The sequence below is a fragment of the Leucopleurus acutus genome (genome assembly GCF_964270905.1).
Source record: "Leucopleurus acutus genome assembly, chromosome: 4".
Lineage (NCBI taxonomy): Eukaryota > Metazoa > Chordata > Mammalia > Artiodactyla > Delphinidae > Leucopleurus > Leucopleurus acutus.
In genome coordinates this window covers 139,379,061-139,523,239 of record NC_139146.1, presented here as the reverse complement: position 1 = coordinate 139,523,239, position 144,179 = coordinate 139,379,061, and the positions used below count along the sequence as shown (strand labels likewise).

At 37.5% G+C, this 144,179-nt stretch overlaps 1 protein-coding gene across 3 annotated transcripts; it reads right to left on the bottom strand.

The window, feature by feature from the left end:
• Positions 1-26,233: 26,233 nt before the first annotated feature.
• EMCN (endomucin) lies at positions 26,234-119,492 on the bottom strand. Of its 3 annotated transcripts, none has more exons than XM_082837845.1 (12): positions 119,353-119,492; positions 83,197-83,319; positions 81,524-81,595; positions 69,985-70,095; positions 57,553-57,591; positions 45,831-45,923; positions 45,346-45,399; positions 43,387-43,482; positions 39,874-39,898; positions 38,350-38,411; positions 32,712-32,785; positions 26,234-26,569 (listed from the first exon to the last, which is right to left on the bottom strand). In XM_082837845.1, the coding sequence occupies exons 1-11, from the start codon at positions 119,420-119,422 to the stop codon at positions 32,751-32,753; spliced, it is 780 nt and encodes a 259-aa protein (XP_082693971.1). In that variant the 5' UTR covers positions 119,423-119,492; the 3' UTR covers positions 26,234-26,569; positions 32,712-32,750. The 3 variants fall into 3 exon arrangements, with proteins under 3 accessions (XP_082693971.1, XP_082693973.1, XP_082693972.1); XM_082837846.1 differs by lacking the exon at positions 26,234-26,569 and adding an exon at positions 30,832-30,885; XM_082837847.1 differs by lacking the exon at positions 57,553-57,591.
• Positions 119,493-144,179: the final 24,687 nt, after the last annotated feature.

The window sequence follows — 144,179 nt, the reverse complement described above, 5'->3', positions numbered from 1 at the left end:
TCAGGAGTCTGTGCTCCGCAATGGGAGGGGCCACAGTGGTGAGAGGCCTGCATACTGCAAAAAAAAATAATAATAATGAAAAAAAAAACAAATAAAAACGTTTAAGCATCTTTTAAAATGAGAAAATATTTGGAATACCTGGAAGTAGATGATACCTAAGTATTGATAAAGAATAGTATTGATATGTAGCTATTTCTAAACATTTTGTAAAAGAATTTAAATTGGAAGGCAATTCCTTGCTCCACTGCTCCTTAGTCAGCTGCTCAGAAGCAACAACTAGTATTGCTTTTATTTTCAGTTCTTATTGTTATTCTATATACTTAACTAATGTGCTGGTACTACTATTTCTTTATTTATCAGTGTTTCTAATCTGACAGACTCTCTATTTTACCTGGCAAGTTAGTGCTTTTGTATATGGAATGATTACTGGTGTATTTGAAATGATTTCCACAAGCTTACTTTGTGTTTCTTTTAGTCCAATGCTTATCCCTTACTCCGTCCTTTTCTGTCATCTTCAATTTATCAAGATTTTAAAAATTCTCTTATTTGCTTCAGCTAATTTAGAAGTTATGAATTGTATCTTTGCTGGTTACTTATCTTAACAAACTTACATTGACTGATTTTCCAATGTTAAACCAAATTTAGGATTAACATAAATCCACTTTTGTCTTGATGTAGTATTCTTTTCATATATTGCTGTTTCTGAGTTGTGAAAACTTTAGGATTTTTTGTATCATTGTTTATGAGTGAGATTGCCTGTCACTTTCTTCTCTTTTACTGACATTACTGGGATTTGCTATCCAGACAATGCTAATTCTTAAAATCAGTTGAGAATTGAAACATATTTTTAATCCTTTGGAAGAGTCTGTGTACATTAGAATTATTCACCCTTAATGTTTAGTAGAACTCAGCAGTGAAACAATCTGGACCTGGAGTTTTTGAGGTAGAAAATTTTAAATTATTGACCTGAGTAATTCAATATTAAAATGTTTTAAGAATTTATTTATCTCTTACAAATTAAAGCATTTTTGTCTGTAAAATCTGTAATGATATCAGCTTTTTCACGACTAAACCGGTTATTTCTCTCTCTCTCCATCAGCCTATTAATTTTAATAATCTTTTTTGAACTTTTTATTTTTTAAAAATTCTTAGCTGCGCCACGCAGTATGTGGGATCTTCGTTCCCCATCCAGAGATCGAACCTGTGCCCCCTGCAGTGGAAGTGCAGAGTCTTAACCACTGGACCTCCAGCAAAGTCCTAATGGTCTTTTCAGCCAATTGTGACTTTGTCGAACCTCTCCATTGTGTATTTGTTTTCCATTTTTCTTATTAACTTCTCTTCACTTCTCTTTCTTTGATATTATTTGTCTTCCAAATTCTTGTCCTGTATTCTTATCTCATTTATTTAAGACTATACAGTTTTCTCTACTTGGTGGTTTAGTTGCATCCCATGAATTTTGGTATGAAGTATTTTCATTTAAAGAAGTGGATCTGAGTGGAGCGCGAGGAGGTGTGTGTTGAGTGCTGTGATGTGCTTCCTTATCACCCTTCATAAGGGAATAGCGGATCCCATCAATTACTGAGAATCCTCCAGGCAGAAAGCCTTCCGCTCTAGGCACCATTCACGTACTGCCTTGACTGGTGAGAGCTGCCTCACTCAAGGTTATGCCTCCTGCCTCGGGTACTCTGCACCCAGTGCCTGGTTGATCTGGGCTACAAACTCCCCACCCTGTCTCCCAACTTAGGACAGCACTTAAGGGTCAGCTTCAAAACTCCCTCTGGAGTCAGCTCAGGTTTCTTTTGATATTTCATCACAGCTATACTTCCCCTTCTGTCCAATCTTGTTTTCTTCCTTTTCTTCCATCAGATATTGATCCTAAGAGAACTCTTTAAAAATCTTCTGGCAGAGTAACCTCTGTGTTATTCTTCTTCTCAGAGAATGAAACCTATGAGATAAGGCTTTCTGGAGGAAAGGACATTCAGCCTGGAACTAAAGTAATTCTGTTTAAGAATATATACAGTGGGTACCAACAGCTCACAAGGTTGGAGAGTAGGTGTTTGCACATGTCCGTGTGCTAAAGTAGAGGGATGCTGGGGAAGCATGTGTTATGAGAGATAGAATTGGAAAGGCAAACTTTACCTAAATTACACAGGGTCTTATAATCCACCTTGAGATGTTTGGGACCTTAGATCCCACTACTAGTACTATAGCTGTGGGTGCTAGGCACAGCTCACTAATTAGAAGAGCGAGGTGGGAGCTCTTTACTGGATAGAATTCAAGAGTATAAAGGGAGCCAGATTTCCTTCAAATAATAAAGATAGTATCATTTCTTGAAGTGTGAGAGCACTTAGCCAACCACAAATGTTTGCAGATCAAATGATCACTAAATGATTACAGAATTTCTAACTACCCAATTTCTCATTAGAAGTCCATTTCACTGTTGACTTACCCAGCAGGATTTTGGAAAATGTTTTTACCCTATGGGGACCACGCAGCCTTCTCCTCGTATGGCTTGCGGGCAAATAGCACCCACTGGGAAAATTCTACTGCACAATGTCAGTGTTCATCTATGCAACCAGATCACTGCTGTGCTTTATTAAAGGCATAAATCTGAACGTGTGCTGAATATGTGCAAAGTAAATTTGATTTGTACATCTTTATAACATAAAAGACTCCAGTTTCCAAAGGCGGCCTACTTACTGTCTCATTAAAGGATTAGCACCACAGTAATATTTTCCAATAGGTGATATCATTGACAGGTCTGTATTTCCTTATTTCAAATTCAATGGAGAATTCAACATAGTCGTAAGTAAAATCCAAGCAAATATCTACTTCTTCAATTGTTAATTATTCATCAGGTATGGAAAATAATGATTTTATGATTATAAAAATGCAGTTAAAATTAGGCCTTTTGGTTAGAAAAAGAAATTTGTGTAAGTATTTAGCGAATCTAAGTAGGCGTGGGTGACAGAAGGAGAATGAAAGAGGAGGAAGAGAGGAAAGTGAGGAAATATCTACCTGTGCTTGATTGAAGAGAAAAATAATGATGATTTGCTAAAGATTGGAATAAGCTCCTCAAAAATCTGCCACCAGCAGCAAAGTCAGCGGGGTCGCTTTGATAATGAATTCAGCTGAAAGTAGCAAATCCTGTTGCATAATACAGTACTTCAAAAGCAGTGTCGCAACTCCTGAATAACATACTGTTAACCTCACCAGCTCAGCGCATCCAGGAGAAAACGATATTTGTGTATAAAGTTTCATAAAAGGGACTGGTAGGCATAGGGATATTTTGTGGTTTCTATTAGGTTCGGAGTAGCTGCTGCAATAATTGAAAGCACCAAAATTCAGTCGCTCAACACAAGGGAAGTTATTTCTCACACGTACAGAAATCCAGTGAGGATTAATCATATGCTCCCACCTACCTGCAGCGGAGGCTGGGAAATGTAAGCCGTGCCTATGAAGCCACTTCTCAATGTCACCTTTGTACTCTGGCAGATTTTAGTGGGCAGTTAACTCTCCTCCACGTGTGCCATCAGAAAACAGCAACAGATCCCCTTTTGATGTGTTTTTTCTGATCATTTCTGCATTGGAATGCACACATCTGATCTAGTCTAGTTCTCTGCCTTCATTTAGAAATAAAAAGGATTCTATTCAGTTGAATGTAACACAAATTTTTGTACTAAATACTATAGGGATCTAAGATTGTTGCAGGGCAACTGTAGAGTCTGTGAATATTAATAGTAAATAAGATATTGTTAGGCTCTTCAGGGAATACATAGAGAAGATGTTCTAATAAAACCCAATTTCAGTACAATGCAGTAAGTGCTAGCCTCCTTTAAGAGTATCAGAGGTTTACCCTTTTTTATATTTTAATGAAGCATCATTCATTGGAGGATTAATTGTCACAAATTATCACAATTGTGCTGACATTTGAATTAAGTTGATTTATGTCACATGCCAAAAAATGAAATAAACTTTATAAGATTTTAGTAAATTTCTAAAATGTAACCATATCGAGAACTTGGCATTGCATCAAAAATGTCTGAGATTTTAAAGAAAATTCTTCTCAATTCTGTCTTTCCAAAGTGGAGGAAGAACGTCAGGCAGACTCAGAGTGGCCAATGTCATTTTTCATTCCTTAACATAACACATGGAGTCAGTCTTTTATTGACAACTAATAATTAATATTTTGTTTTAATGAGATTTAGTTCAACAAGTTCTCCCAGACTGAGGAGTCTGAGAAGTCACACAATAGCACAACCACAGCACATACAATAAATAGTTCATCTCAACTATATCATTACTTTCTATGTTATTCAGTGTTCTCCACAGCCCAGATTTACTACTCCTAATTCCACTCTTATACTTTTTGATCAAAAATCAAATGCATTTTGGAACTTCATGTGTAATTAGCTATTGTAATGGAAAAAATCAAACCCAAACGGTCTGGATCTGCCATTGCGTGACCCGAAATATGCATTTAAACATGCAGTGTCTTAGCAGTTTCCTCCTGTGTGAAATCAGAGTTTCAGATTAATGAAGCTTCAGTGCCCTATGTATCCTGTTTGGTGAGTCTATTATTCTAATACATTTCTGTATAACTATGCTGTTGTCTATGCAGGGAATTTCAATGTAAACAAAAATGTCCAGTGGACATAGGATATTTCAGTAATAGCCCTTTTGTTATTTAGATGTAAACTTACCTACTTGTTCAATTTGGAAGTCAGTTTGTTTATGCTACCTTCTCTTTATGTCTTTAGCTTCTTCTGTGCTATATCTCTCTTATCCCCATCCCCATGAATGCAAAGTATTGACTACCTGAAACTTAATTCATAAGCTACAAGCTTAAAACCTTGCACAATTCTTATGTTTGTCGAAACTCTGCTGAGAAAGATAATATATTGAAAAGAAATAGGCTCGGTTTTGGGCATACTTCCACTTGTGAGTCCTTGGCAGGTTTAGACTTCCACTGGAGAATAAAAGTAGCCAAAGCTCTAGTTCAAAATCTTTTGAAAGATAAAGCTATGGGGATTACTCTAATGTATTCAAGGTGTGCATGGACTGTGAGTACAGCTAATAATAAGCTCCCTGGAAAATATGATGAAGACATTGGCAGATTATCAAAGTTCAACAGAATCAACTTCATGCACATCCGAGACTACCGTTTCCAAAATAGATTGCTGGATTGCAGGTTTACCGTTTCATTTGGAATGTTAACTTCGGGAGCACGGGAGGCATTTTTCATAATCACAGGGAAGGGGACAAGAGCTTTGCCCCCCACCTTCAGTATGTGTCCTGATGCTGTTGTCTCTTAGCATCTGAAGTTCAAAGTAGCTTCCTCCAAAGCAGAAGGCCACCCAGGAGCTGGAATGAGAGGAACGTGTGGAGGAATTTGTGGTGAAATTTGGCTGCAGTCCCCGAAAGCCCCCTTTCCTGTGTTTTTAAAAGAGTGTTGAGTAATATGTGAGTGCTTATAATGGGTTAGATGTTCTACGCACCAAACTCGGCCTCTAGGGATTCTGGAGCCGCACTGTTTTCTTCTCAGAGTGATCAGTCTTCAGGAGTGACAAAAGATATTACTTCCCGGTTCGAAAATACAGAGGAACTAATAAAAGTATTTCAGATCATGAGAATTTCCCCAGTAATCTAGCTACATCCAGGATTCATAGAAAAGGGTTTAATTTTCATAACTGAATATACAAATGCCCTTTCTATCGAGGAATTACATCACTTCTAGAAGTCGTTTTCAGCTAAGGAGGGGACGTGAAGGTTGTATCAGAGTCACTTGTGACACTTTTTCAACTCATATATTCTCTCCTCTCGACAGACTCCATTTCTCCCTGAGATTCTAGGGAATCCCTACCCCTGGGCAGCATGGCTGTAATCTGTCACTGTGATCAATAGTTACTTGTAAGAGTGGGCTGTGGCTTCTGGATATTGGAGTGGGACAAATGTTGAGAAGAAGGTCTTCTGTCTTGGGACAATGCTTAACGGCAGTGTCCCAAGCTCTTTGGGGATTTACGAAGTTAATAACGGAGACCTGCAGGCAGTGTTCATTATTTTTTAAAACAACCTTGTGGAAACTGTAAACGTACTGACAATAAAGCTGCTTCAGCTGCTGGATAAAACCTTGCCTCTCCTCTATGGGCTAAAATTATACCAACTCATGGTGATAAGCGAAATATCCCAAGCCCTGTGCAAGCTCTGATGAATACTTACATATTCCTTGGTGAATAGAAATGGAAAAAACTAATTAATTTCTATTTAAGTCTGGTTATTTGATCGGTAGACTGTTTCAAAACATGGAACACATAGAAGAAAAATAATTCCAAGGGCCTGTGGCAACTCAACATTTTGGCAACCATTGACCTCAAATGAGATAGAATTCAGCACAGGAGAAGTGTCTGTTGATTTCCCTTTAATCAGTAACTTATTAATAGCAGCATCTATATGTATATATGGGCGCAGATATGTATATTGTTCTAAAATAGGACAGAAGAAAGAACATCAAACCTATTAATTAAGGAGAGAATTCTCTATATATTGACAGCTATAACCATTATTAATTTTAATTATGATCTTCTAAAATTATTCATGTTTTATTATCTTCAGTAAATTTGAATTCCACACCCTTACTCTGCCCGGGATGGGTGATGTGGGTGATAAGACTGTGGGAGACCCAAATTTAGAATGCATTTTTACCAAATTACTCTCATCAGTAAGTTCTGGGTCTTAAGGTATGAGTGATTGACCTTAAAAATATATCTGCTAATATGAATCTCTTTAAAGTAGTTCTTACTACTTTTTGTATAATGGTTGATAAACTAGAGTCTGGACACTTAGGTCTCTTCCTTTCTATTACAGAATTAGCATGAATTTCTACCAGCAACTTATTATTAGGAAAGTTGTTGTCAAGGCAAGAAAATCATAAAGCAGAGATAGGAGCCTTTGAAAGCTACCAGGCTTTTAACTTTCAGGGAACAGAAAGCTCTCTGTCCTTTTCTCTATTTTCTTCCTAATCCCAATTAGAATTGGAGGGAGAAGGATGAAAGGTGACAGGGCTCTGTGAAATGGCAGTGAGAAGGGTGACAAAGGTTTGAGATGAACAAATATCTGTGTCTGTTGGCTTGATTTCCAAGGTATCGGTAAGAAAACAATGAAAGAAGGCTGACTTGCCGACTTTCCTTCATGGAAGAAAGGTGTCATTTAATTCTGAAGCTACAGTGCATTCTAGAAGGATTCTGCTTTTTAAAACAATAGTTAACAAGTTCTTGAGACTCCAGGTCATCCTTTTAAGTTGCTTGAAGAGAGAGCAATAATACACTGTAAATATCAATCCCAGTCCACTAATATATTTATTTAACAATAGCTTGGCACTCTTGGAGTGATTCTGGACTGCATCATTTTCAGTGTTCAACTGGTGGTCATAGCGACTCTTCAGTCAGATTTTGACAAAAGGAGGTTGGGCAGAGAAAGCAAGAAAAGACATGAAGACTGCCAAGCATTTGCCTTGTGAAATAACATTACAGGGATTCATCTTTTTGAAATCCCTTTCTCATCTCTGCTTGTTTCCATTGTAAAGCAGGAATAATAATCGGGAACTTGAAAGCAGTTTGACATCTGTTCCACTTCATGTGTCTAATATCTCTCCTCCACCAGCATGCACTCTATCTAGACAACAGAGAAGAGAAGCCCAGAGCACAGCCATCAGAGAATCAGCATAATACAGACCCTTTGTTCTGTGGTCCAGAGTGTCAGAGGGCTCGGAACAAAGTCAGGAAGAGAGTTTTTCAGATGCTCTGAGAACCTAACAAACAGCTGCCAAGGAAAGTCAGAGATCATTGCCTTGTCCAGCAGTTCTGAAGTGATCTTTCCGCTGCTCAGAGCTTAGTGAATTTTTTTATCCTTTGTATTCTTCTTCCCCATCACAATACTTAATGTAGTGCTCTGTATGCACATCGGTCTCTCAACAATTGTGGGCAGGTCGGAAATATGATAAATTTGAAATAATAGGATGGGGCAGGGTGAGGGCCATAAAAATGCTCCACTTGGATCTAACGTGGGGAACGTAATTGATGGGTGGTCCCAGTGATGCCTTCCAAGTCCTCCCTTGTGTTTGTGCGGGGCTTGCTTTGGGCAGGGCTGCTCCTGTGAGGGTAGGACTCACATACTTGCTCCAATGAATCTCTTGCAGGTCTAATACTGTGTAGGCAACTGCTCCTCAGAGGACCTGAGCTGAAACAAAAGGAAAAGAGATTTTCTCCCACACTTTAGAGCTCTAAATTTGATGTGAATACTGTATTAGGGAAAAACTAAGGGACAAAAGGCAGATATTCTAATGAAATTCCAAACTGTACTTGGTCACCCTCTCTCTCCTTTAACTGTTTTGCTTCTTCCCAGCCCATAGCAGGGGTTGGTCAACATTTCGGTAAAGGGCAAGATAGTAAATGTTTTATGCCTATGGGTGACATGGTGTCTGCTGCAACTACAAAACTCTGCTATTGTAGAGTAAAAGTACCCAGAGGCAACACATAAAAGAGTGGACATGGCTGTGTTCCAGTAAAACTTTATTTAAAAAAACAACAGGTGGTAGGGCATGTTTGGCCTGTGGGCCGTAGTTTGTGGACCCCTGATCTTTCAAGTTCATATTGGAAATTTCCTTTGGCTGAATTATTCAATCACTTATTTAGGCCCCTAGAAACTGAGATACCATTTAAAGCTAAAAAGAACAGGAGGCTCTGTGTTTTGCATTGGTATCTTCTCCCTTAGAGATACCTCACCCTGTTGTCAGCATTCAAGGCCCTCTTTCCTGGGGATCCGGTGTCTTATGTGCTCCCAGATCTCTGTCATTTGCTTATAAACTTGCTAAACACTCCACTTCCTATTCTAACAAAGGAAACTTCATTTTTCTTGTTGCTGGAAATTTTAAAACTGAAATATAACAAGACGCTGACTGCGTCTTACAAAAGCTTCTAGCAACTACAATAGGAGTCACCATGGCAACACAAATGTTTTTGGATTAAGGCATTTTGGAGTGGGAGCTGATGAGGAAAAGAAAATGTTGCATGCAGACAACTGAGGTTTTGACTTTAGCTAGAAAAAATACCTTGAAGTCTCCCCAGATGTGTAGGGATTGGGAAAGAGGAAGTAGAGCTGAGGAAGGTCCCATGGCTGAGCACAAAGCCAGGTAGGAGGTGAGTCAGTCAAGTGGCCACGTATTCTGCAGCTGCAAGTGAGATGGGAAGGTTTTACTTCCCTGATTATGCTTCATTGGTGGTGAATTTTGGTATTTTGTGATTCATATTTTGTATGCTTGAAGTCACTTTATTCATATCCTTGCTCAGATATTATACTTGGAATTTACTATTCTCGAAGAAAGGATGTAGCAAAGGGCACTGGAACCATTTGGATTGTCTTTGGCACTTGTTGTTCCAAACTTCAAGACAGAATGGCAGAAAATGGCCTCAATACTTGGAAAAAGAACTGGGATGGTGGCAATATAAACATTGACTCTCCCTCTTGAGAGAGATCCGTGACTCAGAATGGGTTTCCAAGCCATATCCTTTTGTCTCTTGGCACGTCACCCTGATCCCGTTGTCTTTCCCTCCCTCTTTGTTCTTGTTGAGGACTGAGACAGAGCCCAGCCAGCAATAAGTAATAGACGATAAAACTTCATTTACACAGAGCCTCTTAAAAATGGTAACAGTCTGGGGCTTCCCTGGTGGCGCAGTGGTTGACAGTCCGCCTGCCGATGCAGGGGACGTGGGTTCGTGCCCTGGTCCGGGAAGATCCCACATGCCGCGGAGCGGCTAGGCCCGTGAGCCGTGGCCGCTGAGCCTGCGCATCTGGAGCCTGTGCTCCGCAACGGGAGAGGCCACAACAGTGAGAGGCCCGCGTACCGCAAAAAACAAAAACAAAAACAATGGTAACAGTCTGCAATACTTGTAATGAAGCACCCATAGTTGTGAGGATTAATCATTTAATTAATGATAACATATAATTAATATAAATCATTAGTGACAATAATAATAGTTATAAAGTGATAGACTAAGCAGGATCACAATGACTACTAAAATCATAATGAAATGTGTATCATCTCATTTGATGTATACATCATCTCGTGTAGTTGGCATTTTAAAGATTAGAAAATTTAGGCTCACAGTTTAATTCTGATTAAACGATTCTACCAAGGGCATAAAGCTGGTAATTCATAAAGTGGACATTTTTGGCTAGTCTGGCCTCTAACAACTGAGAAAATGGTTAGGCTCAGAACTTGGAAGTCAGGTGATCTGGGTTTGAATCCTGATTCTACTGGTTCACAGTAAGTTACTCAGCCTCTGTGTCTGCCCCGCAAGGCTGTTAGGAGGATTAACTGAGTAGTATTTGGATAATACTTAGAACCACGTTCAGCATACTTACTATTATTAGTGTTTGTAAAATAAATAGTGATACCACACTGGTTCTGAGACTTTGAATAAGTTAGCTGACATTAGGAGATCTACCTGACCTCTCTAAGCCTCAATTTCTGTTTATCTGCAAAATGGAGATAATAATGGTTTCTACCTTACAGTTATTTACAAGCCTAATTGGACTTAACGTAAGTACCTCATTACAGTATCTGGGACTATTAAGGGCTCTATTTTTGTTAGCTATTGAACTAGTCTGAGTTCTCTAGAGAAACAGAACAAATTATATAAATATATAATATAATATAATATATTTTAAACTATAAGGAGTTGCCTTATACAGCTGTGGAGGCTGAGAAGTAAGTCCATGATCTGCAGTCAGCCACCTGGATACCCAGGGGAGACAATGGTGTGAATCTCAATCTGAATCTGAGTCTAAAGGCAGAAGATCAAGGTCCCAGCTCAAAGACAGTCAAGCAGAAAGCATTTGTTCTTTATCAGCCTTTTATGCTATTCAGGTCTTCAATGAACCCCATCCACATTGGGGAGGGTGATCTGTTTCATTCAGGCTACCAGTTCCAGTGTTAATCTCATTCAGAAACACCCTCCCAGACACACTCAGAAATAATGTTTGTAATGGACTGAATGTTTATGTCCCTCTAAAATTTATACGTTGAAATCCCAAACCTCTAGGAAATAGTATTAGGAGGTGGGAGTCTTTGAAATGTGATAGGGTCGTGAGGGTAAAGCCCTTATGGAAGAGTTTAGTGCCCTTTATAAGGGAGACCCTAGAAAGATCCCTTCCTCCTTTGACCATGTGAGGTAACAGGGAAAAGACAGCTGTCTGGGAAGTGGGCCCCCAACAGACACTGAATCTACTGGTGTCTTTACCTTGGACTCCAGCCTCCAGAACTGTGAGAAGTACATTGTCCATAAGCCACTCAGTTTATGCTATTTTGTTATAACAGCCCAAATGGACGAAGACAATGTTTAACCAGATATCTGGGCACCCAGTGGCCCAGTCAAGTTGCTGCATACAATTAACCATCCAAGCTAATATGGTTATTTTTATTGTTATTGTATTATCTTCTTTTGTGGGGCTGAAATCTATGCAGAATGATCAACCACGTCGACATTGAAATATAGACAAGTATACATGGCTAATGTGGGTGATGTGCATAATATTTTAAATTTCGTAGGAGCACACACACGTTACTCAAAGATCAATCTGCTTGGCTGACAAAATAATTTCAACTACATTTTAAGGACATTTCTTCTTATAGAGGAACATCTTGTTCAGGCATCAGACAACTTAAGAATAATGGGTTGATTTAAAAGACAGTAGACTCAAAACTGACCACTGTATAAAAATAATTAGGACCTTCCTTAAGTGTTGGAATTTTAAGGCATCGATTGGACAGCAGACTTTTAAAACTGTGAAATTAAGGCAGAGTTCTTGCCAGACAAGGCACCTTTGCCTGTGAGGGGAATTTGTGAAATGTCACAGATGGTTTACTAAAAAAGACCCCGAGGAAATTCTTACAACCTATGAGCAAAGCGGCAGGTGCAGAACATAACTCCCCTCAAGCTGCCCCTATGAACACGTAGAGCCTCAGCCTGTGTAACCCGGGAGGACCTGGGCCTGTGTGTGATACAGCCCCTGCCTACCTCTCCAGCTCTATCTATGTCTCCTCCCCCTTTCTCTCCTTCACTTACGTTCGACTTTTCTTAGTTCCATAGTTAGCTGTGCTTGTGCTCACTTTCAGGGCTTTGCACCTGCTACTCCTTTCTGTGAAGAATATTATGTCCTCACTCCTGCCTAACTCCTCATTTTTCTGTCCTAGTTTAGCTATCATTTTTCCAAGGGGGTTTCCACGATCCCACAGGCAAGATTAAACCTCTCTGATGTACACTCCAAGAGCACTATTTTCAGTGTTATAGCACCCATCTCCCTTAATTATTTTTCTTACGTCATATTTTAGTGACTGTATGTACTAAGACCATGTAAACTCCTGAAGGGCAGGGCCTGCGTTCATTCCATATTCTCCATTCTTACCACAGTGCCTGACACATAGTAGGACCTCATTAAATACTATCTTTGGTTGAATCTAAGATGCATTGATTGTAAGACACACCAGTATTTCATCTACCTATAGGAAGAAAAAAACTTCCAATTGAACTATGACATCATACTTTTTTTTACCATTTGGCATTTTTTTAAAGATTTGTTTTTGATGTGAACCATTTTTAAAGTCTTTATTGAATTTGTTACAATATTGCTTCTGTTTTTTGGTTTTTTGGCTGTGAGGCATGTGGGATCTTAGCTTCCCGACCAGGGATCGAACCTGCACTCCCTGTATTGGAAGGCGAAGTCTTAACCGCTGGACCACCAGGGAAGTCCCACCATTTAGCATTTTTATTCTGTATTTAATAGAAGACATTGTTTAGTCTTGTGTGGCTATAGATTTTTATCACTTATCACTCGTACTTATATGAAAGGAAAGAGGGGAGTAAATTTGTAAGCGCGTGTCCTAAACATCTTCATATTCGGAACCTGACTCTTCCGATCATTTTATTTTTTATTGCGGTTAACTACACATCACATAAAATTTAACATCTTAACCATTTTAAATGCGCAGTTCAGTGGCATTAAGTATGTCCCCATTGTTGTGAGATTTATTTTTTAACACCTCGTTTAGGTGTTCTTTTCTCCTCTGCCCCATCCCCTCACCCTCAAAATATCCTCTGTGTCATCAAGCACGTTGGCGATCGCACATCTTAAAAAGATGACCAACTATTGTCTCTGAGAATTTCTTGTAAATTTCACACCCATACCTCAAGAATTTATATACACATGTCCAGGCAATGACACCTCCGTCATGACTGCTGCTAGGCCAAAGTGATTTTAAGATGCATCCTACTTCTGGAGTTGTTGAAAGTGAAAAAAAAGTGAAACAACAAACATGGCATTTGCCAAATAAATACTGTAAAGTCTACAAACATATGTAAGAAGTTCTATGCACGTATATGTGTAGGTTGGTAGGTAGCAATGACATTTTGTGCTCAGTATGTCTGTAAAAAATGAGGAGGCCACATCTGATTGGGTATAGACAGGCCTCCTTGAGAGGTGTAGAGGTCAAGGCAGGAGAGTTGCTCCCTCGTCTTTCTCCTGCTTCCTGCCTCTGTAGGGCTGGAGGGAGGAGAGGGCTGGAGCTTTCACTCACAAGGAGGAAACTTGGCTATATCTTTCTTTTGAACTTTGGTCCTTTTCCCACCAGCCTCTTGCCTTCTCATTCTCTGACTGAATTTATACACAGTGACTTAGGATCCTGATTTTGTTAAGGTTTGAGGACACCATAAATTGTATCTAGTCAAATCCCTTTATTTTATAGAAGAGGAAATCTGATATCCATAGGGGTAAGAGGAAAATTGTTCATACTTACGTGTGGACAAATATAGATCAGAGAAAATTGAGTAGATGCTCCAGTGAAAGGTCATAGGCTAAGTGCCTGGGAAGCCTAAACTCATAATACTTACATTGTTTGAAAGCATCTGTTATGGGCTAAGTTGTGTTCCTTCAAAATTCATATGTTGAAGTCCTAACACCTAGTACCTCAGAATGTAACTGTATTTGGAGATAGGGTCTTTAAAGAGGTAATTATGGTTAAAATGAGGCTGTTAGGTGGACCCTAGTTTAATCTGATGGGTACCTTTTTAAATTTATTTATTATGATTATTTTACAGTAGGTCCTTGTTGGTTATCTATTTAAAAAACAGCAGTGTGGTGTCTTTATAAGGCAGAGGTTAAGACATACAGAAAGAGACACCAGGGGTGCAGCAAGAAGGCAACCATCTACAAGCCAAGTAGAGAAGCTTCAGAGGAAACTAACCCTGCTGACAACTTCATCTTAGACGTCTAGCCTCCAGAACTGTGAGAAAAGAAACTCCTGTTGTTTAAACCTTCCTGTGTATGGTATTTTGTTATGACAGCCCTAGCAAACTAATACAACATCTTAATGAGGGAAGAGAAGAGGGGATTCAGAAAGATTATTACAAATGAAGGAGGAGTGCACGCGAATGTTTTAATAACTTACAGCAAGATTGGGCTGTTAGAGAGTGTTGTCCAGGGAGTCCCAGGAGAAACTAAATCTTCCATCATATCACAGTACTCTTCTTCCCAAGGCACTCAAGGAAAATATGGAGGACATGGATCAAAGGCAAGACTGCCGCACTTTGTGGTGAGCAAGGGTAGGTGTCGAATTCCATTAGAGAGCTCTGGTTTGCTGGGCTGGGGAACAGAAGGTGGCCTTCTCTCCGTACCCTGACTTCACACCAGTTTTAGCCTCCAGTTGGTTATGCAGGAGGAATGTTACACAGAAGAGAAGAAAATGCCGTTCTCGGCAGTTTCAGCTTTTTAAATTTATTGTTGAGTAAATCTGTGCTATTTATATTTCCCCATAAAGTCATCAATTTCATTAAAATTTTTAAATGTATTAGTACAAAATTGTACAGATTTTTCTTTTCTAATAAAAAATACATTTTCTGTATTTATTACAGACCTTTTCTCATTCCTTGTTTTGTTTGTCTTTTCCCTCCTTTTTCTTCCCTACTCTTTATTGCCTCAAAAGAGAATTTTTTTTTAAACATCGTTATTGGAGTATAATTGCTTTACAACGGTGTGTTAGTTTCTGCTTTATAACAAAGTGAATCAGCTATACATATACATATATCCCCATATCTCTTCCCTCTTGCGTCTCCCTCCCTCCCCCCCTCCCTGTCCCACCCCTCTAGGTGGTCACAAAACACTGAGCTGATCTCCCTGTGCTATGCAGCTGCTTCCCACTAGCTATCTATTTTACATTTGGTAGTGTATATATGTCCATGCCACTCTCTCACTTCGTCCCAGCTTAGCATTCCCCCTCCCCGTGTCTTCAAGTCCATTCTGTACGTCTGCATCTTTATTCCTGTCCTGCCCCTAGGTTCTTCAGAACATTTTCGTTTCTTTTTTTTTAGATTCCATATATATGTGTTAGCATAGGGTATTTGTTTTTCTCTTTCTGACTTACTTCACTCTGTATGACAGACTCTAGGTCCATCCATCTCACTACAAATAACTCAATTTTGTTTCCTTTTATGGCTGAGTAATATTCCATTGTATATATGTGCCACATCTTCTTTATCCATTCATCTGTTGACGGACACCTAGGTTGCTTCCATGTCCTGGCTATTGTAAATAGAGCTGCAATGAACATTGTGGTACATGACTCTTTTTGAATTCTGGTTTTCTCAGGGTATATGCCCAGTAGTGGGATTGCTGGGTCATATGGTAGTTCTATTTTTAGTTTCAAAAGAGAATTTTAATTCTACTATATCTGGTTCCCTTGGAATCTTCAAAACACTTGTGCTCACATGCTGCGATTGCCTCTTAACCTGTGCTCTTAATGTTGGTTTCTTTGTGTCATAGGGGTCACGCTCTTTTCCAAGCTTATGCGACGATTCTCATGATAAATCGGTTTCAGACCTATGCTCTCCTTCTGAGTCTTCCTTATCTTGTTCTATTCTCCTGTACTGCAGCTTTTCTTCATAGGCTGTATTTTACTAGCTTGTTTACTCTTCCTTGAAGGAAATGGATCTAGACCTGGTGTTTATAAACACATACAATATATAGATTGCCTTGATCTCACTCACCATCCACTTGAGTGTTTGTTCAATATCATATGCATGACAAGAGAACAAATTGCTACACAGTTTCCATTTCCATTTCTGGAGTTTGGCAGCCTTTCACCTGATAAACCCTGTTGAGGTTCAATCATGTGACACCCCTCCTTCAGCTCTCCGTCCCCGACTTCCTTCTGTAACAATTCGAATCAGCACGCTAGATGAAAAAGAAGAATACTCCGAATATTCTATTCCTAGGACTCTTTTTGTGCATGCGCTTAAGACCTGTTCCTATTTTCTAGCCTGTTGTTTTCTGAGTGTTGCAGTCTTTACCTGGAGAATAGAGAAGTATTATAGAAAGAGAGGTAGGGTGTCTTGGGGATGAAGAAGCATGAGAATATCATCTTGCTCACCTCAAAAAATAGAAGCCCCGCAGCCGCAGGATTCATGCTCAATGTTTTAGTTAGGTCATATCCTCTTTTTGAGTGGGCAAACAGTGAGGAAATAAAAAAACATGTTCCTTTCCATTATCTTGCTTTTCAGAGAAACAGGTTTGCTCTCTTTTCAGAAGCAAAGTATTCGTGGGGCCTTTTCCAGTTGCATTTCATCATTTTAATTTTAGTTTTAGGCAAATGTATGAGTTTTCATCTTTTTCTCTGACCTCTAAGTGGGCAATAGCTATGTCTGTCTTGCCATTTTACTTCTGACATAGTGACAGTGTTTGGAACAACCTAGGTTCCCAATAAATAATTCATCTAATAAATTGATGTATGTCACCATTGTTATATTACTAGGGTATTAGGAAAAAATGTATCAAGGACAATTAGCCAGAAGAAATTTTAAACTAGGCTTTCCTATTAAGGTAGGTTTTGTTAAAATTTCGGGGCCAATTTTATTTCCTTCCCACCTAGTAATGTGGCTATAGCTATAACATAGGCTAATGACTTGATTTGGAAACTTTGATATGCCAGAAATTGTATTAAGATCACTCGTTCATTCCACATGCATGCACTGAGTGCCTATTAAGGTTGGCTCTATGCCGTGGTAGAATTCTTTCCAGCCCCATGGGAATGAGGATTTGGAAGTGGCTATGTAAATACAAAGAGCACAGGTTAAATATACAAATATATTTTTATATTAAAATCATTGCAATCAATTGTGAGATATAATAGAGTTATATAAAATGTACAATGAGACACAGAAGGAGTGACATTGAATTCTGTTGTGGGTCTTTAGAGAAAGCTATAAAGTCTACTAAGAGTTATGGAGGATGGCGGTCTAAGAGGAAGAGCATTTCTGGGGAAGGTAGTAATACCTAGAGTCTGGAATAGTCAGGGATTTACGTGTAGTTAATTGTGATCGAAATAAGAGGGTGGAAAATAACTGGAAGGGTTTTGAAAATGCAGTTACCCATGGATCACTGAGGATAACTTTCACCTAGAATTCATGGACGGTACTAGATTCAGAAGGGTGGTGGGCCATAAACCAAAGTGATAATGACTGGGGAAGATTTTTTGCTTTGCCTAATAGTGTTTATGTCCTGACAAAAGAGTCACAGATTCAAGGTAGATACAACTAATCGAATACAGAATACGCAGATGAGTGAATGCCTCAAGGAAACATTATAGTGTAAGAGATAGAGAATGATAAGCCCCTGTTGGTTCACAGGTGGTTCCTCTTTACCAATCTGCAACATGCTGAGTGGTTGATAAAATTGAAAATGATCTTACCTTATCTCTAACTATATTCTTAATAGTTATCTCACTATTGATACCAAGCCGAAATATCTGCTGGGTCCACGTGCAATATATTAGATTTAAAAACCTAGTTGTAGTCTTTTTTGAGAAGAAAACTGGAGAATGGGAGTATCTAGTAGGACAACTGATTTATAAGTTAACAGTTTTCCTTTATAAAAATCATATAGACAACACTTTATTTTGAAGAATTAATTGTATAGCTTGACAAGTATTTGATTCTATCACTAAGCACTGGTTCTGAACTATTTGATATTTTAAAGTATTTTTCTGTCTCCCTGCTCCCTCTTTTTAGTTTTTGGTTAGTTACTAGATATCAGGATTGGGGGTCCTAGACTCTGTGGACGTGTGCTGTCCAATATGGTAGTCTTGAAACGTGGTAGCTATTGAACATTTGAAATGTGGGCAAGCCTGAATTGAGATGGGCTGTAAGTGTAAAATGCACAACTGATTTCAAAGACTTAGTTTTGAAAAGAGAACATATTTCTTTCATAGTTAATGTATACATATACTGAAATAATTAATTTCATCTGTTTCTATTTTTTGATGTGACTACTAGAAAATTTTAAATTACATTTCTATTGAATAGCATTGCTTTAGACTATAGAAAAGTTGTCATAGGATTGTGAGTCTAGTGATATAATTTGCTTAGATATCAGTGAATATGTAAGCTTTAATCATTCTGTTAGCCCAAAACATTCTGATAATAAGTGTCTCCAAATAAGTACCTATTAAATTCTTTTTTTTCTTCATGAAGCTAAGGTGTTAAGAGAATTTTCTCTTTAAGTCTTTGGCTGAATAACTTCTTGTTGACAATAATGACAGTTTTGGTAATCTAGCAGTCACGATTACATTCCGGGCAAGGTCAGTAGGCTAACTGATCTTTCAAGTCTAGGGAGAGATAAATTTCAGCTTCTCTGATGGAAATGGCTTTGAACTAGAAGTCAGAAGACCTGGATTATAGCCAAAGCTTTCTTGGCCACTTATAAACAGTCTGCATATTCGTTAGTAATAAATTATTTTGCTGGGAGCCAACCATATGTTTCCGTATATATAAAAAGGGGAAAATTGATAATAGCAACCCAACCCACCCACAAGGTTATTATGGCAAGTTTATGTATAAGATGACACAGTACAAGATGTGCTTAAGTTGTCATAGCTTGCACTTTCATGAGGATTTTTGCCTACATGAAACTTTGCAATGTCTTTTACAGAATAATGGAAACCTGCTTCCCAGTGCCCATAATTGGACAGTATAAATTGTAATTGGTTATTATTGCTGTTCATCATCTTGGGATAAAAGAAGCTGGCAGGTTACCTCAAAGGACAGATCCAGTGATCTGTCGACCTTGATCCTGGATGAATCAATTTTTAAAAATCCATGCCTTTTAAAATGGGGATAGAATGGGGTGAGTCACAGAAAATCTCAGGCCTTTGAAACAATTCAGGAGAGAGACTCTTGTGGCTGAAGTCTGAAAATCCAGTGTGGGTAATTGTTGATTATTAATTAATACTGAGTTGAGTAGCAAATAAAGGGATCTTTTCTGGAAATCTTTAGATGAATGTTTGTATCTTAAGGGTGTGACCCTTTCACTGCTTTAGTAAAGCACCTTATTAATTAATTGGGTTCAGCAAGGAGAAGGGAGTCTTTCTTGATCTTTGGCCCAAACTATCCCCTAAAATAGACTGAGAGAAGGAAATATAATCCCGTGGCATTAAATTGTGCCACTCAAAGGAGCTATTCTCAGCATCAAAATCACACATATTCTTTTGGAAATATTTTTGACTCTGCCCTTTTCCTTCCTTTCTGCATTAACATTAATTTAAACGCAAAACAAAAAAGATCTGCTGCGGCATCATCCTTTAACTATTTCTTGCCTCCATAAGCTTCTACTTGGCTGAAATACATGTAGAGTTTCTTTAGCACCTATAGAAAGAGAGGCAGAACTTTTCCGGGATGTGGCTTCTATTTATGCTCGAAACTTGTATACTTAACTATTTGTCTGTATCAGCCCTCTGCTACATTTAATTTTGTTTTGTTTTGAAGTCATTGTTTTTCATGCTTGGTTTATATGCTAGTCATTGTGCTAAATGATTTGCATGCATTATTTTACTTAATCTTCTCAAAACCTTAATATCACCATCTCAGAATTGAGAGGAAAACTGATGGAACCTAGCTCATCGCTAACTCAGAGCTCATCGTTTATTCCATGCCTGTGCTCTGTGCCCAGTGCACACAGCTTGGAGAACAAGCAATGCCCTATAACATTTAGTTTTCCATCACTTCACCTCACTTGCCCATGTTAGCAGTAAGTCACAAAGAGCCCTCCTCTTAAACTGTATGTATTATCTTCTATATAATAAGCTCCTAGAGGGAATTATCACTTATGGTGTCTTTTGGTTACTGCTGTGTCTAAAACAATACCCTGGGCTAGTAGGAGGTAATAAAACTTTATTGAGATGATGATGATGATGTTGATAACTATTAGAATGTGGTATTAATAGATGATTTCAATTTCTATTCCCTTCCCACACACATTTTTAAAAACTTCAACCTTTGAAAACTTCCCACATTTCTCTATCCAGACAGTTCAACTTCGTTTCTATACTCCACATTCTGAACCTCCACAGAGTGGGAAGCTCAGCTAGCAGGATTTTAGAGGAACTAGTCTTCTTTTGAAATAAAAATTCATGGCAATCCCAGGGAGTGGCCATATCCCAACAAGAAGACGGAGTTGAGACTGGGCTCATCTGTCGCGGATGTCAAAGTGAAGTTCAATACTTTTCTGAATCATGGTTCTTAACTAATAGAACTAATTATTAAAACTAATTAGTTAAAACCTGCCTCTTGTAGCACACATATCACAAACAGTGGTACCGCACTCAGCAAATAAGTGGGCTTCACTGCAAATCCCGCGAAAACCTCATCTGTGCCTCCTCCAATCTATCAACTCATCTAAGCTCTTTGAGATCATTAAATGGCAATCCAATGGGAACAGCAATGTAGTGGCTGACAGTTTTTGTTTTAAATGCTTTCATTTGCTTTAGTTTTAGTTCCAAGCAAAATGCTATAAATAATGTACTGTACTTACATTTATAATTTAAATGCACACAGCATTATTATACTGTACTGTAACAGCAGCAGGAGAAGCTCTCTAATAATATGTTGCCAGCATGCCAAAGACACTCTGTCCTTTATCAGAGTTTATCTCACACATACACACACACACACACACACACACACACACACACACAGAGGCTTGGTTTATGTTTGTGAGCAAGGACGTACACAGATATCACAAACACCTGATACTAGAGAAGGGTACTCAAAATCTAATCAAACGTAAAAGCTTTTGCACAGCAAAGGAAATCATAAACAACCCACAGAATGGGAGAAAATATTTGCAAACAATGCAACTGACAGTGGGCTAATCTCCAAAATACACAAACAGGTCATGCAGCTCAATATCAAAAAAACCAAAAACAACCCAATCTATAAATGGGCAGAAGATCTAAACAGACATTTCTCCAAAGAAGACATACAGATGGCCAAAAAGCACATGAAAAGATGCTCAACATCACTAATTATTAAAAATACCTTTAAAGTCAATTTTATTAAGGTATATTTTACATATAAAAATATACCCATTTTAAGTCTACAGCATGAGTTTTGGCAAATATGTACACCTCTGTAATCAATGCTGTAATCAAACTACAGAAATTTCTATCAACTCAAAAAATTCCCTCTCTCTTGGCATTCCCCTTATATCCTGGCTCAAGACAGCCACTGGGCTGATTTCTTTCCTAGTGCTTCATATAAATGAAGTCATAAAATATGCATTCCACTATGTCTGGCTTCTTTTTTGCAGCATATAATGCATAATGTTATTTAGATTCGTTTTGTTGGGTGTATTAGTAGTTTTTTTCTATTTTATTTCTGAGTGGTATTCCATTGTGTGACTATACCACAATTTGCTTAGTAACATTTGGCTATTATGAATAAAGCTAATATGAACCTTTGGTTACAGGTCTTTGTATAGCCATGACATGTGTTTTCATTTGTCTTGGGTAAATACATATGAGTGGAGATGGTGTGCCATATAAGAAGTATATATTTAACTTTTTAAATTTTATCCCAGGAAGAATCTGCTGAATTGTTTTTCAAATCGTTGAATGATTTTACATTCCCACTAGCAACGTATGAGAGTTCTAGTTTCTCCGTATTTCCATCAACACTTGGCATTGTTGGCCTTTATAATTTTAGCCACTCCTGTGGATATGTAGTGGTATCTCACTGTAGTTTTAAATTTGCATTTTCCTGATGAATAACTGATATTGAGTGTCTTTTCATGTGCTTATCAGAAAATCATATATCCCCTTTAGTGAATTGTCTTTTCTAATTTTTTTCTGTTTTTCAGTGGATTGACTTCTTATTTTTAAGCTTTTTGAGCTCCTTATATGTCCTAGATCTAAGCCATGTCAGATATATATAATGTAAATATTTTCTCCTATCCTTTGGCTTTGCATTTTCAGTTTATTAACACTCATTTGGAGAAGAGAATTTTTAGTTTAAAGTTCGACTGATGTTGTCTTTAATTTTGGCCTTTTGGGCCTTATCTAGGAAATCTTTACTGACATTAAAGAAGGCAAATGTTATAGATCTGGATTTAACGTTTAAGGTTATGACACTTTAGAGTCAGTTTTGTGTGTGGTATGAGGTAAGTGTTGAGCTTTGCTTTTTCATCACGTGAGTTCCAGAACAATTTGTTGAGAGGACTGTCCTTTCCCCATTGAATTATTGTGGCACCCTTGTCAAAAATCAGTTGACCATATATTCATGTGTATATAGGAGAAAAGCATACATTTGATTCTTTCTGTAATCTCTATTTTATTTCATTGATTAAATTCTATTCTTAGGTCAGTTCTGAACTGTCTTGATTTAAAGTAAGTTTTTAAATCCAGTATTGTGAGTCCTCCAAATTTAGGCTTTTAAGAAAATGTTTTAGCTATTCTAAGTCCATTTTATTTCCATATAAACATTGGAATCATCTTAACAATTTCTACAAAGAAGAAAATTAAATTTGGCCTGAAACTGTAATAAATCTGTAGATCAATTCGAATAGAACTGACATCTTAATAATACTGAGTCTTTTAATGCATGATTTAGTATTCTTTAATTTCTCTTAGAAGTTTGACAGTTTTTAAGTGTACAGGGAGTGAACATATCTTGTAAAATTTATCCCTCAGAATTTTATATATACTGGCATAATTGTAAATGGTATATATATTTTTTTAATTTTCATTTTTTGGTTACTAAATAAAAGAAACCAGTTGATTCTGTATATTGATCTTATATTCTTCAACTATTACAAATTAATTTATTAATTTTGGTAGGTTTTTTGGAGATTTCATAGGATTAATGCATGACTTTGTCACCTGTGTTTATAATGGGATGGTAAAGTGGTCCTTTTACCACTAACTATAGCCAGGAGCATAATTGTTAACCCGTTTTTATATATAGGTAAACTGAGATTAGAAAGACTAAGTAATAAAGTGATGAAGAGCAGGGATTTGGGGTTTAGGTTGGAATCCAAATTTTTACTGCTTACTAGTTGTACCACCTTGGGTAAGTTATTTAATCTTCTGTCTTGGTTTCCATATATCTAAAATGAATATGCTGCTGCTGAGAAAAATAATAAAACAAATATAACGTAATATTAGAAGTTGTATCTTATCATTGTTTTCTTATTAACTGAGATGACAGATGTGAAGGTTTTAGCACAGTGCCTGGAAACAGTGCCTCAGACACAGTGTCACTAACCAATGATATTATCCGTAATCACTTTGGTAGCATTCTGACTTTAAGTTCAGGCATGTAATATTGATGAACAAGATAGAGGTTTTTTCATTATTTATCAAAACTGTTTTTCCTTTAAAAAGTATCCAGAACCAGAAAAAGGTGTTCAGGTCCATAGGATAAATCCCCTTGAAGAAAAGACAAAGTATACTCATTTAAAGGAACATGAGAAGTCTTGTTTGTGTTTGTGGGGAAATTTTGACCAGAAGTTCTGTAGATAATCCATGACATATTCTCAGTTCAAGGTACTTATTAGTTAATTAATCACAATGACGGATATCTTCAATATTAGGCAATAATTAACAAATTCACAGTCTTGAGACTACCACTCAGAAAACAGCTTTTAAAGGACTTTTCTTTTTAGAACCCCATAAATTCTCGATGGAGAAAAATCAGGCGGAAGAGCTAGCCTGCTCATTGTTGAAGGTTTGTCGGTGTCCTAAGTTGATCCTCAAGAACTTAAGTTTGGCAGGTAGACAAGAAATAAGATACAGATTTGTCAGATATGTAAGGGAATATTTCAGCTCAGCAAGGGGAATTTAGAAGTCTTTCTCTGCTGACTGATCACAGCCAGTGTGTCAGACAACAACATCCGCTTATTCTTAGATGACAACAGTTAATTAGCTCTTGTTTATGTTTTGACTATTGATAGACTTAAATTATATTCGTATTGTCATGCAGAACAAACACACAGAAAGGTTTGCCTTTGATCTAAATACATTTTTTCCTTGGCTGCAGTGACATTTGAACTGTATATCAGAATAAAAAACTTATAAGAAATCAGGCATAAAAATAGTAGGGGCGGGGGTGGGGGGGCTGCAAAAAAAAGTAAATCATCTAAATCAGATAATTAAAAAAACATCTGATTAATGATAATTTTGGCTTGAAAACCAAGTGCCTTATTTCAACAGACATTCAAGTTGACTTATAAAAATGCAGACATTACCTTTGAGATTGACTTTACAAAATGCCATGAATATCTCTGCAAATATCTCAATCCTCTTATCACTTTGACTTTTTAAAGATTTAATGCTATAGTTGTAAGTATAAAGCATATTCCTTATGTATAATTCTTGAACTAGAGTGAATTTCATTCTTTCATTATGTTTAAAAAGCTTTCCTTCTTCCTGATCCTTATAAACTCCCTTCGAACAATATTTATTAAAGGTCAAGAAAATGGTTTTTCTAGAAGTCAAAATAGCATATCACTTGTAGCAATTTAAATTGCAGAAGAGTTTGTATCTTTACTACATTCTGTGTAACAATGCTTTTGCTCTGTAAAGCATTCTGGGGGTGTTGGAATATTTTTCTTTTGAAGACAAATGCTCCATGTTTGGCATGCTCTAGCCACTGCTGCACCCATTTAAAGACTTCTAGGTTAGAGTTAAGCATGGGCAAAGCATCCCTCAAGGGAAAGTGTAGGTACCGGAGATCCTAGCCTTTTTCTATACCCTATTGTTGTTCTTTTTCTTTTTTATTTCCCATTTTTCTTCTCAAAGAAACATAAAGAGGCACCAGTAAAAAATATAAGTATTCTTGTTTGGTGTCCTTGATTAGAAGTCGTGCAGACATCAGGGAGCAAAAACCAAAGTGATTATTCACAGAATCCTCAACGCTGGACATTTTAAAATACACTGCAACAAAATAAATTGTAAAAGGTAGTTTTAAATGTACCCTCTGTCTCTACTACATTGTCCTCGTATCACTAGGATAATCTAGCACCGAAATCAGCTTAGGCAATCATAAAAGTTAAAGAGCTGCCCCTGGCAGCGTTTTCGTTCCAGAACTTTCCACAGAACTTCAGCCATCATGATGTCTTGATCCCTTGTGTCCAAGGAGTGGTCAAGGTTTATCATTCAGCCTTCAACAGAAGAATTTGACCCTGATGGAGCGGCAGCTATAATCATATGGTATTTTTAGGAAAGTGATACACTGAAAAATAATATCACAATTATGTATTTATGAAATGTTGGTTTCTACAAACTGGAGATTTAAGAATGATGGCTAGAACAAATCAGTACATTTCTAAAAGAAAATAAAAATGCACAGAGATAGTGTCAATCAAATCGATTATGAAAAATCACAGTCCTGTTATCTTCATAATGAATGCAGTACAGTGTCATAAATGCCCTTACATCCTTGTCACATAGTGTGAAATACAAAGAGAAAGTCCAAAGAAATGGTAAACTGACTTCCCTTGAACAGGGTCTGATACGTGAATCCTTTGTCCCTTTCTCACTTATTAGATGCCTTTCATTAGTGAGTTCTCATAGTCTAATAATCAATCCAAAAATACTCATAATTATGGGAAGACAATATCATTGCCATTTTCACAGTCATTATCATATTTTTAGTGTGTTGAGTACAGCAATTATTCATGAAAAGTAACACATGTAAGTATGAATAAAATATCTTTATGTACAAAGTGGCATGGCAGGATTTTGACCCAATATTTAATCATACACTTGCAAATTTTCCCTGCATTAACATAGTAGAAAACAATAAATACAAACGTTAGGTAATAAAAGAACACTGAGAAAGTAGGAAAGTCTCCGTGGATAAGAAATGTTAGTTCTGAAAACTTTAAACTCAAGGGACAGTCATTTCATCAGTGAAGGCACCTGCCTGGGCTGTCAGGTTACCTGCTCACAGATGCCCCTCCTAAAATTCCCTCCCCTAGGAATGTTCCTATAAAATGTGGTAATGTGTTTTTTCACATCTTAAAGGACAGGAGAGGCCCAGGATGGTTTCCGATTCTCTTAGATTATTGCGTGTCATCTGGACATCACTTTATTGGGACAGGTGCACACTGGCGAGCAGGATTGGAGGTCAGGATTGAATCCACAGGGCTTTCTCCCTTTCTAACCATGGAGCACAGAAGCTGAAGAGTAAGCCTGAAAGGGGGAAACAAAAAAGGTCAGATTCTAAGAAAGTGAAGACGTAGAGATGCTGGGGGACACCATCTCTTGGTAAGAAATGTTAGCGACCAGCTGAATTTTTCCACCCAGTAGTCACTGGAATGTCTCATAAGCACTTCAACCTCAACAAGTCTGAAAGGAAACCCACTAGACTGCCTCCCAAACCTATTCCCTCTCGCTCCGTAATTCCAATCTTTGCTCTTACCTTCATGATCCATCCAGGCACTCATGCTAGATGTGTGGGCATAATCTATACCCCTAATAGTTCTCCTTCCCCAATGCCTACATTCACACAATCCCTACCTCTGGAGAATGTCACCTTCCAGACAATTCTTTATTCTATTCTGCCTCTTCCTCTGTATCCCTACTGTATCTGCAGACCTGGTGAAGCCCTTGTTCTTTTCCCGGGGAATACTGAAATAGCCCTCTGACCTCTCCGCTTCCAGTCTTACTCCTGTTGAATTAATCTTCCACACTGAACACTCAGTGATGTGTCTCAAGCACAAATCTCATCGTATTCCTCTTCTGATTAAAGCACTTCACCGCACCCTATCACTAACGCGACATCGTTCGAGGTCTGTTGCTTGGGGTAACAATGTGAGTAATTAAGAAATTGATTGGCAACTTTCATGCTTTGCTTCCGTGTACTTATCAGGGAGAAGAGTGAACAGGCAACTCTGCACTTCTCCTTCACAGAAAGGAGAGTCAGGGCTTTGGTTTATTACTTTGGGTTTTCTTGTTTGCGGTACAGAAAGAACTTTCTGTATTGGCGCCCCAAAACAGCAGGAGATGGAAGCTTCTGTGCTTTAATTGGGAAAGGGGCACATGCCCGGCATGGCAGGGTAGGTGCTGTCGTGCTGCTGATGGCAGTGCTGGTGGTTTGCTGGAGTCTGGGAGGAGGATGATATGGTGGGGGTGAGGGTGGGCAGTGGACCAGCGTGGAGACCTGCATCTTGCTCCCTCATGGCATGATCGGTGAGGCAGGACCTTCGCTAGGGATGGTTGCATTGCTGCCTTGCAGTGCGGGAGCCGGACACTGGTTACTGTGTCTTGCGGGACAGTTGGAAGACCAGAGAGTGGACACAGGATCCAGGTCAAGTCTTAGTCTGTGGAAAGGACTGTAAAGCAGGGCATTTCTTTTTTTTTTTTTTTTTTTTTTTTTGGTACGCGGGCCTCTCACTGCTGTGGTCTCTCCCGTTGCGGAGCACAGGCTCCGGACGCGCAGGCTCAGAGCCCATGGCTCACGGGCCCAGCCGCTCCGCGGCATGTGGGATCTTCCTGGACCGGGGCACAAACCCGTGTCCCCTGCATCGGCAGGCGGGCTCTCAACCACTGCGCCACCAGGGAAGCCCCCATGATAGATTCTTTAATCATATTGACAACACTTTATAAGCAAAGAAGCACAATGGTTCTAGGAGAAAAGGTCATTCTATCCTGGTTTTATAGATGTGGAACCTACTGCAAAGCATTATAAAGAAATTTGTTGAAGGCCATAGACTAGGATCAGAAAATAAATCTTTCTTTACTTGTGATGTTTTCTTTTTAGCCCTCATTCTTCATTTTAAAATGTAAGAAAAATAATTGAAGAACATGTTAAGCTTTTCTGGACGTTCACAAAGATGCTTTTAGATTATCAAGGATATCATTTAGAAAATTACAGAAGTACAGTGAATTGCATCTGCAAGAAAAATAGAAATGGGTAACATTCCACTTTGTTGAGGATCTGTGGGATGAGACTTTCATACAAGTTATTGGTCTTGCTGCCCCTTGGTTCTTCGTTGATCTGAAACTCCCCTCACTTCTTAAACTGGCAGGTGGCTTGGAACAGAACGGACAGGAGACCTACTGGAGAGGGAGCGGCCAGGTGGCAGTAGGTCTCCTCCCTTCTAAAGCACAGGATTGCTCTCAGAACAATCAAAAGACTTTCTTTTCAGTTCTAAAATTGTTTTTCCCCTCATTTAAGATATATCTTGGACATGTCTACATGCAATTTAAAAATTGTCTTGATAATCACTTTTGCTAGTTGTATAATGTCATTGATTGGATCATACCTAATTTATCTGAAATTTCCATACCACTGGACATGCTGTTTCTAAATGTTTGCTACCATTCTTTGTATATTAATCTTTAATCACATTTCAAATAATTTCCTTTTGAAAATTTCCTAAAAGTGAAGTTACTAGGTGACAAATGTGAATATTTTAAGTCTCTTAGTGAATATTACCAAACTGCTCTTTGGAAAGATTAATCCAGTTAATCCAATTTATACTGTCAAATGCAGCATATGATACTATTTGCTTCACCAGTATGATTTTTAGAAATTAGGAAAAGAAAAACTCAAGTACTTGAAGGTTATAATTTTTTTGGTCTTAATTCCATTTTTGATTAGTAATAGTACAGGAACTCTTCTATAATTTTATATTACCATTTTTATTTCCTCCTCTGTGAATTGCCTGTTCCTGGCCTTTGCTCATTTAAAAAATTTATGATTTGTATAACTGTCTTTGTATATTTAAAATATTAATGAATTGGTCTCATATTTATGACAAACATATTCCTGATTTATAATTTATAGTTTTCTTTATGATAATTTTTATGTTTGGAAATTTTAAGTCATGATGTAGTAGAATTCCTATTATTTCCATTGTGTTATATTGTTTCCTGGTCTGAAAATTCTTAATCAGACACATAATACAACCTAACAAATTTTTCTTCTACTTTTTTTTACATTTAGTTTTTTAATATATTTTCCCCATATAGATATTATTAGCTAATGTCCCTTCACACTCGTTATTAACCAATTTGTTCAGACCATTTGTTGGCATCAGTAAGAAAAGGATGTGCTTTCCTGCTCTACATTTTGGCATAAAAATTCTGGCCTTAGCAGAAGTCCTATGTAACAGCAAATCAATTCCTTGTCACTTTGTCATAAAATAATTAATCTCGTGTCATAAAAGAATTAATCTCAGAAGAAGATAACAGAGCATATTTGCATTACAAGTGAGCACAAATATGTGTAGAAGTACATACAGCTAATGTATCTCTAATCTTTGATTCCAGCGGCCTTCAAAACTTACCACAAGTTACTTTTGCACTAACAGCCATTTTGAGGGAGGTATCAGCTAGTAGCTGGGAGGAAAATGAATTATACAGGGAAAGCTTAAACTAAAATAATCATTTTCTTATTCTAAATAAATTATGGTCCCTAAATATAGCAATAAATCTGCAGTGAAGGATAATATTTTTTGAAACTCCTATCATCCTTCTGCTTGTTGACATAAAAGTCTTAAGAGATTTTAGAACTAGATTGAATTGATCAGTTGTATCAATCATGCCCATATAGCTTTTTAACTTTTTTCTCTATTTTCTTATTTCTTATGTGCGATTTCACGTTCTCACTAGACAAAGCTTTGCAGAGAGGGCAAGGGTCATAGATTAAAGGTATTTTGGAATTCCATTAAATGTAACATTCAGCACAAAATAGATGATCGTTATACGAAGCAGCAGGCATTAAATACATCTAGAAATTTATCCTGAGGTGAAAAATTTTAACATGAGTGAATGTGTCCGTATCGGTGTTTGCGGTTGCATACCAATCCAAAGACTTCTCAATTTCTTTTCTCAGCTTCTAGTTCTGATAAATGCATTCCTATTTATCCTGAATTTCTGAGTTGATATCTTATTTCTAGGTGATATCTGATTTCTAGGAGGAAGCAATTACTCAGCGGTTACTACATTTAAAGTACAATGGTTGCTAATAGAAATATATTGAAAAAGAGTAAGAGAAATAGACAATAGAACTGACCAATTTCAAATATGTTTCTTCCCATTACTTTCATCTTTACTTTTCAGAACATTGTTATGTAATTCCACAATTACTCAGAAAGGCAACAGAAGCTATTTACCTCTGCAAATCAAAAGACATGAGATTAGAGGCTAGGAGTATTTTTTCAAGTACAAAAATTGAAAGGAATGGGAGTTGGATAATAATTCATTTTGTTGAGCTTGTTTGGGTCAGTACTCTTCCTTTTCTTCTGCATAGAGACTGTCTCCTGCATAGAGACTCTTCTTTCTTTCTCTTCCCAACTGAACAGAAGACTTCTTCTTCCTCCAAACTGGACAATTAGTCACTAAGATTTGAGCATTTTAACAATCTGGAAGGCATCCTTTTACTAGCCACAGGATTGCAAAGAAACCATAGCTTGTACGGAAGGAAGCTTGCCATATACTAGAGAGGGCTGGACCACGTCTCCACAAATTTCTCACACTTCTCAGGTTCTTGAATCTTGCATCTGAAAGAGTGCATTGCAAAAGGATAGGCAAAGGCCCAGATTCCTCTCATCCTCACCCACCCCTTGCTGGCTAGAGAAGGATGAAATTCTGACACTGATGCATGTCTGGATGACACTCCTTTGTTTACATCTCTTGCTCCTGGCCAGAGAAGCATGGCTGGCATCATTTATTCAATAAACACTGGCTGAGTATCCATAACAGCACTGTCTTTGTGCTGGGAAGTAGACATAGGTAGTGGGCATAACAATGATATTCCCCCCGGATGCTACCCAGAGTGACTACCATTGTGTTTAGGCCAATTCTGGGCATACACCTATTTATCTGTTCTTTTGCTTTTTTACTATTAGTTGCTAAAGGGTAAATTTCTCTGCAGGTTCTAAAAATGATCAAACCCTAATTGTGAGGGCACTTAATCAATGCTGCTTGTGAAAAATAAGTCAAAAGAAACTTTTCTTACCCAATTCTAGAAAAGCAAAAGACGGTCCCATGCTAAGCTGGAAAGGTTAATTCCAGCAGGCCTGAAATCGGGTTGAGTTGTTTTACTGAAATAAGACATGTACCTGCATTGCACTGACTCCTGGTCAAAGAATGGAACACACAGAATAGCAGTTGCTTGTAATCATAGTTTTGAGAGGCTTCAACTATTCATTGATTAACAATTAATGTAATGAGATTGATCACCTTGCATCTGGTCTCATTGAGACACATGGAGGGCTCTGTCGCTCATCTAGTTATACAGCAAGAATGTGCCTACATGACCATCTGGGTTCTATAAGTTCCCTATATACTAACGAGTTCTGTTCCAAGAGTGTGTTCGTAAGTCCAGTTTGTTCGTAAGTCCAACAAAGTTAGCCTAGGTACCCAACTAACACAATCAGCTGTATAGTACTGTACTGTCATAGGTTTATAATACTTTTCACACAAATAATACATTAAAAAAAACAAAAAATGAAGGAAACATTTTTACTCTTACAGTATGGTACTTTGAAAAGTACAGTAGTACAACAGCTGGCATACAGGGGCTGGCATCGAGTGAACAGGCAAGAAGAGTTACTGACTGGAGGAGGGAGAGGAGGTGGGAGATGCTAGAGCTGAAGGGTCGTTAGCAATAGGAGACAGAGTGCAATTTCACTCATGCCTGACGTTGATGGAATGCATGTTCGCATCTTTGAAAGTTCGCAACTTGAAGGTTCATATGTTGGGGACTTACTGTATAAGAAACCCCAGCTGAGAGTGCATTTTGGATCACCTTGTTTGAGGTACTTTGTGCACACATCCATGGTTCCTGGCTCCAGAGAGAAAGTACATCTGGGTATGGTTCTTACTGAGAGAGGACAATTGGACCTCCCACCTGGCATCTCTGGACCCCTCTCCCTGAGCCAACCTTTGGCTGTGATGCACATTCTTACCTTAATGCAGCTCCTATGTCATATACTATTTTTTTTTTTTTACTGTCATTTTGGGTCCTGCAAATCTTCCTTAGCAATAGAACCCTGTCTAACTGCCACTGTTAAGTATATATATGCTGACCCAGGCAGAGGCAAACTGCATCTATGAGGAAACATTACCAACAGGCAGAAAGGAGGAATTGTATCATTCCTGAGGTAGGCAGGGCAACTGGAAGAATCTTCTACAGCCCCAAGACATTTATTTCTCTGGCAAATGTTCTTAGAGTTTGTTTTTAGACAAATAGAAAATGATGGTTTAACTGACACAAGCTATTAACTTTTCAGGTTATAAAAGTCTTTAGAAATAATCTGAGCTGCAGCAGGCTAACAAAACAGATATTAATGAGTATCTCAGTGAGTGGAATTAGGGAACTTACATATTTATTGCCCAGGTGTGGAGAGGATTCATCAAGCTGTCAGTTCTTGGTTTTCCCTTGTGCAGCGTGCTCACCTAAAAGCAGAAGATATGCTTTGATCTATAAGCTCAGAGAGTGAATAACGATGAAAATAAAAGTTTCTTGGCTTGTTTTCTGTTTTTCAAGGAAAGTCCAATTTCCCTTCAAGAACGTCATTAGAGCCACAACTTACCTCTTGGTATTGCCTGGAAATTGTTCACCAAGATTTATGAGCTTTATTCGGGCATTGTTTATTTTTACCCTAGAGGAGCAATGCTAACTCACTCCCTGCAGATAGGGGGTGTGAGTTGGGAGGTGATAGCAAGAGAGGCGCCCTAGGGAAGAAGTTATTGAATTTTGCTTGTCCCATAAGCTGGCTGTGCCTGAGCAAAACTACATCATATATTTAAAATGCCACTTTATCAGGAAAACATTCTAGGGTCCTTTGTTTAAATAATTCGTGAGAGTTTTGTGAAAATGAATTTATAGGCCAACATGAATACTTTGGTGACGTACAAAGCAGCACAGGGAACATTGCTCAAAATAACCATGTTATTCCATCATCAATATAAAGATAAATATTAACTTAGGATGATGGGGAGCTGAGAGGCTCCAAGCATTTTTTTAAAAAATTTATTTATTTAATTTATTTTTGGCTGCATTGGGTCTTCGTTGCTGCACGGGGGCTTTCTCTAGTTGCGGCGAGCAGGGGCTACTCTTCATTGTGGTGCTCAGGCTTCTCACTGCGGTGGCTTCTCTTGTTGCAGAGCACGGGCTCTAGGTGCGCGGGCTCAGTAGTTGTGGCACATGGGCTTAGTTGCTCCGCGGCATGTGGGATCTTCCCGGCCCAGGGCTCGAACCCGTGTCCCCTGCATTGGCAGGCGGATTCTTAACCACTGCGTCACCAGGGAAGCCCCCAAGCATTTTTACTTGCTCTTGGATTTGTGTTCAAAGCATTTCACATTACCTGTGTCTTTCATGTAGATTCAAGTAACAACAGCAGTCACATTATATAAAAGCAGTATGGGTCCAAGCGTCCAGCTTTGAGAACAAATGTCATTGTTCTGCTCCAGCTTTTATCTGCCAGCTAGGAAACCAGTCTTCTGGGGACTCCATTGATGTCACCCGTTACCTGCACTGTCATGGCGATAGTAAATAGTACCAGAGACCTAAGAAGAACAAACCTGGGGCTCCCCTTCAAGAGATCCTTAAGTCTTCTGCTTCCAAAAATGTCAGGCTCAGAGCAACAGCCCTCACAGCCCCTGCCCCGCTACAGCCCTTTGCTCACTATTGTTTATTTAACAAAAAGCACGGCATGTCCTGGAATCCATGGCTATAAAGTACAGGAATAAGAAGTAAACAAAAGAAACATTTATTGAACCCCTACTGTCTGCCAGAGTCATGTAAAACAAATCATATGAAAAACTTCAATTCTTAATACCTCCCAAAGTCTGTCTAACTGGGAATAGAAAGTGTGGAAAGATTCAATAACCATATGATTCAAATAACAGTTACAATAATGATATATACGGTAAAAGCAAACAAAGTACATATACACCTAGAAAAAAACAACTGGAAAGAAATACACCAAATGCCAATACTGATCATATCAAGGTTTTCTCTCATAAGTAATTTTAAATTCTTTCCTATTCTCCATTTCCCCCCATTCTCCATTATGCATAACGTGGTCAGATATTAAAATGGCAGTTTAAGCCACGAAGAGATATTCAAGGCAGTAGTGCATGCTGACTTGCCAATCAACGGTTAGAGGAGAGAAAGACCACGTACAGTTGGGACAGTCAAGGAAGCCTTGGTGTAAATGCAGAGATTGACGCAACAGCTATTGAAGGGCTGTGAAGACAGATGCCGAATCTCTGTATGGTTTTATACATCTATGAATCTTTCCCTCATCTTTACAGTTGTTCATTTCCAGTTGTTAATGAACATTTGTAAAACATAAATAAACAGAAAAGTAACTGTACATTTAATGAGTAATTACCATAACATACTAATTAGTATTAGTATACTAATAATATATGAATAATATGTAATTACCACAATGCATAGGAGGGGAGGTGGGAGTGACAAAGGAGACCAAGGTGCTGTCTCCCCCTTCAAAAGAGCTTGAGCTCAGTGAGGAACACAGAGGATAGGAGATGAGTGACATCTGGGAAGTACATGTTATTAAGTGGTTCAAAATTTGAGCAAGTGAAATCTGGCACATCATGAAAGGCCTTGTAGATGTGCTAAAGTGTTGGAACTTAATCTTAAGTAATTAAAACTTACCAGAGTTTTCTAAGCAAAGGAAAATTATAAATGGATTCAGATCTGCTTTTTCTTCCTCCAAATAGTTCAAAACCAAGTGACGCTTTGAAATTAAATTCAGTGATACAGTATTTTCTTTCTCTTGTGGAATCATGTATTCCTTAATTTAGGCAATTTTCTTCATATTTGTGTAGCCTTACATGTTAAAAATGAGATAATGTACATTAACTTTCTGAGGAGTGGTGTAAGTGGGAATCATCTTGAAAATGCATCATGTCACATGTATATTTTGTAGTAAATCATGAGGATGTTTAACTTGGCAAGACTTCTTACTAAACCTGAGTGGCATCTTATATGTTCTCATAAAGGAGTCCGTGATCTGCTATGTTTCGTGCTCATTTTTTTCTGAAAGCACGTTCTTGTGTATACCCTAGTAGGCTTTCTCTTTTACATTAAAGAAAGCTCCCAATTGAACTAATCAAATTTTAAACATTATGGGCCACATTTTCAACAGAAGAACCCTGCTTGAGAAAGAACGTATTTAGAAGAAGCAGGAAGTGTGGATGGATGAACACCATGGCCAATTAGAGGAGGAGGACTTGAGGCAAGGAACTGTCTTATCCAGAGAAAATACTCAGAACAATAGCCATTACACGTAGAGGCTTGTAGAAACCCAGAAAATTTAGCATCCACTGGCATTCCCCTGAAGGTGAGTTGCTGCAGAGCTCTGTTTCCTTGGAAACATGATATATTGACCTCTAAAATGGCAAAATTGATTTTGAGATATAAGACCAGAGTTTATAAATTGACATACTGACCAATCCAATGAATTCTTAAGACCATTGAATCTCAAATTTCATGTTGTTACCCACATTGGTGCATTAATTAATACTATGTCCCTTAGGCCATGTAGCACATAATATGAAATATATAACAATCATCAGTTCTGAGTGGTGAATAGTCACATATTCTATCAAATTCTTTTTCTGTATTTTTTAACTATTTAAAAATTTTTATATAGGAGATAGTGGAAATTTAGGCTAAACCTGTGAACTTATATAAAACCTAATCATTTCAGACTATTCTAGTTATATTTTAGAATGATGTCACTATTAGGGAAGAGATATTTAAGTGAAAATAATTATAATAATGTAATTTCTATTGAGTGTGGTGAGCATAATTTTATAACGAAAGCATATTTGAATAAGTTTTGAAAGAAGGTAGAAAGAGATTTGTTTGCAGGTGTTTCAGGAACCATCAAATCCTGTTAATGGTGGACAGACTTTAATAAAAACTGTGGTAGTACAAAGAGAATTTGGAGGGCATTGTTTTAGATTATCAGTTCTAGGCTATTGAAATCAACTCAGAGTCACCCGTTTTAGTTTTCCCCTATTACCAAATATTTTCAATCATCAGCTAGGTTGACTTTTGAGAGATTATTTTCTTAAAAGAAGTGTGCTTCCTAACCTGAGGTTGGCAGAAATAAAAGTACCAGAGACTAGATCTTATTATTTCCATAGTAATATTTCCTCCTTAGACCTATGACCTGAAAAGCTACTTATGAAGAAAAGGAACTTTGGGTAGTTCAGGGTCTTCTTAACTATCCCACCGTGATCTACCCACTTATTATTGCAGTTAGTATGAGGGTGGGAGATAGTAGCTTACACAGAATTATCCTTGGGCCTTGAAGAAGAATCAGACAGCAAATTAGCAACCAAGAAACACAAGGTTTCTCTGTGGATTTCCCCTCCTGAAAGCCACGATTCTGGTGTCAATTGTCATTTCCCTGGTAGACACAGGTAGCAGAGCAGGTGGTCCTGATCTCAGGCCCCTCCTCACCAGGAGAGCCAAGGGCTCCTATACAGAGGCTTCTGGTCCACAGCTTGGAGACCCCCAGAAGCTGCCGAGTGTTCGGTTTAGATCCCGAGGGGATAAAGGAGCGTGCATGAAATTACAGGTTGTCATGCTGCTCAGAAGTCACAGGCAGATTCTGAGAACTTTTCTTGATAAATGGTGTAGTCGCACTCCGGGTCCTTCATAACCTTACTCAGGACTGGTCCACGTTTAGTCTCCTTGCCTGGAGGTTTTCCTTGACCAAGTAGAATAGGCTCAGCTACTTAATCAAGGCTGGTAAACAGCCAGGAGAAACTGGTGAGTGGTTTCCAATTATCCTGTGGAGGAATTTTACTCTTTCATTCATTCATATGGTTACCTTCAAGAGAACAGTGTGGGAATAAAGAAATGTGTAAGAGATACAAGAATGAAAGTCTCTCTTAAGAGAAAATGGCTCCCATGAGGGATTTGGCCATGTCGCTGCAGATTTTGGGTGCCCTTGCTTTTCAACCTCTTTTGTTTATCTGTTGTAATTTGTTCTAGTTAGAATCTCCTACCTGAAATGGGGACCTTCTTCAGCCTTTGATATCTTGCTCTTCAGTTGGGACTATATTTATAGCCTTTTGTTTTACAAAATCGTTTTTTGCAACATATTTATAATGTTTATCATCTGATAGCTCTCACTTCACATAACATATGTATTGTGGGAGTATTTTGTATAGGTAAAATTGGGGGGACTGAATATAGTAAATGTCTTGATGTAACTTGATATTTAAATTAGAGCCACATAGATTGTTTCATAAAACTCATAATTACTTTTTATTTATATACTTTTTATTTTTTTGGTCATATTGATGTTTTAAATATCTTGTTTACTCAAAACAAAAATGTAATCTGTGTTTTTTTAATTTTTAAAAACTATCTAGCATCTCATTTTTCATTGCTTTCGATACAAATATAATTCATACAAATCATATCTGTATTTTGAACATCTTTTTAGATTGCAAACCAAACAAAATCAAAACCTAAGAGACTAGAAAAAAGAAATGTAAATTTTATCAGTAGGAAACTGTGTTTTGTCCTTACTGAGAAGCTCAATTAAAGTATTTTAAGTGATATAAAATATGATATACATTTTAACTGATGAATCCTAGTTCCAGTTGACTGTACACAGCCATTACCAAAAATGAAACAAAACAACAGCAATACTTTAAAAAAAACCCTGCGGCATACTTAGTGTTTTTTCTGCCACTACTGCAGAATAGAAAATGCCTCTAGTCACCACCCATTCTTTAGAACACATCTGCATGCAACCTCCAAAAGCCAGAGAGTCTAATAATCTTACCAAAAATGATATTTCTAGGGCTCATCTTTTCTTCATAGGAGAATTTTGTATTTCTTGGGAGTTAATGATTGAGTTTTTCTAGAGAAGTTATGCTTTTTGGTTATGTTCACATGAACAAAATCCAAGTTAGATTTTGAAATAACCATTTTTCATCTAATCGACAATCTGGGAGCTTACCAGACTCATGAGAAATTGTCTTAACAGTGAGAAGCTTCACACTCTCTTTATCGGACTGAGGTCTATTTGGAAACAGAAAACATTAAGTTAGCGCCACAGTAATTAGCATTACATATCCGTGAAGGAAAGTAAACATGATACAAACAGAAAGAAGAATATACACGTGCATATATATTTTTGTGTGTTTCTATGGCAAAACTTGTGTTTCTTCATGTACAGACACATATACTTTTATAGCACTTTCATTTCTGGAATCAAGCCAATAAATCTCTGTTATTCTGTTATGGTGATGATCATCAGCTAAATTAAACATCAGGATGGGTCACGTAGGGACTTCCCTGGCAGTCCAGTGGTTAAGACTCCGCGATCCCAATGCAGGGGGCACAGGTTCGATCCCTGGTGGGAGAACTAACATCCCTCATGCCGAGCGGCACAGCCGAAAAAAAAAAACCCACCTGTCATGAGGTCCATGTTGCACATGCTTCCACTTCCTAATTGTGAGGGGAAGACATAGAAATGTTTCCAAACCTTTTGGACTGATCTGAGTTCTGGGTAATTCCTTTTCATGAGGTCGTGGATACTGCAGTATAGTGTCTGAACTGTCTATTTCAACAAGAGTTCCCACCTATCCCTTCTCAGACTCAAAATAGTTTCAAACTCCAATTCCTCTCCTTGGACATCTCAAGAACCTCTACTTTTAATTAAGAATGGTAGGTGGTGTAGGGACATTATTCTTTTTTTTTTTTTTTTTTTTTTTGCGGTACGCGGGCCTCTCACTGTTGTGGCCTCTCCCGTTGCGGAGCACAGGCTCCGGACGCGCAGGCCAAGCGGCCATGGCTCACGGGCCCAGCCACTCCGCGGCATGTGGGATCTTCCCGGACCAGGGCACGAACCCGTGTCCCCATCGGCAGGCGGACTCTCAACCGCTGCACCACCAGGGAAGCCTGGGACATTATTCTTAAAGTTCACATCCCAATGAATATACAAAAACACCCACAAAAAGGGCTACAAAGTCAGGTCAACACAGAAAACTTAACCACAGAATTTCGTTTTGACATTAAAGTAGTTTGTCTCTTTGCAGCACCTTGATTGTAACAGTTGGTAGGATTGCTAACAACTGCTTTGTTTGTTATAGTAAAGTCGAAGCAAAATAACCATCTGTTGTTAAAGTAAAGCCACTCAGAGCTGTCTCAAGGTGCAGGCATGATTTTTCCCTAATTGTGAGAAGCATATTGAAAATTTCAATGGGAAAACTATTTTAAAACTCTAGCTATGTTTTTCTATGATTTTTTTGGCAACTTTTGATTTCTGATTTTACCACTTTACCCAAGCTTAAGAGCCAGTTGTTGGAATTTCTCATACTTGAGAGCTCTCTGACAAATAGGTAGCCAAACCCCATATACTATGCCTTCTGCAAAATGCTTGAAAAACCCGAAGAAGTATGAGTAGAGGATCAATACTTTCCTCTATATAAATGACAGGGTCAGAGCTTCTAGAAGAAAACAATGATGCAGCATTACTTACTGGTCATTTCCATTTTCAGGTGTGCCTAGGAGAGGAGGGAATTGTTATTAGAGCTGTGAGGAGCTTAGCTGCAAAAAACCTGAGACCCCTGCCACTTTCTGCTCAAAGATGTCTCTAAAGCCAATTTTTAACTTTTCAGTCTCTCACCCCATTCCCCGCCCCACTGACCATTTCCTCAGACGTGGTGACTACTCATTCCTCAGTCACAGCTAATACATTCATGGTATAGTCTCAACTAGGCCAACTCCACTGAACTTAGCTCTGGACTAATTTTAATCTTATAGTTTCGTATCACTGTGTGGAACTATTATCTATTATTGTACATCCCACAGACACCAAAAAAGGTCTCAGTATCTCTGGAAACAAATTCTTCTCAGAGTATTGAATTACCTTCTTAAAACAAAGAATTGAATTTTTGGCTTTTCTTTATATGTTGCTCTCTCTGGGGACCTAAATCTCTGTATTTGTGGTGAGCCACGCTGCTGCTATTGCTTCTAATTGCATCTGAAGCCCACGGATTCAGCTTCTCAGAAGTGCTCTACAAAACGTCACTGAGCCTACTAACTGTAACTCATCTTCTGTCCGCTTTGCCGGGCTGTTCCACGAGGGTCGGTAGAAAGCAAGCCGGGCTCGTGAGAACGCAGAGTAATTCATTCTGCACAAGAGCATGGCTTCTCGGGAGCAGATCATGCTGGTCAAACCTTGCATTGATCTGTGGCCTGTTAGGCAAAATATTTAATGTAATCACTTAAGGGCCTTGCTTTATTCCGGATTTTGCTGTGATTTTATTCCATGGCTCGGCTCCCATCTCTTGGATTTCTTTTCATCTCTAAGGTAGCTCATATCAGGATATGCCTTTTGAATATCATTCTCTTGACTTTGACCATCATTGTTTTAAAGACGTTGATTTCCACCAAAATTTTGGCTACTGCTAGTTCTGTCACCTTGGCTAAGTTACTCCAACATGAATCTTAATCCCTAGAATTTAATTCATGGTATGGTATGCTATTCACCAACTAGCTCTAACTTCATCTTCCCTACCATCAGTAGGGTTTTAACAACAATCCAGTTCACCTATAAAGTCCCCTTTAATAGAAAGTGTGAACTTTTCAAATAACTTATTTGCAAATCTTCCTATGCAAAGCAGTTTTTCACTACAGGGTATTTTTACTGATGGATTTAGCCCACAGTTTTTTTCCCTATCCTGTATACTCAACACCCACTGGCTTCAACTAGATTGGTTGAGTTCCCATAAAAGATAGGATTGGTGGTTTAGAAACTTAGAGAAATTAAACTGATTTATAAAAATGCTATTTCCCCTCTGGAAACTGAGTGAGGAAACATATTTCAGACTTTATTAAGAAGTTTATTCACTAACTCCCAGAGGGAAAGACGTTGATTTGTTTTCTTCTTATTTTACAGCAAGAGCTAAAATGAACACTGCTGTTTTCATATCATTACTTTCCCTTGCACTGTCTTGCTCAGGCGCCAAACTGTCCGCGCCCTGCACAGTCAGCGATTGGCCTCAGGAACAGCATTCATTAGTGTCCTGGGGGCACATTGTCCATGGGGTAAACAAAGAAGAGCGTGGCTCATAAAAATGATTCATTTTTACTTTTTAACAGTATATGAGACTTAGGTAGAGTTCTGTTAGTGAACTGTTTAGAATTAAAGTGAAGAAAGGAAAGGTTCTATTTTACTGAAAATGACAAAATTTAACTCAACAAGCGTATCATAAGGCTCTCTCTGCTATTTATTATGCACAATGCCATGTGAGTCATACGTAGTTTGTGACTTGGAGGGGTTGCCTGAAGTTATGGACTGAATGTTTGTGTCCCCTCAAAATTCATATGTTAAATCTTAATGCCCAATGTGATGGTATTAGGATGCTGGGCCTTTGGAAAGTGATTAGGTCATGAGGGCAGAGTCCTTAGGAATGGCTTAGTGCCCTTATAAAAGAGACCCCAGAGAATTCTCTTGTCCCCTCTGCCACAAGAAGACACAGGCAGATCTGAAAACCAGGAAGAGTGCGCTCATCAGACGTCAAATCTGATGGTGTGTTGGTTGAACGTGTCAGCCTCGGGAGCTGTGAGAAATAGATGTTTGTTGTTTAAGCCACCCAATCTATGGCATTTTTGTTACAGCAGCCTAGACAGAATACGATGTTTGACTTTCAGGGGAAGCAGGCTTATAGAGAAGTAACTATATTATAGTGTGATGAATACTATTATTAAATTCTGTGGAATTAGAAGTAATAGAACACTCCACTCTGCTTAAAGAGATGGGGTGTCGAAAAAATATGGATTGAGTTTGTTTTTAAGCTAGATTCTAATGGATAAGATGGAGATTAGGTGTGTTATAAAAGTTAAGGTGTGTTATAAAAGTTAAGCAGTGGGCTGAACATTCCAAGAGAAGGAATAACATGGATGAAGCAGAATACATGGCACTACATTATACAACCAGGAAGGTGTCTGAAATGGAAAGATAGATTGAAGTTTAAGATAACATAGGTGAGTTCCCAGGAACTGGAGGGGGATTCAGAGGAAGCATGAAATAAAAAGAGACCTCAAGTTCCTGGAACAGAAAAAAGACAGAATAAAGACCAAAAGATATCTCAGTAAAATCGGGACTTTAGTTAATAATGTATCAATTTTGGTCAATTAATTGTGACAAATATACCATACTAACGTAAGATATTAATCATAAGGGTAGATGGGAACTCTCTACCTACCTTCACAACTTTTCTGTAAATCTAAATCTATCCTAAGGTTTAAAAGTTTATTTAAAAAAAGACTTTAAAATGTAATGCCATTATGGGAATCATAAATATTCAAGAGGCAGGGAGAAGAAGATGAAGCAGCAAAAAGAAGAAAAAGAGTGAGGATGTAAAAGAAGGCAGCGTCATTTTCAATGAAAGAAAGACTTTCCAAAGCTAATGGAGAGATTAAGGAGGATAATAAAGAATTGTTGGACTAGAATCCCTCGAAAAATTGCAATAGTGTCCAATCCTGAGGAACTGATTCAATTAGCAGAACACACAGTTGTGGAAGACACCTTCATAGGAAGGCAGCTGTGCCTCCCAGGAGGGAAGTAAGTCACAAAACACTCTTCTCGAAATTATGGGTCCCAAAGTGAAATTCTTAGCGATACTTCCCTTTATTCTCTGTTATACGGAAATGGAACAAATCTTCGCTATAGTTAACGCATGTCACTTTATGCCTTCTTTACTACCGTATTCCCCTGACCACCCACAAAACCAGGGCTTTTTCATTTTAAAAAAATGTGTCCATATTCGATATTATCTGCCATCAGTAGCTAATTTCTACTCCTTACCTTCACCGGCATTCAGTGGATTTCTCTGCCCCTTTCCCTCTACCTCTGTGATCAAGAAATACAGCAGTTCGTTTCTGTGTATAATGCCTCTCTCCTCTTAAGAGTTTAAGTTCAAGTTTAGACTAAGCACGTTTATTCTCCTTTTAGGAAAACAAAATGAAACAAAACACTGTTACCTACCTGGGTCTGTCTTCCAGCACATTCGATACAAACCCACCAAAGCAAAGACTGAAAGTGTTATTGCAATCAAAGCAATAACCACAGGCAAAATGATACCTAAAAAGTATTGGAGACATTGTCAGTTAGAGTGGCTATTGAATTTCACAACAAATCATTCATGAACTGAGGAAAAGCATGTACGCTTCCTTTCTTCTTTAAACATCATTTTATTTAAAAGAAGATTTTTTTTTAAGCAAAGAAGATAATTATCTGATTCCTGGGTTTTGCCCTAGTTGTCGTTTCTGATGTATCCACTTGATGTCAGTCTTGTAGCCTTTCTGAAATAAAACTCCAAACCTAAGGAAGACAGTTCCCACTTTCCTGGTGACTGAAGGAATGAGGAGGTGGGAGACTGGCCAGGAAGAAGCTGTCCCCTATGGTCAGAACCATATTCACACTTTATATTCTTTACTAGTTTATAGTGAAGTTACTAATACATAGCTTGGATGAAGGCATTCAGAAGGCACAAACTTCCAATTATAAGATAAATAAGCACTAGGGTTTTAATGTATAACATGATAAATAGAATTAACTCTGTTGTATGTTACATATGAAAGTTGTTAAGAGAGCAAGTCCCCAGAGTTCTCATCACAAGAAAAAACATTTTTCTATTTCTTTAATTTTGTATCCATATGAGGTGATGGATGTTCACTAACTTATTGTGATAAGTTTCATGATGTATGTAAGTCAAATCATTATGCTGTACACCTAAAACTTATGCAGTGCTGTATGTCAATTATATCTCAAAAAAACTGGAAGAAAAAGAAATATATATCCTCTACTGGTTCTAGTGGAAATGCTCTAGTCATAAAGCTGGCTTCTTAAAAAAAAAAAATCACTAATATCTTTCTGTAAAAATACCTTAGGACTAAAAAGGCATACAATAACATAAGTGGATATAGATGGATATCATGGTGGAACAATATGGTCCAAGAAAGATAAGCATGTGTGTATTTGTGAATGTCTGCTTGGGGGAGTGGTGTTGCTACAGTAAACTAGGGTGAGTTTTTGCTGTTCTCATTAAAAGAAGGTCTTTGCTGTTTGTTTGTTTGTTTTAGCATCTGCCTTCTTTTCTGACAGTCATTTCCCAGGTTAAAACAAGAGTGAAGAAAGGAAAAAGCTGTCATAGGGATATAAGTAGAGATATAGATGTTATGGTTACTATTTAGTTAGGTGTTCTCATCTGCTGGCATATGTACTCCTTATATTTACCGGGGGATTGAGAATAGGTAGGAGATTCATTTGTAGGGTGGGTTACACTTCACTGTTATGGTTAAATATTTGTTTTAAGTAAGTTCTGCTGGGTTCATATTAGACCTTACATGAGATCATTAGTGCCTCCCAAAATGAAGATGGCATGAATCAGCAGCTCAATAAATGCAATACTGACTTATTGAATGGAATGACTTTACCTAAACCTAAGATAATCTTTTATTATCACAGCTTCATATATATTCATCTTATTCTTAATTTTCAGGGAAATTAATGAATATTCTCTATTCAGTCCTAGCATAAACAGTGGCTGACATATATATGTTTTTGCTAAAATGGAACTTTTCTTAAAAGGCCATTTTTAACATTAAGATAAAGTTTTGTAAAGGTGAAAATTCATTTTTATGGAATCTCTGCCCATGCACTTTGGCTTATCAGAGATTAGTCCCATCAATTCACCTTGACCCCTGGTGGTAGCTGCTTAGCACTAAGGTAAGAAAAAAAAAAATCCCCAAAGTGTATTTATTAAAACCACACTCAATGGGAGGAAACTTTCAAAGCAGGTAGCAATTATATAGGATTATAATGGGATTGCAGGTTCAGTAAAGTTGAGAAAAGGCTGTCTATAGTTGAATCCCTTCCCTTATTGGTAACATTCAAACTTTCTGCAGTTCTACTGCCTTGAATGAAGATGCATGTATTACTCACTGGAATAAGAGGGGCTGGTTGAAGAAGAGCTTGCATTTTTTGCGTTCTCAGTGCCTATTATTTTAAGAAAGAAAAAAAGTCACCTTTGGTTAATGTGTGCCAATTCTCACAATCCTCCCCCCACCTCCCCCACTCCCCGTTTAGGTAAGCCTCTGTGATTTATAGGTATGAGTCTTGGAGTGAAAACATTTTATCTCATTCTGAAAGAGTTCTGTTTCATGACTCAAGATTGGTAGGGAGTTAATGTATACAATCTGATGAGTTTGGACACATGCATATACCCATGAAACCGTCCCCACAGTCAAGGTACTAGACAGAGTCATCACCTCCAAAAGTTTCCTCGTGTCCCCTCCCTTGTTTGAGGATGTGTAGTTTTGTTGTGTATAAATTATACCTCAATAAGCTGTTTTTTAAATGGGTGAGGTTTTCTCGGTGAGGAGGGGTCAGGCGAAGCAAGCTTCCACTCATACACACAGAAGTCATACCTTGAGACTGGGAGATGTTTTCCAGAATTGTTACTGATATTGAGGATAATGTAGGGATTCTGGTAGGTGACGCATCTGGTTGTAGAGTGTTAACTGTAGGAAAATGATAAATGTAGCGTCAGATGATAGTATTTGCTCTTCTTACTGGATTTCTTTGCAGATTCAAACAGTTTGCATTTCTGATGATCTGTAAAAAACTGCTTATTGTTGAATAATGGGATACATACAGTTATACATTAAATCATGAGTTCATTCTATCTCCTCCTGTAGAGATGATTAAATTTGGAATGAGAAAACTTGGGTGTTAGTAGTATACCTTCAAGAACTGGCCAAAAAAACGTGAGCAAGTTTCTCATCTTAGGCTACAGACTGTATCACCTACTGCATGAAGTTCTGCATCCCATAAGAATGCAAATCAATGCAGAAGCATTAATCACAGTTTAGATATTACAACTTTGAGTGATAGTGATTCTTTTCACTATAAATAGTTAAAATGGACATAAATACACAGGACTTCAGATTTTATAATGTTTCTTAGTGGTCAAAGAGAAAGATTGCAGTTGAGACTTTGGTTGGAAGAACTGGGGAAAAAAATAATAGAAGATCCCTTCATTTTTATCTCAGCAGTGGTTTACAGTTGTATGCCTTTTCTAGAGTAACTGCTGCTTGGATGCATTTCGACCACTGTCCATGCTCTTTTTACCACGGCAAATGTTAATTTTAAATTGATTATTATTATTTGTTTGCATAAGTCAACATTTGCCATCTTTAGTCAGAAGGACTAAAACAAAAAAATAATAAATAAAAATTTATTATTCAAAACTCATAAATCTCAATAAATTTCAAGGAAACATAGATAATTATGTTTTATAAGTGTAGGTTTATTCTTGTGAATCTGTAATAAAATGTAATTTGTATTTTGAACATTTTTTGAAAAATAATTCTCTTTTTCTTGACATATGAAGTAATATCTTTTAATCACACCTGTTTGCCTTGTCTCTACACTGAATTGCAAGCTCCTGGAGTGTGAGGGCTGTAATTCCCACCATCCACCACACGAAGCTCTGACCACAGCGGGTATGCAGTAAGATGTGGCTGACTGCTTGGATAAACTAAGAGGCACCTCTTACAATTATGGCCCCCTTAGGAGTGTGAAGGCCATGCATAATTGCATGAAAGAAATTGATATTGCCTATGACTGCCTTGTATCTTTCTCTCTTTGTCACCCACAGCCCGGCACGCACTGCATGCTTATGCATTTTTGACATTTGTGGGGGGAGAATAATGTTAAGACTCTGTTCTTGCCAGGCAGGAGATCTGTGGGAGGAAGCTAGATATATGCCCGTAAGAACAAAGAAAAATGTCAGGCTCGTGCACTGAGCAGGCAGAAAAAGGAATCTTAAACACAAGAGTGGGAACTAGCTCAAACCTCGGTACTTAGTTGCTTTTTCCAGTGTCAGTGAGGATGAATGGTCTTTTGGTTGCGTTGGTAGAGAATGAGATGGCTGATTAAATAACCAATGGCATTAATTCCCCTGGGATTTCCCAAGGGTTAATTTTCAAGACTCCACGTTCTACCTTATTACCTTCTCATAGACAGGCTAAGTGGCGGCTACAGTTCTGAGTATAATCTATCTGGTTCAGATGAAACTCCAAGCTTTCCTCCTTAAAAGGTTAAAACGTGTTGACTGTCCAGTGCCATTATTGCTAATGATCCACAGGGAGGCAATAGAATTAACCCTTCTTAAAAGAGGATTTGTTGGCTCCTTGAACAAAGACTTATTTTTTTTTCTTTTAACCGCAAACTTTAGTTAATAAATCATTTCTGAAACCAGCACACACACACACACACATACACACACTTCACCTCTATTACACTGAATGATTTCTGGTGTTTTCTAGTCTCTTTTACTTCATTTTAAAAAATAGTAGTCATGACCCGCTAATGGGAATTAACTTACAGTTTGAGAAACCCTGTCCATTAGCATGATCATATTGATGAAATTACAGGTCTTGGCTGAATTCATAAATTGTGAGTTTAATGTAATTCTTCCTGCAATTAAGATGGAGCCATGGTATGTTCAGCGCTTACGATTTCTGTGGATTTCACTGAGACTGTATTATGCCATGTTCTACTAAAGCGGCATCGGCAGAGGAGGTACAGGAGAGGTACAGTGGATGGTTGAGAGCATGATTCTGAAGGCTGAGTATGCGGGCTCAAATCTGACTCTAGCACTTATTTGCTGTGGAATCTTAGGCAAGGCACTTAAACGCTTTGTGTCTGAGTTTCCACATCTACAAATGGTGATTATAATTTTTCTACATCATAGTGTTGTGAAAATTAAATGAGTAAAAATAAATTTAAATTGCTTAGAAGTGTTGATACTGATATGTTTGTAATATATATAATTACTATAAAATTATGTTAATTTATATTATATTAATATATTATTTTATAATAATATCCTATTGTTATATTGTGATTAGGCACCTACAGAGTTGTGTCTTTCACCAAAGTCAATTTATCTAATTTTCTCAGGTATTCTAAGTGTAAAGCTATATGACTCTTCAGACACTTACATGTTTTCAGAAGCTTCCTTGCTCTAGTCAGGAACTGGAGAAACTGGAGTATATGGTGTTCTTAGATGACATCAGTTTGCTCTTAGACCTTGACTTTTGGTGATTGTAATGATTATTGAATTGCAGATATGGTATGTTATGACTTAAATTTAGTTTGCAAACTTCAGGCCAGAAATTGGAGGAGGCTGTTTGAGGCAGAGACCTCAGAATAAAGTCTGTTGTAATAAAGAGACTTGAAGAACCAAGTCTATTGTAATAATGTGTACTCAAATTTACCCGATGGATTAGTCTCCAAAACTTACAAACAGCTCATGAGGCTTAATATCCTCAAAACAAACAACCCAATCAAAAAGTGGGCAGACCTAAACAGACAATTCTCCAAAGAAGACATACAGATGGCCAAAAGGCACATGAAAAGATGGTCAACACCACTAATTATTAGAGAAATGCAAATCAAAACTACAATGAGGTATTACTTCACACCAGGTAGAATGACTATCATCAAAAATCCACAAACAATAAATGCTGAAGAGGATGTGGAGAGAAGGGAACCCTCCTACACTGATGGTGGGAATGTAAATTGGTACAGCCACTATGGAGAACAGTATGGAGGTTTCTTAAAAAACTCAAAATAGAGCTACTATGTGACCATGCAATCCCACTCTTGGGCATATATCTGGAGAAAAACATGGTCCAAAAGGATACATGCACCCCAATGTTCATTGCAGCACTGTTTACAATAGCCAAGACATGGAAGCAACCTAAATCCCCCTCGATAGAGGAATACATAAAGAAGATGTGGTATACACACATACACACACACACACAGACACACACACACACAGACACACAAAAGAATATTACTCAGCCATTAAAAAGAATGAAAACAATGCCATTCACAGCAACATGGAGGGACCTAGAGATTCTCATACTGAGTGAAGTAAGTCAGACAGAGAAAGAGAAATATCGTGATATCCCTTATATGCAGAATCTAAAAAGAAATGATACAAATGAACTTATTTACAAAACAGAAACAGACTCACAGACTTAGAGAACGAACTTATGGTTACCGGGGGGAAAATGGGGGAAAGGGATAGTCAGTGAGTTTGGGATTGACATGTACACACCGCTATATTTAAGATGGATAACCAGCAAGGGCCTACTGTATGGCACAGGGAACTCTGCTCAATGTTATGTGGCAGCCTGGATGGGAGGGGAGTTTGGGAGAGAATGGATACATGTATATGTATGGCTGAGTCCCTTTGCTGTGCTCCTGAAACTATCACAACATTGTTAATTGGCTATACTCCAATATAAAGTAAAAAGTTAAAAAAAAAAAAACAAATTTACCCTATTGCCATCTGACAGTGCAACACATTTGGCTCTTGCTGTAAACCAATTACTAGGTAAATCATTGGAAGTTTTAAAGACAGAAGACCTTATTGATGTCCCAGGGTACCTCTGGTGGTTATGAGAATGCACCTCATGGAAGGCGAACTACAGTGTAATTGACCAAGGTTCCCCACCTGCTCTCTGAATTCCATCACTGTGTTTGTGCTGATGCCATACCTCCTGCGGGCTGCTCCCAGCCAGTGATTGAGCCTGGCAAGTATACGAAAGCAGGTCTGCTCCTGGGAACCATGGGTTTCCCTGAGGAGGGACCTGAGCTGGAGGAGTCCCTGATGGCCTTCTCAAACCTTCCTTAAAGGAAGGCATACCATACACAGATATTAACAGGAGAAAAAGTGTGAGAGGCAGTAGAGGATAAAATATTCTAGTGTGAGAAAGAAAATAAAACTGTGTGTTCTGTTTTCATTTCACCATGTTTCCTATTCTTCTTTTTGATATGTACGCATTTGATATGTGTTTGAGGGACTAAATTCAATTGAACGGAATGCTTATTCATTTTTCTCATTATTTATAAATAATTGGAACTGGTCTCTAACTGCAATTTGATGGATTCATGTCTCACTTTTAAAAAGAACTTTCCAGCACTTGTCACAATAACTCATTCCCTCCTCCTTAACACCTTTTCTTCACGTGGCTCCAGCAGAGCACACACTGCTGGTTTTTCTCCTGCCTTATGTCTTATTCTTCTCAGTCTCCTTGGCTGGTTTTGTCTCTTCTTTCTGACTCAGTCTTGGAGGGCCCCAGAATGCAGTCCTTTGTCCTCATGTCTAACTACACTAATTTCATTGGTGATTTCAGTCAATTTCAAGGTTTAAATAGAATATCAGTGCAAATGATCTCCTAATTTATGCTTCCAGCCTAGACCTCTTTCCTAAATTTCAGATTCATAATCATGGCAAATAATAAAAATCTGAAACTCAACATGTCCAAACTTGAATTTCTGCTCTATCTGCAGCCTTTCTATCTTAGCTGATGGCAGATATTCCTTCCGGTTGCTCAGGCCAAAAGCCTCAGAGTTATTTTTGATTCATCTCTTTCTATACTATTCCAAATGCAATCGTCAAGAATGTCTATAGGCTCCACCTCCAAAATATATTTGGAATTTGGAGATTGCATGCCACCCTATGACCCTATGACCACACTGGTCCAAGCTACCATCATTTCTCTCCTCGAAAATTTGCAAAAGATAATCTTGCTTCATTCGACAGTCTCTCCTCAGCAATCAGAGTTATACTTATAAAACATGAGTCAGATCATGTCACCCCTCTGTTTAAAATCCTCAGTGTTTTTCCATTCCACTTACAGAAAAAATCACAGTCCTTGAAATAACCCACCAAATCTTAGGTAATCTGCCTGGTATATCCCCTGCCTTTCTCCCTGCCCTGTTTATTTAACACACCAGTCCTCTCCTCAAGTTGTAGCTCTGTTTAGATGCTCTTCCCCCACGTATTAGGTGGCTCACTTCCTTCTTGTATTTTCTCAAACCTTTTTTATGACTTATCTTGACCACTTTTTCAATACTGAAAATGGTCCCCACCTCTCTGGCACTCATAATCCCTCCCTTCTACACTGTTCTACATCTTCTCTTTCTCATAGCACTTATCACCTCCCACCTTGCTTTATAATTTGGTTAATTAATACGTGTATTGATTATAGTTTGTCTATACTTATACTAGCATATAAGATCCTCGAGGGCAAGAATCTTTATTTTGCTCACTGATATTTCCCAAACGCTAGAGCAGTGTGTACAAGTAGCGACCATAAGTTTTGCTGAATGGACAAACAAATTTTTTGGCAGCAGACGCGACTATTGTTGAGGAGGAAGTGAATTCATGTGTTTTCCTTTTTTGCCTTAATATTAGGATGGGTACTTATTTAAAATCATTCTCATTAATTTTTTTCATTCATTCTGAAGTAATAGAAAAAAATAAGACACCTACTCTGGGTCCAACAGTAGATGCTGAAGGAAATACAACAGAGTACCTGAGAGAGTTATTTCATTTAAGGAGCTCCCACAGGGAAGGTGAACAGCACAAAGTTGATTGATGTGAAAAAAACAAACAGTACGTCAAGGATTAAAATAAGAGATACCATGTTATTGTTAATTGAATTTTACTTATAAATTAATTCTTAACAGAAAGAATTAGAGGTGCTTAAGCAGTGAGATAGGCCATAAGATGAATAAAATAAAAATGAGAAATCAGAACAAAGGAAACTGGAAGAAACAAATAAGCTCCTTCTAAGAGTTAATACCAAGCATCAATATGGCTGCTGGCATTGGCCATAAGAATTGGTTCTGAGCATCCTGACACTCAGGGAAAGGGAGCATGGTTTACTCTAGGCTTTCATTATCAGAGTGGAAAATGGTCTATTATATACGTAAGTGGCACATCAGCGGCCCAGTCAATAAATGCTATGATATGGTTGGTCCCACTCTCTGTTTTGGGAGGGGAATATGCTGGTATGATCCCTGAGGTCTCTTCTAGCTTTAAGATTTAGATTCTTGTCAGGGTTCCTTTCAATTCAGATTTTGTCATAGCTAGTCTGCATTTTCACTTTTAACGGGATCCCCTCATCTACTTAATGAGAAAAACGACAAAAGGAAACTTTTCTGCCTTCACATGATAAAAATTAATTTCTGCTCTCATCAGACCTGAACTTTCTGACCTAGGTGTACACTTCAAGCTATGCAAAAACAATTTTTATCTCAAAGTTCTTTCACTTTGCTTTGGGCCATCAGCATAACTAACCAGAAGTAATAGCATCCTCTAACCCAGTAATAACTGTGACTAGAGATTTGTTTACTTTAGGTAACTCTGTAGAAATATACGTTGAAGAAGGAGGGCATATTTTTCTTTTGTGACTTAATATAAATAGTAATTAATTTCCAGAAAATTATATACAATGCACAAAGAATGAATGGGGCACTGCTAATTACTTCCATATGTGCTAACTCACCTTATTCTTAAACATTTTTATTATGTGCTTTAAAGATGAGAGATACTGTGGCTCAGAGAGATTAGGTAACATGTCTGGCAATAAGCAGAAGGGCTAAGACATAAGCCAGGTATGACTCAAAACCCTATCTGTTTCCTTTCCATTATGCCGTGCAACCAACAGGTTTCAAGTGAGTTGAGTTCATCTTACTTGTTAACTCTTCCTGTGCCATATGCTTTCTGAGAATGTGAGCGTAAGCGATCCAAAACACGGACATGAAAATGTTAAAAAGGACTTTATTTTCAAGTTATGGGACACTACGTGCCAGGCATTGTTCTAAGAGTTTTACACTCGCTATTGTATTCACAATATTTTCATTTCATAAAGTGGAAACTGAAGCCCAGAGAGTGTAAATAATTTGCTCAAAGTCACACAGAGCTGGGGTTTGAATGCAAACTCTAGACTCTGTTCTGTCAACCACAATTCTGTGCTGCCTAAGCTTCTGCTCCTCAGTCGGAATGAGTTATAAGTGCATGCCTCTTATTTTTGTTACATGAAATATTATCTATTTCAGTTTCGGCTCCAATTGAGAAAGTATTCTTCCTACCAAGGTAAACTAAACACCTCCTTCCTTCAATAGGCCAAACCAGACTCTGCATATCCATACAAGCAGACAGAATTATTCCTAGTGTATTAAATAAAGCACATTGTAGAGCTCATTGGAAGAGCTCACACCCTTAGCAATATCATTGAAATGTGTTGGTTCTTAAAGTGAGTGTTGGCTAGCTAATCAGTTGAGACTGTGAGTTTTTGTGACCTTTCAGTGTAGACTAGAGAGCCACAAGAACAGGGCCGAGCACTTCTTAGAGAGCTATCAGATCCCTGAACTAGAGAAGAACCCACATAGCCATACCTAAGTGGAAGTTTATGCCAGACCCTATCACATAAATATTGATATATTTTTCATTCCATAACTGAGTTATTTTATTCTCAACTAATTTTCAAACAGCATAAAATTTCCAAGTTAATAAAAACAACTCTGGATATCACTTCGCTATGGGTATATTTCTAGTTTGAGTGCGTTCTACCTGAACAATAGTATCTGTCAATAGTTCTACCCGAACAAAGTTCTACCTGAACAAAGATTCTGTCATTCAAAGTTCAAACATTCAGGTAAGTAATCCTCTGTATAAAAATAATTCATGCTTCACATTATATGAATTCTGAGAGATGAGTAACCAATCCCAGGCATTACATAAGATGTCAAGCATAATGAATGAACCAAGACAGAGCATCCTCCTTTCCAAAGGCCAGTAGTCAGTTTTGATGGGACTTTTGCCTGTACTGGCTTCTGATTTTCCATCAAAATTAATGTCTACAATACAATTGAGGTCCTGAAACACAGTTGAGAAAGTCAAGAAGATGGGTACAATGAGAACTTTCACAAGCTGTGCTGGTGACTATGAGAATGTTGTTGTGGTGAGTAGTTTTATGTGTCAACTAGACTTGGCCATGGGGTTCTCAGATATTTAGTCAAGCATTATTCTGGGTGTGCCTGTGAATGTGTTTTTAATTGAGATTAACGTTCAGATCAGTAGACTGAGTGAAATAGATTACCCTCCATTAGGGTGGCTCTGATCCAATCAGTTGAAGGTCTGTATAGAACAGAAAGCCTCCATGGAGTAAGAAGAACTCTTTCTGCCAGATTGCCTTGAGCTGGGATATCAGTGTTTCCTTTGCCTTTGAACTGAGATATTGACTCTTCTTGGGTCTTGAGCTTGCCAGCTTTCAGACTGGAACTTACACCATTTGCTCTCCTGGCCCTCAGCCCTTTGGATGGACTAGAACTATACCATCCATTCTCCTACCTTTCCAGGCCTCTAGTTTGCCAACTGAGATCTTAGGACTTCTCAGACTCTGTAATGTATGAGCCAGTTCTTCATAATCAATCTCTTTAGAGATTTCCATGCATATATACAAATACATACACACACACACACACACACATATATATATATATATTCTTTTTGTTCTGTTTCTCTGGAAAACCCTGACAAATATAGTTATATTTTCAGAAAGTTAAGGGCAGATGGTTTATTCCTTTCCCAATACTCTGAGGCATATTGTTCCATTTTTCTCTGGAGCTGAGGTCTCTTATCAAAGAAATCAGGAGGTTCATTTTCAAGGACAAATTATTAGCTCTGCCTGTCTGTGAGAAAATGATAAGGCTAAAGAAAAGTGAATTCTATCATTGCTTTAAATTGTTGTAATGGCCGCATGATGGCTGCATCTTTCTCTGGGGAATAAACAGTTTTTCATCACTTTTTAGTGGGTCTTTCTGTCTCCTCATTAGCTCTGAATTCAGAGCTAAAAAAATGAGTAGGTAGAAAAATCTGGCAGCTAGAAGGTCGCTTTTTTCATGAACCCCTTCCTCATCTTTCTTAGACTGCTTTTTCCCACCCAATGTATACCACAACAACAGCTAAAGGGAAAAAACTCTCTTCCTTCTCTGATCTTAGCATAAGGTTATCTGAGGCTCATCTATGACACATCACTTTATACCTACATGACTGCTGGAGTGATTATAGTTATTTATAATATTGACTAGTCTTTAGTAACCCTTAATGGCAGGCTCCATGTAACACTCAAACTCTTAGCTAGTGCTATGTGTGATGGAACAGAACAAATATTTATTGAATGCCTCAGTTAGTGGTGATTGGTTGAATATACCATTCTGTATATTTGGCAGGGGATTATACAAAATTTGGAGTCTCTCCACGTATGTTTCAGTGGTCAGGTGAAGTTTGACTTTCCCACATGCTTTAGATATTGGGCATGAATTCCTCATGCTTAGCATTGTTAAACTCAGTTGTCCATTCATACTACCTTTGCTCTGTTGAGTGGAATGAATGGCCATGTCTTCTGACTTTGACTGATCATTTCCATCTAACTATGACTATCTTTCTTTAATCTTTATTACATAAAATTGAATGTCATATCTACATATAGTTGCTTATAATTCACATTTTATATATAGTTGCCTTACTTATCCTGAATTCCAAAAAAAGATCCTACATAAAACAATCAACAATTTCTAGATCCTTAAAAATAGTTTTTGAAGAGAGTGGTAAAAACATAATTTTTCAAGAAAATTAAAGTCAGATGCATAATCTGAAAGAAAATATCAAACATGAGAACTCAGTATGTTCTAGTCAAAACTTAAATGTATATTTAACTCATATTTATGGAAGGAAGCAGTACTAATAATTCTGCGGTCAAGAAGTCTACCTCAACTTTACCTAAAAGAGAAATGCTAATTATTTTAAGGAAGATGCCTCTCCTTGATCATATGGGTGAATATTTGTGAATTTTTTGAGTGTATCTGGATTTAGTCTTCAGCCCAAACATACATCTGAAGTTTGAGACTGACTTTTCTACAGCTGATAGAATCAGCCTCATTTCCTTCTAGTCTGCTATTCAAATCAGTGGTTTGTCTATTAATTGTTTTAGGAGCATTAGTTTCTATAATTCAAAATTAAAGTCTAGATGGGCTTTTTATTACATTTAAAAATCAATTATAGCTAACGTTGGCATTGTGTTGATACCATTATTTTAGACAAAATAAAAGATGCTTCAGTCTCCCCTTAAAACGAGCTGACACTTTGTCAGCTTCCCAATTGTCTTTCATCTGTAACTTCTCCTTGATAACCAATCCATGAAGCGGGCGGACAGGACTTCTCCAGAACAGTGCAAAGCATCAGCCGATGTAAAGCTACCCTCTTTGCCTGGATGTACTATATTTATGCTTTGTTTTGCTTTGCTTTTCCCAATGTTTTTTCTGTTGCATTTCTAGACTATGTAGATGGAAATAAGAATAAAAAAAAATATGGCGATAAGGTGAAATAGAGTTAACCATATAAAAATAACTTCTTTATTCATTTGATGTATTATGTAGAAGATAAATGGTGAAAAGTTAAAAGCATAATAATTTTCATTTCTAATTCTTTGAAGGTAAACTATGATGATTATTTAGGACATTTGCTGTGAAAATGTTATCAGAGTCACTCATAATTTTCAAGCCTTTATTTTTCCAATTTTTTAAAAAGTTACATGATCTTACAAGTTTACTTCATGTATTTCTCATTTTATATATACCAAAGGTGGTTATTATTGAGAACCTAAGAGATTTGTCATGTATATAAGTACCAGGTAGGATGTAGGAAGGTAAAATTCCCCCAAACAATTATAATTTCAAAACAATAGGAAGATTCAACATCATCATTTTCCTCTGCCCAATAATCTTTTTCAATTTCTGTTGCTCCATCATCCAGAATTTATTCAGTTTAAAACTAAGGATGGCAAAGCATGAGCACTTCTTTAAGTGATAACATTTTGGCTGTTAACTGTGGTTTATAACATCATCTCTTCGGATGCCAGGACCAGGCTTTGTTAGAAAGTAGAGAAGACAGCAAACACACACTCTATACTTCTGAGAGAGGGCAAGCTGACCACAGAAACAGACCAGGAACAGTAGGTTCTGAGCAGAGGAAAATTCCACAGGCTTTATGCATTTACCAGAACTGGTTCCACTCATCCCAGCCCCAGAGCACTGAGGCACATCACTGTATATTCTCCGGGACTGCATTTTTTTAACACAAGATTTCCTAAATATTTTAGTTGCCATGTAATGTTTTCCTTTGTGCTATTTCACTCTGTCCTCAGACCGATTGATCTCCTTTGTCTCTTTCTTGGGATTTTACCCGGGAATATTTTCAGAGAAAGAAAATTAACTTACCTGGTGTTTCTGTGGCTTTGATTGAACTCTGAATCTCAGCTGTAGAGGAAAGAAAAGAAAATTGCTAAAATTAAATGTTGAATATCGAATGTACTCTCACAATTATTTCAGGTGGTAAATAGATATAGATCTTAGCTCATTTCTGATTTACTTTCATCAAATCATAAAATCAAGAGGCTTCCTGATTAGAAGAAACTTCAGAGCAGGGGTCAGCCAACTTTTTCTTAAAGGGCCAATAGTATTTTAAGCTTTGTGGGTCATAAGTCTCTAGTGACTATTCAGCTTTGCCATTGTAGTGTGAATGCAGGTATACATAATACCTAAAGAATATGTATGGCTGTATTCCCATTAAACTTTATTTACAAAAACAGGTGTGGGTCTGGATTGGCCTGTGAGCTGTATTTTGCTGAATCCTCTTTTGGAGCACCTAGTACAACCCCACATCTTGAATATGCCTAGATAACCCAGACAACTACAAAACTTTGGTAGGTACTTCATGAGTGGCACTGCCATGTGTCGTATTCCTGCTAAGGTATTGTGCATCTCCTGACCTGAGGAAGATTCAGAATGGTTCATACAGATTCCTCTGAAACTTAGGGAATTCCTCTAAAGGAAATATAGCTCAGAAGAGCTTCTACAAATAAAATCACCTGAGAGAATTATAATCAAAGATCACTTCAACAACTTGGAGTGTTTGCACCATGAACCAAGATTTGCCAAATGAAAAAATATAGAAAAAAATTGAAACAAATAGAAGCCCAATAATGATAGTTTAAAAATATTCACTTGCTTCCTTTGTATTTTCACTTGACTGTCTCACCAGCATCTCAAATTTAACATGCCTGAAACAGAACTCTTTTTTACTGAAGTATAGTTGATTTATAATGTTGTGTTAATATCAGATGTACAGCACAGTGATAGTAATTCAGTTTATATATATATATATTTTTATATATATATATATATTCTTTTTATTCTTTTTCAGATTTTTTCCCCTTATATGTTATTACAAAATATTGAGTATAATTCCCTGTGCTATATAGTAAGTCCCTGTTGGTTGTCTATTTTACATACAGTAATATGTATATGTTAATCCCAAACTCCTAATTTATCTCCCTCACTTCCCCTTTGGTAGCCATAAGTTTGTTCTCTATGTCTGTGGGTCTCTTCCTGTAAATAAGTTCATCTGTATCTTTTTGTTTTAGATTCCACATATAAGCAATAGTATAATATTAGACTTTCCCTGTCTCACTTACTTCACTTAGCATGATAATCTCTAGGTCCATCCATGTTGCTGCAAATGGCATTATTTCATTCTTTTTTATGGCTGAGTAATATTCCATCGTATCTATATACCACATCTTCTTTATGCATTCATAACTCTTGACTAGCATCCTCAAACCCACCTCCGCCCTCACCATCTTAGATCAAAGCATGGTACAATTGTCTTCCAGGGGCACAAGCCTCATTTCCCTCCACTCTAGTCCACCACTCTGCCTCATCTGCTCAACAGTACTTTTATCACTCCAGGGACATTGATTCTTTAAAAATATGCTTGTTGTTAGTTAGAATGTAACTCCAGGAGGAAAAAGATTTCTTGTTTTACTCAGAGCCGTAATTGCAGAGCCTACTACCAGGTCTCTGGTAAAAATATAAGGAATGAACGAATAACAGTAGAAAGTAGTAATAATAAACCTAATTCTACCTCTTTGAATTCAATTTTTAAGAGAAAATGAATGCCTTACTTAATATTCCTGCTTGGATAATTATAGCTACTATTTTTCAAGCAACTCTTATGATCAGTTCCATATATTAATTTCTGATGTCTACAAGAAAGACGTTATTATTTCCATTTTGCAGATCTGCAAATATTAGTTGAAAGCAGAGAAACTGCTTTCTCAAAGGGAGGACCGTGATTATAATTCAAGTCTGTTGGCTCTAAGGTCCATTCTCTTTTACTCAAAGAGACAGCTTTTCCTTCTACTAAACTATTCTGAGTGGAAAGCTTATGTAATTAATTCCTACTTTTGATAACTAGTTAAAATACTTTTGAACATGGCATAATGTTGTATTTGAAAGTTGCAGTTAAAATATTTATCAGCTGCCAGAGGATTAGAATACAAATGAAATCCAAACCTTTTGTTCCTCCTGCTTTTAATATCAGGTCATAACCTTCTTGCTGATAGACTTTACAGAGAATGAAAAATTTTTAAACTCATATCAGACAAAACCTTCTGACTATCCTTTTTTGCATTTTTTTCATCCTTCAAAAATGCATAATGAGAGAATGGACTTGGGGACACAGGGAGGGGGAATGGTAAGCTGGGACCAAGTGAGAGAGTGGCATGGACATATACACAGTACCAGTTGTAAAATAGATAGCTAATGGGAAGCAGCTGCATAGCACAGGGAGATCAGTTCGGTGCTTTGTGACCACCTAGAGGGGTGGGATAGGGAGGCTGGGAGGGAGACGCAAGAGGGAGGGGATATGGGGATATATGTATACGTATAGCTGATTCACTTTGTTATACAGCAGAAACTAACTCACCATTGTAAAGCAATTATACTCCAATAAAGATGTTTTAAAAAATGCATAATGATTTTAGAGGGACATATTACACAAAAGAAAAATAACTATGCCTTAAAGATGTAGCTGAATATTTAAAAAATAACATATAACAATTCAAAATCCGGGCTTCCCTGGTGGTGCAGTGGTTAAGAATCCGCCTGCCAATGCAGGGGACACGGGTTCAAACCCTGGTCCAGGAAGATCCCACATGCTGCAGAGTAACTAAGCCGGTGCACCACTGAGCCTGCGCTCTAGAGCCTGCAAGCCACAACTACTGAGCCTGTGTGCCACAACTACTGAAGCCCACACACCTAGAACCGGTGCTCCGCAACAAGAGAAGCCCATTCCCAGCAACGAAGAGTAGACCCTGCTCGCTGCAAACAGAGAAAAGCCCGCGCGCAGCAACAAAGACCCAAATGCGGCCAAAGAGAAAATAAATAAATTTATTAAAAAAAAATTCAAAATCCTTTTACTGAATCTTAAGAGGTCCAGACTTTTATATATGAATGAATATATTATTATTCGGAGGACAAAATTCTGTAAATCTTAAATATTTACTCAATACTGGAATATATATACCTTTTTATCCTAAAATCAAGGATGTATTATTCTGAAGATAATAAAGTGTTTTCATATGGCATACTATTTTCAAATTTGGATTCACTTCTGTGGATATAAAATCTTAATAGAGAGGAATGCTATGGAATATGGCTAAAGTATTATTCTTGGTTTTTTTTATTTATAAATTTCATAATGCAAATGTGTTTTTAAGAAAAGGAAGTAGGTGATGTCAAATAGCAAATAAGTGTGTAACCTAGTCTCAAACTTAGATGTTTAGTAAAAACCAAATCCTTAATCAGGGTGGCTGGCAACTTAAAATTTCTTGGTTGAGTTTGTCTCTAATATGAAGCTGAAGTCTTATGAAATGCAAATGAACTTTGAAATGCTAAACTTTAATCCACAATTTAATCCAAAGCTAAACTTTGCTTAAACTATCAGCTTTTAAAACAGAAATAATAAGCAATACTACAACAAGTAACTTTGCTAAATATTTTTATCTTATGAAGGCCATTATATTTACAGCTATATATAGCTGTATATAATTACACACAGAACATGATTTATCATTAACAGGCCCAGGAGAAAAAATATATACAGCCATTCCCATATATAATTCTTTTCTGATTTGCTTAAAATTAATTTACTAGGACCAATTCAGATTTTCCTTCTTATTTCCACGCCGCCCTTCCAAAGTATTGACTGAGCCACTGTACATGAGATGAGTTCTGGTTTGGCTAATCTGTGACTTGTGACCAAGACCTTGTTATCCTGAGTATTCCTCCTTTATCAGCCCACATGAAATGATACAAACTTATTAAATATCATGTAAGAAACATTGTAATTAAGTTCCCAAATAAATGTCATAGATAAATGGTGACATTCACAAGAGAACTAATGAGGATAGGTGATCAGATAAATTAGTGTTTTCCAAAGCATGAGATGCATAGCATTGTAAGAGAGATTCTATGAGGCAGTACTGGAAAGTGGCATTAAATAAGATTGAAACACTAAATGAGAAAGTTATTTTCTTTTCAGCTTTTTTGTTTGTTTCAATGATGAAGTTTCAAAATTTCAATTTGATGCAAATATGTCATTAATACGTAGCATGTGCTTATATCATTTTTTTTTCACCCCACAGCGGGAAGAATGCAGTCCCCAACAATCACAAATTATTCAGTGGAGTTTTCCACGTTTGGAAAAATCACAGGGGTCAGCACAGCACATCCAGAGTGCTATGGATAAGCCTCGACGGGGGAAAACCACCTTCATGATCCTGGTATCGCCCCTTCCAGGTAAGGATTTGATTTATTTTCTTAAACAAGGACAAGCAAGCCTCAAACTCAGAGCCTTTGGCAAGCAACAAAATCTAACTAGAATTTTGTTTTATTTTGCTTACATCATAGTGACTTTCTAGCTTCTGTTTATGCCAAGTCAAACTGGTTTTTCATTTATGATGATTTACTTTTCAAACAAATTTAAGAATAAAAAGTGCATCAATTGAAAGAAAGTACTAAATAAATAATAGTGCAGATGGTACGCATATCTGGCAACACTCATTAAGTTGTGGGAAGTATTGAGGTAGCATCTTGCAGAGGCTCTTGATAGTTGTGTAGCATTTGAATAAGCAAGTGGAGGAAGGACAAGGGGATGAAAGAAGGACCATACAGATGAGGAGGGCAGCATGAACAAATACCACAGTCGGGAATAAATCTGGTAACAGCAAGAGAACCACCCTGGTGAGAATCACAGGTTTATATTCAACCAGCCTATCAGTCCGTCAGTCTCTCATATTGATTGAACTTCTCCTTGTCAAGCATATGATGCACCCACTTAAAAGCTAGTTGTTGTCTCGTTCCTTTACATACCTTATGTGAAACAGTTGTAATGAGAACAAGTGTGGTATAGTGACTTTTATGGGATTTGAGGCGAGAAAAACAGGGTCTGAATTTCATCTTTTAATTTAACCTTGGCCAAGTCGTTTAGTCTTTCTGAACTTGTTTCCTTATTTGTGAAACTGGTATCATAAATACCAACTTTGCCTGGCTTTTATAAGGATTATCATTAATAAAAGAATAGCTAAAATGTATTATTTACTTTCCAGACACTGTTTTAAGCTTTATATAATTTTACCTCTTTTAATCTTCACATGAATCCTGTGAGGGTGTAGTCTTATTACAACCACTTTACAGATGAGGAAACTGAGAAGTTAAGGAGCTTACCAAAGGCCACAGTCCAAATAAATGGTTGTGCTATTATTGGAACCTAAGCTATCTGATTTCAGAATCATTGTTTGTAACCAATAAGCTAACTTCCTCTTGGCATGATTGTAGATCCCTTTTTTTTTTATTTTAAGAAGGTTGTGGTGCCTTGAAAAGCACAGGCTTGGGCAGAGGCCATCCTCATGTTCAACCAGTAGTATATCTGAAGTGGCTACTTGATTACTACACTTATATATGATTTTTGTGTTAAACAAACTCCATACTAAACTAGGATAAATTATGCAAAAAGGAAACATATACGATAAGCTATTTGTTACATATAAATGTTATTAATTCTGACTAAATAACCTACTGATTACTTATAAATGTTACTCGTTTTTACTTAACAAAAGTCAGATTTTTCCCTTCAGATTTCCAGTCTGTAATATTGTATATGCTGTGGTAGCAGAAGCTCTAAGTGGCAAAAGCCTGAGAAGTATTTTTATCCACGCACTTGCCTTAGTAGAGTTATGTCCTGACATTTGCCCATCTCAATTTGTCTTCTACCTATAACCTTATTCCACATTCTCTCCTCAGCTAAGATAAAATCCACCAAAGGGAGAAAAAGCAATGGTCTCTCCTTCCCTGTCAATCTCTTACAGTGTGAACTATACCTGCTTTCAAATCTGGTTATAGACAACTGAATGACTAAGTTTCCAGCAAGAAAAGCATCTATTTTGCTTTCTCCCCTCCATCCTCCTTCTACTTTTCTCTTCTCTCTTCAGAAACCATCAGGTATGCAAAGGAAATGAAAAGAGTCAGAGAGGATGCCACATTTTTAAGCCACTGGCAGAAACAGGGAACTCAGGAAGAGAAGATTTGTAATTTTACAACAGAGTTTTACGTCCAATTTTCCCACAGTTTAGATACTGGAGGATGGGGACTCCTGTGATTGACACTTCTTTGAATCACTCCTCAGTGCCCAGTGAGGTAGCCCTACCAATGGACAGTGACAAATGCATGGATGTTGAAATCTAGGCGTAACAAGGGTAAATTCAGGGCATGGTCTGGAGTAGGCTGAATGGTGACATCCCCCTCCCCCTGACTTCCTTGGAAAGATATGTGTACCTAGAACCAGTGAATACAGACTTATTAGAAAAAGGATCTTTGCCAGTGTAATTATGGATCTTGAGATGAAATCATTCCAGATTGGGGTGGGCCCAAAATCCCAAGAAACTGTCTCTATAAAAAAAGAAGACACAGACAGAAGAGGAGACACAGAAGGGAAGGCCGTATGTAGACACACAGGGAAAAAGACAATGTGAAGACAGAGGCAGAGATTAGAGTGATGTATCTCTAAGCCAAGGAATGCAGAGAATTACTGGCAATTTCCAGAAGCTAGGGGGCATGTCAGGTCACCGATGCGCTCCAAAAGATTTTTAGTGAATAAATTAATTTACTAATTAATCCAAAGGGCCCGCGTTTCTTTATAAAGTCAGGTCACTGAATTAATGAGGATTTCTATCTTAAAAATCCTAGTAGTCTAGAAATTTGTCTTCTACAGGCAGAATAAAAGAATAAAACAGGAGAAATACACACAACTTTAAGAGAATGGGAAACGATTAGAAATGTTTGGAGAACATGCTTTTTTGATCTACATTCCACCTTTCTAGGGGGTAAAGCAACAGACCTCAATAGCTCTTCTCTACTCTAAAACAAGCCTGCATTTGAGATAATGTACCCACAGTGCCTTTATCTGAGAGTCACTCTGCGAGGACCCATTGCCCATATGTTTAAGAGGTGTTCAACCTTCCCGTGCCTATAGATTGTTTTGTTCTCCTTCTGTTTCTCTGTCTTGGTTCCACTAATTTTGAATGCTTGTGTGTGTGAGGGGTGGAGATGGAAAGGGAGCATTGCCCTGCTAACCAGGAATCTGGGCAGACTCCTGGTCTCATCAGGCGTCGATGGAAATGTGTGCAAACTCATTATATCAAGTGGAGTCCATGCTTAGCAGGAAGCACCTTGAGGAATGAGAGAGATCTAGGGAGGATGGCTGCCCAAAGAATGCGTTTTATAACAAAATTTCTAAAGGACTTAGCATAGAACTGGTTAATCAAATGGCAAATGCAATGGGAAGCAGTAAGTACCCTTCTTTCATTACCTTGCTTTCCAGGGTGTTTCATTTTTCAAGAAATGATTTTGTGGGTGTATTTTTTAAACTACTTGGAAGAAGGCCAGTTCAGACTGTGTTTAGAAGCTAAGTAAATACAGGAGTCTCCAGAACTGAGATGCAGAGGGCATTTTATTGCATGAATCAAGGCAGAATTAGGAACCTCAAGTGACCCATGGGATTGACCACAGACTTCTAAGTGCTAATTTTAATAAACCATGGTTCTTGAATGACATTTTCCACATCAGGCACTGCCTGGGTGGGTGTCAGGGCAAAGTACAAATTATTTGAGTTTAATCCTCAACTGCTACACATTTTGCAGATGTGTATTCACTTTTATTCTTGTTTGTCTTGGGTGCAGTCATATTATGAGATGGATGAGGTTTTGGTTTGCCAAAGGTACTTTTCAGACATATATTGCCTACAAAATAGGTTCTACTCATCAGAGCCCAAAACACTACCACAAAAAAATGTTCTTCTTATGAAGGAAAAATTACCCTCTTCCTTTATGTGGTGACTAATTAAATAGAATGATTAGTTTACAATTATGGTGTGAAATTCAACTTTTTCTAGATGACCTTTTTTATGTCGTGCCTAAGACGATTACAATAAAAAAGGGGGGAAATGGAGGTTCTCGATGTGTTTCTAGACAACAGTGGGCCTTGGGCGTCCACAGTCCCCACTTGCTGTGTCATTCTACCCTAGAGGTCTCCCAAGAAGAGACTTGGAGACTGTGAGTCACCTGTAGCTGCTTTTTCTTAAGGACTATGGGTATGCCAACAGTACATCCTGTGTTTATAATGAACGGGATCTGATAAGGCTCTTACAGAAGATTGCTAGCTTTTCTACTCAGGATAGTTTGACTAAAAGTACAGATTACTTCCAGCCACAGAGGCCAGAGTAAGGGAAGTCCTTGTTGTGAAGATACATGTGGACTGGAACTGGAAAACTGTCAGGAATCAGGGGATCTCTCAGAACTGCTACTCTCTCTGTCTCGCCTGAACAACTTAATCTTGCTCGCGGGGTCTCTCTATTTCCGCACATAGTCTCTCTCCATTCTTCTTCTACAACTCTGCTTACTCATAATACCTGCTTCCTTATGCCACAGGCATACACACCAATCACCGTGGCTGCCTCAGACTCACTCTACTAAAACCTTGCTACTACAGTTCCTCTGACTTTTTGGTTTCTTTGGGTTTTCTAGTTCAGATTACCCAGAAGGGAATTTTATTGGCCTAGATCAACATGCTCTTTCTTTTTAAACAAATCTTTATTTGGAAACTCACCACTTAATGCACTCATTTTAAGTACACAACCCAATAATATTTAGTAAATGTATAGAGTTGTGTGACCATCACTATGCTACAGTTTTAGAACCTTTTCTTCAACACAAAAAACTTCCTTGGGTCTTTCTGCAGTCAATCCCCAGGCCCATCTCCAGGTGTAGACAGCCACTTATCTGCTTTCTGTCCCTATAAAAATATCCTTTCTGGATATTTCACAGAAACGGAATCATATACGTTGTATTTTGAGAAAGACTTCTTTCACTGTATGATGTTTTTCAGATTCATGCTATTACAGAATGTATCAGGATTTTGTTCCTTTAAATTGCTAAATAGTATTCTATTATATGGATATCCCATGTTTTGGAATATTACAGATGAATTCCAAATAGAAAATCAAATGAGATATTCTATTTCGCCACTTAATGGACATTTGGATTATTTTCAGTGTTTGACCATTATGAATCATGCTATTCTTAACACATTAATCACACCCTGTTTTGATTACTATAGCTTTAGAGTAAATTTTGAAATTGGCTGTGTTCGAGTCTTCCAATCTTGTTGTTCTTTTTCAAAAGTGTTTTGACTATTCAAGGTCCTTTTCATTTCCATATATATTTTAGGATTGATTTATCAATTTCTATGCAAAAAACCTGCTGGTATTCTAATAGGGATTGCACTGACTAATTTATCAATTATTGATCAACTTGGAAGCAACCGCCGCCTTAAAATACCAAGTCTTCCAATCCATAAACATGTAATGTTTGTTTGTTTATTTATTTATTTATTCTTTGCAATGTTAAATACGTATTTGAATTTTAATCGTGAGGTTATGCTGATGCCTTTAGTTTCAATATGATAATGCAGTGTTTTTTTTCCTTCCCCCATTCTGTATTTGTATCTCCCCTTTTCACACTGAGAACACATCTATATGTTTTTTTCAATCTTGTAGTACCAAGTATTTAGATTCGCTATATTCATTTCAATAAAACAAACTCATCAAGTGAATTTCAGGATTTCTCTGCAGTGTTTTCCTTTTCTCTCCCCCTCTTTATCTGTTCTACTGAGGAGGGTATGCAGTTAAGACTGTTGTTTAAAGTACTTGGATTCTTTTTGTGTGCTTTTTTAACAATTTTATATATGGTTAGGTAAAGTATTTCTGTTTGCATTTAATTTTTTCTATTTCTGTCTTTGTTGATGGTTATATACTTAGAAACAAATATGTTTGTTACGAAAATTGACGGTACGTTACTACAGTATAAAACCTAAGGAAGCAAATGTTCAAAACATTCATCATTGGCTTTAAAAAAATTTTAAACATACAGAAGCAACACACTCGCATTCTACTTTTCTTTCCCCCGTGATTCCATCTTTCTTGTGAACCCTTGAAATGGCTTTGTGTGGCTAAAGTCAGAATCAAAATGATGTCATTTTTGCATCTCACTAGCACTTTCCCACCGGCAGTAATGTTTTAAAATCTGATTTCTTTGCTCAAGTACCAGATGTAATTGTACTAATGAAAAATTTTCCTTTTTGATCCTTAGTGGGCTTGTCTGAATCACTAAAACTAACAAGTGGTCTTTTCACATAATACTAAAATAAATGTATTATTTAAATTGTGTGTGCATTACATTAAAAATGCATATATTGCCTTTTGCTCCCTGCTCTGCTGTGTCTGGCCTGCTGGCTCACACCTGCCACATCTCCCATATGTGCTCTGATACCAGGCTCCACAATGTGAATGTCCAGAGCATGTGATCAGAACAGGCTCAGCTCTGCTTTGGCTTTGGGGGTCCCTTAGTTCTTTTGCTCCTCTTGCCTGGAAACTGACCCCATGATGTGTCCTTTTTAAGGTCCCAGACACCCACTAGAGCCCCTCCAGCTGATGTGCCAGGTACCACTGACTAGTCTTACTTAGTTCAGTTATACTCATATGACTATCTGCCTTAAGACAAAAAACTCAGGGAGGTGGCAGTGTGCAATAAAGAAGAGAACACAGGGCAAGGAATCAGATATGCCCAGTTGTTAATTCTGGTACTCACTAGCCCTACTGATGGGGACAAATCTTTCTTGATAATTCACTCCACTACCTCATTAGATCACTGGCTTATGATAAAAGGATATAACTCAGGGACAGCCAGATGGAAGAGATGCACAGGACAAGGTATGGAGAAAGGATGTGGAGCTTCCATGTCCTCTCCTAGTGCACCACTCCCCTCAAATCTTCACATGTTCACCAAATCAGAAATTTCCATTTATATATTTAATTTCTCACGGAAGTGTTTTATAGTTCAGTGTACAAATCTTGCATTTCTATCGTTAAATTTACTCTTAAATACTTTATTCTTTCTGATGCTATTATGAATGGAATTGTTTCCTTATTTTTTGGATTGCCATTGCTAACGTAAAGAAATATGATTTATTTGTGCATATCTTGGATCCTCTGGTATAGAATACTCTTTATTAGTTCTAGTAGCTTTACTGTGAAATCTTTGGGTTTTCTACATAGATAATGATGCAGTCTACTGAGAGAAACACATTTATTTCCTCCTTTCCAATCTGGATGAATGATTCTATCTGTCCCTTTCTATCTATCTATCTAGCTAGCTAGCTAGCTAGCTAGCTACCTATCTATCAGCTTATTGCACTGTCTAGAACCTCTAGTTATAATTTTGAATAGAATTGGGGGGAGTGGAATCTTTGTTTTGTTCCAGATCTTAAGAGTAAAGTATTAAGTCTTTCACTATTAAGTATGATGTTTGCTGTATATTTTTCATAGATATCCTTTACCAATTTGAGGAAGTTCCATTTTATTTATATTTAAATGAGTTTTAATTATGAGTGGGTGTTATATTTTGTCAAATACTTTTTCTGCATTTACTGAGTCTACTAATATGGTGTATTACATTACTTGATTTTCATATGTTAAACCAACCTTGCATTCCTGGATAAATTCCATTTGTTCATTCTTTATATCACTTTTCATATGTTACAGATTTTTTTGTAATATTTTATTAAGGATATTTGTATCTGTGTTCATGATGGATATTGGTCTGTAGCTTTCTTTATTTGTGTTTTCTTTTCATTCTTTTCTATCTTTGGTGTTAGGGTAGTACTGGTCTCAGATAATTATCTGTGCGATGTTTCCTCTACATCATGAAAGAGTTTGAGAAGAATTAGTATTACTTCTTTTGTGAATATTTTGATAGAATCCACACTTGATGCCATCCTGCTTGGAGTTTTCTCCATGGGCCCATTTTAAATTTCTAATGCAGAATCTTACATTGCTTTAGGTCTTTTCAGTCTTCCTATCTTCTTGAGGCAGTTTTAGCAATTTGTTTCTAAGAATTTTTCCATTTCATCAGAGTTGTCTAATTTTTTGGCCAAGCTCACCTTTTTGTGCCAGGTGATATCATAGATTATTGCTCAGGCTTGGACTGATCCTCCTTGGCATCCACTCATTTGTGGCTATGGAGGGATAGAGTATCACTGTGCAAAGCAAAGTCGCTAAATGGTTGTCCCATTTGGTAGAGACTAGGAGAGAATATAAGTAAGGCATTGTTCTTTGGTAGCTGTGGGCTGGAAAACATTCTGAGTTTAGTTCTATCCAATATACTAGTTTAGCATTTCAGCACAAATTCTTGTACTTACTCTTGGATTGGGGACTTTGTAATGTTGAAGTAGCATTTGGAAGTGGAAGATTTATCACTGTTGTTCTTGTAGTGATGAACGCAGTCTTCGTGACACCTTTGGCTGTAGATCCTAATTATGTAAAAAAGAATGAGTAGCCATCAGGGGTGTAAACAATCACTAGATCATATCATTAATATTAATATAAACATCCAGTTACAACTTGAAGATTAGTTACTTAAAGTCTTCTGATAAAGATATAGAAATCCAGTGTTTTGATGTCTGTCTTTTGGTTAGTCAGTTAACTACATTTTTAAAAGTGGAGGGACATTAGACTCTCCTACATGTCTGATATAGGTTATTTCACTTGATCATAACTAATTCTATGAATTAAGTAGTAATTATGATCATAATTTTACGTATGATTCTGAAAAGTTATATAATTTTCCCACAGTCACAGAGAGCCAAACGTTTCTGATGTAAAACTTCGTTGCTCAGCTACCCTAGAAAGGGGGTGGTAAGGCAGCAGTAGTAGTTGAAAGTGGTAGTGTGATTCCCATGCTGTCTAGGAGAGAATTTTCAGGTAGGTGGAATAGCAGGGAGGAGAGAGATAACAAGAAGTAAACAGAATAAACTTTTAATTATATTTAGTTCATTTTGGGGGGGCAAAAAGGAAATTCAGCAACAAAGAAAAAATAAGCTGAGTTTTCAAAAATAGCATTGGAATAAGATTACTTTAAATAGTCTATATTTGCACAAATATTATAAAACAAAATGATTGATGACCTTCAGTCTTTTCAAAGTCTAGCATGGGAAACATTGAGTTAGTAAAGAAAAGATAGGCATGCTGGTTAGTGCATGCTTAGTGTTAGCTAGATATGATGTTGGCTGGAGATGGGGGGAAGACAGTTTAATAGACTCCTCCCACAAAGAGGTCTGGAAGCCTGAACTGCTGGTGCCTTCCAGAAGTGCCAATCAGCTTTCATTCTATGGCAATAAGCATCTATAGTGCAATGCAAATTCTTAGTGCACTTGAGAGATTCATGCTGGAGAAGTTTATAGTTTGCAGGAAGACCTCATAGACAGTGGGTAAATATGTCTTCAGGCAAAAAGGCTTTAGAAATTGATATGCTAAAGAAAGTGAATAAATTTGAATAGAGGCTATAGGATTAACACTGCATATGAGAAAGAATGAGTGAAAATGGTCACCAACTTCAGAGGAGTCTTGATTAAATTGAGAGGGAAATACTTGAGGAAGAAAAGAAATGTCTTATTATGTAAGGAAAGCAGAAATTGATCTTTGTAATAGTATGGAAGTGGGAAAGTTACAGAAACTCAACACTTGAGGATGAAGGAACGTGGGGATAAAGATCTTGCTTCTCACTGGAACTCCAAGAACATATGCTTTGAAAACATCAGAACAGGAGTTCTTCTTCAGAAATCTTCAGAGAAGAATTCTTCTGAGCTAAAATTGGAAACCATGAAAAAGCTATCCTGATGGGCTGAAGAATTCCCTTGTATAAAGCAGACTCAACAGTCTCGGTGATGGGAAAAAATAGAATGTATAGCTAAGGAAGATGCGAGGAGCTGCCAGTTTACGAAAATACAAAGAGAAAAGGAGAATAATGGAGTAGCTGGGGGTACAACCCCCCAAATTTTATTTAGAGAATTGCTTATTATTAATGTGGAATATACTTCACAAATGAGAATAGAATTAGAGCCCACACTCAATTCAGGACAGGTTGTCAATTACACATGTCAATTAGGCCATGGAAGGAGACAGGAATGTTTTGAAAGTGATCCAAATATTTAGAAATATTCATGGTGGACTATGAAAATAGAATAGAATGAAAGATGTATTGAATGAAAAGTGAAAAGAATGAAAAATGTGGAGACTAATGCTGCCACAGGCATAAACTTTCCAACTTTACTGATGTACTAAATATTTCAAATCCTAATCTCAGAAGAAAAGAAAATGAGTAACCTACATTTATTAAAATATGAGAATCATAGTCTTATACTAACATCTTCTTGGGAAAATGTTCCCAATTGCACTTCAGGTTCACAGGTAGTAGATTCTGGCCTTCTGCCAAGAAGTGATTGACACCGCAGAGCAAAAGGAAACCAATCTCAAAGCTGTTCTTTAAACTTATACGGTTTGCTCTCTTTCAGTTTTTCTGTCTGTCCATTTTCCCCCAGAAAACACTATATATCAGCAGTGGTCTACAGGTGTGACTCACACTGTTAAGTCTAGGTAACAATATATGTATTAGATTTGACAAACATTATTTTGCTTGAGCAATACTAATTTAAATCACAGCATCAAGATAATAGTGGCTTTACCTTTAGGACTTGTGTTTTTGAAATTTATGTTAAGTCTTAGAATTTGATACAGGTGGAATGTATGAAAGACAGAATATGAGGAATTTTTAAACCATATTGAACTTGAAATAAAGAATCAAACACAAGAGATGCTTGAGAAAGTCTCATCGATACCAGAGTGTAAATGCAGAGAAGAGACTTTGACTCCAACCAGAGCCCTAAGTTAGAACCATTGACTAGAACTAAGCAGAATGAGGAATATGGGCTGTTTTATAATTTGTCTTGGTATTATCAATGTGAGATTCATGTCGTATGTTTTGGGAGGTTAAATTTTTGGGAGTAAGCAACAAATGTGAACTTTAATTATATTAGGAATTTAAGGTGTGTTTACAACGGACTGACTTGGAAGGGAGGATTTATGGAGTTAAATTGCGAAGCAAAGGGGATTAAACAGCTTTATTCCTTTGAAATTACATAATTTGACTTACAGTATTGTTTTGTCCAATACGCGTAACAAAAGCTTCTTGTGTGGTCACTTTGTCTTCAGAAATAGAATATGGGATAAGTGACTTTTTAACGAAATCAACATTTACTAAAACATATGCTATAGAATACTAGTACTTTGGTATGTTACTTTGTTTATGTTAAAAAACACTTTGATAGTCAAATTATTTGGAGCCGCATAGTTTCTGAAAAAACATCAAATGAATGTCTTTGTGTTAGGATTACTGAGAATTGTTACAGATGTTATTGTGCCTTGTAAAACCCTCTGAGGGTAGTATTTTCTAAAACAATTGCCCACGTAGCTCCATTTTCAGGCATCGTTTTATGGGCTAGTGCTTCATAGAAATTATGTACCCATAGCAATGAGGGTGGTCTGGGGTAAAATTATTTAATATCCTGATTCATTTCAGTGACTTCTGAGGTAATATTAAAGAGCCCACAGAAAGACTGTGAAGGGCCTAAATGTTTATACCAACGATCCTAGGAAGATGTGTCAAAGCAGGGGCAAGGAACGGAAAAGAAGCTGCTTGAGGATTTGCTCAGATTCTTCTGAACGCCTCCATTGGAGTGAAAAGCAATACCTCAGAATGTAAATAAGTTAAAACGCTAAACCCAAGGGAAAAAGATGTGAAGGAATGTCGGCCAAATACCTGAACAATTCAAAGAGAACTTAAGACGTCGTTCTCTCCAGTACTCACTCCTGAGGAAGAGGAGCTCAGATCATGCAACCAGACTATCCCGGTGTCCCCAGAGATTCTGGAGAAGCACAAAATGGTGCTGGTGAAGGAATGTACGTAAAGTAGGACTACAGCTTTCAGTGGGAGACAAGAAGAGGGGAAAGTTTTATTTCTATATAGATTTAAATTTCCTTTTTCTTTTCCATATTATTTAGAGGGTAGATTAAGGTAGGCATTAAGGGTCCCTTGGAATTGGGTGTTTAGCAATATCCTACCTCTTGCAAAACCATCAAGTACCGTGTAGTATGACCCCAGGAAAGTAGGCCCCAGCAGACTGCTGAGAGCTCCCTGCTGTTTAGGCCTGGCCTAATAAGGTGTTTAGGTGTCTCCAGATTTATCAATTCTCTAACCCAATTTACCAAGGTAAGCTCATATAGGAACTTGGGACTGATCCTAGGTCATGAATAAACTTATATCTGTACTTAGAGTGGCTTTTTGCATTATATACCCCCCAAATCAAGTGGGTTGAGGTATTTGGTGCCCTCGGAGCAATGTAGTAATTTTTTAATCCCTTCGTTCTTTCTTAGAGACTTCACTAACCAATAGATGTTGACTTTCTATTTCCTTAAAATCTATTTTAACAGTGTTTCTTGGAGCCAGAGCAAATATTGGTAGGAGCTTCTTCTTTATTTTCTCATATCAATTGATCCTATTTACCCATAAATTCTTACATAGGAAAAATCAGCAACAGTGCTTATGGGGACATTAAAAGCTTCTCAAACATTTGAGCTGCCCCTTTGGAAAAACTGTAATTAACCATTACAGATGAGGTTATTCCCAGCTTAGATGGAGGGTGCAAAAGAATTGCTTTGTTTGTTTTCCAGTTGTAGAACACATTCATTACTTATTTTACTATGAATAGAATTTAACTAAACAGAATAATGACTTATTTCAGTAAATTTTAACTGTACTACTAAAGTCCTAAGGGTCCAGTAGGGAAGCCTCACAGGCTTGGCGGTAAGAGAGAGAAATGGCTGGCAGTCCACCCTGCACATACCACCACACTGCTTCAAACTGGGCGGTTCAACTTCTGTTTGTCTGATATATTCACATTTTGGACTTTTGCAAAAGATTTTATGAGAAACGTTTCTGCTAATTACAAACAATTTTAGACAACAACTAATTGCATTAATTATGAGGGTCCTAAAATCAGACATTGTCTGACCACACTGAAAGTAAGATGAACAACAGAGTAGGCAGAAATAACAAGATCTTGTGTTATTGTGAAATTCATGTGCTAATAATGTTTCTACACTATGCTCAAGAATATCACCTTTCACTTGGACTTATTTACTCTTTTTAAAACACAATGCTAATAACAAGTTGGTTGTGTGTGTTTATGTATGTGTGTATGTGTTTTCCACTTAAAGGAGCAACCTAAAAGAAATAACCATTCATAGCAGGCTGGCAATCTCACCCAAAATATAGCCTAAAAGCAGGGAAAGAACCAGAACGTGCACCAAAAAGGGAAAAGAAAGGCAAAAAGTTACAGAATTCTGTGACTATTTTGTGTAGGAAAGAAAAGTGCTATATAAGCACTGTTAAAACGTGAGGGGCTCACTATTAAATAGTGAAGTCTAAATAGTTGAGATTAAAATAGTAATACTCATTAAGTAATAGTTGATTATGAATTAGTTCAATGGAGAGAAAAATTTAAAATTAAAGAGCCAACTTTCAAATTCCAAATTGTTATTATGAATTTTGTGCTTTTTTGTTAAGTCATTTAAGCTCTCTGAAACTCAGTTTTTTGGTTTTTAAACAATTTTAAAATAATCTTTAAAAAATGATAATATATCCTGAGGTGTGGGCAAGATGATGGGGTAGGAAGACGCTGAGCTAACTGTGCCCACAGGTACAGCAAAATTACAACTATTTACAGGAAAACTGTCTATGAAAGTCACCTGAAGACTAGCAGAAAAGATTTTCCACAACTAAAGATACAAAGAAGGAACCACAACAGGACAGGTAGGAGGGGTAGAGATGTAGTATCATGAAGACCCACACCCACAGATAGGCGACACACAAACGGGAGGATTATCACAATTCCAGAGGCTCTCCCCAAGGAGCGAGGGGTCTGAATTCTACATTGGGACCCGCTACCTGCATGTCCTACACTCCCAGGAAAATGAGTGCCCAGAACACCTGGCTTTGAAGGCCTGCAGGGCTTGTGTAATGGGAGAGCCAGAGGGCTATAGGAAACAGAGACCCCACTCTTAAAGGGCTCACGCAAAGTTTCACATGCCCCGAGTTCCAGTACAGAGGCAGTAATTTGAAAGGAGCCTGCGTCAGATTCATTTGCTGATCTTGGAGAGCCTCACAGAGAGAGAGGAAGCCACGCGGATTCCCCTTGGGAACATAGATGCTGGCAGCAAACATTCTGGGGAGCTTGTCCTACCGTGAGGATGCTGGCGATGACAAGCACAATTTTGGAAACCTCCCTCCAGCCTTGAAGTGCCAGGGACTTACCCACCCACCAGCAGGCAGGCACCAGTCCCTAGAGATCTGGGGCTCTGCAACCAGCTGCTCCGGGTCCCAACCCCACCTGCCAACAGGCTGTCACCAGCCCTAGGACTCCCCAGGTTGCACAGCAGCCACACTGGGACCTGGTCCTATCTACCAGCAGGAAGGCACCAGCTCCGGGACCTGCTGGGTCACACAGCCAGCCATGCCAGGTCCTGGCCCTACCTACCCGTGGGCTGGCAGTCACCATATGAGTCACAGCTTGGCAGCCAACTGGCCTGGGGCCAGCCCTGCCTACCAGTGTGCCCACAGGAGTTGGTTCCACCACAACAGAAGGGCCCACACGGTCACCACAGGGGGCACCCCTAGAGCATACAGCTCTGGTGACCAGAAAGATGTGGGCTGCTGAGCCCCATGGGTTGTCTCCTACATAAGGCCACTTCTCAAAGATTGGAAAACATAACCAACCTACCTAAGACATAGAAAGAATATGTTCCAAATGAAGGAACAAGACAAAACCCAAGAAGAAGAACTAAGTGAAGTGGAGATAAGTAATCTACATGATGAAGAGGTCAAGGTAATGATCATGAAAATGCTCAGTGAACTTGGGAGAAGAATGAATGATCACGTTGAGAAGTTAATAAAGAGTTAGAAAATATAAAAAGAATCAAATGGAGCTGAAGAATACAATAACTGAAATAAAAAATACAGTAGAAGGAATCAACAGGAGATTAGATGATACAGAGGAACGATCAGTGAACTGGAGACTGAGGAGTGAAAAATCACCCAAGCTGAACAAAAAAGAAAAAAAGAATTTTAAAAGATGGGGACAGTTTAAGAGACCTCTGGGATAAGATCAAGCATACTAACATTCACATTATAAGGGGTCCTAGAAGGAGAAGAAAGAGAGAAAGAAGCAGAGAACATATTTGAAGAAATAATAGCTGAAAACTCCCCTAAGCTGGGAAAGGAAACATGCATCTATTTCTGGAAAGTACAGAGAGTTCCAGACAAGATGAACCTAAAGTGGTTTACAGCAAGAAACATAATTAAAATGACAAATATTAAAGATAAGAAGAGAATCTTAAAAGCACCAAGAGAAAAGCAACTAGTTACATACAAGAGAACTCCCATAAGACTCTGAGCTGAATTTTCAGCAGAATCTTTGTAAGCCGGAAGGGAGTGGCATGATATATTCAAGGTAATGAAAGGAAAAAACCTACAACCAAGAATAATCTAACTGGAAAACATATCATTCAGATTTGAAGAAGAGATAAAGAGTTTTACAGGCAAGCAAAGGCTAAAAGAGTTCAGCACCACTAAACCAGCTCTACAAGAAATGTTAAAGGGATTTCCCTAAGTGAAGTAGAAAAGACCACAACTAGAAATATGAAAATTATGAAAGCAGAAATCTCATTGGTAAAAGCAAACATACAGTAAATGTAGTAGATCAACCACATAAAACTAGTAGGAAAGTTAAAAGACAAGGCAGTAACATCATCTAGATCAACAATAAGCATTTAAGGGATACCTAAAACAAAAAGATGTAGAAGTTGATGTCAAAAACATTAAACATATATAGAGAGAGAGAAAGAGAGAGAGAATTATATATAAATCTCATGATAATCACAAATCAAAAATCCATAATAGAGACACACAAAAAAGAGAAAGAAATCCAAACATAACACTAAAGATTGTCATCAAATCATAAGGGAATAGAGCAAAAGAAGAAAGGAACAGAAAAGAAGTACAAAACAACCAGAAAACAATTAACAAAATGAAAATAAATACATACCTATCAATAATTACCTTAAATGTAAGTGAATTAACTGTTCCAGTCAAAAGACATAGAGTGGCTGAACGGATTAAAAAAACAAAACGAAACAAAAAACAAGACCCATATATACACTGCCTACAGGAGACTCACTTCAGATCTAAAGACACACATAGACTGAATGTGAGAGGATGGAAAAAGGTATTCCATGCAAATGAAAATGAAAAGAAAGCTGGGGTAGCAGTACTCATAACAGACAATTTAGACTTTTTTTTAAATTTATTTTTAAAAAACCACTTTATTGGGGTATGATTGCTCAAAGTGCATTAAACACTTCATACCTTAGACACATTTTTATGATGGTATATTTTAGAGCTACTTACTTCTTTTTAAATCCATGTATTATAATTTATTTAACCAAACCCCTGTAGGTGGGCTGTTGAGCTTAATTGAATTAACAAACAAATCAAGCTGAGCAATGTGCAATATTGCCCATTCAGGCTGGAGTTGCAAAATCGAAATATTTTCCTCCCTTTCATCTAAGTCTACACAGCTCTGGTCCCCACATTTTAGCAATTGAAAAAGTAATTAATTCTGACTGTTGGTCAGAAAAATGCACCGTCCAGAGCATGCTAGGAAGTCAGGCAGAGGGCAGCTTGCCAGGACCCAGCCCTTCCAGTGGGAGTAGCGTTCTGAACTCTTGAACGTAAACTTCTGGCAGTATTTACTCCACTTTGAGTTACTCAAAATAGACTTTAAAATAAGACTGCAACAAGAGATGAAGAAAGACATTATCTAATGATCAAGGGATCAACCCACAAGATCAAATAATTGTAAATATACATGCATCCAACATAGCAGCACCTACATATATAAGGCAAATGTTAACAAAAATAAAGGGAGAATTGACAATAACACAATAATAATAGAAGACTTTAACACCCCAGTTGCATCAACTACCAAAACTGAGTCAAGAAGAAATAGAAAATCTGAAAAGCCCTATACCAAGTAAAGAGATTGAATTAGTAATCAAAAGCTTTCCACAAAGAAAATTCCAGATTTTCACTGGTACCTTCTACCAAACATTTAAAGAATATTTACCATCAATTGTTTACAAATTTTTCCAAAAATTAGTAGAGACGAAAACACTTCACAGTGCATCCAATGGGGCTATTATTAACCCGATACCAAAATCAGACGAAGACAACAGAAGAAAACTACAAACATATCTCTTACGAATACAGACATGAAAATTCTTAACAAAATAATTGATAACAAATCTAGCAACATATAAAAGGCATGATATACCATCACCAGGTGGGATTTACCACAGGAATGCAAGATTGGTCCCACATATGAAAATCAATGTCATATACCATGTTAATAAAATAAGGGATTAAAAACCACAGAATAATCTTAATACGCTAAGAACGGCATTTAACAAAATCTAACACTTTTGCATGATGAAAACACTCAGCAAACTAGTAATATAAGAGGACTTCCTCAACCTGATTAAGGGCATCTCTGAAAAACCTACAATAATATCATACTTAATGGTGACATACTGAAAGCATTCCCCTAAGATTGGGAACAGGAAAAGGAGCCCCCTCTCACCACTTCTATTCAATATTGAACTGGAAGTTCTAGTCAGGGCAAATAGGCAAGAAAATAAAAGACATCCATATTGGAAAGGAAGAAGTAAAACTATCTCCACTTGCAGATGAATCTTATATATAGAAAATACTAAGGAATACACACACCACACACACACACAACTTGAACCAATAAATGAGTTCAACAAGGTGGAAGGATATAATATCAGTATATGAAAATAAATTGTATTTCTATACAGTAGCAATGAACAATCCAAAAACAAAATTGAGGAAAATGATTCCATTTACAGTAGCAATAAAATGAATAAAATATTAGGAATAAATTGAACAAAAGAAGTGAATGTCTTCTGCACTGAAAACTATAAACATTATCAAAGGATATTAAAGAAGACCTAAATAAAGGCATCCTGTATTCATGATTTGGAAGACTTACAGCTGTGAAGATGGCAGTACTTCCCAAATTGATCTATAGATTCAATGCAATCCCTATCACAATCCCAGCTGACTTTTTGCAGAAAGTTAGGACAAGTTTATCCTAAAATTCATATGGAAATTCAAGTGACCCAGAATAGTCAAAACTATCTAGAAAAAGAAGAAAAAGTTGGAGGATTCACATTTCCCAATTTCAAAACTTAATGCAAAGCTATGATAACCAAGACTGTATGATTCTGGCATAAGAATAGATATATAGATAAATGGATTAGAATTGAAAGTCCAGGAGTAAAAACATACCTTTATGGCCAGCTGACTTTTATCAAGGGTTCTACCACAATTCAAATGGGAAAAGAATAGTCTTTTCAACAAATGGTGTTAGGACAACTGGATGACTACATGCAAAAGAATGAAGCTGGACATCTAACTCACACTATATCAAAGACTTTAAAAGCTGAAAGTATCAACTTCTTAGAAGAAAACGTTGGTCTAAATCTTTGTGATCTTGAGTTGAGCAAGTATTTCTCTGATTTGATCCACAGCATAAACTACTAAAGGAAACCAGAATATGTCACCCCAAAATATGCATCTTTGATATAAAATTATTTTAAACTGAATGCAGTTAAGAAGTAGCAAATGCATAAAAATGCCTCCCTTATCTGCCTAAAGGCAGGATATAAATTTTCCTTTTACTGGAGACAGACTCATCAGTGCAGAGAAGGTACCCTTACATCTTTCTGGTGGGAATGTAATATAGTGAAGCTGCTTTGGAAATCAGTTCCTCAAAAAGTTAAACATAGAGTTACCATGTGACTCCACAATTCCACTTCAAGGTATTCACTGTTGACCTGAAGCCAACGGACTGACAGATATTTCTCCAGCCAAGATGCACTTACTTGGGATCAGAAGAGAATTGCAATTCAGGGTCTGCAACCATGGCAGGTCATGTGTAAGTTCCCACATGGCAAGGGAAGAAGAAATCTTTATAGAGGGGAAAAGGAAGTGGGGAGGGCGATAGTAAACAAAGAGTCCCTGACTTTTCATTGATTGAGTCCTTGCCAGGAAAGAAGAGAGTCTCTGCTTCCTGTTGGGCTCTGCTATTGTCTCAGGGTGTGAGAGCTCCCTCTTCTGGCCCATCAACTCTATTTAAAATACTGAGGTTTCTGTTCATTAATTTTTGAGAATACCCAAGAGAAATGAAAACACATGGCCACACAAAAACATGCACATAATTGTTCTTAGCATCATTATTTACAATAGGCAAAAAAGTAGAAACAACCCAAATGTCCATCAACTAATAAACAGATAAACAAAATGTGGTCTGTCTACACAATGAAATATCATTCAGTAATAGAAAAAAATAAACTACAGATACATGTTATAGCATGGATGAATCTAAGAACATTATGCTAAGTGAAAGAAGCCAGACACAAAAGATCATATATCATATGATTCCATTTATATGAAATTTTTAGAATAGGTAAATTTATAGAAACAGAAAGTAGTGGTTGCCAGGGGTTAGAGGAAGGGTGGGGGAGTGATTGGTAATAGATGTAGGGTTTCTTTTGGGGGTGATGAAAATGTCCCAGATGTGTGCAGAAGCTTGTGAATATGCTAAAGCCCACTTAATTGAATACTTTAAAAGGGTGACTATAATGGTATGGTATGTGATGATATACATAAAAGAAAAATGGTGGCAAAGCAGATACATTACTCACCATTAACTGCTGTGGTTACTGAAGACAGCGTTGACAGCAGAGATGTTTCTAAGGGTTCCTTGCTGGTAGCTCCTAGATAGATGACATTATTATTAATTACAATTTCATCTCACCTGTCATGGAGTAAAGAAAAGTAAATCAAATCTGAAGGTGAATTAAAATCCTTCTATAGGTACTGGGTAAACCTTTGTCTATCTTTATTTTTCCATTTTCCAGCTTCTTTTGTCCAAGGTGAGGAATGTAAGTACTGAATGCGTGGGTGGCCCGATAAATACACACACACACACACACACACACACACACACACACACACACACACACACACACACACACACTTTTGTATGAGAGGTCCCAAAAGCAAATTTCTACTGCAGATTATTACTTAGGTCTCTTTAAAAGTGAATTATTTAAAATCATTTTATTATTCCCAGTGGGAAAAATTACCTGGTCAATAGGACCTAGGAGTAATGTGCCTTTTTTTCCCAAAATAAGATTTCATTTTGTTGATTTAGTTGTGGCTTTGAAACTTCCAATAAACATAAATAATAAAGGAACTTGCAAACTCCTGTAATTAATTAATTTTTTTCATTTATGAAACAATTCATTGATTTCCCACTCTGTACAAAGCCCTCTCCTAGGCTTCTGAGGGCAGTACCTAACCCTTAGTCACCTCTTTTTTCCCATGCCCCTCCCCCCACTCCCCGCAGCTGCCGCATGCTCCCGACTGGCCCTTAGTCATCTTTTTAATCTTCGTCGTATGAAGAATAATTCCTGGCATAGAGTGAGCACGTAGTAAATGTTGTTTCAGATAAGATGGCACTCATACAGGACAGGGGGACCAACAAAAGGATAAAGATCTGCTTTAAGTAGTGAACACAACTTACTGATTTGCTACTCATGGTAGCATTCCCTTTTCTCTTAAAACATGTTAGAATGTCCTTTTGTGATTAGGGCAAGGGTTCTATTTTTACTATGTGACATTCATAAAATCTTGGTTCTTATATATACACATGCTGTGTTTGGGGGAGGAGATATTTGGCTCTGCACAGTTTACCTAGTACTTTATTTTTTTATATCTTTATTGGAGTATAATTGATTTACAATGTTGTGTTTAGTTTCTGCTGTACAACAAAGTGAATCAGCTATATGTATACATACATCCCCATATCCTCTCCCTCGTGAGCCTCCCTCCCACCCTCGCTATCCCACCCCTCTAAATTGTCACAAAGCATCCAGCTGATCTCCCTGTGCTATGCAAACAAAGCAACTGACAAAGGATTAATCTCCAAAATATACAAGCAGCTCTGTTATTAACACAGTTTCACCTTGTGAGCTGTACTGCTTAAGTGGGGAACTGGAATATTTAGAAAGATATTTTTATGACTGAGAAATGACAATTTTTTCTTCTCTAAAAATAAACTTTGTATATGTAACCATCACAATAGGATCATTCCCAAACAGGAAGTGACCCAAAGCGATATCATCGAAGAAGCCCACTGTGATCTCACGGTTCTGTATTCAACCCAAAATAACACATGAGTTTCAAAATAGTGAAATAACCTAGACCTTCATAACACAGATATGAGATTCCCAAATTATTTTCCTATGATTAATTTATATGGGTGCTACTAATTTAATTTGTTAAAGTAAATGTCATGAAGAGTTAATCCTACCTTTAGCAGATATTTCAACTGTTGATTTCTCTGCAACATTTGGTGATGACGTTGTGTTTGATGTTGGTACAGATGTTTTTGTTGCAGAAGTTGATGATAATACAGGAGTGGCTGTATCTTTGACTTCGGAAAAAAGTAAATTGTGTTAAAGCAGTTGCATTAAAATTTACATTTATTTTGCCAATCAACAGCCTAGTATATTTAAACAAAGTAAACTGTATGTATACTACTGCATCGGGTATGGTTTTGGAATTAATTTTCTAATTGTAATGAATTCAGCCTTGATTTCTGTATTCATTCACTAACCCCATCTGCTTCTCACCAATAGCGTGAATTTTTAAGATGGTTGGCAGAATCAGTCTGTGGTTCTGAAACAAAATAATATCTGACAAAACTAGTGAGGAATAAATGTATGAGTTTGAAGCTTAACAATATTTTTAATCCAACTAAACTAACATTGTCCGATGAAATAATTAAATAGGCACTCTCTGGGCAGTGGGCATTTTACTGAATGTTTTAGAGCATGTTAAAGTTACTAAATACTAAAATCTCAGTATTAGTGCATCTTTTTTTGGTACATAGCATTTCTCTCTCTCTCTCTCCATATACTACATATATATTCTAAAGAGAAAATAAATTTTAAAGAAATTCAACAATTGCAACAAGCCTACATTCTTGGGAATAGAGCCACCATAAATCTGCCTTTTCAAATGACTTATTTCTCTCAAAGGCACAGAAGTGAAGACAATACATTGTTATATATATATATATATATAAAATATACATAACAATGTATTGTCTTCACTTCTGTGAAGTGAAGACTATATATATATATTTTTTTTTTTCAGTACGCGGGCCTGTCACTGTTGTGGCGTCTCCCGTTGCGGAGCACAGGCTGCAGACGCGCAGGCTCAGCAGCCATGGCTCACAGGCCCAGCCGCTCCACGGCATGTGGGATCTTCCTGGACCGGGGTACGAACCCGTGTCCCCTGCATCGGCAGGCGGATTCTCAACCACTGTGCCACCAGGGAAGCCCTATGTTTATTTTTAATAATTATTTTTTGGCAATAGAAAGCCAATATCTTACAATAATTCTTAAAACTTCCACTGCAATATTATTTTTTAAAAGTGAAGTATGTAGGATTTAATTCTCAGTGATCTATGGAAAGATTTGTTTCATATAATATTATTGTAACTTATTGGCATTTATATACTTTTTTAATCCTGCATTTGTTGGACTTGTCTCTGTATACTTACTATTATGTTGCAGATCAAAAAACAGCAAACAAATGTTTACAAAGGATGTGGAAAAAATATTCCTGTTCATGGAAAGCACTATTTTTATGTTGTTACTTTGTATACAGAACAGTTGACCCTTTAACAACTTGGGGGTTAGGGGCGTCTACCTTCCATGCGATAGAAAATCCAAGTATAACTTATATGTGGCCCTTCCTATCCGAGGTTTCTCTGCATCCAAAGATTCAAACAACTTCAGATTTTAGCACTGTAGTATTTACTATTGAAAAAAATCTGTGTATAAGTGGACCCACACAGTACAAACTCATGCTATTTAAGGGTCAGTTGTATACAGAGTCAGTACAACAGGTAGTTGAGAGGATGGACTTTGAATAACAAAGACTCATGTTCAAATCCCAGTCAAACTGAGTATGTCATTACAGTAATTGTATGTCATTTGTATGACTTCTCAAATTTAAATTTCATCCAAAATTTTCCTCTTTGAATCTGAGAAAAAAACCCAAAAATCTTTCAAGTCATTGAAAAGCAGTATTTGAGATGTCATGAGATAGAGTGTACTTCCTGTTTTATTTTATAGACTTGAGGGCCTTGGGAGTGTTTATGCTTAGCGCTGACTTTGTTTACAGACAGCTCACAGAAATTGCTTGATGTATGCAGCACATACCGATGTGTTCCGCACATACAGGAATGACAGAACAGCTTTTTCAAGGGCTTTACCGAAATCAAGTCAAAAGCTTTTTTCCCCTCTGGAGAAACACTTCACACCCTTGGTCTTACTCCCATCCTCTCCTTCCCCTCAATACTCAGCAGAGAAAAGGAGCACAGCGTGTATGAGGTTACCTTTTCTCTATTAGTCATTTTGTTCTCACTATTTTTCTTTCTGTCCTAGAGTCCATGAGGTAACATTAATTTCTAAGTTTAAACTGAGATTGAAGAAGTTATTTGAAGAGGCATATACCCCATGGACTGGAAATTTCACCAGTAAATAACTTGAATGATCTCTCTCTGTTGACTTGCTAAATAGCAACAACCTTAATTTCTGAGTATAATCAACAACTCCAGAGATATTTTTCATATTTCTTTCCTCCCTCCCTTACTTTTTTCTTTCCTTTTTTGCTTCCACACATACTTATTGGGGAACTAATATGAAAAGCATGATTAGATACTGCAAAAGACTCTATGTTGCACCACATAGTATCACCCTTGAGTAGCTTTTAATCTGGTAGGGAACATAATGCCTATACACAATAAATAATAAAGAATATTCTGTATGAGTTGTGTAGACCACTGTTTTTCAAACTTCAGGTTATGATACAATTAAAGAGTAATTTAAGTCTATTTAATACATTGCAGCCAGAGCTTTTTTTTCCCAAATGAAAGAGAAAAGAGGCAATATTAGATTAATACTGCAAATAATGAGGGTAAGTATTGTTTCATGAAGCTTTTGTTTAGCGTTGTGTGTGTGTGTGTGTGTGTTTGAGAATGAAATGTGTGTTAATGCAAAATGTATCTCTTACTGTGATTCCAGCTAAAAATGTGAAAATTGTGGGACAAGAAAAAGTTAGGGCAAGAATTTATAAGATAAAAAATGATCACCCTGGGCTTCCCTGGTGGCGCAGTGGTTGAGAGTCTGCCTGCCGATGCAGGGGACACGGGTTCGTGCCCTGGTCCGGAAAGATCCCACATGTCGTGGAGCGGCTGGGCCCGTGAGCCATGGCCGCTGAGCCTGCGCGTCCGGAGCCTGTGCTCCGCAACGGGAGAGGCCACAACAGTGAGAGGCCCACGTACAGCAAAATTAAAAAAAAAAAAAAATGAGCACCCTGCTGGCATGAGCAAGGAATACTTCATGAGAGAGTTGACATAGGAGCTGGAGCTTGAAGAGTGAGTAATATGGTGACACAGGAAGAGGAAAGAGCATGAGTAAAGGTCTGAAGTGGGAGAGTGAGACATATCTGAGGGCACTGCAAAGAGCTCTGTTTGGCTGGATTGCTGTGTACTACGACAGGACATGGTGGATGTGTCTGGTAAAATTCTGGAGACCAGATTGTAAAGGACTTTGAACACCAAGCCAGAGACTTAGGACTTTATCTACGAGTCTGTGGGGAGCCATAGGAAGTGACCAAATGGAAATTCAACCGTAAGAAACACAATGGGGAAATAAGTGGGGCAGAGAATGAGAAGATACCAGTGGAACAGAATTGAAAGCCGCCATTTTTATGTTTACCAATGTGGTCGGCCCTCTTGAAGTCATCATGTGAGATCAGTGAGTTCTCATCCATACAATGACTTGAGGCAAACTACAACAAGACACATTTCTAGCTACTTATGTGGTAAGGTTGAAATGTGCTGTAAGGCTTCTCCTTCTTACCGCCCTTCTACACATTTGGCCACGGATTTCCCTGAGTAAAACCTTAATCCATTAGCACTCATCAATGTCTCCATTACTAGTTCTTCAGATTGTTCAACAGAGAGTATTCCCTCTTTTGGCAAGGACTGACAAACAACCCCTAAGAATACTGAGCGTCACTCTGCGCCAGGTAGTATGTGAATACTTTCCATGGATTATATCATTTAATTCTAAGACCCTACAATGTTTATACGCTTAGATCACCATTTTACAGAAGAGGATCAAAAATGGTAAGCAACTTGTCCATATTATAGGAAGTAATACAGTTGGAATTTGAATCCAGACACCTTTGACTCGGGAGAAGATACCCTGAAGCGTCACACATCTGGCCATGGGAAGGCGGCTCCATGCCAAGCCACATACCCCCGCCCCACCTGCTTTCTGCCTTTGACGGAGTGTGATATTAAAAATGTGGATGTGACTAGATGCACCGCTGTTTTACCTCTACGTGCCTAGGATGAGGAAACAGACAAAACACCTCACTGTTGTTTTTCTTTTTTAATAACAAGCATTCATACTGTCGTGTACCTATACATAAACACACATATAAAATTTTTCCATAGTAGACTGAAAGCTTTAAAATATTTCCAATCTTTTAAAACTATTTATAATTGAAAAATAAAGATTTACTGAGTTTAAAAAAATTCTGCAAATAGAAACTTTCTCTCCTCATACGGTGGAAAAGAATTATTCCCTGTAACTACCACTGTTGAAGGTTTTATTGACCAGGATTCAAGTAACCATCAATTATGCTTTTACTGTATTATCTGTAAATCTCTTCTAGGTCTGATTTGATCTCATAATAAGCCATTGAGGAAAATGGTTAATTCTGAAGTGTTTTCATAGGACACTGTGAGGTAGCATTTCCCCTCTCTTTATCTCCAAAGTGATTAAAGAATAATTTAACAAGGAGACCTGTGCTTCACAGCTTTGCTTGTGCCAAACCAGATAGTGCTGCTTTGGGGAGAAACAGATGGCATTTCATCCTGACTCTACCCTATATCCATACACTCCAACTGAGAGAGCACAAGGGATGCCATAGCACCAGTTTCCTACGCTATGAAAGGATGAAGCATTATTGGGATTTTAATAAAATAACTATTTTAATTATAAAAATCATAAGAACTTTGAGAATTCAGTTTATGGCTAGAAACCAAGATTCATACTTTCTCCTGTTTTCAAATGATCAAGTCATCGACTCCAATCTTCTCAGACATGCTTTGTAATTACATTTAGAGGTAACTCACGAATAGTCTCTAAGAGTTAGAATTTCATCCATCCTCATAAGGAGCAATTGCTTCTCTAGCTTTCTTTTTCCCTACCAATTCTGTTTCTAAAGTCCACTGAAAATCCACTACTAAAGAAGATTGATCTTGCTTCTTCTAGATCAACACAAACACTGAATGACAGTAACTTAGAATTCTAGAACTTGAGATCTGGAAAGAACTTTTCAAAAAGATCTTAATGTAATAGAAGTCCTACATTTTATAGCTCAGAAAATGTATGAGTTTAAGGTAGTTTCAAAAGATCATAGCACCAATTAGTAAAAAGTTGATTTTTTTTTTCTAATTCTATCATTTGGGTACGTGGAATGCAATTGTGGCAGAGACAGTGCTGAAGTTTCCCTTTGAAAATATTTACTTTGCTAGTTTTAACCATAAACACAATTTCAGAAGAAGGTTTTAAGTTCTTTAAGGAAACAGAAGAACGGTTTCTTTAGAAATATATAATTACAGTAAATTCAAAATGCTAACTACTAAATGGTCTTATAAACCTTCAAAGTACCATTATTAGGTAATAATCTCATCACCTAGATCAACTGCTCTGTGGAATTGATGGTAAAGTAGCTAATTTTATATTTCAATAGCTTACAACATACTATTTCTACTATTTCATATTGTCTTCATGCAGTGCCACCTCCCATATATGCCACCCCTTAGGCTTTTAGGAACTTTATACAGATTTTATCTTGAAATAAAGTAATTGTCAATTTTCAGTTGTCATTTGTGGTTGCTTCTCCCCTATGTATCATGGCTTATAGTGAATAGAGATCCACTTCTTAACGTTTGTATGTGATAGCAATGCACAAATTGGGGTATTATAAATAGTGAGAAGGTCCTTTTTCGTAGTACTTTGTCAGTAGTTGCTAGCATTATAATTTTTGTTCAACATATACCCTATATCTTCTTTGTCAGAAAAGAAGTAGCAAAGAATTAGCAAAGGTTAAGTGGAAAATTTCAATTTTCCCTCACCCATTAAAAATATATTAAAATGTTAATTACATAGTATAATATACAAAATTTATATATAAGTAAAATATATTTCTATAGTATATAATAAAAATAAATAAAGGAAATATGATACCCTTTCTATATCCCATCAAAAGAGAGCCTGTGTGAAAGACCAGGCACCAACTCCTTTCGACTATCAGTGTCATAGCAACACGTTTTTCCATTAATGGTGATCCTTGCTCTTTTATACAGCACAGGTCACTTTGGTTCATTGCCAACCAAATTAAATGAAGTTAATTTTTTTCCTCAATTCAAAGAAAACAACAATTATTACGTGATGATGTATTCCTGATGACTTCTACTTGCATTGATCTAAAAATTTCATGATACCTTATATGAAATGTATAAGTAAACTACTAGCCAATGAGTAACCTACCTCAATAAACGTTTACTAAGCATCTATTTCAATAAGACCTAAGCAAAAATTAAAAATATGTTTTTCCTAGAGGATCTTAGACTTTATTTTGATACTCAAGCTCTACATGCATGAAACACCTATAAGGTTATGCTAAGGTGCCATATGAAAATGGTGCTGTATAATTAATGCTATGCATAGCTCATCCTATACGAGTGAAATCAAAGTAAGGTGATGTCTCTCTAAGTGTCTAGGATAATGAGAATCATTTTCTCCGTGGAACAGATTTCAAAAGGAATCAGATAAATGAGCACAAGAAGGAAAGAAAAATCATGCTTCATGGTAGAAAAAGAAGAAAGGATATTCAAAGAGAAGGGCAAAGACAATAGTGCCAAATAAAACAGAGGCTATATAACATAAGGCCTGAAATGGGGCCTTGGGGATATTAGACACTTAAAAATAGAATCTTTGGGGAGAGGAAAACAGAAAAATTTATTTTCAATGAAAACATCAGAGCTAGTGGCAACTCAAAAAAAAAAAGGATTTGAAGTTTACTTTTTCGATTAAGGCTAACAAAATACTGTAGTGAGCACACAAGGTTTTAGAATGCTTACCTTTCCTAGGTGGAATGAATTTGGGGGATAAGTTAGAATAAAGACGAAGATGTAGAGAATGGATTTGAGGACACGGGGAGGGGGAAGGGTAAGCTGGGACGAAGTGAGAGAGTAACATTGGCATATATACACTACCAAATGTAAAATAGATAGCTAGTGGGAAGCAGCCGCATAGCACAGGGAGATCAGCTTGGTGTTTTGTGACCACCTAGAGGGGTGGGATAGGGAGGGTGGGAGGGAGATGCAAGAGGGAGGGGATATGGGGATATATGTATACGTATAGCTGATTCACTTTGTTATACAGCAGAAACTAATGCAACATTGTAAAGCAATTATACTCCAATAAAGATGTTAAAAAAATAAAAAGAAGGAGATCTCACCTCTCACAGAGAGGAAAATATGCAGGTAAGTGGGAGAGAGCTATGCCTTAAAGACGAATCTCCTCGGGTTGCCAGCCATCTGTGAGGTGGGGAAGGAGTGCCAGGCCTGGCAGGCTCAAGCATGGACAGGTGTCTCAGCCACCTGGCCCCTCTGGGGAGAATGGGAAGGCAGCAGTACATTGGCGAGTTTCTTAAACAGAAAACAACAATATCTGCAAAATGGACCTGAGAATCCAAGGTGTTCTGGCTGACACACAGGTGGAGCCTCCCAAGGCAAGTTTCCTCCACTCACCCACGTGTCAGGTTTGAAATTATGGGGCAATGCAGCTATTTTTCCTTCACAAAATAATTGTGATTCTTTAAAACTCAGTTTGCATAATAACAAGATATTTGAGATTGTGGACTCTATTATAAGGGGACTTTTTGTATACTGTATCAGGTTTGGAAAGTTTCAGCTCTTTGAGGTATAAAAAAGCAAAGGTTATATTTAATATTTATACGAGTGAGAGTATTAGGGGAAAGGAGTGACCTGGCCATACTCCTGGGCTCTTAGATCAACCATCCCCAGACCCCTCCTACCATGCTCTGCTCTGACCCCAGAGAGGAGCTGTGATTCTGTGGCTCAAAAAGCATCTTCCCAGGAGACAAGATGCTTAGGCTTTGCAGGTTCTTGTCGGCACCAGCAAACCTTACAAGCAAGTCTCTTGGGCTTGTCTCAGGAAGGGGATCAATCAAGGGCCCTCTCAGTCCTGGGAGGAACAGCACTGCTCTGTCCCTTGTCTGGGCTCCACACAGGGGCAGTGATAACGGAGAAGGAGGTGGTCCTCTTCTCTCTCTAATGGTGCCCCCAGCTTTCCTCTGAGCTTAGAATGTCGCCACTTGAAATCCTGGGTCTTCACTACAGGCTCTCCTGGCATTTCTTCAGGAACAGGGAAGGTCTCACTAGACACTTTCCACCAGCAGTGACATTAGAAGAGTGACACACATGAAATGACACCACGGGAGGTGGAAGGACACACAGCCTTGGCAATTGTGACATCAACTAATTATGTAACTGTGTGAGCCACTTCACCACTTTGGGCCTCAGTTTCCTCTCTATGAAAAGTGTCTGTTGAACAAAATCCCTTCAACTGTAAAATTATATTACCTGTAAGATTAAATTACAATGTAAATATCCATTATGGCAAATAATTGAGCATAAGTTGCATTTCTACATACCAAGAAGGAGGCTTGTACTTTAGCAGTTATATACAAAGGCTTTATAGAGTTATAAACTCATCACCTGGGAGAAATCTAAGCCCCAAAAGGCATTCTGTATTACAAGGGAGAAAATGATTATGTTTATTTGCAATCTGATGATGTTACCTGGACAGAATGTATTTCCCTTTAGGGTGTTAGTCTACCCAGAAATAGAGAAAATGTGAAAGACAAAGTTTGGAATAGGTATTTGGAATACTTTGTGTTGAAACTTTTTTTTTTTTTTTGCGGTATGCGGGCCTCTCACTGTTGTGGCCTCTCCCGCTGTGGAGCACAGGCTCCGGACGCGCAGGCTCAGCGGCCATGGCTCACGGGCCCAGCCGCTCCGCGGCATGTGGGATCCTCCTGGACCGGGGCACGAACCCGTGTCCCTTGCATCGGCAGGCGGACTCTCAACCACTGCGCCACCAGGGAAGCCCGAAACTTTTCTTTTACATAGCAGAACAAATGATGAAATATTTTATTATAGGTAAACTAGCATCTACGTGAATGAATAGAGCTCATATACAATAAGCTAGACAGCTCCTTCTCAGCAATGTGTATGTGTAGGTCTGTGTGTGTGTGTGTGTGTGTGTTCATGTCTACACTTAATGAGTGACAGCTGAGTTTGTAAAAAAGTCTACAGTATTGCATTTGAAGCTAGAAAATGATATTTGGCTGACTTTGAGATGTCATATTTATCACCTCATCTACTTTATTTTTGTCTTCTCTAAGTGTAAAGAAAAACTCTCTAACTGATTTTAAATGCTTTTTAATTTGTATCTGTTGAAAGATGGTAATTTCAGTTATTAAGGGGTAAAATAAAAGGACAAAATGTTATTTCTATCTTCTGAAAAGTCAAAGACAATCTTTTCTTGCCCTAAAAAGAATTATTTGAAGTGACAAAAACTTTATAAATGACAGACATTCCAAGAATGCAAACATGTGTAACAATAATTGCTTTCACTGACATCATTTGATTTTGACAATTTCATAGAACAGTAGAACAGACAATACTGTTATCTTCATTTCATAGATAAAGAAACTGAGGTCTGATTGTGACTTGCCAAGAGTCACAGTTACAATTATCTTCTGCAGCGGAAGATGTTAGAGCCTTGTTTACACTCAGATGTTCTAATCCCATCTTTCATGTGATTTTCCTCTACATTGGCTAGTCTTAGAACTGCAATGTCACGTTTGTGGTTGCAGTATTTCTGTGCTACTATTCGGTATTATTTAGAGTACTTTAGAGCACAATTGTTTTTCTCATATTGTTGCTAATAATTATGAAAACAAATGAAACTAATTAAGGTAAATTACTGAAAGTAAAAAGCATTTGTCATCAGTAGTACCTCCGTTTTTTTTGTTTTTGTTGACCAGTCACATCATCCATCAGGGATTATTAAATAAAACAGAGCAAAATCTCTTCACTCAAAGTTATATCTTATCTTGTTCATCAATAGAATATTAGTGCAAAATAACTTTATTAAAAAATTTTAAAGTAAGAAAGTCAACTTTTATTGTAATATCATATGACTCAGAAAATTTATGAAGGGCTTTCTAAGACATGATTTTTTTCAGTGTCCTTTATTTGTTAGTTCTGGATTTAGGGAAATGATAAAAAAATTTTTTTTTTCCTTTCTTGTTTTGGGGTAAAGCAACAGTGATATAGTGAATATATTATTGTTCAGTCTCACTTTTACAGCAAAATCACCAATTAATTTACATTGATCACATCAAAGAACTATTTTGCCTTCTTTATTTCATTTGCATCAAATTATTTTTAGCATATATATTCAGGGTCTCCTGTGAATGCAAGAAAAGACACTAAATAAATGAAAAAAATATCTTAGCACAGAATAAAACAAGGGGCAGTGTAGTGTAGGAAGTAGGTGACTGCAGGTCACCACAATTTACCAGCTATGTGACCTTATGCAAATTACTTAATCTCTTTAGTCTCTGTTTTTAAAATTATAGAAACATAGGGTTTCTGTGCAGAGCAAAACATTAATATATATAAAAGCTTGAGAGATGCAGCTAACATCTAGGTTACACTTGAATTTATCCTGATTAAAAAGTCGATGACGGGCTTCCCTGGTGGCTCAGTGGTTGAGAGTCCGCCTGCCGATGCAGGGGACATGGGTTTGGGCCCCAGTCCGGGAAGATTCCACATGCCGCAGAGCGGCTGGGCCCGTGAGCCATGGCCGCTGAGCCTGTGCGTCCAGAGCCTGTGCTCCGCAATGGGAGAGGCCACAACAGTGAGAGTCCCACGTACCAAAAAAAAAGTCGATGACATGAGATACATTTTAGAGCTCTACCAATAGGTCAGACAAATTGATGTTTCTTGCTTATACTGTCCCTAAATACTTGATTAACTATTTACAGAGCCATGTCCAACACAGTCAGTAAGTTCAAGCTAGTAAAGTCTTTCTAAATAAAACGTAAGCTCCTCCCTAAATCATAACCTGATTCTTCCAATTACATCCTAAATTTGACAACAACTTTGCCAGATTTTATAAATTATTTTTAGTATTATCTTTTTCTGATATCCTTATACCATTTCTTTTAAGAAACTGTGATTATAATAAAGGAACAGAAAGATTCCAGGATAGAATAAAGAAAACATGAAAGTCAGTTTCATGTAGTAGAAGAAAGAGGTTTTCCATGTTGCTGTTCCATAGGTCCATGGTTGCTACCATGTGGTGGGCATGGTACAATTGGGATCTACAGAGTTTCAACCAGGGATCGCTGAATCTATATTCAAAGTAACTATTGTCTGCATATTGAAAAAAAATGATTCACACATATACGCTACCATTTTAAAATTTATATAGTTTCTATTGTGATTAATGAAATACAAATGTTTAAAAATTGCTAAATATTTAGCAGCATTCTGTCTTCTCAATTAGTGGGTGCAATTATTATCTTACTGGGAAGGGGTTCACAATTTCCATGTAAATGAGGTACTTATCTTCAAAACATTGGGGGACCACTCCTTTGTGGATCTTAGTATGTCAATAACAGTACAATTTTGTTTATTTGACTGATGACTTTATATAGCATCACAAACTGAGCCGGAATTTGATATCTTGTCTTATCCATTCCCTGCAAATAATTAGGGTCAGTCTTTAAACACCCATGACTCATACTTTTTAATTAGAAACAAACAAGCAGCGACTTACAGAGAAGGGGATTTATAGCTCTTTGTTTCCAATATGTGCCGGCTCTAAGTGCTAGAATAAAAGCATACTTCTTCTTTCTGTGAATCGGTTTCTCCACACTGGAGATGGAAAAACTGCTCAGTTTTGCTCAGATGGAACCTCATGCCCAGTAGAAGCCTATCATGTATTTATATAAGAACAGAGAAGGAGTCATGGTGTCTACTTTCTGATTTTGGAGACTAGCTTTTATATGGTATATTTTCTAAATTAAAAATATTTTGAACATACCTTTAGGATGCCATCGAAGAGTCGCTTGTGATGGGTTAATTAAATCTAACACATTTAAAAATAACTCTGCGTGTTGTGGGACAGATGCAGCCTTTGGAAAAAGAAAGAGCTTACACTGAACATCGCAACAGATTTTTGTTATTTAATAGTAGGCAACAGACATGTTTACAGAATATGTTTTCAAAGCCTGGTTGGAAAGTATCTTTCTGATACATTCAGCTCTGCTGACAATGGAAGAAATCAGGAAATCCATATTTAAAGAGAAGGATGACTGTATACTTTTATTTCTCAATCAACTCAAATTTGCCTCATCATTTAAAAGTAGTGCCCTCTCGCATAATATCATTCAAATTTAACTAGAAGAAAGAACCATTCCAAAATCACTTCCCAAATGCCAAGATGATGACTAGGATGGAAATTTTGTTCTTATCTAAGAGCAAACAGTCAGGTGTACACTTGTCAGAGTGATTTTGGAAATTCAAAAGGATGTCCACAACTATAAGAAATGTAAGAGAAAGAGCTAGAGAGAACTGAATTGTTCTGCCCAAGAAAATGGAAATGATCTGTTATTTTTTACCCTTGAGGGTAAGAGAGGAAAAGATATGGGGGAGGAAGAGAGAGAACAGACCAAGAAAGAAGGTAAAGCATCCAAAAGACTTTCAAGAACGGAGATATCTAAAACACATTCTTAACTTTGCACCACTCTGTTGTAAAACCTCCCTTCCTTCGGTAAAGTCACCTATTCCACATGCAGTCCGCAAATACCCAGCAAGACTTTAGTTAAGTGGATCTTTCTGGGCATGCAGGAAAGAAAGGAGAACTACATTTTGGTTGTTGCCAGTGCAAAGTTAAAGAAAATGTCACAAGAAACCAAGTGGAGTACAAAATTTGAAGGATGCAAGAAGCTGGAAAGAAAGGTGAACATGAGAACTCAATCCTCCCTGCACCACGAAAGATTTGAAGAAATGGGCTGCATTGGGCTTTTTCGCAGAGCAGCAAGTAAGTCTATAATCTGAACATGTTTTTACATTAAAGTTGGAGATATCCAGGAGCTATCTGAATTATATAAAATTATTTTTATTTTATTAAATGCTGTTCACCAGACTCAGAATCAAATTGGCTGGGTCACAGTTATGTGCTTGCTGCAGAAGATAATTGTAAATTTGCTCTATAGCAAATTATTCCAGAGTTGGCTATAAATTGTTTGCTTCACAAATATGGCAGGATGGATAATCAGAACAAATAGACTACGGAGCTATAGGACAAGCACTTCAATGCAGCAGCAATAATTACTTAAATCTGAGATACCACCATTATTAAGTAATAAAGTGTTTTCTAAGTGTGAAGGTTACCATTAGATCGCAGTTGACATTTATTTGTAAACTGATTTTTTCTGGTTTTGAAGATGAATTCATGCCAGAACAATTAAATTTACTTTCCTAACAGCAATATTAATGAGAGAAAACCAATAGATGTAATCTCGCATTATTATAGATACATACTTAGTTTCTTTTATCCAGTATGCCTAAGAAGCATGGTGCTCTGTATAACTAAACATTTTTTTAACGTCTTTATTGGAGTATAATTGCTTTACAATGGTGTGTTAGTTTCTGCTTTACAACAAAGTGAATCAGCTATACATATACATATATCCTCATACATCCCCTCCCTCTTGCGTATCCTCCCACCCTCCCTATCCCACCCCTCTAGGTGGTCACAAAGCACTGAGCTGACCTCCCTGTGCTATGCGGCTGCTTCCCACTAGCTATCTGTTTTACATTTGGTAGTGTATATATGTCAATGCTACTCTCTTATTTCATCCCAGCTTACCCTTCCCCCTTCCCATGGCCTCAAGTCCATTCTCTATGTCTGGGTCTTTATTCCTTTCCCGCCCCTAGGTTCATGAGGACCTTTTTTTTTTTAGATTCCATATATATGTGTTAGCATAGGGTATTTGTTTTTCTCTTTCTGACTTACTTCACTCTGTAGGACAGACTCTAGGTCCATCCACCTCACTACAAATAACTCAATTTCGTCTTTTTATGGCTGAGTAATATTCCATTGTATATATGTGCCACATCTTCTTTATCCATTCATCTGTTGATGGACACTTAGGCTGCTTCCATGTCCTGGCTATTGTAAATAGTGCTTCAATGATCATTGTGGTACATGACTCTTTTTGAATTACGGTTTTCTCAGGGTATATGCCCAATAGTGGGATTGCTGGGTTGTGTGGTAGTTCTATTTTTAGTTTTTTGTTGTTGTTGTTGTTGTTTTTTGCAGTACGCGGGCCTCTCACTGTTGTGGCCTCTCCCATTGCGGGACACAGGGTCCGGACGCGCAGGCTCAGTGGCCATGGCTCACGGGTCCAGCTGCTCCGCAGCATGTGGGATCTTCCCAGACTGGGGCATGAACCCGTGTCCCCTGCGTTGATTGGCAGGCGGACTCTCAACCACTGCGCCACCAGGGAAGCCCCTATTTTTAGTTTTTTAAGGAACCTCCATACTGTTCTCCATAGTGGCTGTATCAATTTACATTTCTACCAACAGTGCAAGAGGGTTCCCTTTTCTCCACACACCCTCTCCAGCATTTATTGTTTGTAGATTTTTTACGATGGCCATTCTGACCAGTGTGAGGTGATAACTCATTGTAGTTTTGGTTTGCATTTCTCTACTGATTAGTGATAACTAAACATTTTTATTAGTTTAGAATCATTATGTAAAATATACCAGAATAATCAATTTTCAAGCAACTCTAATAGCATTAACATTTATCTGTGTATCTCCCATTACTAGTGCTTGACAATAGGTGTTTATTAACTGTTTATTATATGCTAAATATAAGTTTTACTGGAATAGCCAGAATCTTCAAACTATTTTAATTAATCTATCACTTTAAACTAAAAGTAGAAAATACAAACTTGGGTTGAATTTATATTGAACGTATGATCTACTATTGAAACTTCATACTGAAATAAAATTTCTGAGTTTAAATTTGTTGCTGAATCATTATTCTTTTATGCTTTACTACTATTTGTAAACATTTCTCTGCTTTTTTTGTGAACTCAACAGTGTTGAATGCTGCATAAACTTGGATTTATGATTTTTTTCTGATATATGGGTCATTTTAAAATCTGGGAAGAATTTATGGGGAATTTTCTATGTTTTGGGCATTTTTCTTATTTCTAGTGAGACTTCTGTAACATTTGAAAGCATTACACTTCCTATTCTCCTGGGTGATAAAGGTTGAAGTGAAATATGTTTGTTAAAATTCAGAAGAGTCACTTACCAACTATAAAAGTGTCTTTAAAACTCTTGTGCATTTTAGCAACTTCCTAGTGAGAAAAAAACAGCTGGCAAAAGGAAACGCCGTATTTGGTTATAGCAGCCTCCTAAGGTTTAATCTCTAGTAAAGTGTTTCCAAAATTTCATTCACTCCTGTACAAGTTTTATGAGCTTATTCATATTCTCTATCTGCTATTGGTTCCTTACTCTTTTTCTTAAAATCAACTCATTTAAAAAATTAACTATAAAAATAAATACTATGGGGGCTTCCCTGGTGGCGCAGTGGTTGAGAGTCCGCCTGCCGATGCAGGGGACATGGGTTCGTGCCCCGGTCTGGGAAGATCCCACATGCCGCGGAGCGGCTGGGCCCGTGAGCCATGGCCGCTGAGCCTGCGCGTCCGGAGCCTGTGCTCCGCAACGGGAGAGGCCACAACAGTGAGAGGCCCGCGTACCGCAAATAAATAAATACTACGACAAAATTCATATTCTATAAAGATATCATTGACTATGATGGTTCCATGCTTGAGTCCTGCTCTCCCTATGTTGAAAAGTGAAATTAATGAGTGTTACAGCACAGTAAGACATAACACCAAACATACACTTGTATAACTGTAAGAATCATAGAGATTTGAGTCAATGTTGTTTAATTCCATTTATGCCTAAAATTATCTCAAGTACAACCAGTTGTACCCATTACACACCCTGGAAATACTGCTTTAGGTGAGAGCCTTTTAAGGCCACTCAGTCAGTCTTTTTTTTTAAAAAAATATTTATTTATTTTTGGCTGTGTTGGGTCTTCGTTGCTGCGCATGGGCTTTCTCTAGTTGTGGCGAGCAGGGGCTACTCTTCATTGCAGTCTGCGGGCTTCTCATTGCAGTGGCTTCTCTTGTTGCAGTGGCTTCTCTTCTCATGGAGCTCTAGGTGCGTGGGCTTCAGTTGTTGTGGCTTGTGGGCTCAGTAGTTGTGGCTCACAGGCTCTAGGGCACAGGCTAGGTAGTTGTGGCACATGGGTTTAGTTACTCCGTGGCATGTGGGATCTTCCTGGACCAGGGCTTGAACCCGTGTTCCCTGCATTGGCTGGCGGATTCTTAACCACTACACCACCAGGGAAGTCCCCACTCAGTAAGTTTTAAAGTACCTTGTAATGTCCTAAATTTTAGCTTCTCCATATGACAGAACGTCAGCCCAAACTCCATTTTTATCCTTCCCTTTTCATCTCGTACCACTATGCGTTATTCCCATCTTTCTTCAACAATCAGGGTCAAAGCAGCCCAAAGCTTAGTATTGTTTAAGGGACTGATAATACAGGTAGAAACTAAGGGCTGAATAGGTGATCAATAATTATCTAATGTCTCAAATACCTATGTGGAGAAAATGTTATACAGTTGATCCTTGAACAACATGGGGGCTAGGGGTGCTGACCCTCTGTGCAGTCTACACATAATTTATAGTCTGCCCTCCTTCTCCACAATTCTTCCTTATCCTCTGTATTTGAGGTTTTGCATCCATGAATTCAACCAACCTCCAATTGCATAGTACTGTAGTATTTACTATTTAAAAAAATTCACATATAAGTGGACCCACACAGTTCAAACCCATGTTGTTCAAGGATCAACTGTATAAAAAAAAGGGGCCATATGACCTACAATAATCCAGTTAGAATCTAAATCAGGTTTTTAAAGGAGAGTGTGTTGAGCTGCATTTTTAATATCTTGGATAATAGTAAGGAAATTTGCAATATAAAAATAATTATTATTCATTTACAGGACGAAGTTTAGTAGGAATAAATATAAACAAAAGAGCAAATGCAAAAAATGTGCAAATTTAGTAAAACAGGGTAAAAATAAATACATCAGAAAAAGGTGTAAAGGCAAAGGAAACCCCAAGCAAGAAATGAATAATTAATATGATACTTATCATATTATAAAATATATTTTATAAAATTATACTTGCAAATGGAACTGTGTGACGAGATCGTGCCATACAACTAAGAAGTAACTATTGCTATTTTGCTCAGTAGTGGTTAGAGTTTTATTAGAACATGAATTCAATTTACATCTCTGCAGTTTAAACAAATAGGAGCAAAATTGTCAAAGAACAGAAACTTACGTGAGTAAAGAGGTAAATTGAATTCCAGGAGGAGAAGAAAAAGGAGTTGGAATGACTTACTCTTTAATCTGAGGAAATAATATCTGAAACTAATTTAATCCTTTCCAAATTTGTTTCTTTAATATTGTTTGTCTCCTTAACTTAATTTCCCAATACGTGAATGAAAGTTAAAAATTTCACCCTAAAATTTCACCTTTTTGTTTCATTAGATGAAAAAATTCGGTAATTATTTTACTAATGTGCAGAGAAAATAAATGGACAAATACAGTTCACTAACAAATTAATTCTCATGTAAGCACATCATGAAATGCAAATGATAACTATAAACCAAATTAATTAGTAAAATATATCTGCCATGAAAATAACATGATAACTTCCATAATTAGAATGTGTAACTTTTTAATTATCTATGTTGGAAGAACAGAAAAAACTATATGCTTATAAAATTTATTAGTGTTGGTAGTAGTAATATAGTATCACAAAAAAGGTAATAAAGCATCATTCTAGTTCTATCTACACCAGTTCTTCAATGGTAAATTAAAGCTCTCAACTTTATGAATTTACTAGGCAAGGATGTTGCCAATATTAATCGAATATTAACTGTGGATATAGTTTAAGAGAAAAGAATTTACCTTGCAATCTAGAAAAATTCCCTTGATACAGGATGTTTGTTCTGTTCATCTGAGTGTCAAAAACTCAAATGTATTTCAAATTTTATGTGATGACACTTGCATTAGCTATCTATTGCTGCACAACAAATTATTCCTAAGCATGTGTCTTAAAACAATAATCATTTATTATCTCTCACAGTTTCTGCAGTCAGCTCAGGCTTGATGGGTCTGGAAAATCCATTTACAAGGTGGCTCACTCCCCTTGCTGGCAAGTTGGTGCTGGCTGTCAGTGGAAGGTCTCAGTTATTTTCCACTGGGTCTCTCTGCCTGACTGTTCTCACAACATAACACGATGGCTGGCTTCCCTCAGAGAGAGCAATCTGACCTCGGTAGAAGCCATGTGTCTTTTACTACCTAGGTTTGGAAATCACACATCACTTCCACTGACTTGCAGGACTCACACAATTCAGTCCTAAGTAAGTGTGAGAATGGCCCACCCAAGTGCTTAAATACCAAGAGGAAAGGATCACTGGAGGCCATCTTGGAGACTGGCTACCACATTACTTACAATTTGTTAGATTACTTTCAAGTACAAAGATTATTCAATTTTAAAGAATAAATTTTTGTATTCTGGAAGAAACTTCAAAGTTTTGTTTAAAATCTGAATCTACCCACTCAAATTTCCCATTGCTCCCCAATAGATAATCTGGTTTTCTATCCCTTAAACATGGCGTTTTTATTTCCTACTCTGTAGCTTTGTTCGTGTTGTTCCTCCCTCTTCTTTATTTAATAAAACTTTTATAGAACATGGATAATTTTTTTCTTTAAAGTTCAACTGAAGCTGTACTATCTGCATGAATCCTTATTTATTAGTTGCATCTACAGTGACTATCCTCTCCTCAGAATTTCTAAATATGCAATTCTTAAATCACACAATTGAACATTTAATGAGTCCCTTTTCATTCAACTAACACAGATGATAACTGAATGCCTACTATGTTCTAGGACTGTGCTAGGTGATGGCATAAAATTATTTATTTATTTCCCTTACGAGTCCAAATTATATATCTTATATTTATGATACTGATATTTAATATATGTTTTGCAAGTATATCTTCAAGTTGTTAAATGTGTGTTTTTGCTCGTCTTTTTAATGTCCCCAAGTAAATATTTTGTGTGCAGAAAAGGTTTTGTAGAGATTAATTTAGTTTTGAAGTTAATATTCAGGTTTTTTTTTAATTCATGTAATAAAAAGTCTATTTCTCTCAAGTTTTTAAGTTCAATTTACAAATGTTATTATTCTACTTATTAATGTAGAAAGTTTAGCAATCACTTAGGGTCTCTTTAACATTTAATCCCATTTATATATTTGGTTAATTAAACTCCCTTAAGTATTTAAAACTCTATTTATAAATTGAAAATAGTTAACATATACCAGTTTGCCTGCATTTTAGGGTTTTGTAGAGATAACGTATGTAAAAGTACTTTGCAAAATCTCAATTAATAAGCAAATATGGCATTATTGTTAAATTATGAAGTCAGATGTGCCACTTTGTTGAAACGATTTTATAGAAAACAAAGCACATGGCTTTGCTTATAAGTACTTTTAATAAATGTTTTAACAGTTTTTAAAAATGGTAAAAAATTTTTAAAGTACTTCTCTTAGCCTGAGTTAGATGGAGATAGGAGAAAGTCAAATCTGAATGAAATTAAAGTCCTAAGGAGGATTAAACACTGCTCCTTCTCATGACAGCCTATCTGAAACACCAAGAAGCATACAAAGCAAGCTTCAATCTAGACTTCAGAAGACAGGTCCTAGCCTCACAGTAAGGACCTGGTGGAGACCAGAGATCTTGAGGTACACTAACATAAGGGTCAGCCTTCAGTCTAGTGGGGCAGATTTACAAATCAACTACTCAAATTAAATATGATGAATGCCTCTGACTACTAGATAATCCCAGGTAGAAACATCTTACAAAAGGCTACCTCAATGCAAGAGGACAAACCTGAGCAAAGGCAAGTCTTACATGAAAGGCTTCTGACCCTAAGTAAGTAAAGGTGAATGACAACCTGCAGTAAGAGAATAACAGAATGAGACTGGGAGGAAATCAATAATAGCTAAATTAAAACTTTAAAAAGTACACAGTATCTTCCCTATTCATAAGGGATTTGTTCCAGAGATGTGAGGGAAATGGGGAACTTGCAAATAGTGTATGATTAATGACAATAGAGATTTATTTGCTAAAACAAGATTGTTCTTGTCACAAAATGCTTCTGAAGGCTGTCGACATTTCTCTCCATAACTTTTCGTGCTATTTCTTAAGGTTTTTTCACTTAGGATCTCTTTAATAACAGTAAAAGTTATTAAATATTATTTGAATGCACTTTTTTATTGTTATCTGTGACAAAACAAGAAGTATTCATAAAACACTTCTGCAGCATAACAAGTACAATGGTGTCTCGAGGAAAAGCACCTATGCAGCTTGAGTTACAAAGTGAACTTTCTGTTTTTTTCTGCACAATACCATTTTTACTTGAAAGGATGATTTACAAAAGAGAGTTATTTATTTATTTATTGAAATACAGTTGATTTACAATGTTATATTAGTTTCAGGTATACAGCAAAGTGATTCAGATATAAGCAGCTTTTATTTTTCCTTTCTAATTACTTTTTATCTATTTTTCTTGTTTTACTGAACTAGCTAGCATATTTAGTACAGTGTTTTATAAAAGTAGCATTGCTGGGCAAGATTGTTTCATTCTCATTCTCAAGCGAAAGCTAACATTTCTCCATTATGTATAATGATTGCTGTAGTTTTTGAAGGTACCCTATCAGATTAAGAAAATCCCCTATAGTCTTGTTTCCTAAATGTTTTTATCAAGAAGAAATGTTGAATTCTTAAAAGTGTGTTCCCTGCATGTGTTCAGATGATCCTGTATTTTTCATTTTTATTGATTTGCTTCTTTTCTCCTTTTGCTTGATTAGTATTGGCAGAGGTTTAGCAATCTTATTAATATACACATGAATTCTTTGCATTATATATTTCTTTTCTATTTCATTAGCTTTGCTTTTATTATTATTTTCTCCCTTATACTTTATGTGGGTTTACTTTAGCCTTTTAAAAATTATTTTCTTTCTAATGTGTGCATTTAAGACTATAAAGTTTCTTCTAATTACTGGTTTAGCTGTATCATACATATACTCTTATAAAATATTTTATTTCCCTTCATCCTCAAAATATTGTTCTAATTTCTATCATGATTCTTTTTTCTATATCCATAGGTTTTTTATAAATGAATATCTTTATTTCTAAGCATACAGAAATTTCACTGTTCTAATTATAATATTGGTTTATAGCATGATTACAATTAACTCAGAGAAAATACACACCCAGGTCTTTAGCTGTTTCAAAGGAAATGTTGGTGTAAGACATCTGGCACAATATGTGAACATTAAAGTTTTAATCAGGTACCAAAATAGGTAAAATTACAAAGGGGTGGGATAAATCATTGTATGCAGAATTTCAAATAAAATATCCAAAACCTGTCTGTGGACCCTTGAATCTCTTTACCCACTGTATAACATAAAAAGAATAAAAGTGTGGAGAGATACATAGATATTATTTGAGATGAGGTCATCTTTGCCGAATACTTCTTTTGAATCCCATTCCAACTTCCTTCACCCCTAAGGAGCCAGGCTCGTCTGTCCCCCTGCAATTCAAACCTACCTTACTATGTGGTCCCTACAGCTGAAAGGCATAGAGGCCTTGGATCTGATTTACCCCAGGGAAATCAAGAGAATGAAGGATTGCTGCCTAGCTGCTTTGGTGTAGGACCAGGAAGGTTATTACTATGTTGAGAATAAGCCTACCTGAGCAAGGAGTGTTAGAGAAAGAGATATAAGACTGTTTTCCTGTGGACCAAATGAAGAGCGAGAATGAAAGAGTGGGGCTGTTTTGAGTCCTGTTCCTTGGGACTGTGTGGAGAGTTGGACACTTTAGCATCAAGAAGCTCTGAGATAACACAGGATTACCGGTGCTTTGGAAGGAGTAACCACTGAACTCCCAGACTAGGATCCATCCTCATGAACCAAGTTGCTGCATGGGGAGACAGGTCCAAAAGCACACCTTTGTGGAACCCATGAAAATGCACCATTTGGTTATTGGTTTTAACCATCTTCCAGGCTCTGGGCACTACGTATGGTGCCAGGTCAAGTAATAAGTTTTATTCAACTGTCTCATTCCTCTCTTACCCTGCTTCCAGTGTAGAGTGGTCAGAAAGGGGCTGGAGAGGGAAGAGGGAACCAGAAAATAGAGAGCTTGTAAAGAAGCCACTTGTAGAATTCCATCTGACACAGGGATGAGCTACAGGAGAGAATTTTCAGTTATGATTTTGTATCATATATTCTAATTTTATTTTATTTTATTTTTTTAACATCTTTATTGGAGTATAATTGCTTTACAATGGTATGTTAGTTTCAGCTTCACAACAAAATGAATCAGTTATATATATACATATGTTCCCATCTCTCTTCCCGCTTGCGTCTCCCTCCCTCCCACCCTCCCTATCCCACCCCTCCAGGCGGTCACAAAGCACCGAGCTGATCTCCCTGTGCTATGCGGCTGCTTCCCACTACATATATTCTAATTTTAAATTGATAGCCTCTGCAAATTTTGTTGTCCACAGAACTGTCCATTTCTTAAGAGTAAGCAAAAAAGTCATGGAGCTTCAATATTTTTATTAAGGGCAGGAAGTTTATGTTCACCAAATAAATTGTAAAGAGGTGATGGGAAAGAAAAATAAAGTACATTTTAATCATGTGCTATGATTTGCTGTTTCTAAATTCTTTAAATTATTTTCTAAGTTTTATGCTTTCTCAAGACTGTGAAACAAGAGTACTAATCAGGGCTAAGTTAATTATTTATAGCATATTGTAATAAAAGCATTAATCTTTAAGAAAAATAAAAAAGAAAATGGTGACTGGAATGTCTTTAAAATTCTGAGATTGAGCTGGCAAGCCTAGTTAGTTGTAGAAAATTGTCCCAGAACCCTGTCCTTTCAAAAATCTATTGAACCACCATGCACATGATGATAGCTTTGCAAATTGCACACGTAATGCTTAGATGAAATCCTACAGGTGAAGGGATTAACCCTATGCCCACATCTGCAAAGCAGCAAATGAGAGAGTCAGATTGGGTGGAAGTGCACATACTTTTGTAGGAATGAGAGCATTCCCCAATTTAAAGGGGGCACTTATTACTCAGGTTTAACTGAGTGCTGCTGTGAGGAAATATGAAACCTAGAGTTGCCAGAAGAGCTGAAAATAAGATTTTCTCTTTCTTTCTGTGTCGCCGTTGTTGTTTTGTGAAACTTGCTGATTTTTAAATAGTAGCTTGTAGTCATAAAACATTGTGTGGCCAAACAACACACTTCTGCCAGTTAGATATCAGAGGTTTCTAGTTTGTAAAACTCTGGAAGAGAGGCTGTTGACTTCTTTCTAAAACTTATCTTATCCTGGTTTATTAAGAAATAGCAGGGTAATGACCAGTTTACAGATTTGTTTGTCATTTTCTAATACTGGAGGTTTTCCTGTATATATTGCCCAGATTCATAACTTCACCGCTTCTCCATTTCTCATCATGCTCAAATGCTAATCATTTAATCCTCCCTACCTTCTCAAATTCCTCTGGCTCTTAACAGTTCTCTGGGAACCAGAAATACTTGTGTTTGGATTATCAAACACATCCTGACCCCACTTGAAACTTTGATAGGACTACTATAGCTGTTTCCCTAATCAATCCATTATTCAAGGTGGCTAATTTTCTTGAGCAGCCTATACAGCAGAGGCTCCTGGTCTTTTGTTATTAATGAAAACAGAAGGGAGATTAATAGCAGAATGGAAAGCAATCCATAAGATCTTACAATGAGCAGGGAGTAAAGACTCCCTCTTTATAAAGAGATGGTCCAAAAAAGCTGGAATTTAAGCCTATGTGACTAGGAAGATTTCAACGTTTCCATTAATATTTGTCTTGACCAAATCAAGTTTCCTATTATCCTAAACTAGTATAAGTAAAAAAGAAAAGAAGAAATTAGGTTATACTGAATTAATACCAAAATTTTCCCTGAAGGCACTACACCCTAGCACTTTTCTGAAAGATAAACACCTCCAGACACCTCTGGTTATCTTGCAGGTATGGGACAGTGAAAAGAGCTCAGATGACTAGTCACAAACTTGAGTCTAGTCTAGGATTTCTCAGAGGGTATTTCAATGTACAAGTGTATAAAAATTATCTGCAGTAACTGCTGGAAAAATAGTTTTCTGTGTTTTACTGAAAGGGAGTGGCCTGGAGATCACTGGGAAAAAATATTTTAATAGATATTTTAACATTGAGGGCTACTGCTTTGAGTCACTAAGTGCGAGTCCTTGGGCTTTTCTCCTCTGATAATGAGCACAGATAACACCAGCTTGGCCAATCCCCTGGCTAATGTCAAGGATTAAATGAGATATTTGATCAGTGAAAGTGCTTTGAAAAATTCAGCATTCAGCCAAAGCAATGGATGGAGGAATGAACTGGCAAGAGATTTAATGATAAGAAAGAAATCTACAAGGTATTGGATCTGTAAAAGTGGCTAGAGGGCCGATGGGGAAAGCTCCTCCCAAATCATTAGAGCATTTAGAATGTCTCCCCATCTATTTGTAGTGAGGTGGATGGACCTAGAGTCTGTTATACAGACTGCAGTAAGTCAGAAAGAGAAAGACAAATACCGTATGCTAACACATATATATGGAATCTAAAAAAAAAAAAAAATTGGCTCTGAAGAACCTAGGGGCAGGACAGTAATAAAGACCCAGAAGTAGAGAATGGACTTGAGGACACAGGAGGGGGAAGGGTAAGCTGGGACGAAGTGAGAGAGTGGCATGGACATATATACACTACCAAATGTAAAATAGATAGCTAGTGGGAAGCAGCCACATAGCACAGGGAGATCAGCTTGGTGCTTTGAGACCACCTAGAGGGGTGGATAGGGAGGGTGGGAGGGAGAGCAAGAGGGAGGAGATATAGGAACATATGTATATGTATAGCTCATTCACTTTGTTATACAGCAGAAAATAACACACCATTGTAAAGCAATTATACTCCAATAAAGATGTTAAAAAAAAGAATGTCTCCCCATCTCTCTATCAGCCTTCCTCCACTTCTCATTCTTGACCTTTCTCCATCCAGCCCCTTCAGAGAGCCTCTGCCTCTCTATCAGCCTCCATCACTTTCTCCATCTCTTTTAACCTCATTTTTCCTCTCCATCTTTTTCTGATGTCAGAAAATTTCCTTCTCTCTCTCTCAGTCCTTTTTTCTACCCCTCCCTCAGCCAAGCCAAACACAAATAATGCCATGTAGCAAAATGGAAACAATATCTTTCATTGGTACGTACTCTGAGAAATGTTGCTCACGGCAGAGAATTGGCTTTTTCACATGCAAAGAAGATCCGTTCTAACAGCCCTATCTGAAAATTCCCGAAGGAGGTAAACATTAGGGAACAGAATTGAACATCTTGCTCCAGAATGAACATATTTAGGAATCACAGAATGAAAATGAAGCAAGATAACTTGAGGCGAAATGTACAGAAATTGCTCGCTACAGGAAGATCGTACAATTGTAGATCCAGGAGAAAACTTCAATATCGATTAGTCAAACCACATCATGTTATAGATGGAGAACTGAAAGTCTTGAGAGGTTAAAAAAAAAAATTGCTTAGCTCAGTCACACAGCAAGCTTGCGGCTGCTGGTGACGAAAGCCAGAGGGTCTTGGCTCAGAGGACGGCGCACCCCGCACAGGTGCACAGCATTGGTCTGTGACACCAGCCAGAGCTCAATGAGAAAAGAAGGGAAGAGAACATCTTATATTCCAAATATATGGAAGGAGCTACAGCAGGTTTTCTTTTATGTGATACGATCGTAAAATGGTATATGCGTTGTAGGACTTTTGTGTTTTTATTTGACAAAGGAAAAAGCTGTTCGTCCCATGTCAACTGCCCAGATGGCATTTTGATTATTTATTGATCAGTGACAATTTAAAAATCTGGGAATAACTGAATTATTGGATACCTTTACTTCTGAACAGGATTAGATAGGATAAAGTTATTTATTTGACCTTCTGAACCAAGACTTCAGAAACAGAGAGGTGACTTCTGTAATCAGCGTGTCTTGAATTTCCATAATTTTACATTTTGTTCTAGTGGGGGTAAGGATTATTCTGAGCTAAATGATTCAGGATTACCTGATGAATGGTGCCTAGAATAAAAGGATACCAATTTTTTCTTGTGAGCAAGACACAGGAATGATTCAATACTTGCCTTCAGATAATCACACCATTCTTGTGTGATTTGAACAGTTGATGTAAACGAAAGGCAGGCATTTTCTGTTATTCATACAAATATAAGACAGTAGGTCAACGTCATAAAGCAAATCAAATAAGTTCAGCCAATGAAGAGAGTATCCTAAAATGACACTCACAGCTTCTCCACAAGCCAGGCCAAGGATAAAAATAAATATTGTGGGCTTCCCTGGTGGTGCAGTGGTTGAGAGTCCGCCTGCCGATGCAGGGGACACAGGTTCGTGCCCCGGTCCGGGAAGATCCCACATGCCGCAGAGCGGCTGGGCCCGTGAGCCATGGCCACTGAGCCTGCGCGTCCGGAGCCTGTGCTCCGCAGCGGGAGAGGCCACAACAGTGAGAGGCCCGCATACCGCAAAAAAAAAAATAAAATAAATATTGTCCTCAAGTCACTGAAAACAAAGCCAGGAATGCCCTGGGTATTTTCAACTCTGCTGACTTTTGAAGAAATACAGTTCTCCAAATTAAAGCAAGAGCCAGTTGGTAAGCATCACCTATGTATTCAAAGATAGGTCATGGGGAAAACAATGATCAATTAGACATTGTCCTTGCTTCCAAGAGATTTATGTTTAGTTAGGTTGTAATGGACTCTAATAAGGGTTTTTTAAATGATTGACAACATTGTCATTTTTCTTCTACTTTGCAAATCTATAGAGTTTTAAACATTAATTGATATAAAACTTGCACCCAACAAATGAGGCCTTCAGAAAATGAAAAAAAAAAGTTTTCGTTTTTTTAAGTGGCTAATTAGCACTAAGTAGAAATTCATTACTACTTCACATAATTTAATTATCTTAATCCCAATAATGCAATTACCATTAATAAACCTTTAAATTAGTTAATTATGTGCATTTAAAAAGGTGATTCTCACTTTTTAAAATTGGATTTGCGGGGGAGAGATAACTGGGGGATGTCTCACTGTTGGACAGAGGAGTTGTCAGAATAGCCTTGAGCTGACAAATGCAGGAGTGGCCTCTCTTCCCTAGGGAAAGTGTGTGAGAGTTCAGCATTTATGTCCTCATACTTACTGAATGCCCTAGGAGGACAATTTCACAGTTCATACCACACACACACACATACACACACACACACACACACACACACACACACACACAAATTGTTCCTTTTCCCACTTCAGTTAAAAATAAGTTCAGGGGGGAAGGGGAAGCTGGGATGAAGTGAGAGAGTGGCATGGACGTATATACACTACCAAACGTAAAATAGATAGCTAGTGGGAAGCAGCCGCATAGCACAGGGAGATCAGCTCGGTGCTTTGTGACCACCTAGATGGGTGGGATAGGGAGGGTGGGAGGGAGGCTCAAGAGGGAGGGGATATGGGGATATATGTATACTTATAGCTGATTCACTTTTTTTTTTTTTAATATTTATTTATTGATTGATTGATTGATTGATTGCTGTGTTGGGTCTTCTTTTCTGTGCGAGGGCTTTCTCTAGTTGCGGCAAGTGGGGGCCACTCTTCATCGCGTTGCACGGGCCTCTCACTATCGCGGCCTCTCTTGTTGTGGAGCACAGGCTCCAGACGCGCAGGCTCAGTAATTGTGGCTCACGGGCCCAGTTGCTCTGCAGCATGTGGGATCTTCCCAGACCAGGGCTCGAACCCGTGTCCCCTGCACTGGCAGGCAGGCTCTCAACCACTGCGCCACCAGGGAAGCCCTGATTCACTTTTTTGTACAGCAGAAACTAACACAACATTGTAAAGCATTTATACTCCAATAAAGATGTGGAAAAAAAAATAAGTTCAATGTATGATACAAATGATATTCTGTGTTTTGTGTGTGTGTTTTTTTTAACTTGGGCATAATTTCAACACATAGCAATTTGAGTGTGTAGCAGCCATAAAAAAATATGTAAAGGTACATGGCTAAAAGAGCAATGATGGATTGGCAGTTAAAGGCCCAGACAGTAAAGAAAAATTCTCAAATTATGAAGTACATTCCTCTTCATCTGTTGATTCCATGAGTTAAATGTTAGGTTGCATATTAATAACTAAACTTTAATAGTGATTTATGACTTACAGAGCATCTAAAATATGTTTTCCAATTATCATTTAACACCAATATTGTGTCAACAATTATCATTTTTCTCATTTTTAGATAAAGAAACTGAGGGTAACAAGCATTTAGTGTTTGGCCGGCTTCAGCATACTAAGAAGCTGGATCCAAAGTTGGTTGGTTCTCACATTAAGAACAAAGTTCCTTCCACTAACCTATCCCACCTCTAAGAGTAAGCAATGCTCAATACTTAAAGATAAGAAATAATATTTGAGGACGTTGACTATTCTCAGACTAAAAAGTTAGAATTTTCATTAAACACAAGTAAAATTTTGCTTATTAATTTGAGTGATTAGTTTATACGGTGAGTTAAATAACTTACAAATCTGAAAAGCATCTTAGATAATATACCAGTCTGTATATGTCAAATTGTGCCTGTATATATTATGATTAAGAACATAACTGGCAATCGTATTTCATTCCTACTTCAATTCTATTGTGAAAAATTATGTGCTGGTTTTTCTCTTTGTGAGAATGAACATTGTAATTATTTAACTATTTGCTGATTCCAGATTGGAATCAACTTGGCAATAAAATAGTTTGTCTAAGGAATTGGATATTATAATCTGTAGGATTCTGAGTTCCCAAACTCAGCAAAACATAGAGTCATTATATACTGGACACTATTCTCAGTGTTTTTGTGTATTACCTCACACGATCCTCCCAATATCCCTATGAGGTAAGACTGTACTCACCCCTATTTTATAGCTGAGAAAGCTGAAGGTTAAGTAACTTGCCCGAGTTCACACAGATAGTAAGTGGCAGAGCTGGAATTTGAACCCAGACAGTCTGGCTCCAGAAGAATTATAGATGTGACACTAAGTAATTATTTCACTAATAGTTATTTCCTCTTTGCTTCTTTCCTTCTCTTCTAAGTCCCATATTAGCTGCACTGACATTTGTATCAGAGCCAAGAACATTATTTTTTTCCAACCAACATAGCAGTGAGTAGGTAGGGAAATGCCTACAACTCCTTTAACCCATCCCCTAATAATTAATTGAATCCAGGGTATTAAGTGGCTAATTAGCACTAAGTAGAAATTCATTCATAGCACTGTGGTCTTAGTTTGCAGTTTAGAGGTGCTGAAGGGGCTATGAGAGGCAGCAGTGCTTCCAAATGACTCAAGTGGAACGTCTCTACCCTTATTCTTTTGATCAGAAAAACTCAACTTATTGCAGTTGTACTGCATTGGAAGATAGCAAGCTAGAAGGGAAGATTTTGAAGAATAATATTCTCTGATTTGATTTTAAGCTCTATTACTCTAGGATAACTTTACACTATCTCCAAGCCTCGGTGTCCTAATCAGTAAAATGGGAATGACAAAGCTGGCCTTGAAATGTTGTGATGGAAGTAACGTGTGTAAAGTGCCAGGTACAACAAATGGTAGATGTCAGTAGATGTTGTAACAATACATATCTTGGTTAACTTGGACCAGACCTAGTTGTGATCTCCATTTTTCTTTTTTTTTTGGCCGCATCTTGCAGCTTGCAGGATCTTAGTTCCCCAGCCGGGGATGGAACACACACTCCCTGCAGTGGAAGTGCGGAGTCTTAACCACTGGACCACCAGGGAAGTCTCCATTCTCTGTTTTTTGACACAACTAATTTAGGTTTAGGCCAGAATATGACTGATTAAACAGAATAAGAATCAGTTTACATTTCAGATGAGCAGCACACTAAGAATAAAATCAATGACATTGACATTTTTGACTACCAGCCTCACAATATAGCTCCTTATTGACTCTATACAGACAAATGACTGCCTTAGGAAAGGACCTGCTTAGAATATTGTTTAACTTATTCAACAAAAGCTTTATCGAATTTTTTCTTGAAATGAAGAGGAAGAAAGGTAGTGAATATCAATTAGAATATCAGAGAAACTCTGGTATAATGTATATATTATCATCCAAACCAAAATGTTCCCATCAGAAAATAATCAATCCTGAATTTCTCCAAAAAGCAGAGCCTGAGACAAGGGTTTGTATGCAGTTTGTAAAGGAAAGTGATGTCAAGAAAAGAAGTAGAGAACTAAAATAGTGAAAATGGAGCAGCAATAGAAGTAAAGCATTTATTCACTGGCCCCATTCTTCTTTTGGGCAAAGCCTGTCTCATAGAGTGCTAAAGCTCCTGCACTTCTAGCTCAGATACACAACAGTGCCAGGTGGGTTTCTGTAGGTGAAGCATGCCTTAGTATGAGAACAACAGGAGACAGGAAAGCAAGAGATACTCATTCACGTGAGACAAGATACTGTCAAGCTACACCTGAGAGGTTGCCATAGCAATGGTTAGATTAAAGGCATCCAGAGAGGATGTAGGTGGCTGCTTCTATATAGAGACTAGTTATGATTATCTCTACTGATATGTCATTCTACAAGACACAAAACCTCTATTCAAGTTTAGAAAACTATTTGTTTTATGGTTGCCGAAATTTGGGAATCATATAGTGGCCCTTCTAGATGTGATTGACACCACTAATGTTTCCCATGCTACTGTTGATATTGTGTGCAACAGTAGAAAAGGAAAAAGGATCTTACTTGTTAACTAAAAGAGCTTCTTTTAACACTCAAGAGGCATTATTAGCCTAACCTGACAGAGCTATAATGACCCACAGGAATTCAGTAACAGGAATGGAGACATTTACTACACGGGAATGGAATGGAATGTCGTTTAGAGTCAATTCCTGCTTTGACATTCAAGGTTTAGAAAAACACATCTCAGATTGTTCTCAGAGGTAAAGAGGAAGTTGGAAAGTGATGACTAAGAAAAAAAGAATATAAGGAACTTGGACTAGATAATTATTTACAAGTTAAAATATTTACCTGAAGCTTGAAATATAATGTCATCAATGAAAAGAAAAGGATGGGCAACTATCCAGTAAATTAGAAGCTTTTTGAAACGTTCAGACGTTCATCTTTTTTTCTCAATATCTGAATAATTACAATCAGCAAGATAAAATTGCCAATTTGCCAGTGACAACTGTTATGAGTCTCTTAAAAATACGAATTCTAGAATGATCATTTCTACTTTTAAAGATCATTGAAGAAAAAAAGAGTAGTAAGGAAAGTATGCTAAATAAAAGGCTTGGAAACTTTTCCCATTGAATTTGTTTCCACACTGATTCACTCTTTCTATAATAGATCACCCACTTCAGGTAAGCTCTATTGATAGTGACTAAGCTAAGAGGAAGTAACAAGTAAGATAATCTGCTCTGAAGCAACACATATGTTACTTAAAATAACACATGAATTAATGATGTACAATATTTATTTAATTTGTTTCCAACTTCTCTTATGTGAACTTTGCTTTTAGAAAAAAAGGCATTTTGTATTTTTGAGAAATTGGTTGGTAATAAGGTATCTCCTTGAATATTTATAGCCATAGAAGATATTACATAAAGTATTTGATACCCAAAAAAGGAGAAGTAGAATCAATTGTATTTAGATATTCTTCCTCCCAATGATTATAGTCAGAGTAGTTTATTCGTCCAGGTTTGCTGTAAATTACTGTCACCTGGTACTAGGTTGTCCACCTACCCCTAACACCTTCTCCTCTGCTGGAGTTTGGGAATTGACTTACTTTGATAAGAAGCCCCTTTCCATGTATTTGGCTCGTGCTTTCATAGCCAGGAATCAAAATACTCCACTTGTTTTCATGTTATGTTCTGTGATTCATACCTGTCCACAACTCTTTCACAAGGATAAGGTAGTAAACAAAAAGTGATCATCAGAGGAAGAAATTAAAAATGGATAGGCAACTATATCATTCATTTATGCACTCATTCAGCTTATTATATCCTTATTATGTGTTTAGAACTGTTACTATACAGACTATAATAAATATGACCCTTACTTTCATGGTGCTTATAGTCTGGTACAGGAGATAAGATATGCACACAAATAACGAAGATAAAGTTGGAAAATAAGGGCCATAAGGGAGTTACAAATATGGGCGTCCAGCAGAGAAATAAATTGCTTCGCTATGTTACTAATCTTCCAGTGAGTAGGACAGGACTAAAATCTCTTGGCAGACAAGTGTAAAGAACACTCATCCCCCACCATCACCTCCAGGGGCATTCCATCTACCAACCAGACGATTTTAACCTACCATTGGACATCTCTATTTGAATATCTTATTAAGACTTCGAACTCACCATGTCCAAAATCAAGTTCATCACTTTCTCCCGAAACCATCTCCTCCTATCTTTCCATACGTCTGGTCCCAATCCATTTCCCTACTTCTATTATTCAAATAACACTCTACACCTCAGTCACTATCTCTCTCATAGCCAGTCAATAATATGGCGTCACAAACTTTCTACTTCTTTAAAGCTCTTCCCTAGAACCTTCTTTTCATTTTATTGACAGACTTTCAGACTTGGAATAACATTTGAACCATTTTCTTTAGCTTTTCGCTCTCCTGACTGCAATAGTCTAATGTATAACCCTGTTGACAGATTAGTCTTCTCAGTTTATGGTCCCAATCAGATAATTCCCATGCTCAAACACATTTAGAGAATCCAATATAATTAACTACCTGATGGTATTCAACATATCCTGAGGCTGTATTTCCAACACTTAACCTCTGTCCAATCTGTGACCTCCTTACATTTCTAGACTGGAACATACTGATGTTTTAAAGTTCCTATTCAAGAAATTCCATCCATCCAACCTGTTTCTCAAGTTTCAAAGTTTATCATAATTTCCACTTTTATATGAAGGCTTTTCTGATGTTCCTACACCCAAAACTAAGCTAGTTGTGAATTCTCCACAGCATTCTTTATTTACCACTTAAGACTTACGATAGAATCAAACTTGTAATTATTTGGCGCTCCTCTCTCCCCACCACTTCTAGGACAAGGGCTGAGTCACAGTGACCGCTATAAACCTACAGCGTCTAGCATAGTGTTTGTCTTAGAGGGTGTTCAATCCATTTTTTTTTTTCCATGACACTGAATGTTCAATCCCTAACAAATGAATTTCAACAAGCAATTAAATTCTTCTTCAGACACCAATAAAGTGACGTGTGTTCCTGCTTGCAGATGGCTAAAACATTTTAATCTTTCCTAAATTAATGTAAAGTTCAAAAAGCAAATGGCACTTGAAAAGTAAATTGCTTCCAGGGCCTCCTTTTTCTTGGAATCCTTCTTCATTTAACTTTTCTCAGTCCTGACAGTCTAAAGCTCATCAGTCTAGACTTAAAAGCCAAAGGAGCTTAAAAGCCACGCAGGGGTCTGTTCAGTTTTAAATACAATTTAGAAAACCTTGGGAAAGAATGACAGTTCCTTTTCAAGAACCTCCCATACATATTTCAATAGAACAGCTTTCCAAATTGGAAACTGTAAAATATTGTACCGCTCACCAAGTAATAAAGTCACTCACTGCCATGCAGAAAGATTTCCTTGGTTTTCACGAAGAGCACAGAAAACTATATTGTATTTATTTAAATCTGAAACTGACAAAAAAGACAGAAAGAAAAAGAAAAGTAGTCAATTTCTCTAAAAGATCATTATTTAGGAATAAATTGCTACGCAAAAAAGCATGGATCTTCTTGACAACTTGTGAATTTAAGGCAGATGAAATGCCTCCTTCTGTACTCCTATAATCAACTCTGCTGATGAAATATGTTAAGCATTCTAAGCTTGGGGAACATATAAAGCTTTGAAATCAATGTGTTTCCGGTACAGGGGGTTAGGAAAAGAACTTAATAAATCAGCTTAGGAAATGCTTCATTTCCTGAACCGTATCTGGGAAGGAAAACATAAAACAGGCAGAACCAGGTGCAAAAAAAATCATACACGTGGATGGGAAAATCTCTTCCAGTTCCTTCTAGGCCTCACTCCGATGGTCAATTTATGCTCCTGAGCCAGCACTTCTTTTTCTAGGATAAATGGGGTAGATTTTACAGACACTTGCCTTAAAATTAACAAAGGCTCCCTGGCAGAGGTTGAAAGAGATAGTCATTATGTAACCGCTGTCTCTGCTCAAATAAGAAATTATCTTACTATTGACATATATACACTAATATGTATAAAATGGGTAACTAATAAGAACCTGCTGTATAAAAAAATAAAATTAAATTAAAAAAAATTATCTTATTTTGGTTAATAATTCATTAGAAAGAAGACACTATTAATAGAGAGGTTGGGCTCATTACCAATGAGCTAAAGGACGCTGGTTTTATTCCTACAATGATCATAATAGAAAAAATCTTCCAGGTCATCTCTGGGTTATCCTTCACCTTTCCAGCTTCCTTACGGTCAGGTTTTGTAGGCTACTTCTATTGATTCTATTCCACTTTGCTTTCTGAAGTACATGTAATCCATTCCTATCTATCCCATGCAAACTGAAGAGTTACTTATAAGCTAGTGCATTGATTTCTGTGTCATCTCATAAATATTCTTTATTAAAAAAAAAATCAGAACTTTGTAACTCATCTAAGTTAACTTTTCTGGTCTTATACCCACTTCAGCTTAACCCTGGCAAGTCCCAGATGGACTGTAATCAATCGTATGTGATTTTGCAGTGTTTGGGCATTTGTACTAAATTTATATAACATATTTTGAGAAATTAATGATAAATATTATTTAAGAAGGAGTGTGTTTATTTTTTCCTACCTAATCACTGCAAATGGAATTTTGTAAGCAGTGAAGTTTGAAAAGAGCACATGCACAGTAAAATTAGAATTGAGTTTTTTCCAGGGCTCCTCAGAGCCAGAATCAATGTGTCCCAGCCGTGTTCTTTTATGATAGTTTGTACTTTAGTTTTCGCACCTCTTAAATCTGTCTTATGTTAGATTTACATGCTTATTTCTCCCAATAGTGCATTTGCCACCGTGGGCAAGGACAATGTCTTAACTCACTTTTGTATTCCTTGCACTGCTGAATACATGGTGAGAGCCTAATAAATATTGATTAAATCTAATTGCTTACAGTAAATCCCTCCGGAAGGGTTAAAAGTCAAATGTAATAATTTCTTGCAACTGGTCATTAATATAGTCAGGGCTTATGTAGGTGCATATATATCCTTTATCTAAGTTTCAGAACCTGCAGTCAATGGGTAGGGTTTTTATGTCTATAAATTCCCTGAAATGTTATGCAAAATATTGTACGTATGTGTGTAGATCTGTGTTAATTTCTAGAGCAAGCATCCATAAACTTTAATCAAGTGACTCTCCTCCATTCTCACCCTCACCCCTCAAGATATTAAGATTCACTTGCCCAGGCAGTTTTATCCAACCTCTCAATTTATCAGAGCCAAAAGATAGTTGGGACAAATATAGGCCAGCGTCTGCAGAGCAATGTTTCTGATTACAGCCTTTCACCGGTACATGACAATCTTGTTATTTCTAGACTTACGTCTGAAAAGAGCACATTTTTGAGAAATAGTCCATTTTTAGCCAGCATTTGATCCCCAGATTGTTACTCTCTGAAAAGGCTATTGTATATTCCCGGTACCTTTACGATGCCATGGAACACACTTCAAGGCCGCTGCAGCAGCAAACACTTTCCTTCCGTGAAAACAAACATCCTCTCTGCGGAGCCTTCTCCACGCATCCCCCCGTCCACGCACACACACTCAACTCAGCAAATGCACTGCTGTGTCTACTTCTCAGGGGAGGCTCCCTGAAGGTAAACTGAGGCTCAGAGCCGCCCACTAGTGATTTCTGATCCACAACGTCAGAACAATAAGAGAAAAGGGTACCTGCGTCGTCCAAACCGCTACAAAGACTGGACAGAAGAAGACAAAGTATGGTCCCTTGAAGCAGTTTCATGGTGCCTGTGGCTCGTCACAGTGGCTCTTCTCTCCAGAGTCAGGCAGGGACAACTCCCTCCCAGCCTGGCAGGGCCTTCTCAGCAAATGGAAAAGGTGTGCTGGACTTGAACAGCCACTGCCCATGCCTACTTATTTCGGGGGCTCTGATAAAGAACAGGAGGAAATGCACACACTCCCTTTGGGAGTTCAGCAGAGAGGAGATTTATTGTTTCAGTCCCTTACAGGAACTTTTTTTTTTCTCTTCCTTTGGCAGCCACTTGTGTTTTTGTTACTACATTATTTTGTTCTTCTTCAACAAAAAGGTCAGGACGGGTTTTGAACAGAAAGAGATCTTTCTTGAGAATGGATCTTACAGGCTTTCTAACTTTTGTTTTGAAAGCATGTTTTGGAGTGTTTATAAAGGGGCCTTATTAAACAACGACTTGGTTTGGATAAAGAGGCTTTAATTGCCTGAGGGTTAAATTTGAGAGCAGAATCCACAAAGAATCAACTTTTCTTCTCTCTTTCCAACTTGAAAGCCAGATTAGTAAAGACCACCTTCTGGAGATAAGTGCAAAACTTTATTAAGTAGATCATGCTCTGACTTGAGTAAGTGAAAAGACTTCTTATCTGATGGCCAGGGAGGTTTTTCAGGATATTTCTAATAGAATTAAGTAAAGACCCATGAGTGCTCACGGCTCATTCCTGGTCTTATTGTTGGAATTCGATGAAGGAAAAGGAAAAAATACTTATAATACCCTGCGGATACTCTTCTCTAGGAAATGTGATGGGAATGGCACTGGGATGGAATGCCCTTGTAACAAGTCAATGAAGTAGGGAGAGATGGAGTCTTTGGACCAGAATGTCAATCAGGCAAGATGCTCTGTGTATTAAGGATCTCTTTGATGTTAATAGCAATTGATTAAAACATGGTGCTAACGCAGCCTCAGCCCTGACTAAAATCCCTGTGTGTGTGCGCCGAGTAATTCTACACTTCTCCCCAGCCACAGGCTACACGTCTAAACTCAGCCAATCGTCCTTTATATACCTTTAGGCATGAAGCCCCTGGACAAAAGAGTGTCAGTGGGTCAATATTAATTCATCTGCTCCGCCAAGAAAACTATTCCAAAAGTACACCTTTATCTGTTTATAAGGAGGACATACATTTCACTGCTGCACGGTGCAGGGAAGGACTTATTCCGAGAGTGGATAGAGCAAGTTGATTGATCAAAACACCCCAAAAACTAGGTTGTTTTATCCTAAGTTATACCAAGTCTCAGAAGAGCCTCTAAGTGTCTATTTTGTGTATAAAACCTAATTTTACCCTCTCTTCTAAGTAATTTTCTAAAACAGACTGCCTTTGGAGCTGTTACTTTATTTGTCATATCCTGGAGAGTATAAAGATAGCAATGTATGTGAATAGATGTCACATGCACTTTCCAGAAATAAGTTGGGGTGTGGCCATGAACTCACAGTGGAGCCACTCACATTACCTCACTTCCTGCTCCTTGCTCTGCTTTAACTAGGGAGTTTTCAGCACACATGGTCAGTCCTGATGTTGGTCACAATCATTGTTGCAGGAATTCAATAGCATTTTGATTTCTTTGATTCTGATGCCTGACTGCTAGGCATTTCCGTGAAAAACATTAGATGCCTATTCCAAGAATGCTTGATAATAGAATATTATGTCTATTTAAAAGATAAGACCTGTAGATGAAGAAAATAAAAACAAAAAATGAGAAATGCATTTTTAAATGGTTAGGCAAAAAAACAAAAAAGGAAAAATAGGAGTAATACAGTAGGTCAACTTTACCTTAATAGATCAGGGGTATCTTTAAGGTAAAAGAATTCATTGAAACAGTGGCGACTGCAAGAAGAGACAGATCAATGGTATAAAATAGAAAGTACAGACACAGAAATATATATAGCTATCTACATATATACATAGGTATATTTGCCCATATGTGTGTGTGGCGAGCTTAGATATAGATGAATTTAATATACAGCAAATGTGATGAGTAGAATGTATTATTTAATAGGTGATTTTTGACAGGTTTTTAACCATCTTAAAAAAATTAAAGTTAGGTATATACTTCAAATACCAAAATAAATTTCTTATATGTTAAAGATTTAAACATAAAAAACAAAATTATAACATTCTAAAAGATAACATGGGTGACTATTTGCATATAACTGGGGTAGAGAGGACATTTTATGCATAACTCCAAAAGCAGAATACATAAAAGAAAGACTTGATCTTTTTTCTTACATAGGAATTAAAAGATTTTTGGCTCAACACACAAGATGAAAAGGCAAATGTAAAAGTTCATGAAAAAATAATACATAATACAGATTTGATATCCTTCATATGAAAAGACCTTTTGCTAATCAATAATAAAACAATGACTTTGCACCTGAAAATAACAACATCATAGAAGAAACAGAAGGCCAACAAAATGGAAAGTATATTTATCTCAGTAGAAATTAAACACATGGATATTCAAGAACTGAGATAACAGATTTTTTTTTTTGCCTTTCCAATATAATTAGGTATATTTTCTGACAATACCCAGTTTTAATTAATGTTCAAGGCAAGTTACTGTCTTGTTCTTGGGGTATGACCTTTCAGGGGGGTGTGACCTGACAATATACATCAAGGTTATTGATACACCAAAACAATACACATCTATGTTAAAGAACCATACTCTCTGAACTTGCAATGATATGTTTAGGAACTTATTCTAAAAAGGAAGATGCTCATTAAAGTTTATGTTATTATAAACACTTGTCAAAGACATTAATTATTGGGGAATAAGATGGAATATTCTGCCACAAAATAGTATTAAAAATTTTTTTATGGATGTGGAAACACCTTCATGATATTTTGTTGCATGTATCTATGCATTTGTATGTACATATGCATATATACATATGTGTCAATATATACATGTATTTAAAATAGAAAATGTTAACAGTGCTTATATTCTGGCAGCGAATTGTGGATGGTTTTTATCTTGTATTTTTAAATTTTTCTTAAAAAGATTTTCAGAGTAAAACGTATTATCTCTATCATAAAACAAAACAAAACAAAACTTTTGTTTGACCTGATACTTTTTGTTTAATTTAATATTTTGAGGGAATATTTATACAAACATTTTTTATTCTAACCTACTTGAATGTTTTCATTATTTGGAAGTGTGTGATTTAAGAGCACTTTATTAAAAGAAAACCTGTGAAGAGAACTAAACCACTCTAATCTGAGAAATGAAAAGATGTTTTTGCTTTTGTTTTTTTCACAATTCGTCCTCTGTATTCTTGTTGAATCTGAGAGATAAGCTGTTGTGAGGTCATGCAAGAGCAATCTCAGAATTCTTTCCCAGCACATCTCAAGGTTTGCAATTGACATCTTTGACACTGAAGAAATTGTAGAGTGACGACTCCAACACTGATGGGCATACTTTAATTTGTGTGGTGCTGAGAAGATTATTCAGCCGGCACCATTACTGAGCCCCAAATTAAACTTCCTTTCCATCCTTGCCTCCTTCCTCCCTCCTAGCGCGTCACTGAATAAAATCACCTAAAATGGTAGGAAGGCCAAAAGGTGATCATGGGGCTTCCCTGGTGGCGCAGTGGTTGAGAGTCCGCCTGCCGATGCGGGGGACACGTGTTCGTGCCCCGGTCCGGGACGATTCCACATGCCGCGTGCGGGCCGCCGGGCCTGCGCGTCCGAAGCCTGTGCTCCGCAACGGGAGAGGCCACAACAGTGAGACGCCCGCGTACCGCAAAAAAAAAAAAAACAGGGATCATGAACTAGCAAAGAGCATGAGCTCTGTGTTCAATCCTGGCTCCTTCTTTTGGCCCTTCATGGCTCAACTGAATTACTTGGCCTCTTTATGCCTTGGTCTCCCCATGAAAAAAAGGGGATAATCACCATGGAAACTTCAAATGTGTGTAGAGAATTAAGTGAGATTCCAGAAAGTCTTCTAAAATTGTATATTAAAACAGACAAACCTTAACCTTGTAGTTTAGGCTAAAATAGATTGTCTTCGTTCCATGGTATGCTTTCAGGTGGTTCAGATTTTAAATAAACCATATTATTCCAAAGTGATTGACCAGTTTCCTAAGAAGTATTCCGATGATGAGAGTCCCAAAATATTGTTGACAGCAGATTAAACAGACTCCCAAATCTTATTTTTAGGAATTTATTCCATGTTCCACTTTTAAGTTTCTTTAAATATCAGGTCCTTTCTTCAGTGGAGCTAGAACCTAACAGATTCCTTTTGTTACTTGTCTATCTGAAATGGCAATTGGGGAATCTCCTGAAGGTACTGGGAACAGAGCTGAAGACAAACAGGCTCGTGGTCCTAGAGATATTAAGTCCCCCTCCTGCAAAGCCAAAATGGATATGAGGATCAATAGTGGGTGGGCCCAGTCATTTGGCCAAACTTATGTCAGTAAAATATCTTCCTCACTTACTAATAATCAACTCCCAGTGGCCAAGGGCCAGTGCTATTTCATTATTGCTCAAGTTAAAAGAAGACACGGTAAGCTGATTTTTGAAGTTTCCGAAGAGCTTGTCTTTTACATTCTGCAATGGTCCATTATAATTCTACACCTCAACATATAAAGACAAGGCTCTCACCTCACACTAACTCCCTAACCTTATAGGGTTCAGTCTCTAAGTCTCGATATATAAGGGCATAAATATGGGAAAATTGTAAAAGCACAGTCGCTCATGGATAAGATATTCAAAAAAGTTACTTTAGTACAAAATTCTTAGTAGCATCATCGTTTGTCAGGAATCCCCTTGACAAATGGTGAATGAGCTTGCTTGTCAAAAGTAGAAATGACTGGGGCTCATTACTCTGTGAGGCAGTTCTCCTGTTGGGCTATGCTTCTTGTTAAAAAGTTCAATCACCATGTCTCATCCTTATCTGCCTTAAGAAGCTTTGGAAATCATTGTCATAAATTGGTTTTTTTGTGTACAAAACTGAGCTTAAGGGTTTTTTCCATTAATCCTATTAATAAGGAAATGAGATTTTTACAAGCACTTTTGGGGAATAAGATAGAATATAATTCATTTAATTATATCTAATGAAGCACAGGTATGATTACTTTCTTGGAGTTCTGTAATATGTAAATGAACTCAGAAATATTGATAAATAAGCAAATATAAAGTACTTCATTATTTACTCAACTTTCCATTTAGCTCAGCTGTTACCACATACCCTATGTCCAAGATTTCTGCTCCGATGTCTTATTTTTGGTGTGCTAGAAATAGTATCTTAGGGAAATATTCTTTTCTTATGTCAAATGATACCTAATAAAAATTGAGTGAGTAGTCTATGCCAGGGATTTTTTAGTTATGTTCATACAAAAGTGTGACATAACTGAATGGCATCTAAGTGCTTTCACTTCATATATACTCCATCCAGCTTAACTAATTTACCTATTCAGATTTTCCTCCTTTTTTCTACCCATTTTAGTTCTTATTCTGCTTCCCCAATCCCTTTTTGCATTGTTCATCTCTGTGGCCATTTCGTAATACTCAGAGGAATCTTTCACAGGACTAGATCTGAAACAATTTAAAAGCATGATGAGGGATTTATTTACTTCGCCCTTCCAAACTTCCAGACAAATGGAAGTTGAAGTTAATTCTCTAGAAACTGGGTTGTTTTTTCTCTTTTTTTTCCGAATAAAGAAAGCCAACTGCAGGCACAGCTTTCTGGTATTCATAGAAACATATAAACTTAAAGTTAGAAACGGAGTGTCTGTACTGGTTCATTCCTCTTAATAAACCACTCTTTACACATAACTCAGTGAAAGAGTTACCTTACTAATGGCTCCTGGGCTACTCCCCCCGGGATTCAAGAAACTGCTGTTTGCTCTCTTTGTCTATTTTGTTCCCAATCTTCTTTGGCCATTCCCTCCCAGGATCCAGTCGATGCCCTTCATAATGGCCTCTACCTTCTGGTGTTTCAGTTTGGTTTCCCCTTGGATGCTGTATCCCACATCAACATTTTACTAACCTGTGGAGAGATTTCCCAGATTATGATGTTCCATACACCCCACCCTGACTCTTGTCAAAACTGGCTGACGGGCTTCCCTGGTGGCGCAGCGGTTGAGAGTCCGCCTGCCGATGCAGGGGACACGGGTTCGTGCCCCGGTCCGGGAAGATCCCATATGCCGCAGAGCGGCTGGGCCCGTGAGCCATGATCGCTGAGCCTGCGCGTCGGGAGCCTGTGCTCTGCAATGGGAGAAGCCACAACAGTGAGAGCCCCGCATACTGCAAAAATAAAAAATAAAAAAGCAGCAACAATATCTCAGAAAATCACTTTTACAGAATTTTTATTGCTTTAAATTAAAATATAAATTCCATTAATTCCATTTATATTGTCAGCCTCACAGCTAATTAAGCCTGTCATGATCTTTTCAAGTGGCCATGTGGAAAGACATATTTAGTTTTTATGATTCTGAGCTCTTAAATCCCAAACATTCCAAACTGCCTTGATGTTCATGACCCCCTTTTAAATCTCATTATATTTGCATCCTGATTCATAGAACAAGAATAAAATACTGCCAACTCGTGAAGTAATGGTTATATTCAAAGTGGTTTTAGATTTTTTCCTTTCTATTTGGCCGAGGTGTTTTTGTGACCACTCAAATTTGAGACATGGTGACCAAGGTGTGATTCTATTAGAAGGGCATTCTATCTAATCAGTTTATAATACCATGTTTTGTTTTGTGCTGCCCAAATAATCTTCTAATAACACCTTCGCAACCCAAGTAGAATTCTCTTGGGAAAAAACAAAAACCAAAACCAACCAAAAAACATATTGACCCATAGGGCAAATGTCTCAGCTCCTTAGCAGTAATTATGTTCTATTAAATTACTAAATTAGCATTTGTGTTTTTCTCCAACCAGCTTCTTTGAGTGTAACTAGCTTGGTTTAATTCTCCAGATTCAACAAGTTTGAGTTTCTGGGGCTACAAAACTGAACGCTAGATACTGATCCATTGTGGCCCGACCACGTATTCCCTCTATGACAGCCCTGCCTGGGCATCACTGGAAAAGCAGTGTCTATTCCTTTGGTTGATTTTCTTCATGATGAAAATAATGAAAGATGGAAGCTCCTGCTATACTGAACATATTTTTCCCCTTTGATGTTCCAAGAGACAAAGATGTAGAAGACAAAATATGAGGCTCAGGACTAATGGCCCTTTAAGAGGCCATGTGGAACCTGTACTCTGCAGGAGGCCAGGCTTCCTCTCCACCTACTGTCCTTTCCACAGTCTTCATTCTGCATGAAACACCATACACTGATGATTGAAACTTCCACCAGAGACAGACCTCGGGGCAAAAGCAGATTTATCACAAAGCTAATGAAACTTATGTTTCAGAGACTTTCACTTGCATATACTAATATCAAGGTTATCTAGGTGGGACTTAGCAAAGTTTTCATGTAGTTATATGTTTTTGCTATAAACTTTATAAAAAGAAGATGCTTTAGCTGAAATCAGTTAGGATTATTGTCTCTCTCTCCCTTGTCTCCCTTCCTCTTCTGCTGGGTAGCATTGGAATGGATATTATGAGGATATGGCTTAGGGGAAATTGAGTTGGGAATTTAGTTAGGATTTGGTGACAGGTATTTTTTGTGGTTTACAGTCACTTCTATGTATTATTAAGTTGCTAGTTGCTTCAACGCACTACTGCCTTTCAGGAATGTCTTCACTGGTCACTGCACCGACAGGCCTTGCGCTGTACGTGGATAGGCATGTGTCTGATTATGATATGAATGCATTTGATAGCTCTTGGAACTGGAATTTTGTGGACTGTGGAAGCAAAATAATATTTGACATGTATGGAGTCAAATGGTAGTTTGTGAATAATTCTACTCATGAGATGCATCAAATTACATGCTGAACATGTGGTTCCTTTTGTTCCCTTCTGTCAGGAAAACAACAAATGCCACATATTCACATAAAAATGCAATGTAATTTTTTTCTTTTTTGATAAGAATCATGAGAAATAGAATTTATCACGTTGCCAGTATTTCTTAGATTAGTAGCAGAAGTAGCAAGTATATACGTGTGCAGCCACAGGTTTAGACATCTCAACTATAAGTAACCTAGAACAAATTTTGTTCAACCCAGCTAGAGGAAGAATGATTATCTTTCTCTTCTCCCTGTAGAAAATGATTTTACAAAATTTTTGTCATATGAGGAAGTGATCAAATATTACAAAGCCAAAATATGTAGAAAATAAGTATTACAGAACTGTGTTTTTTGTGACTTTTGTGATACTTGTTGGCTTTTAAAATACATCATCAGTTGTGCTTTTTTCCTCTCATTCTAAATGAATAATTGCCTTCATACCTTATATCTTTTCCTTAAAAATAACTATCACTTTTTATAAGCTTCAGTTCCCACAAAATCTTTTTCTTGTCCTTCCTGGAAGAGCTAAATGGAGGACGTTAAAATGTCTAAAATATTCAACTAAAAAATAATATGGTTCTGGAAAAATGTCTCTAAATCTGTACAGGTAGCATGAAACTGTACCAGTTCTCTGTTTTTCATTTTCATTCTCTCTCTCTCTCTTTCTCTCTAACACACACACACACACACACACACACACACACACACACACAGAGGCTGTCTTGGCTTTTCATACTTTAGAGAACAGAACAGACATTCTCTACATTCAACATTGTAATTTGCATAGATAATCACTAAGCCTCAGTGAGGGAATTCTACAGTAACTTTGTTTTCTTGTTTCCCCAAAAGACCAAATAATACTTCCCCTCTATTGACTCCAAATCTACTTGGAAAGATCACTCTTCTCAAGCCTTTATGTCTCTAAACAATGTTTACCTGCTCTGGGTTCCTGAGAGAAAATCTTTAAACTCCTCTTATATTTCTGAGCAGTTGTCCTTGATTACTTATGCTGCAGATGCTAACTAAGAACACAACTCAAAATCATGTGGAAGAAAGGCTCTGTTCTCTCTGAGAAAACCAGAAGGAAGATATTCCTTGATCAGATGAATAGATCATATATAACTAAATCTACAAAACTACTGACTGGATTTATTTTTTTGTACAAAGTCTTTGAAGTAAAGGAAAAACATTTAGCTGGATGAGTTTATGCTAATAAACTTGCGAGGTCCTCATTTGGTATAACACTCATACTAAAGTCTCAGAAGCTAACTAGGTCAGTGTCAGGCTCTGAACAAGCCTCCCTTCTCTTGGTCCAGTGCTTTTCTGGTTATAGTCCTATTCTCTGTCCAGAACTCCAGCAAGAGATGGTAGGTCTAAAATAGCAATGGATTAAGGTTCAGCATCACAAAATAAACCCAGGGGGCTTCCCCGGTGGCGCAGTGGTTGAGAGTCCGCCTGCCGATGCAGGGGACACGGGTTCATGCCCTGGTCCGGGAGGATCCCACATGCCGCGGAGCGGCTGGGCCCGTGAGCCACGGCCGCTGAGCCTGTGCGTCCGGAGCCTGTGCTCCGCGACGGGAGAGGCCACAACAGTGAGAGGCCCACGTACCGCAAAAAATAAAATAAAATAAAAAATAAACCCAGGGCTTAAAACCTAGTTAGAGTTCAAGACTTGTGGCCAATTTTGGAATTCTCAGAATAACTGGAATCAAGCAAATAAGATACAGCAGTTTATAAAGATTAAATCATCATTTGTTCAGCAAATATCTATTGAGTACCTATTATGAGCTCATCACTAGTGTAGGGAACAGGTATAAAACAATAAGACAGATATAGTCCCTGCTCTCATGATATCTAAGATGTGAATGCAAATCTTATTTTAAAATTATTTAATTAATAATATTTAATGATTTATTGTATTAGTTTGCTCAAACGGCCATAATAAAATACCACAGACTGGTGGCTTAAACAATAGAAACTTATTTCTCACAGTTGTGGAGGCTGGAAGTTCTTGAGACTAATCAAGATGCTGCTGATTCAGTTTCTGGTGAGAACCCTCTTCCTGGCTTGCAGAGGGTCTCCTTCTCACTATGTCCTCACATGGTGGGAGAGAAAGAGCCAGCTCTCTGGTGTCTCTTTTCTAAGGGCATGAATCTCATCATGAGGGCCCAACCTCATGACCTTATCTAAACCTAATTATTTCCCAAAGGCCCTATCTCCAAATACCATCACACTGGGGCTTAAGACTTCAACAAATGAATTGGAGCAGGGGGGATGGGATTCAGTCCATAGCACTTACTTAATAAAAAATATAAAAACATAATTATAAATATTTAACTATTAAAATCATCATTTAATTAAAGATGTAATGAGAGTTACAAAAGAAATGTAAATTATGCAGTGAAAATATATAACAAAGAAACTCTATTCTAGTCGTTTAGAATTCTCTGAGGACTAGACATTAACTCAAGACCTAGAAGATGAGTGAGTCTTAGATATGCAAAGAGAGACCTCGTTGGGAAATTGTGAAAGCCCAGAAACTGAAAAACCTTATTGCATTCAAGGCAGAGGAAAAGAGGTCATTGTGGTTAGAGAGAAATGAGCAAGAAGGGGGTAATACAATATGAGATCAGAAAGATCGTCAGGACCCAGGCCATGCAAAAGCCTGCCGTGATAAGGATATTGGAATTTATCATAAGGGTCAAAAGTTTTCAGGGAATTATTCTAGGCAGGGGAGTTGCTGATGCCTTGCAAAAGAAAATATTATTTAAGGAGATATGCAGAAGGTTATATTGAGCTGACCTGATGCAGGACTGAATTAACAATTGAGGACAGTAAAATGTTGCTAAGATTCTGACTTGCAAACTTCAAAGACTAGTGGTGCCGTTCACTGACAAAGAACAATAAAAATACACAAGGTTTCGGGAGTGAGCTCATAAGTTTGGTTTTGAAGATGTTGAGTTTTAGGTTCTCTTGAGCTATTCAAGATGAGATATAAGTAGCCACATGCATATGTCTATCTGAAGATAAGAGAAAAAGCATGAGCTAGAGATGTGAATTTAGTGTATGTTATACATACACTGTCATTTAAAATAAATGCAATGGATAAAATTGAAAAGGAAGAAAGGGTCTATGGTAATTCTAACACATGATTGTTGGATGAAAGATGAGGAGTCTATGAAGACAAAAGGAACTTCTAAAATATAAGATTAAAACCTCTTGACAGAGAAAAAAGAAGAGTATCTCAAGAAAAGTGGAGAGACCCACACTCTGGAATGCTGCTATGAGGTTAAATAAGATGAGGACTTTAAAATGCCCCTGTGGATTTAGCAACATCTCAGCAGGCAATGTGGATGGAAGCCATCTTGGAATGGTTTAATGCATGATTAGAAGATTGGGAACTATCCTGAGAAAATGTAGACTGCAATTATATCAGCAATTTTAATTTTTTTTAGTTTAACTGGGAAGAATTGGAGAAGAGAGGGAATTACTGGGAGGTGGAAACTCATTTGGAGTGGGCCAATTATGATTAGGAGATGGGAAACAGGAAATGTTGATTGTAAGTACATATTAGAGATTTTTCTGCTCAGCTGAGAAGAGAGGAGAGGGAAGCTACTACTGGGAGGTGGGTGTAGGGTCTAGGAAATAGTTTTGAAAGATCACTTATACTGCAGTGTGGCAAACAGATTGGAGTGGCCCATGAGAGGAAACTAAAGATAAGGTCATTGTTTTCATACAGGCAAAAGACGGCTTGACCTAGGAAAGAAATAGGTTGAGCTAGATGAATTCAAGAAAGATTTTGAAAGTAAAATATGAAAGACATGGTGATTATATGTACACAGAGAGACAGACAGACATAGGAGTCAAGGATGATTCCCACGTTGAGCATTAAATTTTGAGTATGGATTAAGTTTGAGGCGTCTATAAAAACACCAAATAAAAATAAACAGAAGTTGGGTTGGGCCTCAGAAGAGAAGATTGGGTCAGAGGTATAGTTTCATAGGAGGCAGCTCTGGATTGTATGTGGTAATTAAAGCCATGCAATGGATGCGATATCAAGGGAGAGCGAGTAGAGAAAGGAGAGAAGACAATCTGGAATGCAACCCTGAGGAACTCTACCACCTAAAGGAATCGCGGTAGAGGAGAAGGGAAGCAGCAAGCCGAAAGATAGGCGGAAATCTAGAAGTCCCTGTCTTGGCAGGCAAGGGCAGAGAATGACTAGAGAAGAAGATTATCAATTTGCAGCAAATGATGCTGACAAGTCAAATAAGATAAGGATTGAAAAACGTTACTTGGATTTAGGCTCATAGAGGTCGCGGATGACTATACTGGGAGCCATTTGAATACACGGTTAGGGTTAGTGTGAAAACGACTTCAGAGCTAATAGGATGTAAAGAAGAGACAGAGTGTATAGACTGCTATTTCAAGAAACTGGTAAAGAGTTGAAGAAACAGGAGTAAATGTGAGCTGCTATGAGGCTGCATCAGCCATACGTACTTTGTGACTCATATTCCTTTGGCACCACCCGCCTCTCAGATGCTCAGCCTCAGTGGCAGCTAAACAGCTCTGACCAACACAGGTTCCTTGTCTGGGCCTGACCAGTCACTTGCCCCTAAGCGCAATAGGCTCTCTCTAGGCTCCTTTAGGTGGCCAAGCTGACCAGTTGCACCACAGGAGCTTCTGGCTTCTCCTGTCACTTCTAAACTTGGATGAATCGCAACCACAGCCAGACTGACATATTCCAGTATGGATTCTGGCATCCCAGAGACTCAGACCACAAACTCCAAAGGGCAGAGAAATTCACTCCTCAAAGGCCATGCATTGCCCTCTGGGAAACAAGAGCTACACAAGAGTTAGGCAAATCGATTCCCTCACCTTTCTTCCTCCCGGTACTACTAGGGGCACATTTTCTTCTTGCAGCCTTTCCGGAGAAAGTGCAAGAGTCAAGCAGTCCTATCTGTTGAATAACCCTCTGCATACTTGAGAGCTAATAATGAAGGGGTAGCTGTTTGATAACACCTCATGTTATGTTGCTTTACGCCTTCCCTGCCTCACTTTTCTTTTCCTTTCAAATATGGCATTTGTGCTTCAGTTTTTGTAACAGGCTTCCTTTCCTAGTTAATAGTAAACCTGAGCTAATAAGAGTCCAGGGACCCTTTTTTTTTTTAAAAGATAGGGGAGACCTGAGCATATTTAATCACTGAAGAAAAGGATCTTGTCGGGAAGAAACTGTTGAAACTGCAGGAGAAAGGGAGACTCATCACTGGGGTGTCGTTTTCAAGGACAGAGGCAAGAGGGCCTCCAGAGCATGCGTGGAAAGTGAAACCAAGTTTTACTGAGCTCTAATTATGTGCCAGGCTCCCTTCTCAATGATAGGAATATACTATTATTATTTTTCTAGTTCTCACGCAATGTGTTGAAGTGATTTTCACCATTGTCCTCATGTTGCAGATGAAGAAACTGAGGCGTAGAACTACAGGGAATTTTCCCAAGTCACGGAGAATTGAAGTGGAGGAGACAAAATTATATTTCAAGCATCTAGTTCCAGAGCCAGTATTCACTCAGTGTATTTTACTACGTACCTTTTATTAGAAGCAGATAATTTCCTCCATTGTGGTTAGAAGAAAGGAAGAGAGGTTCGCCACAGTTGCAGATATGAATAAGTTCATGGTGGGAAGGTGAGGGACTTCTCGTGGGTTTGCTCCACATTTCCCGGTGGATGGTACCATCATCTAAGAGTGAGCAGGAAAAGGGTATGTTGGGAACTTGATAACAGTATAGAAAAGTAGAAATCATTTCATCTCTAGCCTAGGTTATTGCAATAACCTCTAGTCCATTCATACTGCTTCTATCTTCATCTCTCTCCAATCTGTTCTCAACGTAGCAGCAGCATGATCCTGTTAAAACGCAATTCACATCATATCATTCTGTTCAAGCCCACCAATGACTTGTCTGGTTCAGATGAAGAACCGGGCAAGAATTAAGACCTGTTGTGCATCATATCATTCGCCTCTGTCCCTCCTAGTCTCCTGTCTGAGATCTTCCCCTACTCCTCTCTCCCTTGTTCACTCAGCTTCAGCCTTCCATGAAAACACCAGCCATGATCTCAGTGCAAGACCTTTGCACTCACTACTTCCTCAGCCTAGGATTCCCTTTCTCCGGATGTCCAAGTGGCTAGTTTCTTCACATCTTTCAGGATTTACCCCAAACTTGCCTCTCAGAGAAGACTTTCCTGGCCACACTAAGATGTCAACTGTCCTACCAACATTTCTTATCTCCATCCCGTTTTTATTAATTTCTCCTTAGCACTTACAATTACCTATCATACTATACACTTAATTTTTTGTCTTGTTTATTGTCTACCTTTCCCACTAGGATGTAAAAGCAAGGAAAGCAGAGCTTTTTAATCTCCTTTTTTGCTCCTGTATCCCTAGCAACTAGCACAGTTCCTGCCTCATAGATGCTCAATAAATATTTGTGGAATAAATGAATTGTTATAGAGAGTGGAGAGTCAGGTGCTTATTAAAACGTGCTGAGGTAATACAGGAACAAAGTTGAGAGTGGTGACCATGAGTATGTGATTTCCTTCCACAGCTGTCAATTGCTGGGAGACAGGCACAGGGAGACAGAGAAGGAGGGGCTTTTCTTCCACCAGAATTGGTCTCAGAGATGTCTTTTCTCTCTGGTTTTCTACCTTAGACAAAATCTTGGATTTCCTTTTATGTCTCATGCAACTTTAGACAGAAAAGAATGAAAGATGAGTCACTTTTGGAGGACTTCTTAAAATTCAGACAAGAGTTATTAATTGTTGGATACATGATACGTATTTCAAATAGAGGAAATTGTTTCCACATCCACAAGAGGAGCTTCAGTTTAAACCTTAAGTTCTACATCCGTTTTTTTCATCTAGGAAAAACATGTATTTGTTGGCAGATCTGTGAATTTGCAGCTTAGATGCTCTACCCAGTCAGTGTTTAAGTTTGAAGGGTCACAGATCAGGTGTGGAGGACTGATATGTAAGTTAGTACATTCCCTTCTGATTTTCTACCCCCAAGAAAGGGAAAGGATTGAGTCATTAAGTGATAAGAAGCTTCCTAATTGTGACAAACGAGTCTTCTAATGCAGCATGAAGAGTGTCTCAGCTATAATCGAGAAGATGGGAGATAAAAGAGATACTGTAAAGAGAATTTAAAGAAGGCACAATGATCCTCAGATGAGTAGTGACACTTGCACAGGAACGGTGGGTTTCAAATTTGCTTGAGACAGGAAGCCTCCGAAGTGTTTGCTCAACGCAGACTCCTGGGTCCAACTCAGGATCTAAGTGTGAGTACCTCTAACGCTGGGCCCTAGAATCTTAATTTTATGTCAGTCCCACAGCTGATCCTATTGTACATTGTCTATAAACCAAATACAAACAAACACTGTTGTAGAACATAGTCCATAATAAAAAGAAGGCAAAACTAGCTTCTAAGTTACCAAATTGGTGAAAGTTAGACACTAAAGCTCTGGCGTCTTCCAACAGGAGGAAATTCTATGGCCTCATTAAGAGCTTTTTAAAATTTTATTTTAAACAAATGAATAATGCTTGATCATTTATTTTAATTTTTATAATTGAATCAAAACAGCAATTAGAAGAGAGAAAGATGCCTGCTAGAGGCAGGCAAGCTGAAGTCTAATACTAAGAACTAACAGCTGAGAGTCGGTTGGGGAATGAGGAAAACAAAAACTATTTCCAAAAGTTTTTTGGAAATAAAAGCCCAGAAAGAATGGCAGTCTAGGACCTTTTTAAGTAGGGATAAACAGATCTCAATAGCTCCAGACGGTATCACTGAATTTCAGACTGGTAATGTCCCTGAGTTACTAATGAAAGATTCAGTCATTTTTAGTATTCTCCAAATATGACTTCTGGGAAGTGTAATGAGTCTTACAAAGAGTTAGATGCACAAAAATAATATTAATGTAGATTAGAGTACATTTCAGTTATTTGGAAAATTAACAGAAGTGGAAAAATTTATCCCCAGATAAATGAGATACTTAACATACTTTCCATGTGGTTAGTGGTTAAATAATTCCCTTGTATTGGACCTGGGGCTAGCCTGGCTTAGGAAGTGGTCTGGCGGGTAGTGTCATAATTTGTATTTATGGTGCCAGAAACTGGGGAGGATTCCTGCCTGAGACCACTCAGGGCAGTGAGAGTCAGAGAGGAAAGCCACACCAGTGTGCACTAGAGCTTTGTCACTCTAAGGACAGCCTCTGAACCAGCAGCTGCAACATCACCTAGGAGCTTGTTAGAAGTACAGACTCTCAAATCCCACTCCAGACCTCCTGAGTCAGAATCTGCAGTTTGACAAGATTCCTGGGCACCGTAAAGTTTGAAAAGTGCTACACTAGTGAGAGCTGGGATTTCAATGTCAAGAGATGTAGTTGATGTTGAAAATGTGAGAGGCCAGAGTTCGGAATCACACAGAGACTGGGAATTCAAAAGCAAATTCAAATTATATAAAACTGCCAAGAATAACTCAGGGGCATCCACATAGCTCTTAAAGAGGGGGCAGAGGTGATGAAGGTCACAGGCAGGACAGATACCTTTCACACATTTTTCCTAAAAACTCACACGGATTTATCTCAATTTCTCTTCAAATGTTTTTTTTACTATAATAGAACATAAAAGAAAAAATGCACAAATCATGTGTACAACTCAAGGAGTTTTAAAACTATTTTAATGAGGTATTTACATGCAAAAAAATCCATGATAACTTTTGACAAATGTATACACCCAGGCAATTACCACTCTGACCAGGATATATATCATATTCATCATACCAAATTAATTTTCATCCCCAAAGGCAACTACTGCTCTAATTTCTATCACCATAGATAGTTTTACTTGTTCTTAATTACATAGTATATATTAAGTATTATTATGTACTTTTTTGTATCTAGACACTTTGCCTCAACATAATGCTTTTGAGAGTCACCTCACTTTGTTGCACATATCAATAATTAACTACTTTTTATTTATTCATCCCTGTACAAACATACCACACTCACTCATCCATTCTCCTACTGATGGACAGTTGGGTTGTATCTTGTATTCTGGCTTTTATAAATAAAGCAGCTATAAAAATGCTTATACAAGGCTTTTGCAGACAATGTTTTCTTTCTATTGAGTGAATACGTAGGTGTGGAATTGCTATTAACTTTCTAAGGAACTGCCAGTTTTCCAAAGTGGTTGTACCATATTATGTCCTCACCAGCAACATATTAAAGTTCCAATCACTCCACATCTTTGCAAGTGTTTAGTGTGGTGTTACCAGTCTTTTCAATTTTAGTCACATGAAATGGTTGTAGCTGTGAAATGGTGCCTTGTTGGGGTTTCCCTGGAAACCCTGGAAATGCATTTCCCTGTTGACAAGTGACGTTGAGCACTTCTTTTTGTGTGTGCTCACTCCTCATCTATCTATCTTCTTTTTGTGAAGGATCTGTTGAAATCTGTTGCAGATACATTTTCCAAAATAATGATAATAAAAATAGCCACAATAACATCGCCCATAACGTATGTTTCTCATACAATGCTTTCTTGACATGCCTGCCACTAGGGGTGTATGTCACTGCATCTTAAAAACAAGTGAGACAGTGCCTACCTTACCTGGTTTTCTGGGGATGCTCTCTCTTGAAACCCAGCCATCACAGTTTGAAAACCCATGCCGCCTTGTGGAGAGATCTCCGCCGCGGATAAGATGAAACAGCCAGCACCAACTTGTATCATGTGAGTGCACCATCTTGCAAGTGGGTCCTCTAGCCCCATTTGAATTGCCTTAGCTGATACCAAGTGGAACAGAGTCAAACTGTCTCCACTGAGATTTACTCAGATTGCAGATTGATGAGCAAAACAAATGATTGTTTTTGTTTTGAGACTTAGCTATAGAATGGTTTGCTATGCAACGTTAGAATATACTTCGGTTGCTTTATAACAACAACTAAAACATGTGACAATGGCTTTGTGATTAAATGGTGAGAGAAAACCAAAGGATATTAGTAAAATCCTAAAGACATCAAGCAGAAGCTTAAGAGAAGGCTGGCAGTGAAGGTTTAAAGTTATGTGAAGAAAATACTGGAAGCAGGAGGAAAGGGGACCCTCGTAATTTATTGGTGAGATATGTGGTGATACTGGCATCTGAGGTTACATGGAAAATAGGAAATTTGCCAAATTTATCAAACGAACTCCATGATAAGTTTATCAGGGGTCAGCAAACTTTTTCTTAAAGGGCCAGAAAGTAAATATTTCAGGCTATCTGGCTGTACAATCTCTGTCAAAACTACTGAACTATGCCATTGTTGTGTGAAAACAAGCATAGAAAATACATAAATGAATGTGCACGTCTGTATTATTGTAAAACTTTGTTTACAGAAATAGACATCATATCGCAGGACATAGTCTGCCCTCATACAGTTAAAGAGATATCCAGGTAGAGTATTGAAAGGTCCACCTTATGTATTCTTGTTTGTGATAAAATGCAAGAGGAGAGAGATGAGTTTAAGGGTGACTGGTTAAATATAAAGAAGCCCGTACTTTCTGGATTTGAAAATAAAACTGTTCCTCATTCCCAGCCTTTCCAGATGGCAGAAAATTCTCAAAGTAAGAAAAAATTTCAGAGAAAAAAATTCAATCTAGGGGGATACCTTAAGATCCATTGTTAAGAGCTCAGGAAGATCTAAGGCGATGCTTCATAAAATCTTTTCAGTAGAAAAAAAAGTATGAAGCCATGAGTTACAGAAAATCATTTTCAGGGAGCAGTACTTGACCCTAATCAAGAAAGTGATGACATATGCCCGGCTGGATCTCTAACTTGCTACTGACTGGTAACTGATATGTGTCTCCAATTTTCCCTCCTTTTGAATGTGTCTGTAGCAGTTATTCAGTTACTCTTTGCCTCTTTCACCAGTATATGTTGGATGGCGGGGGAATGGGGGGACAGGATGGATAACTTGTTTCTTTAGTTCACAGATCTTCATATTGAAACGAACCACATTTAGAAGTTAAAACAAATTCACCTTGTCTTCACCAATATCTCATTTAGATGACAAAATCCTGGACTTTAAAATTGAGCCTGATGAAGTAATGGATGAGATATGTACTTAAGGGTTTTTTGAAGGGGGTGAGCGTATTTCCATTGTGAAAGGAATACTAGTAATTTGTGGCTAGAAGGTAGACGGTGGCAGTTTTAAAACATGGTCCCAAGGTTCACTGACACTTCTTTCATTAGGTTCTATAGCTCCTTTCATTGTTCTAGGCTCTGTGACAGTTTGACTAATCTTATATGGCAGAAAAAGCATTGTGACATTTGGGAAAGAGTCTTGTGCCTGCAGTCTTCCAACCCCTACTTAGTCACATAAGAATGGGCCTTGCGACCAAAACACTTCCTCACCAAACACTTTCTTCCTCATAGCCAGTGCTGGACTTTTCAACTTGTGTGAAAATATCTTTCCCTGTTTGACACTCAATGTGTACTCCTCTGTTCTGCTTAAACATGTCACACAGCACCTGACCAGCCCCATTGCAATATCTGTCACCTGTAAGAAGGGTATAGGATCCTTCTGCTGCAGCACAGGAAGGATGTGTGCAGGCTCACTGCCCTGCATAGGATGCAAGGAGGAACCCACAGGCTATGGGAGACAGACACCCACTACTGAAGCAAGCTCTGTCTCTTCTCTATACACGTGTTTGACTGTCTTGTATTTTCCTTGGCAACTTCAGTACCAAGATGCGATGGGCAGAAGTGTTCAGACTTCTACTCCTGATAATAGGCAACAGATGCCACTTACTCAACAGTGCCAGTTTCTGAGTAGACCTTAATAACCTGAAGCTTCCACATTCTCTTGGGATGCTTACTCTTGGAACCCAACTGCTCCACTACGAGGAAGCCAAGCAGCCACATGGGCAGGACACGTGCAGTGTGTTACGCACAACAGTCCCTGATGAGGTGCCAATCTTCATCCAAAAACAACTTCCAGATATGCAAATAAGTAAGCCTTCAGATAATTCATTCCAACCGCCAGGCATTGAGTTACCCTCAGTCTTCATGCCATTTGAGCTCTCACCGTATAAAGCAGTTATACGCTATCCCTTCTGAGTCGTGCTCCAATTGCAGATTTGTGAGCAAAATAAATGATAGTTTTTGTTTCAAGTCATTAATCTTGGGGTGGCTCATTACTCAGTGATAGAAAACTGGAACAAAGTATTTTGCTCATTTTTTAATTGAATTACTTGTTTTACAAGTTGGTTTATAGAAGTTTTTATATACTCAGGATACAAGACTTTATCAGATATATGTACTAAAAATATCTTTTCCCCGTCTAGGACTTCCCTTTTCTTTCTCTTAATGCTGGTTGGTGAAGCAGAAGGTTTTAATTTTAACGTAGTACAATTTATTTTTTTTCTTTTACCAGTAGTGCTTTCTTTGTCATCTTGAAAGAAACTGTGCGTACTCCAGGTTCATAACGTTTTATTGTTTTCAAGAAGCTTAGTAGTTTTAACTTTTACATTTAAGTCTAAGATCCATCTGAATTGCATTTGCATGTATGTGTGCGGTGTGAGACAAGTGTTTAAGTTTGTGTTTCTATATATTAGCTAGCTGTTTCAGCAAAATTTGCTAAAAAGATTTTTTCTATCCCAATTGAATTACCTGGGCACCTTTTTAAAAAAACAAATGACTCTGTTCCACTGGTCACTTTGTTTTCATGCTAGCATGATTAAAGTGGCCTGATAGAAAGTCTTGAAGCCAGATTTGGTTCTTATTAAAAATTATTTTGGTTATCCCAGATCCTTTGTTTTTCATAAATTTAAAATCAGTTGTTAAATTTCTACAAAAGAGTCTGTTGGGATGTTGATTGGGATTGAGTTGCATCTGTAGATCAATGGAGAGAATTACTATCTTAACAACCGTTTTTCAACTCCTGACCATGGTTCATCTCTCCACTTTTCCTCATAAACGTTTGATAGTTTTCAATGTGCAGTGGTTTATCATCTTTCATTAAATTTAATCCTAAGTATTTTATATTTTTTACGTTACTGTAAATGGGTTTTTAAAATTTCCTTTCCAATTTATTGCCTCTAGCTTTAAAAAATACAGTTGATTTTGTATATTGACTTTATATCCTGTGACTTTGTTAAAATTATTTCTGAGTTCTATAAGCTTATTTTTTTAAAGTTTTAAACATTTTGTATGTAACAATTTTGGCACCTGTTAAAGAGAGTTTTAACTCTTTCTTTTAAACGTTATGGCTATTGTTTCTTTATCTTAACTTATTGCATTGATTAGGACCTCTGATAGAAAGTTGAATGAAACGATGAGAGCAGACACTTTTCTCTTTTTTTCAATCTTCATGGGAAAACGTTCTTTTTTTTTTTTTTACTATTAAATATGTGTTACAGGTATTTTTTGTAGATGCTCTATATCAGATTGAGGAGATTCTCTTTGATTCCAACTTTGATGAGTATGTTTTAAATTGTGTCCAATGCTTTTTCTGCATTTTTTAGGTATTTTTCCCTTTATTCTCTTTAATATGGTGAATTACATTGACTGCTTTTGACTTGCATCCCTCAATAGTGAATTATTTATTTAGTATATTGCTGAATTTTTTTTTGCTACTGTTAAGGATTTTTGTCACTATGTTCATGGAGGTTTAATGGACTCTAGTTTTTCTAGTGTATTTGTCAAGTTTTGGTAATAGAGCTAAGCATGCCTCAGTAAACAAGTTTGGGTATGTTCCCTTCTATATTTTCCAAAAGAGTTTGGATAACATTGCTTTATTTCTTCGTTAAATGTGTGGTATGAAATACCAATTAAATCATCTGGATCTGAATTTCTTTATGATAAGATATTTAATAACAAATTTAATCATACATTTACTTTTCTTACTAAGGTGTTCTCTCTCCCATCTCTTCCTGACCATGAACTCTTTATCTATCTATCGATCAATCGATCTATCTATCCATCTACTCATCTAGCTAACGAGCTAGCTATGTGTCTATCTATATGTCTATTCTTTGAATCTCAATATAAATGTGATTCTCTCGTCAAGCCTTGCCTAATTCCTCAGCCTCAGGCAGAGTTAGTAGCTTCTTCCTCATTATTCTCTGTTCTCTGTTCTTACTATTCTTACATCAACAATGCTTTAATTTCTTCTTCTATCATTATTTTACCTTATTTTAACATCAAAATCTATAGTATACGCTTGAAATACTGGACACCAGACACACATTAATAACTATCACCATAATAATAATATAAAAAGGTTTTTTTAATATTTGTATATGTGATATGCTGCATGTTTATTGGTAGAAGAGTCAAGATGCAGTGACTAATTTTATTGTTTGCCTTGAACAGCTAAATCTAGATTAATTTCTGAGTGAATTTGTATCCACACCATACTGAAAAAAAATCATGTGCCAGAAAGTACCAGTGCACCAGATATTTCATAGCAATTTGTGTTCATCTCACCTTCGCACTGCAAATACCTTTCTTGACATCTCCAAATATATTGTGAATTATTTGAGAGAAAAAAAAAGCACCATTTTTATTTATCTCTGTCTTTTTTACCCTCCAGCACGGTGACTAGCACATAGTAGGCTCCCAACGAGCGTTAGATAAAAACATATTTTTAAAAAACTTGTAACTATGGAGGCCGAGACTGCAAAATTGTATGCTCTAAAACTATGAAGGGATAATGAGTTTCTTTTAATAGTTTATTTTAGGGATGGGCCACTGAATTGAATAGACATGGTAGAATGAAGAAGCTTGGGAAATAAGACAGATCTATGCAAAGAATCTCATTAAATGTTTAATCAAAATTTCATGACCTGTGTAGGGAATTGAAAAGACTCCCTGAGAAGTCATAAAAATTAATTTGGAGGGGAATTAAACATGGCGACTCATAGTGCTGTGTAAGTGATTTTGTGTCCCATGAAGCTCCCTAAATGTGTTTATGAGCTGAGCATCCTGTCCTGAGCTCATGAAATAGGAAACAGTGCATCAGTCTTGGCATCTCTTGGTATTTGAAATGCTTGGAATTATTATCTCATACTCTTGGCTGTCTCAAAGGAAACAAAACAGAAGTGTATGTTTGGGTCAGGCTTTAATTTTCCAGAAGACTGAAAAATTCAATCACTATCTACCCAGACACTAATCTTGTCTCCTTTTTCCTCTGATCAGGAGGAGCTCATTCTTCTGGGCCTATGTCACCTTTAATGGGCAGCGTAGGAAGGTGATATCCCAAGTGTATTTCAGCATTCACTCCACATTTATTCTCTCTTCTACTTTAATTCACGGTGGAGATCACTGTGTAAATTTCACTGGCTTGTTTTCCTTCTTTATTAATAGTGAGTAGGAATAATGAAATGTTAACTAAGATTATAAAAATATAGTGCCTGTGACTCCACATGCAAATTCTTTAAATTCTTCAATTTCGGACTGTAGAAAATGGAAAAATCTAATTAGCACAGAGGACTTACTCCAGAAACCTGGACAAATGAATGTCAAGGTAAAATAAATATTATTATAATATTAAAGCTATAGTATTTAAATGTAAAAAAGTGGTCCTATTTAAAAGTAGTATTCACATAACTAAAATGATTTATTGAACAAATTTTTGATAGCATAACCAAGATTTCAAAAGTCAACATGTGACATAAATGCTAAAGAACAATTAGCAACAGAGTCAGGCCTTTGAAAAGTGTTTTAAAAGTTGACTATAAGATGATGCCCACAGGTTTTCATCATTTTCTCTTCAAGAATAAAAATGAAGAGAAAAGCAAAATATGTTTTAATGTTTCAATTAAGATTATGTTCAAAGAAGTAAACATTATAAATTGGAATTTAGAGCCAATGGCTATTTCTCAATAAGTAAACAGATATTTCCTATGAGAGATATTTCTAAGAAAGAAATAGGTGAGGGAGATTAAGAGGTATAAATTTTCAGTTACAAAATAAATGAGTCACAGGTATGAAATGTAGAGTGTGGGGGGTATAGTCAATAATAATGTAATATTGTATGGTAACAGATGATAACTAGACATATTGTGGTGACCTTTTTGAAATGTATAGAAATATTGAATCACTATGTTGTGTACCAAAAACTAACATAGTGTTGTAGGTCAATTATACTTCAAAAACAAACAAACGAATTTATAGAAAAAGAGACCAGATTTGTGGTTGCCAGAGGCGAAGGATTGGGGGAGGGGGGATTGGATGAAGGTAGTCAAAAGGTACAAACTTCCAGTTATAAGTAAGTACTAGGGATGTAATGTGCAACATGATAAATATAATTAACACTGCTGTATGTTATATATGAAAGTTGTTGAGAGTAAATCATCAGTTCTCATCACAAGGAAAACGTGGTTTCTTTTTAAATTTTTGTATTATGGTAAAAGTCACATAATATAAAACATACTATTTAACCATATTTAACTGTACAGTTCAGCGGCATTAGGTACATTCACATTGTTGTGCAACTCTCACCATCATCCATCACCTGACTTTTTCACCTTCCCAGAGTGAAACTCTGTCCCCTTTAAACACTAACTCCCCATTCCACCCCCCCCCCCTTGGCATCTACCACTGTACTTTTTGACCTATAACTGACTATTCTAGGTACCTCATATAAGTGGAATCAACCAGTATTTGTCTGCACCTGATGCGTATTGGAATACATTTTTTTAACATTTTTTTTTATTCAAACAGAGTCATAAAAATTATAATCATCCTCATCAGTTCACTCAGTCGCATGTAATTAATTTTTTTATCTTGATCTTTTCTTACCACTTTTATGAGTTCATCAGT

Bases quoted from the DNA above. Each gene is read 5' to 3' on its own strand.
- EMCN (XM_082837845.1), bottom strand. From the start codon at position 119,422: ATGAAACTGCTTCAAGGGACCATACTTTGTCTTCTTCTGTCCAGTCTT. The intron at 43,483-45,345 runs GTGAGTAATACA...AATACTTTTTAG, and splicing joins AACCAGCCCCTCTTATTCCA to GTATCATTTTGCCTGTGGTT. The intron at 32,786-38,349 runs GTAAGCTCCCAG...TTCTGCTTTTAG, and splicing joins GACAATTTCTCATGAGTCTG to GTGAGCACGCTGCACAAGGG.